Consider the following 115,877-nt stretch of genomic DNA (forward strand, 5'->3'; position numbering starts at 1 on the left):
CTGTGGGTGAAAACAGCAGCTTTTCTGTTCCTGCAGATCTGTGGTGTTTAGTCTAATAATAAGCCTTGTTCAGGTAAGGGCTGGGAAGTTAAATGAAGGAGATGTGGCTTTGGAGAACTCCAAAATTGCATGGCCTGACAGGATCTTGGCAGGATTTCTGTATTTTGTTTGTCTGCTATTAGTTCAGGACTCCACTTTATTACAGATGTATTTAGGGATCCATCCTGTCTGCATGGAAATAGGACCAATTTCTGTAAAGTTACATTATTTTGTTACTACATTTCCAATGCAAATAAGAGGATGACAAAAATGGCTTCGAGGATGAGAATTACAGTGAGAAGTTACAGCAGAGCGAACATTTGCATAGGCAACATTTCTCATAACTCATTTGCCTGACATCCTGTCTTCACACTGCCACGAAATGTAAATCCCACTACATGCATATTCATCAGCTGCTGCACAGCTCGGAGCTGCTCAGGCTCAGGGTTTAAGTAACTTTATTAAATAGCTTTCTCAATTACAGGTTGAGATAAGTGAATTTCCAGAATTGCCTTGGGCTCATTTCTCAAAGCTCAGGAGTGAGGGGAAAAAAGTAACAAAGAGCCGAGCGCTGCCTCGGCCGCGGCTGTCACCCTGCAGTGGGTGGCTGTGGAAAAATCAGGTACTTGTAGGGGAGGGGAAGGAGTGGGAAATGGGGATGTTTCTTGCTCAGCTGTATTGTTATTCTTACTTGGCCTAGTCCACAGTTTATCACAGCTGGTGAGACTTTTGCTAAGTCTTTGTTGCTCCCCACAACTCTTCTGATGAGTAACTGTGTTTTCCAGCCTGTTAGACTTGATGGTGGTGTCCCACTTCCCCTCATTCCACAGGCTGCAATTCTCTGTTATTCATGGGAACTGGTGGCCTTTTCACCTTTCACCCTTTGCAATCCATTCTCTTTCCCATAGCGGGTGATGGGTTAACTTAAAAACCTTCTAGAGCAGGAGGAAAGTTGGTACCTGAGAGCTCCTGTCTTTTCCAGCTGGTACCCGATGGTTTGCTGAGACTGTCCCTGTGAGCCTTGTCTACTTGCATCCCCCAACCCTTTCAGCGTTTGCTGTTCATACCGTGCAAAAATCCAGCCAAGTATAGGTGTAGAAAAATGAGCAGTGTAAAAAAGCTAAAACTTTTTGGCTGCTGGATGCGCTTGGCCTTGAATAGCTTCTTATACAAATACTCTGTTACGGAAGCACATGGCTGGGGCGATAGTGCTGCTGCTGGGATATTTCAGGAATATTTCAGGGCTTTGGCCCTTTGCAGCAGTGATGTAGATCATGGCTCTTCAGGCCACGCTCCATGGGGAGATCTCGGATGTGAGGAGCTGAGGTCTGTACGGGGTAGGGGGAAGTAAGCCAGTTCACAGAAGAAGCCACGTGAAGCTGGATTTAACTGCCGAGGTTGGGCAGTAAGGCTTTGCCTTCCGGAAGCGAGCAGGTACCTGAGCACATCAGGTTGGAAGAGAAAATGGGGGGGGGGGGAGGGAAGGGGGGACCCACCAGGATAGGCATTGCTGACATCAACCATTTCCTTCAAGTCTAGTGGGTACCATTGTGTTTGCTCTTGCTTTAGGTTGGCCAAAATGATTGTGGCTCTTGGCTTGAGTCTTGAGCAGAAGAGGGGACATACAGTACTGAGGGCTCATAATTAGTGCAGCAGTTCTGGGTGCTAATTAGTGGATTTGTTCTAGTCTACGGATTTGGTGAGATCCCTCTGTACAAGCAAGGATGCTGGCATCTGGGTGCCCCTGCACGAGCCCACTTTGTCCTGCCTGCCTCCTCTGCCTTCAGCTGGAGATACACTCTTAAGTCCCTCTCCTCCTCTTTCTGCTGCGGCGGTGTTGAGCCCTTTGCAGACCTATGTTTAGGTCTTGTTTGTAATCATATATCCTAAAGCCTTGCAGGGGGCAGGTCTGAGAGGTGAGAGGTGCTCGCCCTGGGAGCTGAGCTGCTGTGGGTGAACGCTGCTGGACAGGGATTGTGTCCCTGCCTGAAGGCACCTTACTGCCCAAGATCCTCTGCAGTGGTTGGGCCTTCAGTGGCATTCGGTGGCCAGAAGTATTAAATGAATTGCCAAGGCTCATTCCTGGCTTCTTCAGTTGACTTGATCATTTTAACTCAACAGTGCAACACCTGGTTCATATTTCATACAGTCTTGGTGAAAAGGGATGCTCTTCTCGGACCCTGAAGGCAACGGGGCAGGAGAGGTTTGTTGCAGCTCAATGTACGGCTGCGGGTTTCTCTTCTGTGCATTGTGCTTTCTTCTACAGTACATGCTGATGCCTATTCTAAAATCCTGCCCATCTTGATATTGAAACTTCCTCCAAACAAAGGCCTGGTCTGCATCTCTGCTGCCACAGCAGCAGTCCTCTCCCAGGGCAAGCTATTCCTCCGCAGCCCCTGTTTCTGAGTACATGGAGCTGCATGGGGGAAGTGACCTCCTGGTAAAACCCCGTGAGCTCTAAGTTTGGAGGAGAGCAGAGCAGTTGGTGGGGGGAGCATGGATTTGCTGCTAGATTGTAAACAAGGCCATGAGGTGAACAATTCCTATCTCATCAGAAGACAGTTCTTAAGAAACAGGTAGCTCCATCCAGAAACACGAGCCTGACCATCACCTCTGAGCCAGGGAGGCTGCTGAGCATCTCGCCTCCCAGAATGACATGTCACCTACCCAGAAAGAGCACCAGGTCCCCTCCCATTCCCCAAGAGCTGAGCAGCCCTGTGCTTCACAGCACCCCAGCCCCTTCTCCCTGGCAGCCCCTGCTCTGGGGCAGTCCCACAGTGGGACACCTGCTCTAGATGTAGGGTGCTGCAGTTCCCTTCCCAGCACCATCCTACTCCTCAGTGGCCTTTTGCCCTGCCCCAGGGCCCCTGGCTGCTGCCTCTGTCTTGCCTGCAGCTGCCAGGGTAGCCCATCCCTGGAGCCAGGAGCCTGCAAGATGCCCAGGTAGCCCATGGCCCGAGCCAGCAGCCTGTGCCCACAGCTGCCTCAGCCTGGAAGGGAAGGATGTTTTTGGGGATGTGCAGCCCTGCATGTGGGCCAGCTCCGGGTCATTTGCTCTGGCTGCATTTGAGGACTCGGGGGCTGGGGTAAGGGAGGGATAGGCGGTGTTGCATGCACAGACCACTCCTGAGCTGCCCAGAACTTGCCTTCTGCTTGGGCCAGAGCTGCTGCTGCTGCTGAGAAGCCCCCAAGCCCCTTCCTAGCAGCAACGGCCCCAGCCCGGAGCCGCTCAGCGGATGCTCCCACACAGAGGAGAGGACAGATCCTCTTTTTGGTTCTGCTTTCGGTTCTGCTCTGCAGAGCACGTCTGGCGTACGACCGCTGGGACCTGTTGTCGGTGGGCCTGTGGGGCGCGTGACTCTCCAAAACCACCAACCCAACCAAGGTGCCTTAGTCACCATCTCCTTCAAACCCTCTTGCCATCTTGGCCTCCGTTTCTGCATCCAGGGCACCCCGCTGCAAAGGGGGACCAGAATGAAAGAGGGAATAAACTGGAAAGTGAGACCCTGTGGTCCAGGAGTGTGAGAGATGGCTGCAAAAGGAAAAGGAGCAGGGTGGAAAAGCAGGGTCTGCAGGAAGGACCTTGCTCCAGCTGGTCACCATCCCTTGTGGCTCTCCAGCACAGCACGTGGGAGCCGTCAGCAGTACCAGGACCTCTTGTCTTGCCAGCAAACTCAGCTCATGCTCTACTATGATGAGTTCATAAGAGATTCTAATTGTGACAGAGAGTGAAAAGCTGTCCTCATTACTGTATTGACAATCTGCCACTCTTTTAATGTGCTGCCCTGCGTTTTAGTTCTGTAAGCCCATTGCTCAGGCTGGTAGCTTTAACAGAGCAGTAACAGGCAAATGTTCCCCGATCGTTGCATGCTGTGTTTGCCCCTGGCACGTGGTGGGGGATCTGGCCCCACTACCTCTTTGAAACAATTTCTTGCCCCAAAGAAAATATTGGTGAAGGTGACACAGTGGTTGATGGAGGTGGAGAGTTTGCACGGGAGACTGGCAGCATGACTCTGTGACTGTGGCATACAGAGGGGAGGCTCAGCTCCCTGCAGAGTGGATTTTTGATGTTTTATAACTTTCTCCTGTGTGAGCTGGACACCACAAGACAGCGGCAGCAAGCACAGATGTTGGCCTGGGTACAAAACTGATCCTTTGGGTGCACGACCCTTTCTTGCTGGGGATAGGCTGGTGGTGGGGATCTGCAGAGCAAAGTCCCTGCTAGCCACACTGGTGGCACACACGTGCTCCTCCCGGCTCCCCAGAGGGCTGCAGGGTCGTCGGCTAGTGTCCCACAACCATGAAAAACCAAAAATGGGATAGAAATGTAGCTATGGTTATGAGGAACACAGCCACTGCCAGCCTGAGCTAGCACCCGCGCGGTTTCACATGCTGGTCCCCAAAACCCGGCGAAACCCAGTGCCGCAGGGACTGGGGTTGCTCTCAAACGTCATTTAACAAAGCTCGGCCCCAGGGAGGAGTTTCCAGCAATGCATATATCAGACCAAGGAATTTCCCGCTGTGAAATGAACAGGCTGCAAAGGGGGCTGGGAGCTGGAAGCGAGGCTTAATGAGCATCTCCTCTGTTTCTTTAATCTGTTGCAGCCTGTGAGTAAGATTCAAGTCACCCTTGTGTCACTCATTTGCTAGAAGTCAGCGACAAAGCGGGCAGCCAGAGATCTTCAGGGGCTCCGAGAGGGCTCCGCCACCCAAACCTGTTGCTCTGACTCATCTCTGGTTAAATGGATGAAACCCCGAGCACTGGGGCTGGAGCAGGCTGGTGCGGGAGGCTGCCCCCCTGCCCTGCTCCTCATGTGCTTTTCCCTATGCCATTGCCCCGTGGGCCGCCTTCATCATCTGCTCTGGAGCTCAAACATCCCTTTTGGAAATGTCTCCGGAGGTGAAACTCAGCCCAGGTGAAAGCCCTGCCACCTGCGCAGCACTCGGGGCTCTGTAAGCCCTTGGGAAAAGGGTTTTGTGGGATTCTATAGAAACCCATCCTTTATTTTTTTAATAAAACCTGTGCTTTTTTTTTTTTTTTTTTTTTTTAACAGAAACCCCATGCTCTGCCCCAGGGTGAATTTTCTTGTGAGTTTTTGGTGCACACTTAAAGCCCCCATTGCCTCGCTAGGCAGCAGCCGAAGGAAGGCCGAAGTGGCCAGCAGCTCGCGGGAAGGATGGTCCCTTGCACCAGCTGCTGTCACCAGCAGCTCCGTGTTGAGTTACCCGGGAAGGGCCAAACAACCCTCACGTCTGCCACCTGCCCTGCGCCCTGCCACACCTCCGGCTCCCTGCCCAGCAGTGCCAGCACCACGGGGAGCTGACTTCACACCCTGCCCGTGCCTGGCAGCATCTCCCAGGCTAAACCACTCCAAGAAGGAAAGAGAAACCGGAGCATCTGTTTCTAATGAAGCCAAAGCCAATTTAGATCTAACCCTGCATGAATCGGAGCTTTTTAAATCTCTCTGGAAGGGACGAGTTCTGCGAAACACATGTAAGCCCACCGGCCCTTGAGTGGGGAACGCTGCGGTGCTCAGGAGATGTGGAGGAGCTGCTGCCTTGCAATTAACAGCCCCTCCTGCTGCTGGTTTTTACTGCTGCTCCCTTTCTTTCTTGGAAACATTTTCTCCTCATCCATCCAGCCCTCCTCCCCAGCCCCTGCCCTCATCCAAGCCCTGGAGGGGTTGGGCACCCCAAGACATGCCCTGAAGTGGCAGGGGCCATGCTGGCTGCTCTTCTTCTTGGTCCATGTTTAACATAACCTCTTGGCATCTTTGGGTGAGCGCTGGGAGCCTCCCATTTCTGCCCATCTCTAGACACCAAGCATGCTGCAAAAATGCAGGGGAGATTTTGTAGCTACCAGGCACCCAAATCCCCCATTCTGCCATTCCCAGGGATGTGGGAAGTGACGCTGGTGGCCACTATGGTCCTGACTGAGCAAAACACACGCCAAAGCCTTGCTGTGCTCTTCAGCCCGTGCTGGGTGCACATCACCTTCCTCCCCCTGGCCAAACACAGAATCACCTCGAAAAATCTTTATTCTCGAGGGGCTGCATGGCTGTGAGCCCAGCGCACCCTGGGCCTGGCAGGGAGGAGGAGGATACTCTCCAGGAGCATGCAAGCCCCAGCCCATGGGAGGCTCTGGATGAGACACTGCAGACTTCGCATGTGCAGGTAACCAGCCCGTTGAAAAAAGGCACTTTTTGCCCCACCACCCCTCAGCTGTAGCATCCGCAGGCAGAGCAGCTCCTCGCACCCCGGCCGGGTGCTGACACTGCACATCGTGCCCGTGTTAACCTTGGCTGTCGCTCGAGCGGGTTTCTGGGTGTGCTTAGCACAGGCGAGGAGCACTGAGTCAGGGAAAACCAGAGCCAGGGGTCTTCCCCGGGAAGGGCCAGGTTCGGCGCTGCCAGCCCCTGCCCAGCTGGGGACCCCTGCCCTGGCACTGATGGGGTGCAGGGCTCTGCCTGATCTGGGTCCACAGGTGCTGCCCACCTCGGTGGGACCCAGGACATCAAAGCTCTTGGTTGTGATAAATCCTGCTGAAGAGGTGGGGTAAATTCCCCTGGAGAGTTGGGATAAATCCCCTCTGAAGAGTCCCAGCACTTCCCCCAGGAGCACAAGCAAAGCCCCCCTTGCTCTGCAGCCAGGGGAGCTGCAAATGCTCTTTGGAAGTGTTTCTAATTGCCAAGCCAAGGCTTTTCAGTAGGAAATGCACCTTCAAAAAAAGTAAGAGCAACTTCAGAGCTTTACAGCAAATATCTTTCCCCCAACCAAAACAGCGCTGCCAAGTTTGGGGTCTGTTTCCAGCGCATTTTTCTGGGCAGCCGCAGGGCAAATTCCCTTACAGACCTGAATCGTGCTGCTCTCGGCGTCGCTATTAAATCTCATCGGGAGAGGGCAGCTCGCCTTCACCGTGAGCTGTCGGTGCTTTTCCCCACGTTCTGCAAGCCCTGCTGCATTTTTCGTCCCCCCGGTAGCTTTTGCATTTTTCCCCCTTTCTTTTGATCAGCTGGATTGCAAACCCCAGCTATTCTCTGCTAACATCTCCCCACAGATGTGTGGAATTTAGGAAAGTCAAGTAAAAACCCAGTAATTCCTTACAGCTGCTGATCCCACTCGAAATGTGATGGCATTGCAAGCCTTTGGTAGCAGGGAACCCAGATCACCTCCGGTGGATGCACCCACTGCCATCCCTTCAGTCTGAAACATTAACAGCTGAGCCAGTCTTTAAAAAAAAAGTTATTTTAATTTTCAGAAAGCTGTGCATTGCTTTCTGAGCCCTGGGACTGGACTCAGATATTCTCCAGGAATTGCTCCATAATCTGGAGAGTGAGAAGGATAATTATTTTTTTTAAATTCAATTTTTACCTGTTTCTCCCCTGGTCCTTGGAGCTGGAGCTCTAAAATGATGGTGCTTTGTCCAACCTGCCTTGAAGATGCCGTCCTGTCTGGTGTCACTGGCTGAGCATGGGAGGGCTCCTCCAGTCACTCTCAGGATGTCTGGTTTCAGCTGCCAAAATCAGTCTCTGCTTGTGACCTTTGCCAGCCCTGGCTGGCGAAAGCGCCCAGTTCACAGTGGGGATACCCAGGGCAGCTCCATCCCCAGCATCCCCACAGCTTCCAGATGCTCCCGGCCCATGAATGCAACCCGCAGCACAGAGGTGTCCAAAAGGAAAAACATCCCCATGTCCCTGGGCAGCTCGCTGATGCTGGCTGGGTTTGGAGCAGAATTTCTGCTGGGGGGAGCCAGGAATATTCATAGTCGCTGTCTCATCTGTGCAAAAATAAACCAACCCAGCTTGCAGCTGCATCTCTGCCCAGGATGGCCTCTCCAGGCGAGGAGAAAGCCAGGGAAAGGACATGCCCAGAGGAGATGGAGGTGACTGCGGTGGGTTTCTACCCTCTGCAGAGCTGATTGTCCCCTGTGCAAAATCCCCCTCCCGCTGCCTTTAAAGCAAGTGGCTCAAAAGCAACCTTCGAGCTGCTTGCCTTCGGTGGTGCAACCACCACCTATGCAGTCAAAACTTTGGGTGGGTTTTCTTCCCTCTAGTGCCTTGGGATCTTTTTTTCTTTACTTGTCTTGGCGGGTGGAACAAGAGCTGCGGTCTGAAAGGAAACCAGCCCCTCTGGGAACCCGAGGAGGGTGCCTGAAGTGCATGGGGGGTATTTTCCTGCTCCTGGAAATGCAGAGAGCTTGGGCTTGGTGGTGGGCATGGGTGCGAGGAGGTGCTCTGTCTCCAGCTGTGCCTGTGCTTGCTCTCATTCAGGATGCTGTGGTGGGATTTTCAGTCAGCTGGAATTTACTGCCACTCTGTGCCTGTGCCCTGGGACTCCCTCCTCACCCCGGGGGAGTCACTGCAGTCATCCAGAAAGTACCCGATGCATCCACTGCCCAGTGCCGCTGCCCTCGCCTGCCCCCCTGGCAGCTTTGCTCTGCCCTCCCAGCTATTTAAGGGGTGTATTTTAAGCTCAGAGATGTAGAAGGGGCTGGCACGCTCCCTGGATGAGAGTCCCCTGTCAATACACTGGTTATTATTTTAAAGAGCAAAGCCCCAGCACGGCAGGGCTGGGAGGTGGTGGTGGCTTGGGCACCGGCCTTGGCAGCACCGAGCTCTCCTCTGCCTCGGGTTGGGGTTTGGGGTGATGTGTGAAAACAGATGGTAGGGTAGTGGGGCATCCAAAAACCAATTAGCTCAGGATTTATTTTTTCCCCAGTTGTATTTAGCCTTCTTTCTCCTTGCTTTCTAATCTTCAAACCCAGGTGGGGAATTCAGCTCATATTTCCAATATTATTTTCCAAAGGATACTGAATTTTTTTTTAGTGCAAGCCCAGCCTGTTGCATTCCCCAGTTTGCAGCACTGGGCATTCAAAGGGCATTGCCCAATGCAAGAGTGATTTGGAGTGATTCTGCAAAACCCAGCCGATCTGCTTTCCATCCACCATCCCTACCTGACGGGTACGTGCGCCCTGGGCTTGGTTAAAAGCGGCTGCTGGGGTGTGCTTCATGCACCATTAAATAAATGGGGTAGGCAAGATTCCTAGCTAGGTATTTCTTCTCTCAAGTGCATTCCTTACGGATGTCACCATAAATATATAAATATACATTTATAGTGAGTTGGAGTGCCACGGGTTGCTCGTGATGAAGGATCAACCCATGCTCCTGGGAGAGGAAAGGTTAATAGCTCTTTTTGAGCCAATAAAGCCATGTCAGAGGGCTGGAAGGAAGGGGAAAAATTGGCAGCACCTCTGCGCTTTTCAGCATATTAAGATGTCACCATGCTTGGATTTAAAAAAAAAAAAGCAAGCAAGGCATGAATAATAAATAGAGCAACATGCAGCTGACTTCAAGGAAAAGTTAATTTCCCTGGGGCTTGCTCCACGCCATATACATTAAAAATCTTGCCTGCTTTGACAGCTCTATGACCTGAAGAGAGATGCTGAGAAACAGTGTTTAGAGTAGAGCCTGGCTGAGGTCCTGCTCCCAAATATGACTGGGATTTCTTTTTTAATGCTTGGATTCCCCCTGTCAGCGATGGCTTGGGTCTGCCCATGGAAAAAGAGGTGTGACTATGGCTGTTGGTATTAACATATACTGGAGGTTAAAAGAGATGTTTGAAACTATGGTGGACAGCTTTTCTTTTCAGGTGGCTTAGAAGCCGTGCGTGCACAGTCTGCGTCCGTTGGGTTTTAGAGAGCAAAGGCTGTGTCGGTGCAGCAGGCAGCTCACCAGCAGGCATCAGCTCAGGTGGGAGGGAAAAGCAAATTACCCCTTTTCCACCCAAGGGCCTGGGCCTCCAGAGCAGTCTGGCTCACTCTGGCCTTTATGAAGATCGTATGTTTGCTGGTGACATAAGGAGCACGCAGAGCATCTGGCGAGAAGGTGGGGCTGCTTGTGGGAAACAGATGCAATGGAAAATCTAGCAGGAATTCTGTTTTTCTCACTTTTTTTTTTTTTTTTTTTTAATATGAGAAACTCAAACTTCTGTGGTTAGTTGCGTAAAGGGTTTTCTTACCTGGTGTTTTCCACCCTGCTGTGGGATGTTCTGAGTGGGGGATATTCTGTGCGATGGTGCTGGCCTGCTGCAGGCTTCCACTGGGACATGGTGGGCACGTGGGATGGGGCGCATGGGCAGCACACAGATGGTGGGGTCAAGCCAGGACTGGGCATCACCGCCCCGGGGGCTGCAGCAGAGGAGAGGGGACGGGAGATGGGCATTGTCCAAAGAGCCGTGTCCTGGGTTTGACAGAGTGGTGGGGTTTTTGGTAGTGGCAGAGGGGGCTACAGCAGTGGCCCCTGTGAGAAGCTTCGCGAAGCTCCCCCGGCTCCAAGTCGGACCTGTCTCTGGCCTTTAGTGATGGTGGCCGTGCCTCTGCGATAACGTATTTAAGAAGGGGAAACTTGGGAGGAGGAGTTGGAGTTGTGAGGAGGACATCTGTGTGAACACCCAGGTCAGTGGAAGGAAGGAGAAGGAAGGAGGGAGGTGCACCGGTGCACACCCCCCTGCAGCCCGTGGTGAGACGGCAGGGTCACCCCCCCACACGTGGGGGTCTACAGTGGAGCAGATACCGACTGGTGGCCCATGAGGGGCCCACGCTGGAGCAGGCGGCTGCGCCTGAAGAAGGCTGGAACCCTGTGGGAAGAAGCCCCCGCTGTTATAGTTCAGTGCTGGGAGGATTGCAACATGTGAGGGGACCCACGCTGGAACAGCTCAGGAAATGCTGTGGCCTGTGGGAGGGACTCACGTCAGAGTTGGTTTGTGGAGGACCATCTCCCATGAGAGGGGAATCTCGCTGGAGCAGGGGAAGAATGCCAGAAGTCGTTGTTCCCTCCCCCGCTAAAGGTGGCAGAAGTGCCAGGATGGACCTCACCCCCCCTTCCCTGCCCCCGCACCACTGCGGGGAGGAGGTAGAGATATCAGGAGCAAAGCTGGGCCCGGGAAGAAGGGAGGGGTGGGGGAAGGTGTTTTCAGGATGTGGTAATGCTGCTCACGGTCCTACTCTGTCTGTTAAGTGGTGGTGGTGTTATTAGTGTCTGTATTAAATTTATGGTCTTTTTTTTCTTCCCCTAATGAGTCTGTCTTTTGCCCATGACCATAACGGTTGAGTCATCCTTCCCCGTCCTTATCTCGATTCCCAAACCTTTTGCTTCACTTTCTCCTTCCCACTGCTGGAGGGGAAGGGAGGAGTGAGTGGTTGCATCGTGCTCAGTTTTCCTCTGAGTTCAAACCACAACAAGAGATTTTTCTGCTACCACCCTCAAACAAACATGGAAAAAATGCCTCTCCCTCTGCTTCCTGCCCCTTCCAGAGCCTCAGTCTGCCAGCAGAAGAAATTACAGCCACTTCCAAACTCTCTGGATCCTCTTGGCTTTCCATCACTTGTGCAGCCCTACTCCTGCAGATGCATTGCTTCGTGTCAGGCAGGCACGAGTCCATATGCTTGGTTATTCTTATTTTTAATTCTCTGCTTACGTTGGGCAATGCTTGACCTGGTGCCATTCATCTTGGATCAAGTTTCTGCTGTAAACATGATGGTCTGATGTGGGATGTCCAAGGTGGTGGCAGCATCTCGGCATCTGGAGAGAGCTCTGTTACCCTCATTAGCTGTGTAGATGCTGACTGCTCGCACCTGGGGTCTTCTGGGTCTGAGCAAAGCAGGTTCGTGCGTGGTGACCGCCACCCTGGGGGAAAAGTGGACTTTAGGGACAAAACACCTGGGTGGTAAAACCTCTGTTTTCTCAAATAGCATCGCAAAGCAGATGACCTCATTACTACTTTCTTCCTTACTGAGTCATTCCTGAGCTTGTTCCGGTAACTTTGCTCGTGCTACTGACTAATTTCTCCTTAACTCTTTCCCCCACCCTGGCCTTTCAACTGGAAAAACTGGATGCAACTGGGTTGGTTTGGGTTTGGTTTTTTTTCTTAATCCTGAGCTTACCGTGGCGGGCTGTGCCAAGCGTAATTAGGACTTGTGTCTGACACTCTTCTGGCGACAAGGACGGGGGGTGGCAGTGGGGCTGTACCCGCCGCTCTCAGGGCAGCCCCGAGTCTCCTTCTGCGGGACTCGAACCGGGATCTCCCCTTCGCCAAGCCGACACCTTCCCCCCTCACCCACGGCCGGGGGCGGGGCGCATCCCCCCAGCCCCGCCCTCCGCCCCGCCCCGCGCGCGGGCTCGCCTGACGACAGCTGCAAAGCACTTTTTCAGCAGCCGCAAGTGAGGTGAGTCGCAGCCCCGCGGCGCGGGGGGGAGGGGGTTATAACCCCCCCACTCCCTCCCCCGGTGGGGGGCTGCCGCTGTCGGTACGTTCGGGCCGAGTGGCGAGGCGGTGGCAGCTCCCCTTCCTCTGGGGGGGCGGGCGGGCGGGGCAGCGGCTGCCGGTGCTCGGCGGCCGGCCCGGGGTGGGGGGGGTGCGGCGGCGCGGAGAGCGGGGGCCGTGGGGCGGTGCGAGGGGACCGCTTGCTGTGGCGGCGGTGCCTGCGCTCCCCCCTCAGCCCGGCTCGGGGGGCTCCGCTGTGACTCAGCGCTGCCCCCCGGGGGGTTGGGGGTGGCGGGTCCCCTCAGGGGGGGTGCGGCTGCCCGGCGGTGGGGGGCCGGGGCGCAGGCTGCGAGCTTCCCTCCTGCTTCCCTCAGAGGTCCGGCGCAGCGACCGGGTGACCTGCCGTGCCAGCCCGCGGCCTCCGCGCTACCTGAGCCAATGCTAGATCTGGAGGTGGTGCCCGAGCGGTCTCTGGGGAACGAGCAATGGGAGTTCACCTTGGGTAAGTGTGTGTGTCTGTGTGTCCCACCCCCCCGGAGCTCGCCTGGCTGCCCCGGACCCCTGTGCATGAGCCGGATGATTCGGGTCTCATGATCCGGCGTTCATGAGGTTTCTCCCAACGCTTTCAGGGAGTTGAAACAGTGGACAGAGTCAAAGCTCACCTTTCTCTGTCGCTAAAAAGACTAATGTATGAGCTTTAAGGATTCCCTTGTAACATTCAGCTTTTGCATGCCGAATTGTGCTTTGTTTATCAGCTCGTACGCTTTTTCCTACTTGTTTACCTTGTTTTGTCTTGCCTTGCCATCTCAGACTAGTAATTTTTTAAAATAACTCCTGAAAGAGGAGGCATGGATGTACTGGTTAGCAGGTGATACCAGCATCTTCAACTGTATGCTAGTAGTTGGCATAAATACTGTGCTTTTCTGTACAAACACTTCATAAATATGAGTTGAGTTTCACTATTTCTTTGTGTTGTTGCTGGGTTGTGACATTACAGTGGAGAAAGTAAACTTTTCAGAGGTTTTCTAAGTGTTAGGTAACAAGTGTTTCTCCCCCCAATGATTCTCATTTTTTCTTCTGAGAGGCCCTTCCCTACCAGCCATTGCTCTATTTAGTGTGATGAGAAAGAACTTTCCCCCAGCTGATGGAAATTTGGCTGGTGCTCAGCCTAGGGCACTTAAATGTGCAGTTGAAACTCAGATGATATGGATTCTTCAGATGACCTATGTTTTCAAGCAGATATTGGTAGTCCTTAAACCTCTCAGAAATACTGTAGCTGTCACATTTTCTGAGTGATTGTTTGAGATTTCAGCGTTGGACTCTTTTGCTCAGTTTTCCATCTTTGCTGCTGCTCTGTCTAAAGCACAGTTATCGATAGTAGTAGTGTGGCTGATGTAAACAAGGCTCTGCATGGCAGCCATCTGTATCTGCCAGAACTTGAGTTACACTTCTGCTGTCACCTGTGACAGCAGGGGCTCAGTCTGTTTCTTAAAAACACTGTTACACAGCTGCCATGAACTTGGGTCACACCAGAGGAGTGGTGCTGTGACGTGGCAGTGTTTATATGAAACCCATCAAACACAAAGGGCTGTTTATGCTGCCCTGACTTCAGAGTCAAGTGCAACTCAATGGTTACAGGGAGCGTTAGAATGGCTTTTGGTGGCTAATTATAGTACCTCAGGTCCCACCCTTTGAAATCTCGGTGATCTCCTTATACCGCTAACATGTTACTGCGCTCTCTAGGCTCTGCGTGACCTTCTGTGATCCTTTAGTGCCTGTATTACCTGAAAAGAAATGCGATCTCAAATTATATACCCTGGCAATCTTTATAAATACGTAGTACCGGCTTTCCCCCATTCTCCTTACAAAAACAACAAAAAGGGAAGAGAGAAAATGATTTTCATTTTCCCAAGAAGCCCCAAAGAAGCCCGTTAATGCAATCTCATGGTTAAAATTATATACTGTGTCTCTGTGTGTACACACAGACACATGCATGGATGTGAGAGGGAGGAAACTCAGCTGTAATTCTTGGAGTAAACACAGCCACCACGTGATGTGTCTTAATATATAATTAGCATGACCTGCTGGTATAGAGCAGGAGGCTGACTAGGTATTAAGATACTTAACTTTGTCCTGCACTAGGGATATTGTATGAAAATTGTCCGTGCTGGTATAGCTGGTTCAGCTGTGTTAGTGGCAGCGAGGTTGGAAGTGCTGGTGTAAATGGGATTCTCGCTGCCAGCGGTATTCTACTCGTTGTTTGTTTAGATTTGCTCTTAGCAGAACTAATGGCACTATTCCTGAACTGCTGCTGACTCTGGCTTCCAGTATTGTGCCCACAATGGAGATGACTGAGGGGAAATGCCAGGAAAATTTTTTACATGAGTTTTTGGATTCTGTTTCTGGTTCCAGTGTTGACTCATTATGTGACCAGAGCATAAAAAATTTAACCAGGGCTGAGTTTTGTGCTCAAGTAGATACCTGTGTCACTGCACCTCTCGGGCTACATTCCTGCTGTTTTAAAGGAGAGCAATTAAATACTTGTTCTGTAGTGCCTATAGCTGTATTATTAGCATTTGAGATGTATGATTTCTAAGGTGTACTTACATTTGTCTTGCTTTTTATACTTTCCTTTCTTACTAAGTTTCGCTTCTTAATGTGTTATGATTTGTCTTCTCTTGGATTTTCTTGTATTCTTCTCTTTTAATCCTTATTCACTCCTCTACCCGCCTCCCTTCAAGCCACATAGTCTTAGCATAAACAAACACTTCAAGCCATGTTGTTCATGACCAGTGTATGTGAGAGGAGTGTCTTGTGTCACTTGTATCACTTCAGCATTTAGAAAGGGAAAAGTTTGTGACAGGAGTATCCTAGCACTGGTCTTTGTGGGCATTACTTGCCATAGCTCAGTTTGGTTGACTGTCTGATGTGCTGGAAACCATGTTTGCTTCCCCCTGACTGGTGAGCAGGGGAAAAAGAATTCTTTGTTTTCCTCTTTGCAAAGACTGACGAATGTTGAGGAAAAGGGGGTGTTGTGTTTGTGCCTGAGAAGGGTGGAGAAAAATAACCCAGTTTCTTTACTCCTCCTTTGGCTCTCTGCTTCACACGTTTTACGTTCTGCAAACTGTTCTTGGAGAACTTAGGTTCCATTGTAGCTTTACTAAGCAGCTGCATGGCAAAATCTGCTTGATTCTCAGTTGCTGAAAACTGAGCAAAATCAGTCCATGTCCAGTTGCCTGCAGCTTGAGAAAGCTCTGAGTAAGAGAGTCACATGAGCCATCTGTTTGCACACTTACTAACCCAAGATTGCATCAGTTTACATCGGACTACAAACTGAACTTTGTGTTTGTGCGCACTTTTTTTTAACCACATGCTTTTTTACTGAAACCTTACCTACTTCTGACGCTTGCCATCGGCGTATAGATTCTGTCAGCTTGTTTGCTGGCTTTGCTTGAGCCTTTGGCACTTGTTGTTTTTTTTTTTTAAAAACAAGTCTTACCTCTGCAAGTCTCATAGAAATGCTGACTTTGAAAATGGGTTTTAAACTCTTAAATCATCTTTACTTTTTTTGGAATCCGAGCTTTTACCAGATTAAGAAACATGAAACTTTCACAGCAGCATATTTGATTTTAGCTTCTTGCTGTTATTTATGTTTCTGTTCCATTTTGAAAAGATTATCTAATACACAATAACTGTCTTTTTAAAACTCAGCTGCTTAGACTACAAAGGCAACTGCTACTTCCTAGATAATAGGAAACAGTGCTACTTTATTGTGTGGCTCTGTGCATTTTAACTTTATTACTGTTACTAAAATAACTATTCTTCTTGATTTTATATCATCTTCTGGTGTGTAATTTATAGCTGCAAAAAAAAAAAATTGTTTCCAGGATTGTGGGCTAAGATGAAAAACAATTTCACAGAAACAGTTGTATATGGTATTTACAAACTGAATCCCTGTAGTTCTAATCTGTAAGCCTGTTTTGGCAAAATTTTATTTTATAATTGCAGAAAAGCTGCAATGTATAGCATGACAGGCATGTAGTTTAGTGCAACAGTGAAATTTTTTTTAGTGTTACATTAGTATTACATTAAAGCAGTACTTAGGTGATCTAGGCATGTGTGTGAGAGATATATGGAGAGAGGGAGGTTTTCTCACTTTGGAACTGTAGATAATGTGTAAAAGGTGATTTGGAACATAATGCACAGTCTGAGTTTGAGAGGTGTAGCTAGTAACTAAAAATCTGCGTGCCTGAACTGTTACCTAAATAAAAGTATAGGTCTTGTGGTAAATTTTCCCTAATCAAGGCAACTTTCTTAATATTTAAAAACCAGAAAGAGAGAAGAACGGAGCAAGCAATGTAAATAAAATGTCAGATAACTAATCTAAATTGACTTGCAGCAATTAGTAGGGAAATAAAACTTCACCATTATGAGCTCATAACGTCTCTTTACAAATGCCTGCTTTGAATCCAGGAACACGATCGCGTTTCATTTGGAAAGGCAACAAAGGTTTTAAGTGTGATAAAGGATGAGATGGTGTGGTGCTATCCTTTCTGCAGAATCAGCTGTTTCATTCCACTTTCAAAAATTTATAGCTGTAAAGATAAGATATACACCAAAGGAAAAAAAACAACAAAAAAAAGCCCTTGAAATTGTGTTAGAGGGTGAATAACTGTTAAGTGTATTATTTCAATTGAACTAAATTGTTTAGTATGTTTATCTTGTCAGTAAACTGAGAAGATAAAGTTCCTTCCTTGACATGAATGTAGCTGTATCAGCAGCTAATGTGGCCTGCTGGGTCTAAGGAGAATCATTGCTCCAATTTGATATTTCTATCTTCTACAACTACTTAATAGTTTATCAAGCATGATAAAGGGTATGCTGTAAAATGTGGTCCAAGAGCCTATTGAACATGTATAGGAGTGCTCTAGCCAGCTCTAGCCGAGTTTGGTATAGACTATTTTATCAGAGGGATCTGGACAGGCCGGGTTGATGGGCTGAGGCCAGTTGTACGAGTTTCAACAAGGCTCAGTGCCGGGTCCTGCACACGGGTCACAACAAGCCCCTGCAATGCTGCAGGCTTGGGGCAGAGTGGCTGGAAAGCTGCCGAGCAGAAAAGGACCTGGGGGTGTTGCTTGACAGCTGGCTGAATGTGAGCCAGCAGTGTGCCCAGGTGCCCAAGAAGGCCAACAGCATCTTGGCTTGTATAGGAAATAGTGTGGCCAGCAGGACAAGGGAAGGGATCATCCTCCTGTGCTCAGCACTGGTGAGGCCCCACCTTGAATACTGTGTTCAGTTTTGGGCCCCTCACTGCAAGAGAGAGATTGTGGTGCTGGAGCGTGTCCAAAGAAGAACAACAAAGCTGGTGAAGGGTCTGGAGCACAAGTCGTATGAAGAGTGGCTGAGGGAACTGGGGGGGTTTAGCCTGGAGAAAGGGAGGCTGAGGGGAGACCTTATCGCTCCCTACAACTCCCTGAAAGGAGGGTGCAGAGAGGGGGGATGAGTCTCTTTAACCAAGTAACAAGTGATAGGACAAGAGGAAATGGCCTCAAGTTACGCCAGGGGATATTTAGATTGGTTATTAGGAGAAATCTCTTCACTGAAAGGGTTGTCAAACATTGGAACAGGCTGCCCTGAGAAGTGGTTGAGTTGCCATCCTGGAGGTATTTGAAAGACGTAAATGTGGTGCTTAGGGACATGGTTTAGTGGTGGGCTTGGCAGTGCTGGGTTAACGGTTGGAGTCCATGATCTTAAAGGTCTTTTCCAACCTAAACCATTCTGTGATTACCCCAAAAAGCAGAACATTTTGTGCGGGGTCTGTGATTTTTCTGCCTGAACTTTGCTGTTTAATTATGTGACTGGTGGTACTTGTCTTTCATATATGTTTAACAAACTGGTAGATAAACAATGACCTTTCTATTTCAAAAAGAACAGGTCTGTGCTGATACTATGAGTCAAGTAGGTTTATTTGTTGATTGCATGCCTTTCTGTTGTAATGTACTGTTTGCTGATGACGGCTCTGTTACCTCTGTAACCTTTCTGTTAAAAAACACTGTTAGCTGGCCTCCGAACTGAAGAAATGCAACTGTTTTTATTTACAGGAATGCCATTGGCTCAGGCTGTAGCAATTCTTCAGAAACACTGTCGCATTATCAAAAATGTCCAAGTTCTCTACAGTGAGCAGGTGAGTAGTGCATGGTCCAGCCTTCATTGTGTCCCAGAATTAAGGCATTAGGGGATATACTGATACTGTGTCATGCTAACATACATATTGTATGAATTGTGGCGCTACTTGATGTCAAGTTACAAAAAATTGTTGCCACCACATCAGAGGTGTAGCTTTTATAACAGTTTCGCATCAAGTGTAATAATCCTTGGAACAGTGCAGTGATTTATCAGTTTTATATATGTGGTGGTGTGGTATTATTGTTTTTCCTTTAAGAAGGGAAATGCTCTGTAATTAATTTGATAATTTTAGTCTTTTTACATGATCATTGTCAAGCGTTGCAGTATTTCTGAAGTACTGAATCACTCGTTATTTTCTGCTTTCATGTTTGGTTCAGTGGTGATGAACCCCCTGAAAAGGCTTCCACACTTTGTCTCTGGATCTGCAGTTTTGTCTGCAGAAAGTGGATACAATAATTTAAACCAGCTATAGATGTTTTAATCATTCTTCATAACTAAGCATTAGGTTCCTAATCCGTTTGACTTCCATCAAAAAGGGGACTAGAAGTGAAACCTTTCTGCTAGGTCAAATAATATACCCATCTTTACTTTGAAAGAAGTGGAAGAGAAGAGGAGATACAAAGGAGGACTGTGACTCTCCAAATGTGTATTATGTGAAATGCACATTAATCAGATGATGATATTCATATGTGTAGATTATGGATCTTTGCATCAGGAAAAAGGCAAAGTCTGCTAGAATGTCAGTTTGTATCAAAATACTGATTGAGGCCTCATGCATTTGCAGTGAATACTGAATGGCTAAGGAACAAGCTCAGCTCTGGCGTTTACTGCTGGATACATATTTCATGTAATTAAATGAATTCTCCTTTTTTGTTTCACATTATGTAGATTTATGAGTTTTATGATGTCTGAATTGCAAATTGAAAATCTAGCTCCTTGTACTTAATGCATGGGAGCATCCGTCTGGCAGTGAATGCATTTCTTTTTTTGCATGCTTTGGAGGTTTTTTAGTTTTTCTTACTACAGTACATTCCAGAATTATTTCTAGGTTTGTTTAGATAAATGATGAGATTCCTGTTCCTCTCAGGTTTGTAGAATCACAGAAGGATTAATGGTCTAGTGCTAGAAAACAAGGTATACTTCTGCTTGGGTTTTTTATGCCTCTTGGAAAGCTACATTGTGCTCGACCACGTACACTGGATTTTTATTCTATCTGCAGGAGTGGGAGTGTATGTCAGGATTTTTCTCCCCAAACTGTAATAAATGTAAAGATGTTTTTAACATCTGCGTAGTCGAACAAAATAGTAGTTCTCAACTTTGTGGAATAGTTGTGCTGATGATATTTTTCCTGTATATTATTCTGATTCAACGCCTGATATTGCTGCAGCTTTTTCCACATGCCACTGAGGGCACCTGCAGTTGACTGGCTGGCTATGTCCTTGCCCTCTGCAGAACATCATACACTTCATTAGCAGCTGATCACAAAGAGCTGCTGCTGCAGTTCTTAGAAGATTCAAAGCTTTAAATAAACTTTGCCGGGCACAACTTTCATCTAGCTAAACTTTACCTGAATAGCCTTCATGTCTTTCCTCTTTGCTTTCTAAAGGAATGTGTTTGAGCGTAGTGATCAAATGTTATTTAAAGTTGCTGCATCTGAAGCACTGAATTTCTGATCCTGGAACTCTAGCAGCGAGTATTTCCTTTCAAAAATTTATATGACAATTAAATGCAATTAAATCTGCCCACAGCTCTCTTGTTAACTTGACATAAATGGGATGCCCAAACTGTGCCAAAAAAGCTTGATGAACCATTTTCCGTGACTAAAGAATTTTAACTCCTTTTTGGTCAATTTAAGTGGGGTGCTTAATTGCCTTTGTATGACTTCCTAAGCCTCTTCCTCTGGATTTGTGTCGATGGGATTGTTCAGTGCTAATAGTTTTTCCTGCAGCTTTATCAGTGTAACTGCACATCTGAGTTGTTTCCTTCAGGGATGACTCTCCTGGTGCTTCCTGGCATCATCTTTCGTACTTGAGGTTCTATTTTGTGTATTAAAAGTCACATGAACTGAATTTGTGCCCTTGAAACTTTTCTTTTATTACAAAATTTGCCAGCATAGAACAGAAGCTATTTGCTGTACTAATTACCAAGCTTTTCTTCAGATGTTTGTTTTTTTTTCCCACCCACTCAAAAGTACTTGTAATGCTCTCATTAATTTTAGAATAACCTTATGAAAATTCTGCTTGGAAACTAGTGAAATGCAGAGCATATCCCGTATCAGAACAACTCTGTTGGTATGTTTAAGTGCAACATGACGCATTTTTTTTTTTTGCTGTCTGTAGACTTTCTAAATTAGATTCATAAGGGATGTAAAAAAAGACTGTCAGGATCAACATTAGACCTTTTTATCTCAGGCTCATGACTAAATTGCAGTGCTGTTTCAATTCTCCACAGTATAATAAAAGTTTGCCAGCAATAGTGAAGTATTGATGCCATTGTGCAAGGCACTGTGAAGATTTCATTTAGAAGACGGCTTACACACCAGATCACCAGTGTTCAAGGAAGATGAGCTTGAATTGAACCTGCTTCAGGAGAAGCTACTGGTGTGATCAAGGCGAATGGGAAATCTGCATCAGAGAGGATTGAAAGCCTTGTGGCTTGTTTTGACCTAGTGATGTGAAGTTTAGGATCTGATTACTTAAATATATGGTTTGGGAAGGGGTGGGAGATGCATGGGAGAATGCACAAAAGGTATCCAGGCTAGAAGATGGTGCTGATGTGAGAATATTTAGGATGAGAATCAGACTTCTGACAGTCAAAAGACAGACCTTCTCCCAGTAGAGCAAAGGGGAGAGTAACAGTTCTTAAGATAGCTTGTGCTTAATTAATTAAAAGGGCTGTATGGTATGGCTGCCCGCATTAGAAGCCTGTATGTGCCACACATGTCCCCTCCCCATTCTGTTTTTTGCTAGATAACTGCTTGGTGCAATTCTAGAGCATGAATATTGCTGCCTGCTTGTTGTTGAGCCTTTTTTCTCCTCTGAGCAGACAGTTGTGGAGGGCAGGGCTTTTTGAAGCAAATGTGCTTTAGACGGTACATGAACAAATAGCTGAATCGGAGCCAGCTGACTGTGTGTGTGTGGATTGTACCGGTCCAGCGGTGAGCAGCTTCCACAGCGTCGCAGCAGACTGAGATGGCTTAGAGCCTATACAGACACCAGCGAAGCCAGCGGAATGTCTCCTATTGACTCCAGCAGACTGCAAATTAAGCCTTTAGTTGTTATGATTCACAGTAACTAAGGAAACCTAAATTCACAACGTAAGAGTCTGAAGCCTCCCTTTTGAGGCCTGAAAAAGACTGTGACACACTTGGATTTTTGAAGTGGAAAGCCCTCTTACCATCTTTTTGTCAAGTGTATGCTTAGTTCTGATGTGAGACTTGGCGAGTTGAGCTATTGTTTTTGTGCGCCAAGAATGCAACAGTCTGTCCCTGCATGTTGTCTCTGATGCTAAACTTGGAATGTTAATTTTCAAGGTGGGTCCCCCCCACACCCCACTTAAAGTAATGGACAACTACCCTTTGGGGAGTTCTTGCAGGGTGCAAATCTTACTTGGGCACTTCTGTTTCTTTTGTTAAGGAAATGGAAGGGGTTGAGAGGTTTGGACAAAGTCTTTTCGTTATGCTTATTCATTGAAAAAGTGGTTGTTTCCTGAGGCAGTTTTGTTTTTCCAAAGTAACCAATTTCTACTTATACAATTATACATATCTTAACAAAGAAGCCTTGAAATTAAAAGCCTAACAGCTTTTTTTGTTTTACAGTCACCTCTTAGCCATGACCTCATCCTTAACCTGACTCAGGATGGAATCAAACTGCTGTTTGATGCTTTCAATCAGAGACTTAAGGTAATAAAACACCCTTCCTGCAAACCAAAACCCTAGGATATATTGACACTGTTGACATAAGTATGTGGTTCTTTTAGACTTTTAATTTGCCATATGCAGTGCTCTCTTGTGATAATGACCTGCATTTCTTCTGTTTGGGGGTTAGTTCTTTGTTTATAGGATTAAGACGCTTTAACATTGTACCGGGGACTGTAAGTGTACCATAGGAGTATGATGGTCCTGCGTGGTCTCACTTGCCCATCTTGTCTCAAGTTGCAGCAGAAGCTGCGAAAGGCCATTACTAAAGCGAAGCCAAGGATTTGAAATCAGATTATTGGTTAACGCAAACCAGACAGTGTTGTTTTCTGCCCAGGTTGTTCCTTTATCTGTGCTGCCATTTTATTTTTGAAAGTAAACTTAGCTCCTCCTTTTCTTAGTTTTCAGTGGACTTACATTCACAGAGTACTTGTGTCGCTGTGAGTGCATGATTTCTCCCAGAAAGCCTCATTCGGGCCTGTTGTGAGCAGCTGCCTTCTCTACTGACTCCAGTTCGTTCTGGATGAGTTTTTATTCTTTCTATTGGATTCCTCAGCTTAGCAGTTCTGCTGCTTTGCTTTTAGGTGGCCAACTGTTGATCTGCCTCTCTCTAGGATGGTTTGTGGAGTTAAGATGCAAAATAAAGGGCAGGCTTGTCACTAACCTCCCATGGCATTTATGTTTGCACAAAAGTCTGTTATGAAAGTCATATGTTTTATCCATATAAAATAGGCAACTGTGGGACTGTAGAAACATGATTAGGTCAGTACAAAATTTTGAAAAACTTTAACTGAAACATTTAAAATATCTGTATGTAACTTAGTTATTCAGGGTGGTCCTTTTGTCAGGACCAGCTGTGCTGAACAGTTGTCAGTGTGGTTCTCAGCTGGTGTGCATAAATTTCTCTGTGACCAAAGTGCCCAGGTGTTGATTTGGTTAATTGGGTGAGAGTGTACTGCTCCAGCTGCTGTGCTCTTCAACATTTGAAAGGAGAAGTGTGGGGTTAAATGTGATGCTAAAAAATGGAATGCTTACCCTTTAGGTAAGTCTGGAATATGGGGCTCACATCCATACTTGCAAGCTTTGGAACAGTGGTGGGTAGAGCCTTGTTCCCCTTACTCATGTGTCCAGTAAAACCAGCAGCAAAATGTCACTCTCCAAAATGTTGGCTTAGTCCTTTATCCCAAAAATGTCTGTAAGAGTGTAGCAGTGTGCTATCAGCTGAAACTTGAGCTCTTCATATGCTTTAAATGTGTGTGTATATATAAAAAATTGCTGAATAGCAACACAAATTAGTGGTTGTTGGGAGTACTTATTTCTCTAGTAGTAACCTGTAACACCACGGTACATTTGTATTTTTCTTCTTCAAAATCTCTTTTCAAAATGTGTATTTTTATAGCTAATATAAGAACAATTTTCAGTTCAAATTGAGCTCAGATGGGGGACAACTGAGCAGTTTTTTGCCAGATTTCAGTTTCTGATTACCTTATGGTAGTTTCTGTTCCTTAAGTCGTTCTATAATAATAAGATTTTTATTTTTGTCAAGATTTAGAACTTAATGAATCAGATTGCATATGTGAATTTACAATTTTTAAGAGAATATCTTGAAAATCCTGTCAGATGGATCTTTATCAGTGTAAACTACACCTGCTGTATGAAATCTATCCAAAATATACTTAATTCCTAAGGAGACTGAACTCAAAACTGTCATAATCACTTCAAGTGGATGGCTTGCTTACAGACATTTTTTGGAATGTCACAATCTTGTGTTTTCAAAGTGCTGTAACTAGTGTATGCCATGTCTCTTCATCTCCAGTTCTTGAGGGTCTGATTTTTGTCATTTCAACTTGTTCTAAGAACTACGCAAGAGTTTTTCTCCTCAGCTTTCTCCATAATGTGTTTTAAAATTTGTTTTAAAAAAAAATAGAAAAAAAATCCCTCTCCTGGTATGTGTTTTTAGGTTTGTTTAAAAAAAAAATGGAAAAAACAATCTCTTCTGGTATGTTGTGGTTTAGTGGTCTAGTGATACCTTTTGTTTGTTTTAACTACGAAGAGTAAAGCTGTAAATGTATACAATGCTATGAAAACCTTAAGTGTTCAGAAAGCTTTATAGAAGAAATTCTATGGGATCAGTTCAGAAGTGAGCAACAGGACTTGTTAAAGAAGAGTGTAGGTGTAGAATAAGTAATGCCTGTTTTTAAGATGTTATGACTGTTTTCAGTAGTTCTCAGCAGCAGCAAAACTGGAAAAATCAGGATGCCTTTTTTCTTCGCTTTGTATGTTTTGGTTTTTTTTAATACACACTTGCTATTAGATTTGGTTGTGAAAAAGAGATTGAAATACAGGCTACAACAAAGGAAAGTCTTGACAGACCGAAAGAAGCTGGTGCAGGAATAAAGCCATAGCAATATTGTTAAAATATAAGGAGAGGAGGGCTTGTGCATAGTCTCTCTACTTACCTTCAGTAGCCAAAGCACTGCAGGTGTTACTAATGTGAGCTAACATGAAAGAGTAGATCCAGGACCAGGTTCTGAAAACATTGCTATGAATTTTAGCAACAAGGCCTCTCGCACGCACTCCTCTCTGAGGTGGCGAAAGAGTTAAATTTCACAGCATTGGTCTGTTATTGCTGGTTAGAAGATACCTGAACATTTTTGTGAGTCTTACTGAGTAGTAATTATCAAAACAGTGAGTGTGACAAAACATCAGGTTTTACTCATTTAAACCAACTGCCTTCTGGCTGTGTAGTAAACCCATCACTGAATAGTCATTGGTCTTCTCAGTTTTTGTTCTTCTGCACATAATCATGTTAATCCTTTTGTCAGCATAGCTTTTGTAGTTTAAAAAATAAATCCTTTTCTAGTGCTATGGCCTGTTGCAGTGTTTCTTCAATATATATGTCTTTTGTGACTTATGAGATCTTTTGACCACCTTTACATCTTGCTAAGTTGCACTTGTTTCTTCCTCTGCTGTTAGGAAAAAGAAAGGATCGTGGGAAGAGGGCTGATGGCAAATTGATGTGGACTGTCTGCTGTCGGGTGTTTTTCTAACAGGGGACCTCGTTTGTGCAACGTGCTATTCCTTGTGCACTACTTCTTGTTGTTCAACTTGTCCTTTTGTCTTCCACCACTGCAGCCTGTTTCAGCAGAACTTCAGGAGAGTGCCCAGTGCTCTCTGGTAGTTGCTGCAAAACTAGATCTGTGTGTGGGGTGGTTTTTGCTATTTTCAGAAACATTTTCTGGGCAAAAAAGATGATGTGCAAGGTCACTAAAAAATGTAAAATCATTCCTAGCTTTTCATAAAAAGTAGCCTTTGTTTTTAACAAGCTGTGCAGTAAAGGAAACCTGGACATGTCAAACTGCATTTAAATTAAAATACTGCATAACCAGGTTTTTCCAAGAAGCATAATTCAAAATATATTTAAGAAGAAAAATTTGTTTGCTGCTCTTTATGTTGGTTCTGCCAGAATGTTCATTTGTTACTTGCTTTGTGCTGTACTTGTTGCTTACATCCTGAAATGTGTGGGCTTCCTCAGCAAACAAAGTGCTTCAGAGAAGTCTTCCAGCTTTTTATGAGTCAACGGCATGCTGTTAAATGTTGATTTTTAATTTTTTAAAATTTTTTTTTTAATATAGTGGTTTAAGCATTGCAAGTTGTTTTATTGAGGGTTATTTGCCAGGCATCTCCCAAAACCAAGACTTCCTTCTCAGCTGGTGATATTTTTAGGCTTTAAAGCCACATTTGGTAGCAAGCTCCCCGAGGAATTCTGCTTTATTCTCTAGCTGAAGAGTGAGTTCTTTCTAAATCTGCCAGTGATTTGTTGGACGATTATACAAAGCAATAAAAAGTGCTTTACCTTTTCTTTACAGTAGTTATGGTGTGCTCTACATATTTTCCTTTTCCTGCTGACACAGGAACACATATGTAGGGTAGAAGAAGCTTAGGTTTGACCATGGTTACTCGCCAAAAATGATCTGCTTAAAGCCCAGTCTAGCCTTAAGATCCAGTAACAGTCACATAAAAATCATATGAAATCCATCTCAGATGCACATTTGCAATAACGTGTGCAGAGCAAAGGACCCATAGCTAATACCTGCAGAGAGGGGAGCTCCTTGGAATATTCAATAACGTCTAAAGCGTTTAATAAACATCAGAACTAGGTGTTATGGCTTGATCTGATTCTTTGTGGAATGCTCTTCAGATTGCTGCATGTCTTTTTATGTAGTATTGACATGGAATACTACCACTTAATCTTGCTGTGTTCATCTTTTGCTTTAGAAGGAGTTGGAAAGCTGGAACAGTGCATTCAGTGCTAGGACTTTCTACCCTGCACAGGCATTCTTTGGGGTAGTAAGAGCAACCCAAGGAATGGCCTACTGTTTGACATTCATTAGAGGATTCCCTAATTAACAACTTTTGCTATTACTTCCTTTGAACTTGCTTAAGAGTAATCTTTGCAGAAATGAAGATGCTGATGTATTAGTGAAAAGATTACTTTCTGCTGGTCAGTGCTGATTTACCCGGGATCTGGAGGCAGTGTACTGAACCCTTAGTTGTTCTTCAGTACTTGTTTCAGATGCGCAGTTGCTGAGTCAGTTTTCAGTTTTGTCTGTCAATGTGCTTTATCCTAGCAGAATTCTGTTAAGGAGGGGTGTGAGCAATGCTAGCTAGTCTTGCCTTTTGGCAAGAATTTGCCTCTGTAATGATTCGCAAAATGTGTGAAGTGTGTTAATGTTTCTGTTTCCTGTGTTTCAGGTGATTGAAGTTTATGACTTGACTAAGGTGAAGTTAAAATATTGGTAAGTGATTTAAGACCTCCCATGATTTCACCTTGATTACAGTGACTGGTTTCTCTCCTTTTTTTAATCCTGAATTCATTTTTTTTTCCAATCATTCTTGTTAAAAAAACAAAATAACTGTCAAAAAAGAATCTAGGTAATTATCCTTTCTTGAACATAGCACTTGGTTAAATTACCAGTTTACTCTTTTCTCCAAGAAGTCTTGGAGGCTTCTTCCAGTTTGAATGTGGTATTGCCATTAGTAAATGTTTGTAGCATCCGTTCAATATTCTTAAGGCAGATTCGTTTTGTTTTCTTTTTCAGTGGTGTCCATTTTAACTCTCAGGCAATTGCTCCAACCATAGAACAAATTGATCAGTCATTTGGAGCAACGCACCCAGGAGGTAAGCCGAAGTATTTCTGAGAAGCACACCTCGATTGAGAGACTTCTTTCTAGGAAGTCTTTCCTGTATGTCTGCCTAGAGAAATGCGTAGACACTTCTGTTGTCAAATGATGTGAAGCTGTGTTCCAGAATGGTTGTATTCTTATAGCTGGGATACGTAAAATGTAGTGTAAGTTCAGTTGTGACTTTCTTCAAGTGATATAGTGAGGCAGAGAGTCATTGGCACAGAATAGTGTGTTCAGATATCATCAATGATCTGTTTTGAACTGCCAGTACCAGAAAATTGTGAGCTGCTTTGTTGTTGATGCTGTTGGTTTTACACATTCTTATCCATGGTCAGCTCTCTAGCGTCCTTAGGGATTAAGTATACCATGAACATACAGACATTTGAGCTGATCTCAGTGCGGGGTCAACCAGGACTGTTTGCTCAGGCTCCATGCTCCAAGAACCTGGTTATACCCCTGCTAGGGCAGGATCAAGTCTGAGCCTGTGTATAACTCACTTGCATTTCCCCGTGCCTCCATGTTACTGGGAGCACTGGAGTGGATAAAAAGGATACCCTTTTTAGAGCATCACTTTCTATTTTTAGCTTAAGCCAGTCGATTTGCAATAGTCAGGCTGATCCCAAATAGGCTAGTGTTCTTTGTGATTGATGGTGATTGCATATCCAGTCTTTGTCCCTGTTCCCTGCAAACAATCTCTTGCACGTTACAGAACAGGATTTATTAACTGTGGAGGGTCATGTGGCTAAAGTAATATCATTGCATAAAAGCCTGCTGTAGTAGATGAATATCAGATTGAGATAAATGAAGCTTGGAGGATTTCTAGTCATAATATTCCAGGGACCAGAATTGGCCTTTTTAAACTTCACTTCGGCCATGATCTTAACTTTTCCTCTTAGGCAGAAACTTTGAGATCTATAGTTAGATCTATTATGGAAGTAGTATGTAGAAGAGACCAAGTAGAATTTAGCAAGGGTGAAAGTGGTTTCATATCCTTGAAAGTTTAAAATTTTTACTTGTTCTGTGTCAGTGATTTATTTGCAAATATTTAGAGGTGAAGTGCTTGCAAAATTGTGATATTATGAACCGCAAAAATACATACCCAGCTGTAAGCATTGCTTCTGATAAAAATAGCATGTTTTATTACTGCATAAAATTGTATGCAAGGACTTAAACATAGTTTGGCACCACATGTCCTCATGCTGAATTTGCCAGATCTTGTGTGCCTGCCATTTTCAATTAAGAAAACTTGCACAGTTGCTTCATCTGGTGATAGTTTTTCATAACATCTTTTCATCCAGTGACACGTAGATATGAAAATGTATTTATTAAAATGTTGGCCTCTGTTATCATTTCACTAGTGCATTTGCCAGTTTCCTCACTGGAAATTCGGCATCTTCCATTAACAACTTAGCAGAAGTAAATGCTCTATGTTAAGCTGCTTATCATAAACAGTTTGAACTGTATCATGCAATGCAAGCTTTTGAAAACTCTTTTTTTTCTTTGTTTTCTGAAACAGAAAAGTCAAATAATAGTTTTCAGCATGTGGGAGGGATCATGATGGTGTTACACAGAAATTTTAGCTGGGGTGTGGAGAGAAGGATGGGAACAGAAACCTTCCTCTTAATGTGACCAAAGTACCAAGTGCCAGTTTTCATGAATGAAAGTATGACATAACCATCCCTCCTCTTCTCTGTATCAATACTCTCCCAGAGCTCCAATGCAAGCCCTTTAAGTTTAAAAGTATTTTGTTGTTAATCTCAGTGTTAACCCCCCACTAGAATTTCAAACAAAATGTCGTTCACTTAAAACCAAGGTGGTTGCAGCAGAACCTTCCTGCAACAGGATACAGTGATGGTTTCAAAACATATTTCAAAAGGGTAACAACGGTTTTGTGTTGAAACCAACCTTCAGTGAGCAGTTTTGGTTTTGCCAGATCAGTGGTTTTAAAAAAGAAGTCGTCAGGCAAATTGCAACCAGCTTCATTACTTTGTGGCTAATGTTAGTTTGAAACATTGTAGTATGGGGCTGATTGAAATGTGACCACTTTGGAGGTCAATAACATTGTCAAAGCCAAGTTTTTATCCCACATTTCCATGATTCTCTGACCTGACCTCCTGCTGGGAAGTGCTTGCTCTTGCCAGTGGTTCTGTTGAAATCACATCCTGTTCCGAGTCCTCGTGGATGTGGCTGTTTGCCGAAGTGCCATTCAGTGTGGATAAGGGCTGTGGGATTGAATTGAAGTCATAAGGTAGAAGAAAAAAAACATCCTTCCCTCCTACCACAGCAGCTTTGCAAGGATGGGGGGGTTCCTGTCTTCTAGCTCTGTAACCCTCAGATACTTAAGAGGTTGCCCAGGCTCTGAGGTGCCAAAACAGTCTTGTGCTTGATACCAGTAAGACTTGACTTTTGGATCTGCTTTTGCTTTTTATCAGCACTGTGTCTGTTCTGCAGGCTTGCTGGTGTTGGTGGCTTTGTCCCATCCTGCTCTACAGAAACGTTTCCCAGCTGGTCACACTGCTGCTTTCCCAGAAGGCAGATGCTTTCCCCTTCCTTCAGCCAGAGCGCAGTAGCAAAGAAGCAGTCTTTCTGCTTCTATCAGCAATTTTGATTGGAATTATTCTGCAGGGTACCTGTGTCGTAAATAAGTTTTAAGAAATAATAATTAAAAAAAGGCTTACCTTCTTCAGTCACGTGGTTGTGACATATGGTCTTGAGGGAGACCTGAGAGAACTTCATAAGGATAAAAACATTCCTTGCCCTTTAAGCCTAAACATCAACAAACATTGCAGGGGATGGGAACTGATGCGATTTATATAATCAGATATCACACTTGGCATGACTAGGGGAAAAACACTTCTCCAGCTGGCTGTGGGCTTTGGAAAAGATGCATCATAATTTATCACATGAGAGATTTGTGTAATTTTCCTGCAGATCAAAACGTTTCCCTCTCTCCACACGTTTTCTTTTGAGTGATAAGCAGGGAAAATGCTCTTAACCAGCACATTCTGCAGAAAAGGCAAATGATGACTTTTGAAAGCTTAATGCTTATTGCTCAACTATTATTTTTCTCTCCTGGGCGGTCTGGCATTGTCCAGACATCTTGTGACATGTCTTTCAAGTTGAACATTTGAAAGGCATTTTGAGGGGCGGAATGTATATTTATATGCATTGTCATTTATATGCTATGTCATCTAATTGCAAGAAAAAAGGGGAATATTGAACCGATTTCTTTTGGTAAAGTGGAAGAAAGCAGCTTCTCTTGTTGAAGTGTTTCTTTATTGTGTTTTGCCTCTGTTGTTTTCAAACTGTTTTGCAAATGAACCAGCTTCTGTGTGTTACAAAAACACTGTGTTTTCCCCCAGTGGCTACCAGACACAGGTTGAAGTTTGGTAGCTTCAATTCCAAAACTGTTCCCAAGCTCCCAGTCTCCTGGGATTGTTTTTAAGCTTTCCACAGTCTCACAAAACAGTATGTCTTGTTCGAGTAAGTACTGAGATGACTTATTGCTGTTTATAGTTGATGTTGTGCAATTTATTGCAATAAATCAGGACATCTCGTGACGTGATGACAGTTGGAAGTCAGTGCATGTTCTGATTTATTACTGCTCTTCGTAAAAGCTGACCAATTGGCTGGTGTTTCTGGTGATACTATTTTTAATTATCGTTGTAAATGGCATAGGACCTGCGTGTCTGAAGCATTTCCTTCTCGTGCTATGTTACTCAGGAGCACAGGCAGCTGAACTGGGACATGCAAGCAGGAGCTCCTCTTGGGAAGAGAGGTGGGAGTGGCAGGGAGGTACCTGTAAGCACCCACTTGGGAACATGCTTCCTGATGGTGTGAAATATGGAATTTATCTGGGCATATCTGTCTGAAAGGCTTTCTGGTTAATATTGTACAAGTGTTTCACATAACAATGAACAGAATTGTTTTGTACTAATAGTAGCTGTTTAAACTACTTTAGGGACATTAGGGTATAATTGATTGTGTCATATTGTATAATTTTATCATTAGGGATAGGTTAGTGCCTACAGGCTTGCACAGGCAACTCTTACTTTAATGAAGCTAAGGTTTCTCTTATTGCTGTGTTTCTACTGCAACAAATTTAAAGGAAAATTGTTACTGTCCTGTCTAATTCAGTTTCTCCTGCATCTTGAGATGTAGTAAATTCATTGAAGCGATGAAAGTGCTGTTAGATCTGAACTGGAGAATTCTTAGTTTACTTTGGTAACTCTGTTTTTACTTTCTTTTCCCTTTTAGTGTATAATTCAGCTGAGCAACTCTTTCACCTCAATTTCAGAGGACTGTCGTTTTCTTTTCAGTTAGACTCCTGGACTGAAACTCCGAAGTACGAGGTCAGCAATCATTCTTAGTTAATGGGTAGTTTTTTTTGCCTCTATGGTACTTGCAAAATATCACCTACAGCATGTCTCGCCTGCAAGTAAAAGAAACCAGTAATTTGGAAGTCATTTAACTCCTCAGTTGTGCTCTTATTCGTGCTATGTAATCATTTTGAAGTTAAAAATCTTCTTCCTTTTAGCAGAAGGCATATGCTTAGAGGTTTTGCTTGCATCATGAACTGGGACTAGCAATTCTGTTGTTGAGTCTTCTAAAAATACGAGTGCTGTCTATGCAAATACGTAAATATTAAGCAATCTACTGGAAGGCTGTTCTTTTATCAGATATTTTTGAATCTCATCAAAGTGATTACGCAACTAAACTAGGCTAGAGTTCATAAAATACACTTTCATCTTAAGTGTCCTTCAGTATGAGTGCTTTTAGAAAGCCAAATGAGCTTTGTTTGTAATGCCTGTTTGCATATTCACCAAATGGTCAGATGTGTTACTGAATAATTGAACGTATTACTGAGTTCTCTGAAATGTTTGGAAATCACTGTAGTGGAAACATGATCTGTGATTTCCACCTATACTAACAAAAATGTATGTAGAGCTCATTTTGTGTGAGGATGGGAACGCTCCCAATTGCATTACCTAGGCTTATCAGTTAAAAAGAATGCATGCTGTATGGTATTAAAATAAAAAGGAGCTTCTGAAGAGCCAAAACAAAGTGGGAGAAATCAACCAACATGATGGCACGTGGTTTTATGTCACGGCCTAGTACTTTAATAGCTGTGTTTTGACATGTGAGGGAACAGGGGGTAACCAGGGGAAGTTACTATTTAGCAGTAGTGAAGGTCAGTTGGGTTTCAGAAATATTGGAAGGTAAATAGAAACCTAGTAAGCCAAACAGAAAGAATGTCCCAACAAAGAGTAGTTGCTTTTCATGCAGGAGTTCCCACAGCACTTAGGAATGAAATGGTTGAGCAGCTAAGAAAGTCACTTGTTACACCAAATATTTGGAAAGATCATAGAATCACAGAATATCTCGAGTTGGAAGGGGACCCATAAGGATCGTCAGGTTTTTGCAGGACTGTCCTTGCAGGATCAACCCAGCTCCTTGCAGGACTACCTAAAACTAAAAGGTGTTAAAATAAAGCTGTTAAAATCCATTTTAGCCATTGCATCTGAGTGTGTCTTTTTGGTATGTGGTTCAGTTAACTCAGAAAATACTTGGGAATAGCTACAGAATGCTTGGTGCAAATATGTTTTGAGAAGGACATAGTGTAGTTCTTGGGAATGATACAGTTCTTCATAGCTGCCAGAACAGTAGGGAAAATAATTTTGCATTCTCAAAGTCTTTCATCCAGTTGTTTAAATGTAAATAGTAAAATGTTGTTTGCACAGAGCGAAAGGTGAAATTCTTCCCAGGATTATAAATAGGTAGAAATAGGATAGTTTAGGAAACAGAGTAGTATGAAACAGTCCACAGGGAAGATGTCTATTTGTGGAGCCTTTCAGGGAGGAACATTAGGAAAGACTGAAGAGTGAAATGAAATTTAAAGATGTCAAAATCTTTCAAGTTCAGAGAGGATCATACAGGAATGCTAAACTTGTTAGCAAAGCAGTATAATCTCTGCTTATGGAAATTAAAAACTGAAGAAAACTTTGAGGTTTTTGTATAGCTGGTAACAAACTGCAGGTGAAAAAAACCATAAAAACCTACTCGTGCTGTTTCTGTTAAGAAATGAGGCATATATGGCCTAGGCACTTCCATGGCTCTAGAGAAGATTTCTCTGCTGCTAAAGCATAAGTATGTTAAAAAGTAATCTGAAGTCTGACTGCTTGAGAAATCTGTGTTTTGAGGTGTTCATGCTCTGGGCAAATTCAGAAAGAGCATTGAAATCAGGGTATCTCTAGATTTGCTAAGCAATGCAGGTTCCCTTCTAAATGCCTACCGCAATGAAAGTCATTGCTCTGGGGCTTGGTTTTGGTTTTTATTCCCCTAAGAATAACACTTTGTGTTTACCTTATGTGATTGTCCTGCTAAAGTAGATCAGGATAATAGTTTCTATGTTGTGCATCTTGTTTTTGTTGACAGCTTGTGACAAAGTTAGTTTCTTTTCTGTCCAGTGCCAGCAAAGTATGTTGCCAGTTTTGAAGAAGGGCCTGTTATCTTCAGAGTTGAAAGAAATAGGCTCTGTGCACTAGAAGAATGAATCTGACTTCCTTAGCACACTTTTTATTTGATGAGAACACTCAAAATCCCTATCAAAACAATATATATAAGAATGTGGCGCTAAGGAGAGTGGAAAAATCTATTTAATGAATGAGTCTCAGTTCATCAGATAAAGACATTTTACAAACCAGTGAAAATGTTAAAAGGCTGTAATTAATGCAGTGGGAGAGAAAAAAGAAGTTCTACCTTTAAAATAACCGACTTTTTAGAACTTAAATACAGCGTATCAGTACAAACACTTTTATATTGCTAGCTGCCAGCGATCAAACCAAGGAAAGGTGAATTCCCAGAACGCACCATAGCTAATTGTTAGACTGGGGCCATCTTGTGGTGGATAAACATAGTGAGTGTACACCCCTCAGCTTGGGCATCCAGGGTGGTGTAATGAGAAGAAACACCATCTAGAAGGGTTTTTGTTGTTGTTTTTCCCCCTTGTCATTGGCTAGAGACTTACCTGAATTAGTAAGCATATACTGTATTTCTAATGTAATTTATAACTTTGACCTGAAGTGTCTACTGTGTCATGTAACAAGAATGATTTTATATATCCACAGCCTAACTTTGCCCATGGTCTAGCCTCTCTGCAAATTCCGCATGGTGCGACTGTGAAACGTATGTACATCTACAACGGAAACAGTCTGCAGGATACCAAGTATGTACAGCCGGTTGCGCTGTTTTGATCATTCAGAAAATACTTTTTTTCCCCTCATTTATTTAGGGTTTTGCGAATGCTAAATATAATCATATACTTTTTTTAGTTCCGTGTGGATCTCTTATGAATTTGGTAGTGTGCAGAACGCCTTTAGGTACCAACCTCTTCCAGATTTCCATAGACATTGTCCTTAGACCTTATAATCAAATGTTGATTTCATTTTATGTTGCTATAAAATCAGCTTGGCTTAGCTGTAATAGACTAATTTAACTGTCCTGAAAATGAATTCATTAAGTAAAGGAGGAAATGTGAATCTAGTAACAGATGCGGTTAGGCTATTCTTACTCTAAATTTTGTTTGCATGCTAATGATCTCTCCCAAGACAAATCAAACTTGGTGTAGGCAATCAGTAATTTTGTAGTGTATTGGTACTATGTATGTCATGGCAGGGTCCTACCACAGGTCTTAAACTCTCTTGCTATACAAAAATAATAAAATACGTATTTTCAGGCTTAAACCATATACATAATCTACCATATATTCAATATCTTTGCAGTTACCTGACTAAACTTTCTGTTCTGAGGAAACTAATCTTCATGTCTTAGTACTGATGGAATAGTTATATTTTAATATGGTTAATGTTTTCTATGGTATTGTATTCTGACTTTTAAGCAGTAATTTATTGTACATCATCTGATGCTTTACTCTTTCTAAAAACATTGTTCCTGGAATTCCTTACTCAATGAAAAATTGAAGGGATTTCTGTAAATTCTTCCTTTCTGCTTATAATACCCAAACTGATAAGGTGTTAGGTTTTGCAGAGACAGTTGTGTTTTAATGCCAGGAGAAGATTAACACATCCTTGGATTACTGCTCAGAAGGAAGGGAAGCTTCTTTGTTGTCTCCTCATTAGAAATAAGTGCACTTCAGAAAAATGTTGTTGTCTGTGCCCATCTATGACATGGTGAGCTGTAGTGAAAGCACTGATTGTTTCATGGGGTGTTGTGTGTCTGTGTGAGAGCTCAAAGCCTGACTTTTAGCTCAAGTTATTCACACAGAGGAGAAATTCACATAAGAACAGAGCATATACAAATTAATACACAAAAAAGCAGCCCTTCCATTGAAAATATCTTGCTTGGGGTTGTTATTTTCGCAAATATTATTGTAATTGATTTAAAATGAGACCTTTTCCAAGTAAAGCAGCACAATTGTTTGTGGTGTAGCTGCACAAGCTGATTTCATGTTCTGGGCTATGAAGTACCTTCCCCAGAGCAGCAAGAGCATTACAGAGAAGGCTTTTCTGCTGCATTTGGGTGATATGCCTAGTTCAAGGAGTAGGTATCTTTAAAAACTGTCCAACTTCCATTTTCCCTGAGAGGAGTCTGAGATGACATGTTCTCACAGGAGGTATCCAAAGGCTAGATACAGTTTCTGTAATTCCTGGAGTCTTTGAAATGTGCTGTTTGTTTCATTCATAGTGAAGGTCCTGCATTTGAGTGCTGTCCTGTTCCTCTTCCTTTTTCCCCAGACTTTCTGTTCCTTGTGTTTAATACAACTTTTAATCTTCAGTCTGAGTTAGGTGCAGCTTTGACAAAATTAATGTGCTCTGTTCCAGTGAACTGGTACCAGCTTGTTAATGGAAAATGTGAAGATTAAGTGAATCCTATGCACATTTTCATATGATTGGTTTCAGGGCTCCCTTGATGCCTCTCAGCTGTTTCCTTGGTAATGTGTATGCTGAGAATGTTGATGTTCTGAGAGATGGAACTGGACCCTCAGGTTTACGGCTTCGCCTACTCACTGCAGGTATTCGTGACACTCAGAACACTGCACTGGTTGCTTTCCTCAGGAAAAGGGGGGTAAACCTGTATAAATTAAGCATGGGTTATTTGTGATGCTTTTACAGGTGGTTTCAAAGTGTTCTATATCCCTTATTTTGAACTATTGGAAACAAAACAAAACAAAAAAACCCCATGAAGGTGAGTCTGCCTGCTGCTGCATTTACCTGGCCCTGGAGAAATTGCAGAGGACTTGTAGCCCTGTCCTTAATATTTCCAAGTCCTTAGAGAGTGTTTGCAGAAGTGGAATTTATCTCCAGATGTATGTGTAGAATGAAACAGATGCAAGTACATCACTGAAAAAAAAAAAAAAAAAACCAACCAAAAACAAAACCTGAGAAATCATGAAACCTTATGTACGTGTGGCTTTTCTGAGATTCCAGTGAGCTGTATGATGTTGATGTTTTTGTGATTAATTCTGGAAGGCTGTTAAAAATGCCAGCAAGAGACTGCATCAATGCTGCAGCCTTAGGCTGCACTTTAAATTCAATTCTGTTTTCATTTGCTGTAGGAGACAACAGTGGAAGTGATGAGTACCATCTGTTGTGTGTGCTTTCAGAGGGGGAGTGCTTAGAAATTAGGGAAAGATATAGTGACTGCAAACGAGCCTTGTTCAGTCACCATAACTTGAGACTTGACAGTGTTTTTAAGAAAAAATGCTGAGGTGTTTTTAACAATTTTCATTAGCAGGCTCGACTTTTGACCTGTTCTGATTACTAACTGTATGTATATTGAGAAAATACTTGGAATACATTCACTATGCGATAGTTAAAAAGGAGAACGTTTAAGATGAATAAAAAATTATGAATAAAAATGGAGCACATGTTTTAAAGTTACTTTGCTTCTCTCTTTATAGAGGAAGATAATGGAGAGCTGTCTAGGACAGGGAAAATATATCATTGTGTACTAGGGAAGAAGTTAGCTGTAACATCAAAGTAATATAAATGACTGTAAAAGATGGGACACTTCTAAGAGTGTCAAGTTTAGTTAAAAACTATATATGTGCAGCTTAAAGGCAATGTTGTCAATTAATAAAATAATTATTAAAATATAACGCTAATGTTCAGACTAAAACTCATGGAGAGGCAATCTGAATGTGTGCAGTTTTTGTCTTGATAAAGTTTGCAGAAACTCCTTTGTAGAACATACGATATACCTGTTCTAGCACAAGTTTCTCTGCAAGTGTATTCGAAGTAACTCTTGCTTAAGAAATCAAGGATGACTCAATCGGATTTTTCTGATTTATTTTATTGGGTAACTAGCTACATAAATAATGCATAGTGAGAGAAGCTAAGTGTGTATTTAGAGTACATCCTGTATTTTGCAGTAACTGCTGCATATGTGTATGTGCATTCTCGTAAATGTAAGATGCTGTGTTCCTGAAAGCAAATGGGGTCACAATCTGTAAGATCTTTCCGTTTCTTAACATCTTAACGTATGTCAGCAATTCATCTATGTAATGGCTATCCAATAAGATCCATTTTTAACACTGTTTGCATAGGAACATACTTGCTATTGATTTAATAAGCTATGGGAATCTTGAGTAAAGAATGTATGTCTTCTGATACAGTTGATATGGATGAGGAATTTCACTTTATGGGCTCTACTTTTTTGGCTGAAGATACATCTTTAGCTGCTAAAATAGAAATTTTAGGCATAGAAATAATTCCTGTTGCTTACTGCTAATAACCAGCTGATCAAATTGAGATGGATTAGGAAAACAAGTCAGGCTCACATAAACGGCGAGGAAGCGAACACAGTGTTGCTGAAGTTGAAGGTTAAGATGGGGATCTGTGCAACAGTCAGCACGTACATCACTTTGATAAGAAATGTTTAAACTGTTGCAAAATAAGTGGTTAAATTTAGTTTGGCACTGTTGTCTAAAAATGCAGCTGTTTGATCTGTGATAAATAGAGGAATGCTAAGCTTTTGGTGTTGAGTTCCTGATGTATTCTCTGATCAGGAAGGATGAATTTTGAGTTGTTTTCCATTCCTCAGGTTGTGGCCCGGGTGTTTTAGCCGATGCCAAGATGCGGGTATTTGAGCGTTGTGTGTACTTTGGTGATTCGTGCCAGGATGTGCTGAGCACCTTGGGGTCTCCGCACAAAGTCTTCTACAAGTCTGAAGATAAGGTGAGGGAATTTATTCAGGCCCAGGACTTTGTCTCTGTTCAGTGCTGTCTCGGCTTAATCACAGGGCCTGTGTTTTGCAAGGCCAGTGAAGTTAAACTGCCACGTAGCACAAATTGAGTGCTTCACTTGACATATAATAGAGCAGGATGAACCGTTATATAATTTGTTTTATAAAAAGCTTTTTTAAGCTAAATCAATGCAAATCTGTTTAAATTTTTTAAGAAATTGCATCATATTAACTGCTTTAAAAATCTATAAAAATGGGGGCACTTTTGAATCCAAATGAGCCTTAGTAGGTGTGTCTTGCCTATTTTTTAAAATTGTATTTTATGTAAAATAACTTCAGCATATACTTTGGTCCTTTCCTAATGTATTTACATAGCAGCATATGAGTAAACCTTTCACTTCAGATAACTCAAAAAGAAGAAAGCTGATGTGTCATTGTGCCACTGCAAGCAGCTGATGGTCCTGTCATGAAGCACAGTATCTTACATCTTTGAACAAGGGCTTCGAATGAGATTGTGGCAATTTGTTTGAATGTAGTGATGTTGTTAATGGCATTCATGTTTGAGTATTATTAAATACATCTGAAAAATGTGTTTCTTGCAGATGAAAATCCATTCACCCTCACCCCATAAGCAGGTCCCATCGAAGTGCAACGACTACTTCTTCAATTATTTTACACTTGGAGTGGTGAGTGCGAAGCTTCCATAAACAAATTGATGTAAAGTTTTGGGTTAGTTACACAGCAATACTTTCAGAAGGCTAAAGGCTGTGGGAAATGAGGGACTGCAGAACACTTGATTGCTGCCTTAGGAATCTCTGGATATGAAAAACACCACTGACTTTTCTGTAGCACTTGCAAATTCGGTCAGTAATGTTTTGTCATCTCCACCAGCAGATGAAGGGCTCCTTGCACTTTTGCATTCTCTTAGGCTTTCTCCCTCTGCCATGCCTGATGCATAGATATACTAGTTCTTGTTTCTGAAATCCACACTCCTGTCCCACAGAACCGAGAGGTGTGCCGTAACACTAACTGTGAAAGCTTCCCGAGCTGTGGGGTGTAGTTCAACCTTCATGTCCCTCCTTGCAGCTATTTTTCTTCAGTCTACGTTACTGTAAATAATATGCAAGACAAACAAGACCTCCTTAGAAAGCTTGCTAACATTAGCAAATCAAACTGCAGTTGTGATTGAGTGCTGGAGGAAATGTGCGTTTATTTGAATTTACAAATAGTCTCATTTTTAAATGCTACTTTTCATAGTTCCATTCAGTTCCAATGAGATAGATGCATATCACTATATGCAGGTACTACTGTAACTAATCTCAGGTTAGTTTGGGGAAAGCCACCTCCCTCTATCCAGATTGCTTCATATCTGTCTCTTTTCTTCAACAGGATATTCTCTTTGATGCAAACACTCACAAGGTGAAGAAATTTGTCCTGCACACAAATTATCCTGGTCATTACAACTTTAACATGTGAGTGTAAAGAACTGATTTCTAAAGAGTATTTTAAAACATCTGAAAAGGAAATCTTATGTTCCCTTTATAGAATTCCAGTATTTTTTCCCAAGTGTCTCTGGTGTATCTGGTAACCTGTGGAGGTTTCAGTCATCGTGATTAGCACTCTTTTTTTCTTACTATTTTCTTCTTACTTTTAAATTACATTTGTCAAGGATGTCTTAAAGCAGTAAATGAGGTAAGGTAGTTCTTGGTCCGGCTATAACGTGCAAGCTTTCTTGCTGGAGGCAAACTTCATATTAGCAAGAGTGTCCATTTACTGGTAGGTAGTCTGCTGTTTTTTCCTGACATTATTTCAGTTAGTGATTTAAAAAAAAAAAAAAATTCTCTCTCATGATTCTGAACATATTTTCAATACTTTTTAAATGTAAACTCTTTAGAGGAGGAATATGAGTTAAAGAATAAGAATAATAAAGAATATAAGAATAAATCTTTAATACTGTTTCTAAGCTGAATATTTCTCTATCCACTCTGTAACAACAGAGTAATTTGTGCTGAAGGACCTTTTGTGTCCTCTAGAAAATTGTGTTAGAACATTCCCAGGCTGCTGCCTTTTTTGATGTAGAAAATAGAAATGAGAACTTTTATTAATCTGTTAGCGTTGACTCTCATTTTCATTTTATTATTCATGTGAATTTTCATTAAACTGGTTATTAAGAGCCCTGAGTTTGTGCTGTGCAGTTTATGTTGGCTTTTCTGTTTTCTAATAGCTTTACGATTTGCACTTTCTAGTTACCATCGCTGTGAATTCAAGATTCCACTAGTCATTAAACGAGGTGAGTAGTTCGTCTGTTGTCCTGCTTCTGGGGGCATGTGCTACAAAATGCTCAAAGGGGAGGTATGATGAATTTTGATTTGTAATGCATCCTTCGTTATCAGAGGATGCTAACAGTGAAAGCCATTGAGACAGAGGAGGAATTTTGGGGTTAGGTTTCCATTTAAGTGACAAAGATACTTCAGGACAAGTTAGCAGTTCTCTGATTTTACTTACACTACATTGCTTACTTGGATCATACGAATATTTAGCTGCAACATCACTAATTTTCTGTAATGCTGCCACTCGGCTAAAATCACTCACCTTCTACATGGAGGCTCAAAACCTTTGAGGCAGCATTAGTCTGAGCTGGTCTGTCCAATCCACTGTTGAACTTCTTAATGCTGAGCCTGTTCTTGAAGGCTTATTAATGATGTTTATAATTCCCAGCTAAACCAGTTTATATTAAATATCTGGAATATGTTGCCTCTCTGTGCTATGGACAAAGTATGTCTGTTGTATTCACTTGAAAATCTCTACTTGGGAAAAAAAAAAAATCAGTAGTGCTGATTCCGCAAGATACTAAGATGTGCCCAGCTCTGTGCATGGGGAGCCTTGTTTGGTTGAAGATCGTAGTAATTGAGGTAGACTTCTTTAATGTAGGAATCAACAGCTGTACTGGGAAAGTGTGTGTTTTGATTATCCAGGGAATACTGGATGCTGGTTAGGTTTTGACCAGGGATGCTTTCTTCATTCTGATTGGTTTTCACTGACAGCCCCTGCCTGTGTAAAGTGCAATTCTCCTGTGGCTGTCACAGCAGTTTGAGCATGTAGAGGAATAAAAACCTGGAAAAACAATGTCTGTATATACAAGCTTATATGATTTGTACTTCAGCCAAGTCAGTAAGCGTGAAAGTTCTTACTTTTTAAATTATTTTCCCTTAGGTTATTGTGTAGTACTTCAGAGGCATTCATTTCTGATCATTCTTATTCACCTCAAGTAGTACCACGAATCTCTTCTGAATGTGTCTGGTTATTTGTTTGGGGTTTTTTTTAGCTCATCTTTCTGGTCTCTAGCTTATGTTCAGGGCATATAACAAGTTGTAAACAAATGTTATAAAATTTATGATGAGCCCATCTTCTTCCATTTGGTGACAGTGCCTGATGCAGCTTTATTAACTCCCTTCTGTAGTTCAACTTCAGACAATAAATCGACAGTCAGGTCAAGTTGCACAGACTCTGAATGATTTCAGCATAAGGAGACCGTGTGTGTTTAGCAGGGGAAAAATGCAGAGGAGATTTCAATCAAATTAAAGACCATTTGCTATGTTTGACTTCAGTGTCTAAGTTCATTCCCACTGCTTCAGGAAGGTGCTTTTAGTAGTCAGAAGTCCCCAAATGTATCTATGAAACAGTGCTTGAAACCACCAGCACACAATTTCTTTTTAAGACTAAACATAAATGCAGTGCCGTCCTCACCTGCAGCTTTTTTATTATTTAATAGGTAGACTGCAATTCCCAAGCTCTCTGCTATCTTTGTTTTTGAAAGAGTGGCATTTTTAGCTGATGCCTGCCAGCTCCTGAGGTTCAAGCTGTCAGTTTTAGCCAGCTTCCTTTCCAAGTGCAGTGGAGCGTTTGGACTTGACGAGCAACACATCATGCCTCAATGAGTAGCTGTGGTAGGCACCTTACCTTAGTGCTAAGAGATGTAGTCTTTTACACTGGCATTCTTCTGTGTAGGACTACAGCTTAAACATACATGGTGTTAGAACTTGGGACTTGCTGTAAATAGGCAGGTTTGGTTAATCACTGTAACTGGTTGACAAATCTAGTTGCTAGGAAATGCTGGTAAACTTGTATATGAACTGATCTAATGCTTGGATGTCTCCTGCTATCAGAACTAACCTCCCAAAATAAAGGATTATCTAGGAGACTGTTCAAGCATAAACTATAAAGACTTCTCTGTTTTTCTTTCATAGATAGTGCTGATTCACAGACAGAAACATGTACGACATACAGCAAGGTGAGTTTGTGCAGAACTGAATGTTTTCCTCCTTAAACCATCTAAATGATCTATGCTGAATTTGTAATATGCTTTGAAGAAATAATAGCAGTTTTATCATATTGTTCTAAAATGGAGAAGTTGAAGGCTAAAAGTTAATGTACGTTTTGTGGTTTAAACATTTTGTTGTGTTAAGGATTGAAGGCATTTGTAATAGCACACTTCAAGTAAACTAAATTATTGCATTATTGCATGTTATGCATTTTGAAGATAGCTGCAGGTAGAAATAGAACACTAAAATAAGTGATATGGGAAAGCGATAACAGTGGTGACTGAATGTTAGCTGGAAGAGATATTTCTAAACAAAACTTTGACAGAGCTTTTCTACTTAATGTAGTTCTTGAAGACATGTAGTATTTAACCAAGAGCATCCAGTACCCTTCCACTTTCTTCTGAAGGGTGCCAGTAACAGGATATTTCTCAGGCAGCCAGCACCAGGCCTTACAAAAATGTCACTGCCAGTGTGACACCACCTAATGACAACAGTCTCCTTGAAGTCTGTATAGCCTTACCACCTACATGAAATTCCCACTGGGCAGTTGCTGCTGCATGTTTGAGAGCTACATTAAGTAGAAAAACTCAGAAACTGTGTTCAGCAGTGTCTCTACGGTTAACGTTCAGCCAGGGTCAGTGCTGCTCTCTTAGCTCCTGGGGTGCCAAATGAAGGCTTTCCTTGGTGAATTTTGGATCCCATACTGGGAGGAAAAAATTGGAGTCAGCAACCTGCCGTCTACGCTTTTCAATTTGAATTACTCATATCCTTCAGTGCTTTGACTTATTTAAGTCTTCTGTGTGAAACTGCAGCTTCTTCCTAAGTCTGCTTAGAGTGATGAAAACTGTTGGACATGGCCAATCATTAAATAGCACAGCTTTCCTCTTTTTCAAACTTGTCACTTAAATCAAGGAGAGGTAGCAGTGATGCTATTTTTCCCTCTGCAAAGGTATGTAAGAGGATATTTTGTTGAAGTTTCCCACAGCTGTTTTGTTCTCTGAGGTGTCCCTGAAATGCTACAAGACCTTCCAGCTACATTTTCCCCTTAAGACCCATAGAATTTTTTTGTATTAATAATTCTAATTCAAAGCTATTTTGAGACAAAAATGAGACTAAACCCTGAGAGGATTTCCTAGCCCTAGTAATGGATAGTTTCCATTACTGAGTATGGCTCCAGTCACAAAACACTTCTGTAAATCCAGCCTGTATGTTACTTGGCAAATGAGCATGTCTCCAAAAAAACATGTACACGTCTCTCTTCTTAGATAAAAAGAAGTTTTCTTGTGCCTTGTTTTAACACACAGTCTTTGATGTATTTACAGTGGGACAGTATTCAGGATCTTCTGGGGCACCCTGTAGAGAAACCAGTGGTACTTCACAGGTAAAAATCTCTATTTTGCTTGGCAGGGATTGAGCTGATAACAGGATGGGTTTGGGCAGCCGAAGAGTTATTGCACTAGTTACTTCTGGGCTGCTTTGCTGTTAAAGTTTCAAGCTTTCTGGCCACTAACAAGACTAGAGAGCTGCTCTCAGAGGAAATAAACTGACATGCCGAATGAAAACGCTTCCAAAATTCCTCGAACTGTAAAATCCAGAGGAAGAGCTAAGCAGCATGTAAAGAAGTCTCTCTCTGTGTAATAAATAGTGTAGATTCTTTTACACTGGTCACAAGCATTTCAACAATGTGACATCATACAGCACAGTGTATAGTATGTATGATAGCAGTCTGTCTGAAGAAGCTTTGCTTTTATGAACATACACATAGTTCTTTTAGGGTGACTGAAGATAGAACAGTCCTTACATTTGCAGTGTTTCTACATGGATTGAGCTGGGTGTTGGGTTTAAATAGTCATTATCTGTTTGCAGAGTTATGATATGAAGCTATGGTTTATCTTAGAACAAGTGTAAGTCATAGGTATTGTGAAAATATTACAGCAATTTCAGATATACCAAACAAGGCATTTGCATCAGGCTTTCCTATGATTTTGAATTTGATTTTTTCCTTCCCCCCCCCCCCTAAATTATTATGCCCTTTGTTCCCCTTTACTCCTGTTTTATGCCAGTGAGGTCATTAGGGCAGAAATAATGTAAAGTAGAGCTGAGGTGAAACAGTGATGACATAGAGCCCTTCTATTTCTCATCTGTGTTGTGCTCAGTAAAGCAAACTCTGATTGAACTACTCTCAAAAGTCTCAGACATACGATCTGAGAAACGGACCAGTTACGAGAAAAGCCAAAAGGTAAATATTTTCTAGGGGTTGTTTTTGGCTATTACAAAAATCCATCGCATTTGGGTATAACTAAAATCCATTGCAGTCAGCAGGAGTCTGCCACTGTCAGATATATGTTCTAAAAATATCGGAAATAACTGAAGGACAAGTGATACATTAATCTTGAAAAATACTGTTCAATAAAATTTGGATTATTCTATTTCAGCACCTTACAGGGTAATTTTTTTAACATGATAAAATCAGCGGGTTAACAGACAGCATACAGTAAATACCTATGATAAAGGCTGAGCCATAAAGCAGAGTGAAGAGTGGGAAAGGACCTTGCACAAAAATAATTTGTAGTAAATTACATGGTGCTTCTCTCTCCCTATGTGTCTGTCTATTTTCAGGGTTCTTCCTGTTCAAGTTAAGAGAGTTTTCCTGTAGAGATGATTTAGTGACTTTTTGATTACTTTGTCCCTGAGTATTAATAATGGCTCTGTGACATTAAGCAGAGGTATCCTTTGGCTCACTTGGAGTCTAGCAGTGGTGTTGCATAATGTAGATTTACTTTGTTTTGATGAAAACCATGATAAAGATGCTGTAAGTTACCTTATATTACTGAGTGGTTATTCTTGCCTAAGAAGTTCCTGACCCTTACACATCCTCTCTTCTTTCCCCCCCCACCCCTCTCCTTTTCAGGTCATCATCTCCGAACAACACTAACCCATTTGGGTCAACCTTTTGCTTTGGACTGCAACGAATGATCTTTGAGGTTAGGAGAAAAACTTCCATATTTGTTTGAGCAAGAGAAGATGAGGAGTTTGCTGTTATTATGACTGGCTTCTTATTTCCCATTTCAATAAAAGCCAGTGCTTGGGAGTGGCTATATTTTTAGAGCTTATTGGCAGAAACAGGCAACTTTCCAATCTCTTCTCTGAGGCTATACGTTTGCCTGTTAAAGCTGGAACTCCAAGTTTGTCACCTAGCACTCGTACTAGCAGGAGATGCATGCGCTCGGCTCTGAGCAGTTGTGGAGTGTGCTGGTGTTCAGATGTGTCATGGAAATCTAGAGACCGTTTCTAGGAACTAGCCAAGAGCTTGTTGCTTTCTTTTGTTGTTGGGATTTCTTTTTCTCAGGTGGATCAATTCCATATTTGCCATTTTCACTCTTCTGAGTTCCGGATTGGTGTACAATTCTTTTAATTCCCTTTTTTCCCCTGCCATCCTTTTGCAGGTGATGCAGAATAATCACATAGCTTCTGTTACTCTGTACGGCCCAACGCGGCCCAGCAGCCAGTTGAGAACATCAGACCTTCCCCAGTGAGCATCCCCTGCAAAGTCAACTAATCTCAATGCTACAAAATTAGTACAGCGTGCCTTGATTTGCTGCCACTTATAATATGGAAAGCACGTTATGATTTTTTTTTTTTCAATAAGCCTTTCCACCCAGGAGCGGTGTGGAGGGGAAATTCTCTCAACCCTTCATCATGGGGCGTGGAACTGTTGATGGAGGAAAGCAGCTTAGGTGCCTGTGCCGTCGTTTATTCCTCTCCGTTGCCCTCATCCTATGCAGCACAGACCTGAAGAGACTGTCCCCCCTTCTCAGCTGGCAGAAGGGGGAAATGGAAGAGGGGCACGTAATGACTGCAAGAGTTAGAAGCACAAACTTTCTGAGCCTTGGAGCATCTGGAAGCAGGTATTGATTTTAGTCTGTTTGTGTTACTGTATTGATGTGGTGGTCACATTTTAAGAAAACGTGTGTGTGTATATATATAGATATAAACACATCGGTATTTCTGTGGCTTAGGACATTGTACCAAGTGTGACAAGGATGTATATATGTCCATGATTTCAGGCACCACATCTTTGTGTAACTTTAAACCAAGCAAGTAGCATGTGCATAATACTTGGTTGTAACATTTGCACTACATACACTTTAATTACTTGATAAATGTTTATCTTCACTGAGGAGCATCTGTGTACTGGGTGTGAGTGGGGTGTGATGGTTATTTAATGTACGCTGCGCATAAAGCTTATTTATACAGTGGATCAAATTTATCCACCTTCCTGCACTAATATGTACTTGATATGCTGAAACATTTTTTTCTGCCATGGCTGGTTTACTAATTTTTTTTTCATATGCAGTTTCAAAAAAAAAAAATGGAAGAGGTTGTTTCTATGATTGAATTATGTTTTAGTGAAAAGGTTTGATACGATTTTTCATACTATAGAAAAATTTAACAAAGAAATAGCGTTGCCTCATTTGCCTCTGTTCCAAAATCCTTTATTCCTACTGTTTCCTTGGAGAAAGAAAAGCTGTATATAATGGTATCTCAGAAAGAAATTCCCGAGCTCTGCCATCACCAAGAAAACCTTTTCTGTAACTTTTGATGTATGATTTTAATTTATGCCAAAGGTTTAGCCAAAGACATCCTTATTGTAGTTTCACCATTTCTGTACATACACGCTAACTGCACACCCCACCCCAGCAGACAGGATATAGGCTTCTTTCTAGTTGGGAGATGCTGCTCGCGACATTTTATCCCAGGAGGATACTTTAGGTTTCTAGTTCTCTTACCAGTCTTATTTGGGGGAAATAGGTGGTCTGTCTTTGAGATATTGAACCCTTTTTAAAAATGGACAAGAGAAATGTATAATTTTATCCCATTTTTAATATTTTGGTGTAGCAACTTGTGATACATAGATGACAATTTTGTGAGTTTTACTATGTGTGTACAGATTTTGTAAATACGACATTTTTGTAATTTTAACTCCATGTACAGTGTAATCCTGTATAGTTTATCAATGAATGAGCGATAGGAAATCGAGTGTTAACTGAAGTTTTGGATCCTGGACCAGTAGCAGGGATAAATATGGTGTGTGTGTGTGAGAGACGTTCTTTGCCATTTAGTCTTCCTGTATACTGTGATATTCTAAACTGTTTTGCTAAAACAAACAAAAAAGCCCCATGGAGAATCTAATGGATAAGGAAAAAGTTACTGTTTACCTTTATCCCTAGGTGTCACTCCTGTTGAATCCCTGTTCAATCTGTGCTGTCTCCTGTGATCATTGCTTGCTAAGAAAATTCTATGCCTCAACCTTCCTTTTGTTTCCTCTCTAATTTTAATTTCATTTTACATAGCCCTTCTGTAAATTAAATGGAATAATAATGAGCATGTACACTGAAAGAAAAATAAAGAGACTCTCAGTTACTGTTTTTGTGTTAAATACAGTTGCTGGGTGTTTTTGTAATAAAATCATGGATGTTCTTGCTTTTTTTTTTTTCTTATCAATTAGTTCTTTTTATTTTACTGTCTTTCAGGCATTATATTTGAAGTACCCAACTAGTGTTCCTCCTTTACAGCTGATACAGTCTGTTATCCAAAGAAACAGTATGAAAACTAATATAACTTGCAGTCTGTTTCCTAATAGATCCATGAAAGTGTATGATAAATTTTTGTCCTGAAGTGGAGAAGGAAAGTCTTTAAACTATGGTAAATAACACTGTGGCTTCCGTATTGTGTTCAAAAATGCAATTGTTACACTCACGTCAGCCTTTGGGGTATCATTAAAATCGATCAGGCTTCAGAGAGTTTGAATATTGCACAACAGAATGGAAGAAATGTCTGCAGTAAAAGGAGCAAATGTGAACTCTCATGCTACTTTCTTGTGCCCTAAGGTACTTCATCAGAAGAGCATTGGAAGGCTGCTTACCCTGAAGTAGCTTAGAGGTTAATGCAGGGCGTAAGGAATGGGACTCCTGTCTCCATTCGTATTTCTCCTGCACTGCCTGTGTAATGCAGGGTAGAGCATTTAGCTCTCCCCCTCTAGCATCCTGCAGTTTTGGAATATAAAACAGCCTTGCCTAGTGCTTGGCTCAGTGTGCTCTTGGAGAAGTTGATGATCTCTGAATTGAGATGGTGTGCATGCTTATGCTTGTTACTAAAATTACAACAATCCTGCTAATAAATTAATTTTAATTAATCCTATTCTAATAAAGGCTCCAGATTAGCTGCAGGAGGAGATAAATTCTTGATGAGATGATTTGAGCCGTGGCTGCGCAGATGCTACCAATCTATGCTTGAGAGCAGGATTCAGCTGAAATTCTTCAGAAGTGTGAGGTCAGGACTGCTGCTGTAGCATGCACCTCAGGATGGCAGCAGCTAAGGTATTTAACAGCTCCAGTGATTCCCATCTTCACTTGTAATGCTCTGGTGAGTCAAGGCAACTAAAACAGTGTAGATAATGAAGTGTGCTCTCTTAGCAGCCTAGACACTTCTCTAGGTCAGTCCATCTTGAAAAGTTCTTCTAACAGGCAAAAATTAAAGACAACTTTGCATCTTGCTGATGGGCTGAGCACAAAGCATTGGACTTCTGGGAGAGGCAAAGCTATAATGCAGAGCAGCTCTTCTGGATTTCCTGGCACTTCCTTTGTGATTGCAGCTGGTCACAGCTCGCTTCTCTGAGATGTTTTGGTTTGCTTGTGGCTATTGGGGATAAGATAAGCCAAGCTGCTCCTGTGCTGATGCATTAGGGGAGCTGGTGTGGAGCCTTAAGGACTTACTGGCATGAAAAGTTTAGGACTGGGTGGGGGGACTGATGGCACTCACCAGGGAATAGAGGAGTTCTGGGGGTGAAGGCAGCATGGCAGGAAGGAGTGCGGGGACAAGGCTGTTCATCTGAACCAAAAGATGTTCCTTGCGGAGGGGTGCTCATGGTGCAGCGCTGTGCCAGCTCCAGCTCTGCTGGGCAGGGCGCAGCACCTTCCCCTCCCAAAGGAACTGGGAGATTTGGGCTGTGTCAGATCCCATCTCAGCAGGTGCCCTTGTTGGAATTACATATGGTTTGATACAGATCCTGCGTGTTGGCAACATGTGCTGGTCCATCATTTTGGTTTCATATGATAAAACTGTTTGTTTGATACAACATTAAGTACAATCGCATTTTTAATAAAACACGTGCATATGATCCCATTTTGAGGTGTGCCTTTTTCCTTTGTATAGACTAAGTTTGTGTGTGTGTATGTGTGGTTGAATACTGCAGTATTTTCCACAGTATTTCATTTGTTTACACTTAATAAAACTGATTCTTGTGCTCTTCTTTTTGGAGGTGAAGCTGACATTTCTTCACATATTTTTCAGGCCTGCAAGCAGTCCCTGGGCTCCTGTGAATATTACAGGCACTACTATATAGATCAGTGCTGCTGTGTAATACTAGAACCCTCTGTTCCCCAAAATGCAGTTCCTGTCAAGAAAACCCAATTCTCTGTTGCCAGGAACCGTCACACTTCTAATGCTAAACAGATTTTTTTTTGCCGAAATAGTAATTGGGTGGTGTGTGAGAACTGATTCATGCACTCATGATCGTTCATATTCCAGAACTCCATCAAACCTGTTTAAAACTAAATCTTTCCCACGGCTCAGGATTGCAGCAAGATGGTGATTCAGGGTTGTCAGGGGCTGGCTGGAGGTTAGGCTGCAGCTGGCGTTTTCCAACGGGAAACCGAGGGTGATGGTGCTCGCTTCCCATTGACTTTGTTGTGGTGTTAGAGCCTGTTAGTCACTTAGCAGCTCTGTTAGGTTTTGTGTTTGATGGCTCCAAATGTATATGAGAGTCAATCTGCATGTGTGAAGCTGTGTGGCTCTTGCTTTGAAAGAAATGTCCGAACTGTAGCTTGCTTCAGAGTCACCAAGGTGTCCAATACACCAGAATTTCACATGAGCTGGTTGTGGTTTATAGGTCTTTGAATTTAGAATAATTTTTGGTGTTGTGATGCAAAAAACATTATTCGGTGCTAGCTCTGCAGGTACAGTTGTTCCATATCAACTTTTGCCCCATAAACACTTTTTTATTGTACCTCCTTTACCTTGATTGCACCAACACAAAGCACCCTCCTTTCAGGCTGACCCCGTCGGACATAAGCTGACACAGCACATGTAGCCAAATGTATTACTGTGTGTGTTTGGGGAGTTGAAATACAAATTAGTTCTGGTTGGCTCTTTTCATTTAAGGTATGGCCCAGGATGTTTCAGATAAGGTAAGGTTGGAGCAAAATAAGGGGAAATTAAAACTGGAGCTTACTGAAGATACAACTCTTAGCATTGAAATGGGATCGCAAGTTAATGAAGCAGGAGCCTTGTTCAAGGTCAGGGTATAGCCAGTTCACTGAGTGAACACTGCACCTGTGAAGGGATTTGGTTTTGCAGTGGTGTGTGTGTTACTTTTAGGGTTCAGATGAAACTTTAAATACTATATTCTCTACTTATGTGAATTTTCACTGTAACTAATAAAGTCATCGTGTTTAAATCTTTTATCTACCAAACCTTCTGTTAAAGGCTTTTGTTTTCTTTATGGGGATTCCATCAAGAAAAATCATTCCTTTTCGTGATCTGGGAACACTGACCCCTTGAAACAGCAGGAAAGGTAATCTGGAGTTTGCAGAGTAGGTCATTTACTGTGGTGTAAGATACCCTTACAGCAGTAACTTTTGTTCTGAACTAGACTGGAATGATTCAACGTAACCTTTTCTCTTTCATACCCTAATTAATTCCTCTTTAAATGTTACCAGTTTGGTCATTTTAAAGTACTGTATATTGCAGTTTTGGAAGCTGGTTTTAAGTGCCTTAATGTTTCACACCTACACTACATATTCCACTTAGTGTGTAAGTCTCATTCCAGTATTAATATCCTTCAGAGACATTTAGTTTAAATACCAATCACAAAAAAAGCCCTGCATGATTATGTAATGTGCAGTCTAATCAACTAAGTAATCAAAACAGCCTGAATCACTGTATTCCCTTTTCACCTCTGCTGGTCTTTCTTAGAAAAACTGAAGCCCTGAAATCCTGAGTTTACCCTGTTCCTTGCTGAGTGACTGTTGCATCCACTAGTATGGAGGCTACTAAGATTATTTCTTCTGCTTCTATGGCCGTAGAGAGCGTTTGTCTTAAATGTGACTCCTTTATTCCCACCCAGCTCAGTCAGTCCCCTGGCGACAAGGCAGTCATCGTGGACCTGTGTTATTTTATGTTTTTTTTCCCTGGTCTGGGCACTCGGCTTGACAGCAGATGGGCTGGGAAGGGGAGAGAGAAGATCCGTCAGCTGGGTTTGGGTGAATTGGAGAGAGCGTTGGGCTGGTCAGGACTGGTGGGGGAGCTGTTTGCTGCTCTTGGAGAGACTCAGATGCACTCGTCCTTTGGGGTTTAGTTTCCTCTCTTATTTCTCAGTATGGTTTTCTTACTGACCATAAACCTAAAAAAATCATGAAAAGTTGGATTTAAAAGTTTTACCTGTTTTGACAAATGTCAGTAGAGTTAGTAGCATCGTTAGGGGAATGTGGTGGGCTGATGAGACCTGCAACTCCAGCTGAAAGATACAACTCGGGCTCAGCAGTTCAAACAGCTTTGGGGTAGACTTCCCCCACCCCCCGGGGATGTTCTCCAGGGAATGTTCTCGGTGCTAATATTTGGTGAGGATTCTCTGAGCCGTTTGATTATTTTGTACTGTTTGATTTTGCAGTTGGGGTTTGCTTCTGAGAACCTGCTGTAAAGATGAATAATTAAACTGCAGACAGGAAGCACAGTATTTTAACACTTGGTTTCTTCAGAGCCATCCTTGGCTTTCTTTTTTATGATGTCTAAGTCAGCAGTGGCCTGACTGAATGATGGATCTTGGCATTCTCTACCAGTTTATGTGTTCAGAGATGCATCTGGAGGTGCTGAATGTGAGGTTCAAGCCAGCTCTGCTCGTTATAGTGACCAAATCTGGCTACTTATGTACAGTAGGAACAAAATTTGACTGTGTGTGGATCCCTGGGATTCAATAAAACCTACTGTACTGTATTAGCTTCAGATGTTTATGTCTGTCTGGAGGAAGTCTGCTTGCTTTGCTTGCTACTGGTGGAATCCACTTAGGATGTTTTTATGTTTTGTTTTCTCATCATGGGTTAGTCATGAAAAAAATTGCCAAGCAAGGCTTTGTAGCAAAACCCTGACTGGTGCATTGATTTAGCCAGTTAATAAAAGCTGCTCAGAATGTCATTCTGAAAGGGATGGGTTTGATTTTCTGAGATGCATCAGAAAGGTCGGTAGAGGGTCCTTCCTGCCAGCTCTCATACGCACCTAGGGCTTTAGGATTTTCTGAGAAGACCCCCATCTTTTAAGAAACAATCTCCAGCTTGGGTGAAGTCAAGGACTTTTTGCCTGCTGTAGCAGTAAGTAGAATTTAATAAACTGCAGAGGGTGCAGCACTGCCCTCCAGCATTTCCCCAGTGCATTACGCTCACATATGGGGTCTGTGAACTTCCAGCTCAACTACAGAAGCAAATGGAAACTTTTAAACCAGGTCAAACAGGCCATGCAGCAGAGGCTGGAGAACAAAAGCAGATGTATCTTTCATTAATAGATGCTAGATTTAGTATTCATTGGATAAAAGAAATGAGCTATTCCATAGACTAAGACAACGGAGGTCTAGTTTGCTCTAGTTCTGTTTCTGCCAGCTATCAGAGTCTGTGCTGGCACAGGTGAATGTTGAACAACAACTTTGATCTGGGACAAAATGCACTTATTAATGCTGTATTGTGGGTAGATTGCAGATCTGAAGACATTATAGAGGGAGGAGCCAATCTCTGTGCATCTCTAAGCTTAAAAGGAAGATCTTAATAAGGGCTGCTGAACCTGACTTAGCTGCCTTGTAGGAAATCATAAGGTAAGCTGTGTTTATTTTTCTATCATTACTGTTAAATTAAGTCCAACATAAGGGAAAATTTACCAAGTTATCCAAAATAATGAATAATGTATTTTTCATGTTGCTGTCTACAGGAAAAATACCTGTGGTGTTAGTCTTACGTGTGTGCAGATGTACTTGACAGACTCATTCTGACAAGTAGAGGCATGTCTGCATGCTGTCTTTTAATTATGGTATAAATAATTTCCCAAACTGTAAACTAATCACAGGTAATACATTTCTGTACAAGCTCATAAATACGTAAGTTTCACACATGTTAGCAGATAAGGGAGTGACTGGCTTTCTCCCACCAGCAAGGCTCTGGCTGATTTTCACACTCTACAGAGCACCTTGTAAAGCTCACGTCAGCATTTTGTATTTCAGGATTGCATCTTGAAAATATCCAAATCAACGTATGGTCTTTTGATTTCTATATAGCTGACCTTTCCTTGGAAATACATTATTGTAAGGCTTAAACTCTTATGATGAAGGTAACATGTAAGACTGTTGTTAAGCATTTACCAATAGATATTACCAGCTTGCTTTCCTCCATGTTAACAGTTAATACGAGTACTGAGCCTGGACTACTGCTGGGTGGGAGGCAGGTTATACCCAGATATGAAATGCAGTTGTGCTGCAGGCTCTGATCAAGGGAAAGCAACTTCCTGGACATTTATGACTGATTGTAGTTTCCTCTGAAGCTGTGTGTACGTGCCCTCCTGAAGAGGGATGACATCAGGGGTTCTCTGATGGATAGGAGTTTTGTTGAGGGGGGAAAAAAATCGCAAAAGAATTAACAAACACAGTAGCAGAGGTGAATTCAGGCTCTTTGCCCCATGAATTTCATAGTGCTTTAACCCTGATTTAGAGGAATTTACTTCCTCTTTGATGTCCAAGAAAAGGATGTTCTTTTAAGGTAATCTGCTGCTGGAAAAAACAAAACGCTTCAAAGTATTAACTATTCTTTGAAAGACTAAGCAATCCAGTGTTCTTATCTGACGATTAGAATACTTAAGAAGTTACAGACTGACTGAAACTTGGAAAGCCCAGCAGAAGCATTGCTCTGTGCATTTGTTTTCTTGCAATAAATTTAGAAAGGCTTTTATTCTGAAGCCTTTTTGTCTGAAGACTACTTTCTCCCTTCATGTGACACCCGCAGTGATACGAAAAGCCTTGGCTGCTCTTTGCAGTTGACTGTATGCCAGGTAAGAACACTGAGGTCTATAGAAACCAGCCCAGTCCATTGACAAGTTTTCTTTTGGTTTGAAGAAGCTCCCAAATGTGACGCAAGCAGCAGCTCTGTGTGGTTTTACCCTCACGAGCGAAGGCCGAAGGATGTCTCCAGATGCAAACCTTCTGAAGATCTGGATTAGATGGTGAGAGAGATCAGATACCGTTGGATGACTGAGTTTTTGCTGAGTGCCAGTCAGCACAGTGTAGAGAGCCTGAGCTCATGCAAGTGCCAAAAACTGGTCCCTTGAGTCCTGAGTGTGTCAGTGGAGCAAATATTTAAACCAAGGAGTTACGAATAATGAAAAATCAAGACTTGGAGAGATCAACTCAAAGTTCTTCTTGTCCTTTCTTTAAAGGCCCTTTGGAAGTCTGCCCCTTCCCAGTTATCTACTTACCTGTCCTTTGCTCAACCAGCCATGCCAGCCTTATCATCCAGTTTGTTTTATTGTAGGCCGCCCTATCTGCAGCGTGTAGGACCCCATTTCAATAGCTGTTAGTTGTTTCATTCTTCTCTTCTTAGGAGGCCTACAGAAAGCACACCAGGCAGCAGTGAGTTGATTTGAGCATACAGTAGGTGACTTGATTTCCTTCACTCTAGTTACTGTGTAGTTTGGTCATTTCTCAATGAGTCCGAGTCAAGGTAACAAGTTGACAACAATCCCTGTGCTCATTGGCGTCATCTCTTACCCTCTATCGTCTTTCATTTCTCACATTTCTAACAACGAAAAATCTCCAAGGACTGCATCTTGCGATGTGCTTTTATCCATTGGCCCACTAAGCACTACTATAATTCTAATAAATAATAATAAATTAAAGATACTGTTATGATTATTTAGACTCATTAATGGAGAAGGACCTACACGGTGTGTGTGTGCAAATGTCGAATTTTGGCAAATTCCTGCAATAGTTTGTCCTCTTCTCTTAACATTGTAAATAAGGTGTGCTAGAATGCTTCTAAAGTTGGTTCATTTGGCTCTAACAGTTCTGGGTTCCCTTTCTCAGCTGGTTTGCGATGTGTTTCTGCTGCTGTCTGCCTGCATTATCTGAGGGGTGATGCCTGTGTTGTTGTTTGAGCTTTCTTTTTCCATTGGAAAGGCTTCTTCACTTGCTTCTTCTGAGTGCAGGAAAGACGTGGGCTGTGGAGCAGGTTCCACATTAGCCAGATCTCAGCAACTTTCAGACTGTGAACTACCATGAGATCTTTGTAAAAACAAGGGTCAAATGTTTGTAGGTGTGGGGCAGCAGAAGGCTTGACAATGCCAAAGGTCTTGAATCCTTCATGCAGAATGGGTTTGAGATTGATTCTCTGTAAGCACATGCCCAAGAAGACATCATCGATGGGGAAGAGTTCCACCTCTCTGCAAGCCCTAGAAAGCTTCCTCATGGTGCGGCTGGACAGCAAAAACCCTCCTCCTCCTGCATAAGCTGGATAGATGCTTAGCCCGTACATGGTCTCTGGGATATAGTATTTGCTCTTTCGGACACGGATAGGGCGGGCATTGTAGATGATGTCCCCAACAAAGAGGTCCTCAGTGGGGTCATGTCTCTCAAGGAAGTCAACAATGTTCTCGACGTTGACAAAAACATCGACATCACCTTTAAAAATAAATTTCACGTTGTGACAGAATTCAGCAGCCCAGTTCAGGAAGTGGATCTCCTTCAGGGTCAAATTGAAGAAAGTGTCCATGAAGTCCCAGAGTAAAATGTCCCGGTAAGTCTGACTCTCCTGGTGGATCAGGGTCTCCCATGTCGCAAGCAATGTCCTATTCTTTGGTGTTCCCAGGAGGAACACTCGCTGGATCTGCTCCCCATTCACCAAACCCTCTCTGCCCCAAGTTTTCCGGACAATCTCACGTCTGTCAAAGTCTTCAACTACTGATTTGATAGCAATGAGCAGAAAGGGACCTCCAGGTGTTTTCCTGCATTTCTTGGGCTGGTTAATGAGGAGATTGAAGTTCCTGTTATCCTTGTTTAGGAGATAGCTCTTGAAGTTGAAGGCAGAATCAGTCAACGGGGGTGGAGTTGTAGTTTGGACCTTTTTGTTGGCCTCTTCTGTTCGTCTAATGATAGGAGTTACTTGGGGTCTGGGTACCTTTGCCTCTGCTGGCATCAGTTTCCAAGGTGCTCTGAGGTCAGATAATATTTTTGGTGTTACTGAAGGCTTCTTCTGTGTCGGTTCCTTGTTTCCTACCTGGACTAAATGTTCCAGCTGGGAGTAGAGTAAAGAGCAAAGCGCTACCAGCAGGAAGAGGGTACAGATCGCATCCCCTTTGAGACGAACTCTCATTGTCTCTGCGGTGTTTCTAGGACTCTTAAAAGCTGTGTCTGAGCTGCCTGTCACCAATGTCCATCTGTAAACAAACATACGGTGTGTCAGCAGTGAGGATTCAGCAGCTCTGAAGCATGCAGGCAAATGTGCATTGTACTCATACAGACACTGAGACACGTTAAGGACCTTGCCAAAAGGCACACGGGTTGCAAAGCTAAGGCTGATCCTAGTGCTCTGGCTCTGCGACTCGGTTAGTTAAGTCACCCAGCAGTCATCCATCATCCTGAAAACCACTGCCTAAGCACAATGTGAAATCAGCCCTTCCTCCCACATCCCTCTGCCGAACACATTTTGCCATTTCAGAGATTGCACTGCTTTGGGAAAAACAAGGTGGAAAATTACGAACAATGCCATTCTTCCATAAATCATTAGATTTTTTTTCTCTTTTTTTTTTTTTTTCCCCCCTAACGTGGTAACTGTTTCTTGCTGCTTTTACCCTTTTTGAGTCTAAACGGGGAGGAGCAGAGCTGGCTTGTGAAAGGCAGACTTTTCAGCAGCAGTGCGTCGCTGGCGTTTCCCTGCACGTAGAATCAGCTCTCATAAACCGACTATGATTTGTGCCTTCAGAATGAATACGTTAGGCACGCTCTCAAATGCACATAGGGCCTTTTTGCTGCCAGTAATCTTTATAAAATATTAAACCATTATAAATAACTTCCATTAATAAGGTTACAAGTGGTCACGGGTGTTTTGCCTCTGCCAAATCACCCGAACCAGTAAGCAAGAGGTGAGCAAATAAATCCCAATATGCAGAAGCAAGGCAGAGCCTGGTGTTATTTACACGTGATAGATGAAGCTGCCTTTTGAAAGACAAGATTCGATTCCTCACTTACGCTTTTCCCAGAGATTTTCTGTCTCATTCAATCAGTTCTTCAACTGCAAACAAAAAAAAAAAAAAGAAAGAGTAGTACAAGGCAGAAAGCAGCATGTAACCATAGTTCAGGGGAAGAGCTGCTCAAGTGTCTGCAGCTGCAGCAAAGGCAGGTCCTCTCATCACCACCATACGTGCAGCCACGCTGTTCCCCACAACGGCTGACAACCGAGTGGAACAGAGGGGACCCGACAGTTGCTCCGGGCTCCCGGAGAAGGCAGGTGACAATTGCAATCCCTGCAGTCATTAGCAAGGAGCATGTTTCTGGAAGTTTAGCCCCACTCAAAAAAACTTTTCCACAAGTGCATATAAGCATTTTGTACATCCACTGACAGTGTTTTATGCTGATATGTGATTTACAGCCCTATCTTGCCTGTGCTGTATTAGCAGGAGGTATTGTTGAAGGTATTACAGTTGTCTGTCTTGAATTAGCTGAGATCATATCCAAAAATTTCTTGAGGGAAAGCTGCCTGGTTGTACAGCAGTCTGCCTTCACTGAGGGAACGCTCCTCACAAAGGACTGAAAAGGGTGGAAGGAGCCAGTGCTTGCAGCTTCCTACGCAATTTATTGCTGTGGTTTGGGGTTTTCAGCATTGTTAGCCCACGGAGCACACAGGTGGATGCTCAGCCTCCGGTCGAGCCCTGTAGCCACCTTACCAACTCAAACATCTAATGGGGCAGCAAAGTGCTTGGCAAGAATATTGTTACTCAGTGTGATTGTGACCTAAAACAGGACCCTCTTTACTTTGGTGGCATCCATTTTCAGCAAACCTTTCTTTCACGGTCGTGGATTGGATGACCTGCTAATTGTTCATTAACCATCAATTTTAGATCATCTATAATATTATGGCTTTGAAGCTCAAAATTGGACGGTAATTCTGAAGTGTTAAAATAGTGGCACAACATTACCTCCAGATGCTGTGGGATCTAGGCAATATTTCAAGACTTATGACAAAGCAAAATTAATAAACCAGTTGATTTCTTGACCAGCCCCTTTAAAATTCTTAGATGCACGTTATCCAGACCTCATAATTTTAAAATATTTTGCTTTTTCTTTACTGGTTAACTGCATGTCCAACTTACTGTTGTAATGGAGAGTATTTCACCATTATGTGGTATCACCTATCTTTTCCCAAGTGCAGCTCCAAAATATTTACTGACCTAGTCTGATTTGTATCCATTATTTCTGAAAACTTTATTTGAGCAAATGGCTTATCCATGCCTTTGTGTAAGGCTTTTTGCATTCCCAGTGGATATAAAATTATTTCCTCCTTGTCCTGATGACCATGCTTTTTTCCTCAGGCCTTCTTTCTTGCCATTTTCTGGCCTCCAATAAAAAAGATTCCTAGGTTTTCCTGTTCCTTTCACTTCTTTCCTAGGCTAGGCAGATGTTTTAATCAGTGTAGCTTTGATATTAATAGCGGGGTTGTAGAATGTTCTCTGATCTCTTGTAAATTGCTGTTAAAATAAGGAGAAGCTGTTTTCTGTTTGTTCTTTCTGCCACATGACTTGGCTCATAACTATTTTCAGCCTCGTGAAACGGTCCCTCCTTAACACATATAGGGTGTTAGTTTGCATTTTATGTCTGTCATGTGCAAATTACTCTTGGTGAGTCCTGACTGCAGTGCTCTGCAGCAACCTGCTGTGTTTCAGGTCTGTGCTAAATCATCCTTTATCTGTCAAGACACAGTTTCCAGCAGGCTTTCCCTCACGTTGCTTTCAATAATTTTCCAGAAGCTCCAGGGGTATGAAAGGATGGTCCCACTAGACCCAAGACATGCCATTGAACTGGATCCACTAAGGAGGAAGAGTCTGTCCCTCTTCTGCTCATGATGAGCAAGAATTTTTGCTGAGTGCTATTGAGATAACTAAAACAGGGATCCTGTCTCAAAAAGCTCATAAGGACTAAAATTGAGGCATTTTTGGTCCTTCTGTTGTGACGGGAAGCTTTATTGAGGTGCTATGCAGCTCTGTGCACGCAGTCTCCGAAGTGAGTGGGAGATGCGCAGCCCCTGGCGGGATGGATCCTGATAGCGTTGGGATGTTTGTGTATCTCCCACTGTAATAGCAATTTTTTTTTTCCTTTTCTATGCAAAAGTTTGATCTTATTTCAGCTGCCAGGCTTCAGATGGTAATTAAGGTGCTGGATGAAAGTCCTGGCTCTTTCTTGTGTTTAATTTTATCGGCGAGGTTTTGGAATAAAATGTGTGTGTCATGAAACTCATAATTTCCATGACTTACAGATTTATCCTGCCAGCATCTCAGAATCTGGCAATAAGCACCCTTGAAAAAGCCAAGAAAAACCCTGAATTGTTACAAGCCTGGGCTGATAGCCCGGATTGTCTTCTGTGTTTTCATTTATTGAAAGAAAAGAATCTGAAACAGTGATTTTCATGCTGAAATAAAACAGTTCAGTGCTGAATATAGACATCTAATTTTCAGAAGAAGTCGCCAGCCCTTGAAGTGAATCCTTGATCAAATTATATGGATTTTCCAGTCTTTTCCTTCTTTTGAAGGAAATACCCATGATTATTACACAGGTTTAAGCTCTATCCATGGATGTCAGTGTGGGAAAAGCTGTCCTGTTCCTGAATTCAGAGGGATTGATGATTCTGGCAGACGCTCCGATATGTCCTAGAGCCAAAAAGATTATTCATCCACCTCGACACCAGGAGGAAAAAAAAAAAATACAGGGCTATCAAAGCAAGCAGAAAATATCTGATGCCAAACAAAAGAGAGATGAGCACAGCAGAGCGTTTCTCAGCACAGCATCTCACTGCGTGGCCGCAGCCAAGGCAGACATGCCTCTGCTCCGTACGCCGCCGTGGGGGATCTCCATCCAGCTTGTGAAACAGAGCTGGGGTTATAAAACTGCTGCATCACTCGGTGCCTCGGGGAACTGCCAGGGCTGCCTCCCGTGTCCTCCAAGCTTGGAAAAACGGGCAGTTGTCCCTCTTGGTGTTGGCTGTCCAGGGATGGCTACAGGGGGATCTGAAGTCCAGCTTGAGCAGGTCTGACTGGGACAGTGCAGTTTGCCCCAGCAGCGGGACAAGGCGGGTCCTGGGGAAGGTCAGGAGTGTTGTGTGCTGGGCTGTGAGCACCAGCAGCGTTAGAGAGCTGAGCTGGGCTGTAGGAAGAGGCTGAGTGGTCCCACAGCCGTGGGGTGGCAATGCGGGGAGTCTGTACGTAGGAAACGTGCTGGAAGGACCAAGGGGTCCACAGCCTGCGTGGCCTGAGAGGCAGCAAAATGCTCGAAAGCTAGAAGTGGTCAGAGTTGAGCACAGCACGCTGGTGAGCATCCAGGCAGGGGATCTGATCTGTGCTGTTGCACGCTCAGGCAGAGGGCCCAGTCCTCCGCCTGGTTTTCATTTATTTATTTGAGAGGAGGATTCTGAAATATGGCCAAGGAGTGCTGCAATAAAAGCAGTTAAATGATGATTTTTTTTTTTTTAAAGTTGCTAGTCCTTCATTCCCAGTCAAATGATGTGAAGCCTTGAGTTCATCCTGGAAACTTCCTTCTTTTGCAGCAGCTGTCACGTCTCCATCCCTTGGCACTTCTGCTCACATGGGCCCAGGTGGGGAAAAGCCTCTGGATCCTGTCCTCGAATTCAGTCAAGAGGCCTTGATGATTCTGGCATGTTGTTTTGTGCCTTGAAGAGTGGTTATTCAACCTGCCCAGCCTTGGGAAAAGCAGCTGTGAGAGCGAGGCAAGATGAAACTGTGGTACACCAAGCGAGAGGGTACGAAACACAGCAACGAGCTCTGCTGCATGCTCGTCCCAGCCCGGCCTGCGGGAGCATCCATCCACACCAAGCACGGCTGTAGGTTGTCCCCAGATCCACTTGCTGCCCCACTGCATGTGAAGAATTTCCAGCTCCCTCCCAGCTCCCCTCCTCTCTCCCGAAGCTGGAGCTGCCACGGGTAGATTTGGGTTGGGCAGTGGAGGAGCTGCATAGGTTGTGTGGGCCACACAGAATGTGGGGCTGTGGTTGCTGATGGAGATGTCTTATCTGTTTCTCTGTAAAATGAGCTGAAGAAAGTGTTGGGGATCCAACACTGGTAGGTTCAATGAGTTTTTTGCAGTCCTCAGGGGAACTTGGAAAATTCTGGGTGGTAGGGGTGCTTTGAGGCAGTGCTTGAGGTTTTGGTTATTTGTTTTTGTTTCATGTTGGTTGAACACATTTCATGAGAACTATGTTGGGTTGTAACACCCAGTGCTGGATGCTGAGACCCAGGCTCTGGCCTGCCGCGGGGAGGTCTGCACACATGTCCCTCTCCCGCCTCGTTTCCAGCAGTATTTCCATCCCGCTTCACTCAGCAAGAGCAAATCAAGCTCCCAGGCTGCTCCTCACCTTGTGCTGCTCTTCCTCTGCTGCTGCCTCCTGACATTGTTCAGGAACCCACCAGCAACAATACCAACATACCCTCTGCCTGTCCTGCAGCTGTGTAAGACGTGTGCAGATTGGCTTTATCCTACCAGACCAGGATGCTGACAGCAAGAAGCCTGCACTGCCTGAAGCTCTGGTGACTACATCTTCCTCCCAACTCTTGCTTGGTCCCATTCTCTGAGCCCCTGAGGGTCAGGAGAGCGTTTGACTTCTGTCAGCACCAGTTGAGTTTAAATGCCTTGCTGAACACACAGACACGAGTAGCACTCTGTTTTGCATGGGGAATCACTTGTTTTGCTTTCTTCAAGCCTCGCTGGGCTGCCATCCTTCTCTTATCCTTGTACAGAAGCCTAAAGTGAAGCACTAAGTCTAAGGTTTCAAACTCAGCTGAGTTATCTCGATATGGGTCTTGTGTAGGCAAAAATTCATCTTCATTTTGCATCACATGGGTGTCCGGGCTTTTTGGGGTACCCACAGGGAAATATGTCAGCTTCCAGCACTGGGCTTGTTCTGCTCCATACACAAAAATATGCATGAAACAACTGGGGTTTAACAGTTTGAGCTGGTTTTGGAGTGTTTAAAGGGGAAAAATAAATCTGTGTGTTGAAGCAGAAGGAGAAGCCCTCTTTCATTTCTATCTTTGGGTATCACATAACGAGTTTTATTCCTGCGTGCTTTCTTTTTTGGTTTTGTTTTTTCATTTTTTGGTTTTGTTCTGCCCCCCACCCTGGAAAAGTCAATAACCTCATCAAAGTTCAAGTGGCTTTGGTGCCAGACAGCTCCTCTCTGCATTACAGGGTGTTTGTGAAGAGGTCTTGTTTGGAGCTATAGGATTACAAAGTGATGCTGAACGATTTGATCTTCTTGACTAGAAGACAAGGCAGGCTGGAATACAAGACACCCTTCTGCACGTTGGTAAGCGCAAAGCCCTGGACAAAGCGATGTAACCAAACCAATCGCTAAGCTGCCTTACCAGGAAAAAAAAAAAAGCTCATCTCATTCAGCTGCTTAGAAGTTTTGAAGTCTATAAACAAACAGAGAATAGGCTGTAGGATTTAATTAGCTGAATGTCTTAAGAGAGCTTTCCCAGGAGTTGGGATCATGAGCCAGAGCTGAACAAGCGCGGGGCAGAGGGGCAGAGGCTCGCAGTCTCTGTCACACACCACGGCGCTGCTCGGTGTCACTGTCACAGCAGTGCTCCGGCCCCGTGTCCGGTGTCACTGGCACGGTGTCACCGCTGCCATGACTTGTGTTGCAGCACCTGGAGGCAAAAGCTCTGTTGGTTGAGCAAACAGGTAACAAAACTGCAGGCCCCACTCCAAATACAGTTTCCAACTTCCCTGTCAGAGCTGCTTTTCAGGCCAGCGCAAACAAATGGAAGAAATCCATGCTGTTACAGGACAAGGTGCCTTATTTATCTCTCTGCTTGCCCCAGTCCTGAAATATGTGGTTTCATCAGCTTCCCAGCTGGCTGGTCCCATTTTATTACAGTCTCTTCTGTTGGCGCTGCCAGCCTCACCTTCGCAATGCCAGTCACACGTTAGACAACTGCTTGCAAATGGCTGCTGTAGTTGCCTCCTTTTAGCTTTCACCCCGGTCAGTGAAGCTTTTATGAAGTGTACAAACTTAAAGGCAGAGAAACTGCAGAGCTGCTGTGCAAAGGCTGGAGGTAGACGCTAAGATGTCTGCTCTCACGTACAGGCATCCCAGAAAGGAACTTGCACCGGCCCCGGCGGGGAATGGCGTGGTGCTGTGGCAGAAGGCAGTGGCGGTCATGGACAGGAGCCTGATGACCGTGGGCAGCACGGGCTGCCTGCACGACCATCCCCATGACCCCTGGGAAATGCTGGCTGCCCGCACCACTCCTCCTGTCACCCTGCTGACCCGGTGGTAAGTCGCTCGTGTACACGTGGCACGGTTTGGGGACAGCAGCTCTGCTGCGTTTAAGTGCTGCAGGATGTTTTCCTGGCCCTTTCAGGGCAGGACGTGCCATTGGGGCAGTGCCCGTGCAGGACTAAGCTGCTGCCAGGCACGCCATGGCGGGCCCCAGCAAACAGGGAAAACTCCAGCAACTCCTAAGTGCAGCACCGTGTCTCTAACGAGAGTGTGCAGCTGCCTGCAAGGTAGGAGAAGGTAACGTGCAATTATCTTCCGTGGGCTTAGTGGCCTCGAGATGTACTTTCCTAAATCCAGATGTGGTCTTGCGGGTAGGTGATCTGATTTTCAGAATTATGGAGAGCTCAGCAGCAGAACTCACACCCTGAGCGTTTCAGGGAGACAGGCCCCTCCTGGAGCAGCCAAGCACAGGGCAAGGAACCTGCCCTTTCTCTTGCAAACATTAATTTGCCCTGGCCCTGGGAGGAGAATATAGCCTTGCAGGCTCATGAAGGGGTAACAAACAGCCCCACCGAAACAACCACCCTCCTCTCCCTGCCCTCCGCAGCTGTGGTGCTCACTGCCTCTTCAGCTGCCAAATCCTCTTCTGATCCGATAAATAATTTTCCTGATGTACCCCAAAACCCATTAAGTATAGTGCATTAGCATGAACGTATTGTTACACCCAGACATGAACAGGAGAGAGAGAAAGTCCTGACTTGCTCCACTAATTTCAAGATGATACCCAACACATAAATTTATCAGAATCTGTCCAAGAGCTGTTAAAACATGATCAGTAACTGCCCGTTTCACTGGGACTGAATTTTTCTCTTTCTTTCTTCGTGACGCTAGAGAGCTTGAAAATTCCAATGTTTTGCTCAAAGCATACAATAGTGTAACAGAGGGGGAAGATTCATGTCCTTTTACTGACAAGGAATGGCTCGTAAATGTAACGTGCCACTACTGGAACATGTTCGCAGTTGGGAGGAAACCCTGTCTCAGAGCACTGGAGGCATTGTCTGAAGAAGCCCCAAACTTTCTTATGTAAAAACAATCTAAAACACCCAAAGAAAGTTCTTTGGAAAGTGAAGTGTAGAGCAGACATAGCAGGGCTGGAGCCTGCGTGCTCAGAGCCTGTAGCCAAACCTACTGCGTGTTAACCATCACAGTTCAGGATGCTGCATGCAACAACATTGCAAGAGCAACAAGGCAAAAAAAGAAGCTGCAGGCTGGAGGAAAAGGAGAGCAGTAAGGACAGTCTCCAGTTCGCACTGCTTGCTGCATAGCTCTCCCCAACCCACCCGGACCGAACATACATAACAGATACTTACATCCCATTTGATAGCGCTGATCCTGTGTCCCCTCGGTAATGTCTCAGCAGCGGGCTGCCAAGTAGGCACATCTGGATGTAGTTAGCGTTAGACATTCCTCAGCCTTTAAGCGAAACCAAGGAAATCCTCGCAGAGCAAAGCAGCGCTCGGTCTCCTGCACTCTGGGCCATTTTCATGCTGAAAGCCAGCAAAGTTTCCCTGCGCTCGTGTGCCAACCAGGGAGGGGTGCGTGTGCCAACAGGGTCGGAAGACGAGACGCCGGGCTCCCTCCTTGCGCACACTCGCTTACTGTAGCGTGGTGGAAGGAGCAACCGCACCAGGGGAAGGAGCTGGGTCCGCTTCCAAGTGCCTGACACGTGATCGGCAGGCTGGGGAGGGCAGATGGCCTCCAGTGCTGCAGAGCCCCACGGCCGGCCGGCCGGCAGCTCCCCGCGTCTGTCCGGCTGCTCCCCAGCACCCCGCGGGACAGGGCAGGGACGGAGGTGTCGAGGGATTGAATGCAGAGCCAGGTTGGGGACATCCAGCAGTTCTGCTCTTTTCCCAGTTAAAAACAACCACAAAAAAGGCTATTTTTTTTTTTTCTGTAAGTTTTTTCAATAGGAAATCTACTAATTTTTCTGTCTTCCCCCCCCAATTTGGCTTTTTTTTTTTTTAATCCCCTTGTGATTATTCACCTCTGCAAAGGCTCAAAATTTGAAACTGAGATTGGGTTCAGCTCAGAAGGAGTATCCACTTGGGGGTTGGTTTCTTTTTTTCTAGTAGGGAAATGATGGGAGGAGGCAGGAGCTGAGCAGCGTGGAGGCCGAAGACAGATGCGAGGGTTCCTCCCAAAACACTGAACAAAAAAAAAAAAACCACCACCCACCCATTTTTTTTCCACTTAATTTGAATTACTTCAAAACAAAACACTTTTATTTGGAGCCAAATCTAAACTGCCATCGCTACCGCTCTGCCAGCTGACTGCAGCCGTAGCGCTTCCTGTCTCTGTGGCTGTTTCTTTGTCTCTGCAGTGGAAACGACGACCCTCTAACAGAGGGCAAGGGTCTGGGGAGTGCCCAGACCACCGCCCCTTTCACGTGCAAAGTTTCTCATTTACAGTGAACTTGTCGTACAAGCAGGTTTTGATCTACTCTGTTTTCACAAACACCCAACTGTTTCTTAAACATAATGTAAAAATACTTTTTTATAAGTGCCTGTGTTTTTTTGATGTATTTTTAATTTCAGCTCAAACACTTTATTGAACACAACGTCACCGTGAAAAGCTGTCTCATGGATGGGTTCCTGATGAGCAACCCTCAGGCCCTGTGTGCAGGTGCTCCAGGCTGGGAAAGCCATTTATTTCCTCATGATCTGCAGCTGTCTGAAACATAGCAGTTTCTTGCTGAATAGTGCAGCTGATCAGAAACCTCGGCCGTGAATGTTACTCAGCTTCACGCTTTCCCTGTGCCAACACAAGGTACCTTTATCCTCTTCTCCAAAGCAGCAGCCCCGGGCTATTTTTCATCCCTCCTCTGTAAAGAGTCACAGAAGGGAATGGCAGACCGACGTGTCCACCTCTGCTCAGAGGGGCTGGCAGTGGGGCGAGGGGTACTGCTCCCCGAAACCATCAGCGACTCACAGCAGGTATTTCCACCACATTCCCCCACCCAGGTTTTGGGACCCGCTACCCTTTTTGCTTGCTCCCATGGGGTGACATTGAAAACAGAGGCTTTCATTGCTGTGTGGTGCCTTTGTGGCTGCCGTGGTTTGGAGGGTCATGCAGGGAGCTTGGGAGGTGGAGGAGTTTCCTCAAGGGTGCTTCTACATGGTGGTTGTCTCCCCTGTACCTTGTTCCCTGTGCCATGCCTGGCTGATTCATTCTTCTGCCAGCGCAGGTGCCCTCGGTCTGGCCCATGGCATATAAGACTGGGTCAGTGATCTCACTGACCCTCACCAGTAGGTCAACCCTGTTGACCCCAGGTTAAGTGTGTTGGCCCATTGCTTGAAGTGACCCTTGAAGTGTGCTAAATGTCCTTCCACCTGCTGCAGGGCAGAGCCCTGCGCCCCGTCACTGTATTCCTGCAGGCATCGAGCCATACGGTTGGGAATACAGCTTAGTGGTAAATAAAGAAGGACTGATTTTGTGATTTTTTTTTTTTTTTTTTTTTTTTTTAACCCCAAGTACTGTCTGAGATTTAAGTGATTCAGGGTGAAGTAATGCTCTGCTTGGGTTCATGGCAAAAGGAATTTCCCTGGGTTCGGCTGTCAGGTCAGCCAGTGGCTTCCTGTGCAAAGCTGTTGGAGAAGATCTAATGTCCAAGCTCCTTGGCTCCCCACCTACAGGGCAGGCAGCCTTGTGAGAAAGCTCACTAATAGCAAGGCACTTTGGGATTACAGTGATGCTGTGGCCTCGGAGGAGCCCCAGATATTAATGGCACTGAAAGAAACAGGGAGCTCTGCCAGGCACCAGGTTTGGGACAAACCTCCCCTTCTGGCAATGTTTGCTAAAAAAGGCTCATCAGAGCAGTAACTGGAAATGGAACAAACGTGGTGGCTTAACTTGGTTTTGACTTGAAATCAAGAGCCGTTAACTTGCAGGCAGGGCACCAGCCTTGGCATATCAGCAGAAACGTGTGACGTTGGGCAGGACCCTGTTGTGTACCCAGACACTTCAGCCTGATGCTCCTCCGAGAGCTGGTGGTAGCCAATGCGGCCAGAACTTCAGTGAGTTCCTTTCTTACTACTGCATTAAGTGTTTAATGAAAGTTTCTGAGGCACTTTTCATCAAAAGTATATATTTATTTATAAAAAAGAATGGAGAAAAAATAGACCAAAGTGCTTTTTTCTATAAAAGACAATTCCTTGGAGGTGGAATGTCCTAGACCTGAGTATACATAGCATTGCAGTCCATAGCTGTAGATGGCTGATCCAGATCTGATGCTGAATATCACGGAAATTTGGAATCAGAAGATCAGCAAGGGATTTTTCCACTGATGACTAAGGGACTTAATCACACATCTCCTATGGATTTCAGCCAGAGATGTATGGCCTAATCCCTTCAGTGGCTTTAAAATTCAATCCAGACAAGAAAAAGAAAAAAAATATAATTTTTGACTCTAGGCCTTAAATTGCCTCACTGTTGGAGCCCATCTCTGTCCAAAAGACAAATGGCCAGATCCTCGTCCGGTGTAAAGCACTGCACCTCACCAATTCCGTGTACACTCTCCCAACATGTGGGTTAGACTGAAGGAACTCTCTTGATGCCCATTCTAGTATCTCCTCGGTTTGAGGTGTACAATACCAGAAGTTCAGAATTTTCAGTTGAACTGAATCAGCAGTTTAACTGAATTTGAGGCTCCTCATTGCTGTACGTGCTCACTTTTGGTTTCAGAGTCTGTGGGCAGCTGCCGGGGTGGGACTTGGAGGTGACTCTAAGGTACCTTTCAAAACCGCAGAGGGGAGGCAACACCCAGGCAGCCGGATGGCTTCTCAATGCTGAAGTGGATTTTGAAATGAATGGCAAAATTAACAGGTAAGGAAAAACCCCGCAACTTCCTCACACTGGGAAAAGAGCTTTGTCTGGAGCAGTGTCCACACCAAGCACCTACGCCTTCTCTGGACAGGCTTCCCTCAGCTCTAAGCCTACACACTTTTTTGGCCTTACATCTTCTGCATCTTGACAGTGGTGCAAAGCATATTCTGTTTTCTCTCAGCTTCCCCCAAATTTTGGAATGGCTACAGTTCTGAGACTTCCTAGCTATGAAACTCCAGCAAACTGTTTTACTTGAAGGCTCTCATTTTTCCCTAAAGCGCTGTAACCTGCAGCGCTGCGACATTAGCACCCCATTTTGCATTAAAAACAATCCAGATATCCATCCCTTCAGTGGTAGGGGTGAAGCTGAAAATGGAAACCTGGGAAGTGTTGCTGCGAGCTGTCGACATTCGTTTTTAATTTGCTATGAAAACCCAGAAGACAATTTTATGATTTCTTTAAGGCCTGGCTCATGATTTCTACGTGCTTCTGATCAATAACGCTGAACCCTTTCCTTGTTTTTGAGTCAAATACTGTTTTCACCTGACAAACTGGTCCACTGTAAGCAGCTGTGGCATGTGAGAACTGAAGCTGCTGGAAGAGAGCACCTTTCCTATCTGCCGTGAAGGTGCACTCTCGTCTTCAGCAGATGAATTAATCTATGGTGTATTTTTAATAAGCATCTAAGAGGGTTAATGTTGGCCTTTCACTGACTCTGCCCTCCAGGACAGTTTGATATTTTTCCTTTGTGACAATTTTATATCAGGGTATACTCTCAGGTTTACTTCTATCAGATGCCTCGTGTCAAAATATATCTGGTGAGCATTTTACCTTTCACTCTCCTCTTTGTTACTATCCATCTGAACGCTGTAGCTCAGCTATGCCAAAACAAAGCATTCAAATTCTCCTTTGGACGGATCTTTTATTCTTTCTGGCAGACTGAAAGGAGCCTCTTTCAAATCTGAAACATTGCTAAAACTACAAAAACAACCTGTACCACAAAAAAGCCCTCTTGGATCCCTTCCTGTAAGCGCATTTTGGCCTGGTTTTTGCTGTTTGTTTTATACTTTGTCTATTTCATTTTTTTATACGCAACTGATTAGCATCTTTATTTGCTTTTAATATCATGTGCCGGTTTGCTGCATGTTTGATTCTGAAACACCACCACCCCACCGAATTTTTTTTTTTTTTTCCCCCCAGACGTCTCAATACATAGAGAAGAGCTGTTATGGAATAAGGCCAAATTCTGCAGCACCAGCACTGCCCATGGCTTCTCTCACACACTAGACATTAGCTAATTGGTATAAATAGTAGTAAGGGAGTGTCGCTTGCATGTTTGGCATCTGAGTAGGTGCAGTATGTGTGCAGCTAACTTTGCACAGGCAAGGAAGAAAGCATGAGTACGTTCCTCTTCCAACGGCGTGACAGCCAGGCAGTCACCAGGGGTGCTTATTATAGCCCTTGGTCTGGCATATAGCACTGAGCTTCTGGTGTATCAGCAGGTATCCCCAACATCCAGCTCTGTCTTCAGTTCCACTCATTGCATTACTATTCATGTAAAGACAGCCTCTAATTCCTTCAACAAATCTTTGCTAATGTTTTTTCCTTTGTGAGTGCTTCTTCCTTCCCTGTGTGATACAAGTTCCCTTGTCTTCACAGACTGGTGTAAAACTGCTGTAAAATCTTCTGCGTAAAACAGAGCAAATTCAGAGTCGAGCCCCAGCCAAATGCCAAATCGATGCAAATGACATCGTGTACTCATGATCCAATTGATCTATTTCATTCTAAGGCTTCTGTGAAAATTGTCTCTAACTATGTTTGTGTCAGATATTAAAAAACCCTACTCTTTTAGCAGGAAGGAGTCTGCTTGAGAGCAGAATCGAGTTTTCATTGCATCTAATGATGGTGATGACGATGACCGATCATGGGAAAGAAGGTATGAAACAGCCACTGCTATGGTCCCAAACCGTGTCATGTGCTCAAGACAATTCCACCATGGAATATCACTGGAAAACCCTTTTTCTTCGAGTCTCTGCAGTGAAGGCACCTGTGAATGCTGTTAAAGATGATATTCCAGAAAGGTTGCCAGGAGCTCCAGCACTTAGCGGCACTTTTGAGAGGGAATCTGTGAGTAAGAGGAAACACATATGCCAATTGCTGCCAGAGGAATAAAATGCACATGGTTTGCATTAAGAAAAAAAAGCATTCATGCATAGTCCTCTGTAATACAGTAATAGCAGCAAAGAAGTTTTTTGGACTTGAAGTAGATGCTGAATAATAAGCCTTTCTCATTTTGAGCATTAACTGATGCTATAAAAGTTAGCAGTTCTCACTATCAGTGGCTGCCTTATGAACTGTGTATGGAAGTTGTGCACATGAATAGCTTGTCTGAGAGCTCAGAAATATTCATTACAAATGAGACAGCAGGCTACGCATATGACCTTGTTTTCTAAAAAATCATTTTTGCAAAATCAAGAGCAAATCCTTTTGCTGTTAAAGTAACTTTCAAGTTTCTGATTTTTTTATTCTTTTTTTTTAAATACCATTTGCCAGGTGCATTGCTGCCAAACAGAGTTCCCCAGTTGGGGTCTGGCAGAAAAGCTAAATGCTTTGAGGTGTGGTTCCACAGCAGCCTAAACTAAGATCAACATCACTGTGCTGGTCCCAAAAGCAAAACTGTCAGAGAGATAATTGCTTCATTTTGGGAAGAGCACTGGTACTACTGTAAGGGAGAGGGTAGGACATGGAGCAGGAATGGGGGAGATGAGACTGCAAAAGCACTGACATAGAATGGCTTAATAAAAGGTCACGGAGCCAGTCTGTAGAGGTGGTACCTGCATGAAGTCCTGCTTCCTTTGATGCTAAGGGTAAGATGGAAAGAGATTCACTCACACCCTGAAAACAGTCTCCCCATCTTTAACCCCCTCCACTTCCTTTCCACACTGTGTATGTAACCTTGAGGATTCAAAATCTGCAGAAAAACAGCCAGATTCCTCAGGCTTACACTGAGGAACACAATGCTTATCTCCTCTGAGGCATGTGGACCCTAACTGGGTAGAAGCTGGCCATCTAAATCCTCCTGATCTGGGTCTTCAGTTAGCTGATGCTCACAGCATGCGTTTCAGCAGAAGCCAAGGGAGCAGCCCCAGCCCCAGGAGCTCGGATCTGAGCCCACACCTGAATCCCACGTTGCATCCCTCCTTACCAAATTACAGCTTTGACTCCAGGAGGGATTAAGATGTGAGTAGTGGTTTAAAAGGCTATCAGGGCTTGCCTGTCTGAAAGCTGCTCCTACCACGACTGCCAGTGGCCCGATACTTGTGTGCACACACGTGTGCTGGCAGAGCCACCCTCTGCATCTGAAATAATTTCCAATGCCCCCTGGATCTTCCCACGGATGAGAAGGGCAAAGAGGGCTAGAATTAATGAAAAAGGATAAGTAAAAACATATCAGGAAAGCACAGGGAGTATGTCAAAGGTAAGCAAGCTGTTGTTGTGCTTCATGGGAGCCATGTCATGCTAGACACTTGTTGCTTTGTTATGGACAAAGGTGTAAACTCTGCTCTGTTGCAGTCTGCATCAGCCGTACCAGGAGGGAGTCAGCTTCTCCCACCAGAACTAAAAGCACAGCTCAGCCCTGGGGTTTGGGTGCTTTGTCCTTTAAGCCATTTTTAACCCTGAAAATCAGGGCAGGTAAATCCAGGCACAGCAGCTGATGCCCAATTGTCACACAGTGACAACACTGCCAGAGAAAAGCTCTGTGCAAATCCCGACTCTTGTGAGCCGTGATGGCGTGAGCCATCCTCCCAGGTGAGCTCGGCAGGCCAAGGGCAGATGGTTAAGAAGTGAGCGAAGGCACTAGCAGCCAGCTGGTCAGAGGTGATTATTCAGCTCTGTGAGCTGGGGTCAGGATGGTATTTGATGCTGCGACACACCTTAGAGCAGCAGTTCCAATCTACGCTCCACAGGTAACCTGCTGACTAGGAGACTATTTTCCTTCCAGCCCTGTGTTTTGCTTTTCACAGATGCAGGCTCCCTCAGGATGGTGGGACAGAGCTAAGTGCGATGTAGTCAATATATTATTGTCCACCGTGGTCCAGAAAAAGTTGGGAATCATTCTCTGAATTTGTGTTTGTCAATATTGCTTGTTCAGTGCCTGGAATTTGTTCCACGGCAGCAATCATGTGCCCTGTGGAAGATTAAGACTGTCCCAGGTAAAAGGAAAAAAGAAAAAAAGCAGCTAGAGTAGGGCAGGACAGATGCACTTGCCACAGATGTTCCTCATCTGAGGAACGATGAAGGAAAATAATACAAAATTGACTTTTCCTTAATTTCCCCTCTGTCTTTGCTTGATGTCATGCCCGAGGGCATAAATGTCTTCAATATAAAAAATATATTGCAGCTCTCCAGGTGATGGCCCTGGGCCACAGCCTGAGAAACAGTGGCATTGTCTGCTTCCCAGAGAAATTCTGAGGTGCCTTCCTTGCTCTTCTCCTCTCCCCCACCCTCCCCTAGGGCTCTCTAACTGTCTGGCTGCTTCCCTGTGACATTTCAGTCCTGAAAGAAGTCAGGCTGAAAGCCTTTCTCACCAGTCCATGGGAAGGTAACGTTGACTTCTGGAGACAGAATAAGGAACATCAGAGGTCCATGCTGGCTTCTGCAAGCACAAAACCTCTCCCCTGGGCATTCCCACCTACATGGAAACGTGTGGTGATTTTCAGGACTTTACATTCCCAGATGCTGGCAGCAGTCCCATACACTAGCTAAAGCAAGAAAGCCCTTAGCAATGCCACTACCCTTGGGGCTCTAGCAGCAGCCCTCATTGGAATGGAGGCCCAAGAGCTCCTCAGCCAAGCTGATGAGACCATTTTCTTCCAGGGCTGCGATCAGCCGCGCTATTGTGGCCTTCTTCCCCTCTGACTGGATAAATCTGAGAAGCAGCTGATAGGCTTGTTCATACAGTCCCTCTCGGTCATATTCGAGGGCCAGGTTATCGATGACAGGATCACGCAGGGCCCGGCAGTTCTTCTGCAAAGAGCGACCCACTTGTTTCCATTTCTTGGACACGAGCTTGGCAAACTTCTGGTGGTCGTCTGGTGTGAGCATTCTGTTGGCTGAAAGGGACAGAGGGCAGGTAAAACATAGAGGTTTCATGGCTGATGTGACGCAGCTTGGGCCAGTCCAAGGTTTGCTCAATATTCTGTGGAGCAGAGAGTCTGTTCAGTGTCCACAGCACATTATTAAACTGCTGTGGAGCTGCTCTGCTTGTCCTCTGGTGTTTTAGCACCAGGGCAGCACTGTGAGTATGGAGCAGAAGTGCAAGAGCAGTGAAGGGGCTAAAAAAAGCAGCTGAAGGGGCTAAAGGGGCTCTGCCCTGCCATGGGTCTGTGCACTCTGACGGCATTCCTCCACCACTGGAAAGGGAAAACCAGCTGGAGTGAGCCTCACCGCTTAGTGTCTGCCTGCTCTCTGGGTAGGAGCTGAACACGTCTGCTCCCCACGCAGTCTGCCACCCCCCAGGGCAGTGCTGATGCCTCCAATGGCAAACTGTAGCACGTGGTGACACACTTACCTGCTCACAGCCATCTGCCCGGGCACATCTGGGCTCCCTGCCTTGCTCAGGCCGTTCCCTTCCTGAAATCCTCCCACAACATCAGAGTACCTGGGCTTGCCCGCACCCTGCAAGCTTGGCAATGCCTATTTTCCTTTATTTTTCTCCCCCAGGATGGGACAGTCCTGTGGTTCACCAGAGCTCACTTTTTTCCTGATGGACATTCTCTTTATTTGTTTCAGCCTTTCAAAAGCAACTCAGCAAGGCTTCTCCAACCAAGTCCCCTCTTCCCTACCTAAGCATCCTCAGATTACTGAAACGCTCTCCTTGGCTGTTTAGCGCTGCAGACTGTATACACAGCTTCTAGCTGATGTCAAGCTAAAATTGCTCTGAGAGACTGTCAGAAAGCTCTCTGTAGGGGACAGGCCCCACAGGCAGCTAGTGTGCTGCAGGGAGCCTGGACAAAGTGGTCCGGGCTGAAAGCAGGGCTGATGGTGTCCGTAGTAACCTTCCCAGTCTGATCCAACCTATGCTATCACCTCACCTCAACCAAAATGATGTGGAGGAAGAGCAAACTACTCTGTATTCTTCCTCTCAGTATTAAGGACTCTTAAAATGTGAGGAACCTGGAAGGGACATAGACTCTGAAGCACCTGGTTCTGTGCCACCCCAGAAAAGAAAACAGGTTGAGGCCTGATCTGAAGCAGTATGGCAGTATTTTAGGACTACTGTAATTCTTTCCTTAATGGGTGCTGGGAAATCCTTGATTTGTCTGAGGTAGACCCCAGTATGTAGTCATGTTAATCCTCTCTCTTGGGCTTTGAGGCAAGAAACACCAAGGGCTCTCGTGGTCAGTTCTAGCTACTCACCAAACTCTTGTCCCTGAAAGATGAAGGTGACTTGTGAGGAAAGGGAGCTGCCTTGAGAAGGATAAAGTAGAGATGGGGAGTTCAGAGACGCACAGTCTTTTACAGCCATATTGTTGTTGATGCTCTGGTGAACAATCAGGCTCTTGAGGCACTCCTCCAGCTCTGTGATTTCCTCATCCCGCAGGCGGTCAGGCTGTAACACAAACAGCATCAGTGATTCGTGCCAGGCTCACCATCTTGCAAAGCTGCTGATGCTTGTATCAGGTGCAGCTTAAGATGATGGTGTCAAGACAGGAGCAATGAGAGGGCTATAGCCTGAGCTGTAAACTGATCAAATGAGATAGTCTACTGGAGTTCTGGCTGTAAACGTGTGATTTTGAATCTGTAACCTGATATGAAACAGGCAATCTCCCCTCCTGGGTTACGCACAAGCAGCAGTGAGTGCTTACAGGTTGCACAAAACTCCTACTAGTCCATGTTTATTTTCAGCAGCCCTCTGCAAGAATTAGGGTGCACCACAGGCAACGTGGCCTCTCTGACTTACTCCACGTGAGGGTCAGATCCACAGAGTAGGACGACCTGATCCAACACCTCACGGCCACCAAAGCAGGCAGCTCCTGCTACCCCCCATTCTCTCTCTCTGCCCCTCCATTACCTAAGTTTTGTCATTCCTGGATCCTCTCCGAGTCAGTTTTTCTCACTAATCAAGAGAAAACTAGTCTGACCTCCAAAAAGCAGGTAATGAGAAAAGGAGTGAGAGAAGGCAAAGAACACGGGAAGAGCCAAACCTGGCAAGCGCTCTGACTCAGTCTGGTGTTTAGCTCATGCACAGCAGGTACCCAGCATTGCCCTCAGCCACTGCCGGCTGTGCCGTGGTGCCATCTTCCTGACTGTAGCACTGTTAGGCAGCGGTCAGACCAAGTCAGATTTGGGGAACTGAAAATAAGCCAGCTCTCTTGTCCAGTCAGCTAGTTCAGCAGTAGGAGGGAGCAGCAAGCAGAAGTCGACAGGGTATGGGATATCACATGCTGTTTGGTTTAGGGCATTTCAATCTCTGTGCTTGCAGAAAAGCAACCTGGCAAAACATGGTTTTGTGCCTAATCTTCCTGAGTAGATGGTGACTGCTGATTTCTCAGGACCATCTAAAGGGAACCAGAGCTATAAGGTATTGCTAGTTCCAGGTGGAAAAAAAAAAAGAGAAGAGGAGAAAAGCAGTGAATTTAAGCATGTCAGGTGCTTTGGTTTTGTGGTGAGATAACAAGATCACACTGTTCTTGCTAGCAGGATTAGAGTGCCAGTGCCAAAATGTGTGATGAGCTAGGCGTTAGATATCACAGAATCATCACAGAATCATCTAGGTTGGAAAAGACCTTGAAGCTCGTCCAGTCCAACCATGAACCTCACACTGACCGTTCTCAACTCCACCAGATCCCTCAGCGCTGGGTCAACCCAACTCTTCACCCCCTCCAGGGATGGGGACTCCACCCCTGCCCTGGGCAGCCCATTCCAACACCCAACAACCCCTTCTGGAAAGAAATGCTTCCTAAGAGCCAGTCTAACCCTGCCCTGGCACAGCTTGAGGCCATTCCCTCTTGTCCTGGCGCTTGTTCCTTGGTTCAAGACTCATCCCCCCTCTCTGCACCCTCCTTTCAGGGAGTTGTAGAGGGTGATGAGGTCTCCCCTCAGCCTCCTCTTCTCTAGACTAAACACTCCCCATTCCCCTGAGAACATATCTCCCCCAAGAGAGAGACTTTGCCTTCAGAAGGGCAGCCTATTCCTGCTGGCAGCAGATGCCACGTGTCCCCACTCTGTCACAAGTTGTTGAGATAACATGCAGAGTGTTTGCACTCACACTCATTTCTAGGTGCAGTTACCATTGCTACTCTCAGAGGAGGTGGTGTGCCAGGCAGGGGAGGAAGGTGCTGAGCAATGATTGTTCCACACAGGACCGCTGTCCTCTCTGCCTGGCTCACAGGTGTATCGAGGCACACTTGCTTGTGCTCTCAACTGCACCTTCTATAATTCCTCGCCTTAGTGGTGATAACAGCCATACTAATTGTTATACACAGAAACCACAGTGATTTAGCAGGATCTCTGTAGGCTGTTTTAGGTAATTCTACTGCCCTTCCAGAACAGTTTCTGGGGAAGGACAGAGTTGTTTCTCCATATGACAGTTGAGAACTGAAGCATGGAGAAGTCAACAACGCAGCATGCTGCAACAGGGCGAGATTTGCACCCACCTTCCCGAGTCCTGTGCTACTGCTCCTCACTGCTGCCTGTCTCCCTCCCTCCCTCTCCCATTCACCTTCTCTCTGTAGATGCACTCCAGGCAGCGATCCTCATCCTTCAGCATGTTGTCAAGGTGCTCGCTGCCAGCCTTCAGCTCCATTTCAAGAGGCACTGTGGTCATGGCCAAGGAGAGCTGGAGGTGATTCTGGAGGGACTTCTGGAGCGCTCCTTCCCGGTAACTCTGCAGGAACCGGCGGCAGTTCTCCTGCTTGCAGAACTTGAGCTGGACTATCAGGTGCGGGTGGCTGCAGTGCACTTTGAGCATGTCCACACCATTCACGCTGCCGGTCGAGTCTGGCAGGGAGAAGTGAGCAGAGTCACTATCCAGGCATGAGACAGACAACCCAGACCCACTCCCATCCACCACCAAGCCTGCAATGGAGTAGCTTTTGAATTCTCTTCTCTCTGTGATAAAGTCCTCTGGGATGAAAAACCTGTCTGTAAAACCAAGAGGAAAGGATTTAGTTTTTGCTGCCCTGCCACCATCAATCCCCATGAAGTACGGTGTCCAACTGAAGCCGTATGGTACTACACCCTAGGTAATTATCTCAACACTGTTTATTAGGGGAGGTTTTACATTTGAGGTCCCATTTCCAGGACAGAAATGTTTACGCTAAACCAGTAGCACAGCAAAGTTTTATAGCTGAAAGCGCATAGTTCAACTCAGTGCTCAGTCAGACTTCAGTCCCTGTGAGTGGAGTTTTATGCAGTGATGAGGGTCCTGGAAAGACCCAGTGTTTCCTCTCCACTCCATGCCTAGAGGTAACTTTTGGCTGGCTCTGAGCCTTTAACACCTCTCGCAAATGGCGAATGATAGATATAGCCACAGGAATTTAGGCTGCTTGAGATTGGGCCTTGACTTTTTAATCTCTTTTGCACAAAGAATTAATTCACGGTAAAATCTAAGCAAGAAGCCAGGGATGTGCTCTCTAACGTTAGTGCAGGGAGAGCACAATTGACATGGACAACAGAAATTGGTCAGGCCTTCATTCTTCCTTCTCCCAGCAAAATTTAATTTTGATTAGCTGTGCACATTGACCTTGTCTCCACAGGGATTTTCTATGCTGATGATGACAGTTTAAAGTATGTGTTTTTCTCTTTTTTTTCAGCAGAGGCCTGTGGGATGCTGGCTGTACTGCTTCCAGACCCAAATTAACCTCTTAGTCGTTGCACAGGGCTGTACAGACATTCCAGCTCAGACTGGCACTACATCAGGTATTTCTAAACCACACTTCATGGCATTATTTAGACATGCTTGGAGGAGAATCCCAAGGCAAAGCAGACCTGCGTGCTCCACATTAGGCAGAACAAGTGACCTGGCATTTAAAGCTATGTGATCTAACAGTGGCTTTACAGGGTTTACTGAGTCCTGCTTGCATCAGAAAGTCTAGTTTGGACCAGATGTGTAACCGGGGCATGGGGCTAGGCGCCTCGGAGAGGTGTTTTAATTCACTGTGGCTGAGCAGAAATGTCTTTTTATAGCTTTCTTCATGCTTTGTTTTTCATCAGCGCTGGTTAAACAAAAGCTTCCATAGCAGGATAAGAGCGCTGGGAGGGAAAAGCTGCACAGACATGGAAAGCTTTATTAATGGTGTACAAGACAGCTGTAAAGCTACCTCAAAAGAGAGGACTTTGCATGTGTTTCTTCATGAAATTTCAGACAGCTTCAGATTTCATGTCCTTTTTAGGTCTGAATAAGCATGGTAGGATTTTGTGGTTTTGTGGGGTTTCCTTTAAATGTGCGAGCAGATTCACATTCCAGTGACACAAAGCAGCCATAAATCAAGCCTAACTGGACAACTGTGTCGGGCTTCCTGCTGCTTCACATCTTTGGATCGAGCTGCAAGATGAGCAGGCCTGTATTGGATAAACTTGGCGAGACTCACAATTGCCAGAAGTGACAGAATAGTTACACAAGCCCTGTTAAACAATACTGGCTCTGCTGTGTGACAGGTAAAGAACACCATGAGGGACATTCTAGGTAAGCATGATAAACTCTTCACATTACTATTATTCTGAAGTCAGCTTGGTGCAAGAGTGGATAGAGAAACATAGTTTTATGGCCATTTGCACTCAAGTCCTCTTCTGATGTAAATAGGGTTACATACAGTTGAAGCTAATGTAACTGTGCCTGTTTATATCAGAAAAGAACTTATAGTGGCTATCACTAATTTTAAAAATCAACTTCTCGAAGTAGAAATGATGTTTGTGTGGTGGTATAAAGACAGAAATTAAATCTTCTTTCATAGCAACTGCAGTCTTTCCCCTCTTACATAAATGGGTTTAAACAAACATTCATAAAGTAGGATAACTCATAGTTCAAGTTGGAAGGAAGCCCAGGAAGTCTCTAGCTCAACCTCCAATGCAAAGCAGGGTCAGCTCTGAGGTCAGACCAAGTTGCTCAGGGCTTTACTCAGTCCTGTTCTGAAAATTCCCAAGGATAGAGAATACACATTTGCTCTGGACAACTGCTTGACTGTCCTCATGGGGAAAGTGTTTGTCCTTATATCTGGTGTCTACCTCTCTTGTTTCAGTTTGTGACTGTTGCCTCATTCCCCATGGAGCCCTGTGAAGAGCATGGCTCCATCTCCCCCTCCCCGTAGGTACTGGTAGGTCCCCCGGTCTTCTCTTCCCCAGACTGAACAGGTCCAACTCCCTCAGCCTCTCCTCGCAGGACAAACACTCCAGCCCCCCAAACAGTTTGGTGGACCTCTGCTGAACTTGCTCTGCTTTCTCGTCTTTCCTAAATACAGTGAGCACCAGCTTTGCTTACCCATGAGCGTTGAGATTAAAGAAAGGCATGGCATTGTGTGAAGGGATAAGACAGCATGCCAAGATATCAGAGAGGATGGGTACCTGCTAATGCCAGCTTCAGCGCCTTGAACACACTAGGTTTCTTCTGGGAGCTTTCGTAGAGAGACGGCAGAACGATTGTCTTGCACGGCGACTGGAGGAAGAGATAAGCGCTGCCGATCCAAGGAGCGGAGCTGCCTGCCATCTTCAGCACCCTACAAAAACACACAGGTGAGCTGAGAGACCATAGGGAAAATGGCCTGATGCCGGGTGAGTGCTTACAGCACACACTAAGCACAAGCATGACAAGATTATGGGGATTTACCCTTATTTCCTAGAGGAGGTGGTGATGTGGTTAAAGCAAGCGTAACCTTTGAAGAGTTTATTGTTACTCTGTGAAACACAGCACAGCGGGACATTGTGTCCCAAAGACTCAGCAGCTCACAAAGCTCTGCTTTCATTTTCCACTGGAGTCCATTTTATAGTGGAAGAGTCTCCACAGCAAGGAGTTTCAGTCCTCCTGCCTCCAACTGCCCAGCCAAGCTGCCACAGTCTAAGGATGTGCAGTTGTGGTGCTCCAGGGAGCACCCAGCCAGCAGTCCTGGTTCTGGCACATTCACACGGACCAAAGCCCTACTGCAGACAGGCGTTCTGCCTGAGGTCCTGGTCCCCTGGTTGTCCTCACTAAAGGATACATTACAGAGTCCAGGGCTCACGTAGCAGGACACTAAGGGCTATCCCTCTGCTTTATGTGCTAGCTCGTTTATTATTCCTCTCCCATCATTTGCCCTTTGCAGCAATGCACCTGGAAGACAGCACATCCACCTCTCTGTTCTCATCGCGCCTGTTCCTCGCTGGCCAGCTAATGCAGTGCTTACATCTACTGCAGCTGCACCCAACTCTGCTCCCAAGGCAAAGACAAACCAAAACACCTTCCAGGCTACAGATACTCAGAACAGAAAATCTGTGCTAGACTGGGCAATGCCAAAGTGAGGCTGTGGCAGCTGGAGAGCACCTGACAACCCACGAGACAGGCATGGCCACCTCTCCTTTCTGGTGTGTACACAAACTGAGTGTGTCCACGAGCTGGTCGCCACAAGACCCCCAAAACTGCTCCCACAGAGAGCAGCGGCCAGAGCCAGCCCTTCTATCACATCATAGTGACAAGTGATTTGGGGCTTTTGGCTCAGCCCCAGTGCCAAGTTCTGCCCTGTCTCTGACTACTTGTTTGCACCTCTGTCACACCATCAGCTGCTTCCTCGTCAGCATCCCTTCCTTCCTGCTTTCTCCCCTCTTGCTCAACCCCAACAGCCTTCCCTTGGCTGCCAAGCACTGGCCTGACAGTAAAACTGCTGGCCACGACAGTGTCCCGCTCTTCAGATGTCCTTTAGACTGTGGGTGTGAAGGTCTTTTGTCACCAGGGGCTGCCAGAGCGAAAAGGATGTACTCGCAGGGACAGGCTCTCCTCCAGGTGGTAGCTGGGGCTGGGAACCATTTCCATGCCTTACAGCATGTCCAACACGGCACTGGAACATACGGCCCACCCTCTTTCCTACTATAACCTTGAACTATGCCCAGCATGGGCGCCTTTCACTTGTTCAGAAAATACAGGAAATAACCAGCGAATTGTAAAATTCACACTGAACTTGGGAGTTCAGGCAGTGCCTGCAGGATGCAGGAGTGTTTCCAGGCCCTGCGCTCCCACATCACACAGGCCTCTTAGCAAAGCATCTCATAAAGAAGAAAGAGGAGGATGCACTGCTGCTGCAGCCCAGGTCTGGTCCGAGCCTCCAAACACCTACAAGTTTGGGATCTGGGCACCCATCTCTAGTGTCTTGAAGAAGGAGGGTAACAGAAATCTGAGCAACATCTCAGAAAACTACAGACATGGAACATTTAAAAGATTTAACACACGAACAATTTATCTTTTGCAGTACGCAGACCCTGTTTGATCCTGCTCCCGCCACTGCAGCACGGACCCCGCTGCCCCTGCACCCCTTCCCCACACAGACCAGCTCTTGCTCCTCAGCAACCACCTGGTTCAACTCGGAAACGCTGGGGAGCCTGGAGGTTACAGCAGGCTTGCAAAAACTGAGGTGAGGAGCCCTTGGCTGTGTTACCCCGGTGGTGAGTTTTGCAGCGGTGGGGATCCCTCGCTGGGGGTTTGCGCAGCAGCAGCGCTGGGGGATGCTTTACAAAACCCAACCCCAGGCAACAAGCAGCGTACGCGGTCATCGTCACCGTCTTTTTAGTCAACCTCTGCCATGCGTCAGGCTGCCGCTTATTAATTCCTGTAAAACACTAGCTGGGGGAGGGCTGGCTTTGTTTTAAGGAGAAAGGGCCGCGGCAGCCACCAGCCCTGGCCGGGCTCTCCCGCCCGCCGTGGCACCGCCTGTCCCCCGCTGCCCGGATGTCCCTTCCCGGGCCCAGGCCGGGGCCCGCTGACCCGCCCCCAGAACGCCCCGGCACCGCCGTCCTGCGAGCGGGGCAGCACCGGGGGTGCCCAGAGCGCCCGGCCCGGCGTCCCCCGGGGGGCCCCACGGCGGCCCCGGCCCCCTCCTCCCCGGCCGCCCGCCCGCAGCAGCCCCGGCGGCTCCGGGCGGCTTTACCTTCTGCCACCGCCGCCGCCCGGCCTCGGCGCCGCCACTTCCGCCTCTGCGCGGCGCCGCCCGCTGCTCCGCCGGGACGGGCCGGGCCGGGCCGGGCGGCCCCAGCGGCGGCGGCCCCTGGCTGTGTGCGGGCGGAGGGCGGGAAACGGAACTGCGGAAAAATCCCAAACCACCCCACTGAAATGCAAGCGGCATTCCTCTTTCCGTGAATATCCTCCGGTTTTCTCGTACTGCCCCCAGCCCCGGCGCCGAGAGCTGGATGGGAGGCCGCGGCGGGGCCGCGCTGGCAGGGCGGGTGCTGAGCGCTGGGGAGCTCGGAGCGGGTCCTGCCGAGCCTCGACGCCGCCGGGTCCCCGCGCCTCAGGGCGGCTGGTGGCTCCGGCGGCAGCTGGATGCCCACCCAGCTTCGGCCACTTGGCCACTCGGGTGGGTGAGGATGCGTAAGGTGGTCAGAAATGACTCCTCGGATGGCTCAAGAGCTGCCCGCCGGCTGGGGCTGGGTGCGAGCCCCTGCTCCGTCAGGGATGGAGGAAAGCGGGGGGCTTGAACCCCCTGCGAACCTTGTGGCTGCCAGCACCGCAAGGCTGGCGGGTCCCGGCCAGCACTCATCAGCTTTAGCGACAGTGAATAGTGAAAACAAAGATTGTTTGGGTTAGGAATTACTGATCAGCGGAGGAAGTTCTGCTCTTAAACCCTCCCTTCCCTGGAACTCATTTTGGGAAGGTGTCCTAGGATAATTTGTGGAATGCAGTAACTCTGCAGCATCTGTAACAGCATCAGGGAGTGTCCGTTTGCTCAGGAGGGGAGAGGGATTAATGATGTGGAGTTTCCTTCTCCAGGCAAATCCAGCAGGCTTGATGGGATGCTGCTGTCCAAGAGTGCAGTGGGCGAAGGAGGAAAGCTCCCGAAAGAAGCAAGCAGGGACCGTTTGTGGGAGCAGTGCTGATGGAGGGGACCTCTGGGACTCTGCGTAGCACAAGCAGGGCAGCACGATGCGAAGCTCTGCAGGCAGGTAGGGATACCTGGGCTGGTCCTCGCGTCTCCTGCTGAAGGGGGAGGATGATGGTGTCAGTGTAGCTGCTGAGTTCTGCTGGGTGTTCTGGTTTAGTCCTCCCTGCAGCGATACTTGAATAATCTCCCACCTCTTTCTGAGCCAGGTGTGGCTGTTAACTCCACTGTGCTCCTCTGACAGACTGAACGGACAGGTAGAGAGAGCAAAGCAGCTTTTCCCAAGTCCAGGAGAGGTTCTGTGGCAAGGAAAAAGCAAGGAGCTGGATTTGGGTCTCCTTCGCTCAACCACAGGTAGCAGCCTCCTGGCCAGGCTGCATTTGTCTTGCAGAGATGTCCTCCCGCGAGCAGAGGGGTAACAGCAGCTCCCTTGTTTGTCCCCAGCTGGCGAGAAGCTGGCGTGGGCCTGGGGCCAGACTTTGTGCCCGCGTGCTAGCTGCCGTCACTCTGGCTTGGCAGTTGGTTTGTGCAAACTCTCCGGGAACTGAACTTCAAACAAAAGTGGAAAGCATTATAAAAGATTTTTTTTATATATACATGTATTTTAAAAAAATATATATTTACATATATTTTAATATATATTACCAATACATATAAACCCACATATTTAATGTTATTTTACAACACCTTGTTTTAATGATATAAACTAATTTGTTTGCCAAAGGAAAAGCATAATTGAAATAAATCCCTGAAGGGGTTAATCCGGGCCAGCTCTCCTGGGTGCTCTGGTTTACAGGGTCAGGCCCTGGGGGGCAGGCAGCACCCCCAGTCCCCTTCAGGGTCAGCAAGCCTGATGGTGCCAGAACTTCTGGAAACCAGGCAACTTGCTGACAGTTTAAGAAGCAACTCCTGGGTTCATGCATTTAAGGGATAATCCCAGCCTTCCCCTGCAAAAAAACCGCTGGCTCCCAGAGCCGGGTGGGAATGACAGGGCGAGTCACTGTGGGGACCATCACCCACTCATGTCCTGTAAACATTTTCTCCCTGAAGCTAATCTGTTTGCTATATTTTGAGGGGGTAGCTGAGACCTGAGTTTCTCTTCCGCTAACCCTTGCTGAGTGCGTGCGTTCAGGGCGCATCCCATGCGGCAAAATCAAAGTGCTTGGGAGTTTCACCTGGCTGTTTCCCACTTGGGCAATGAAGGTGCCCGTGAGGGGAGAGGCTGCGGCTCAGTGGGGTTCAGCTGGCGCAAGATTTGGGTGTCGGGATTCAAGGGCACGTCTGCCTGGGGAATGTACAGCCGGGTAGGACAGGCTGCCCCGAGCAGCACGGCGGGGTCAGTGCTGGGACCCACCGGGGCGTTGGGTGGCTGGGGGGGGACACGGGTGCTGGAGGAGGAGGACAGGGCTATCCATCTGTGCGTTCCCGCAGCGTCCCAGCTCCCACCCCGTGGGCAGCGAAGGCGCCTCTCCCTCTGCTGTTATTTTTGGCTTCTCCTCCTCCGCTCCTCCCTCGGGTGCGCAGCCGGTGCTGGGAGCGCAGAGGAGGCCGGGCTCTGCTCCGAGAGGTACGCGGTGCCCCTTCCCGGGCCGCCCGCCGGGGCTGGCGGGGATGCCATGGCGGGGGCTACGCCAGGCAAGCAGTGGCCAGGCCCGGCGCCTTGGGCCGCTGGCCTGTGCCTGTCTAGGCCGCAGCGGGGCCTGCTGGCCTGAGACCGGCAGCCGCCCTCCGTCGTGTGCTAACAAAGCGCCGAGATCCTTGGCGGCTCCCCAAGCTGCCCCAAACCCCGCTGGCCTCCCCGGGGCAGGCACCCAAGGTGGACCCCAGCCAACCCGCAGCGTCCACAGGCCGTGAACCACGCTCCTCGCTGACTTAAAGCCATTCGGTTACTTGAAGTAACACTAATCATTTTGCCTTTCTGCCTGCCCTCCTGCTCTCAGGCCACGTTTTTAAGCTTTTCTAAGCAATCACCACAGCTAGAAATGCACTCTTACTTTCTAAGAGATTCAAGGTCCTTTTTACGGGGCTCCAAGGGCTTGGGCTGTAAGGAAAAATGTAACGAGAATGAAAGGAGCTGAACACGTGTGATTTCATGCAGTTCAACATTTTGGCAACCATGTACTAGAGACAGTATTAAAAGCAGCTAAAAGTAGAAAAGCAGGGTCCAAGCTGTCAAGGTGATTGTCAGAGAAAATGACAAAAGACCATGAGTTCCCAGGAAGGAAGCAGGACTGCATCACTTGGCTCTTCTAGCTCGGTGGTGGGTGGAAAGGGGGTTGTCACTGATACGATGGTAGATAAGATAGTATAGCTGCTATGCTACTGCCACCTCGCACTCAAAATAATGAGTCACACTTCAAAGCAGCGTATTCTAGAAAAATGTGCCATTGTGTTCCTCTCTGCATTATGCTTTTTGCGTTGCTACTCTGTGCTTGCTTCATGGTTTTCAACTCTTCCCCTACTTTGAGGATATCTAGAGGTGCGGGTTTTCTTTTAAATGAAACCTGAGATGCTGAGATAATGCTGTGACTCCAGGACCTGGGGCTTCAGAAGCGAGAGGGCATGCCGTGGAATTCAGAGGGAGGTTGTGAGACTTGGCCTATGCTCCAGTGCTAGCCTAGGAAGGGGAACATTTACATTTAAAAATCCCTCAGCTGTTTATGAGAGGGTTGAAGCAATATGTCATGTTGGTAGTTTTATTTGTGCAGAAATCTGGAAGATGGATAAAACACATTTTGGAAAATGATGAATGAAAAAGTTAGGTAATGGTCTGATGCTATGAACCTCAGCCTTCTTCCCAAGTGTTTATTCTTTTGCATTATAGTTTACATGAAATGTTAATCAACATATGCTTTTCCTAAGTCAGATATATATAAATGCAATTTATGAGAGCTGGAGTCACAGTAATAAAACATTTTTTTCAAACTGTCACTTCTCATTACAGGCAAGGACCACTGTAATTAAGGTACTAGTTTCTACTCTAGGCCTTCTGTTTCACTATCAGTAAAAAATGGATATGTGGGGCTGTTTTCTGTGCAGAGCTTCTGCTTGCAAAGAGGTTTTTTTTCCCCACAGTTTGAGAAATCTGTCTCAGCTTTTTGAATACCAGTGCAGCAGTACTAGAAAATTCCCTTGCATTTTTATTAAGAGTAGCAAAACCTCACTGCAGGAAAAAAGGCGCTTTTTCCCCCAAAGCTTTTATCACATCTTTAACTCTTGAAAAAGTATCACCAAGCTTCTTAGGATTGATTAAAAAAAAATGTGCAAAACAATTGGCCGACAGATTTTCTTTATTTTTGTGTTTGATTTCAAAATTTGGTGAAATTTCAAGTTTGAAAAAAATGTTTACTTCCTCTGTGATCCAGTTGCATTGGTTTGATTTGTTAAATAACTTCTAATGTGTGTCTGTGTGTGTCTCTCTTTTTTTCCCCCCTTTTTTTCCCCTGAACAGAGACTTTTGAGAATTAATTGCAGTTTTGGAAGTTTTTCTCATTTTTAAACCTGACTGAATTGGCAAAATGTCTGCTCCCGTTCCAGAACTGTGGAACTACATCCCAGAAGAAATCCTCATCCAAATTTTCTATTATCTTTCTCTTCGAGATAGATACATGGTCTTCCAGGTGTGCAGACAGTGGGCTACAGCTGTTTCTTCTAGCTCTGTCTGGCATTTCACAGAGATCAGGTAAGGGGAGTGAGTTTCTGATGTCCGATCATCTCTGCAGGCATAACTAGATCATTGTTTTCAGTGCCTGTCAAACACACCACTCTACTGTGACATTACTGGCATTAATTGTGATTTCTGTGTGTAATGATGTTATCTTACATGACTAGCACCTTTATATATAATAGAGGCAATTGTGTTATGTGCTGGGGTTTTTAATTGCTGCTGCTGATTTGGGTTTTACGGGAAGTATTGCATTCTTAGTACCTTGCTCTAAGTTGCCATTTGAAAATGGCAAGAGACAGTTACTAACTAGTCGTCTTCATCATGACACACACTTCTCTCATGGGACTTTCTGGGGACTGACTCTTCTCGCCTCCTGACTCCTTCAGTCTTTGGCCTTGCAGTGACTCTCCAGGCATCAAGTGAGAAGAAATGTCTGGGGAATCTGTTGATATTTGCAGATACCCTAGTAAAGGAGAGTATTTGCTCTGTGCTTGCTCAGCTCAGTGTTCACAGTGACTAAGAGTTTGTTTTACCCTTTCAGCTGTGATTCAGAGGATGAGGAAGGCATGCTGCAGAGCCTGCTCCAGTTCCTCAGCCAAATCAAACACCTGAAGATTGTGTTTGACCAGTCCAAGGAGGTCAACCGGAAGAATGTGACACGCATCTTGGATGTGTTGGCAAAACAGAACCACAAACTGCAGCAGCTGTGCATTGTGTGCCACGGGGAGAACCCCTATTTCTACTCTGGCCAGGACATCCTCCAGGGCATACGGAATATATGTGACACTAAAAACCAGATAGATCTTCAGCATATTGATTTTCGAAAAATGCCCTTCACTCTCGATGATGAGCTTGTTGAACTCTTAGCTACCACCAACCCAAACTTGCACAGTTTATTTATCAACAACCGCACCCTGGTATGCAATGTGGTGCCAAACACCATTAGGAAAGTTCTCAGAGCATGTCCCAAACTCTCAGCCTTGGGGGTTTACTATGCCAGTTTGTCTGATGATGTATTTCAGGAACTGCTCAAGCCCGAAAGAGCAGCTTTCACCCATCTAGACATTTTCTGTGAGCGCCTGGACAAATATATACCAGTGATCTCAGAAGAACTCTGGGCTGCTGTAAGTCAAAAGCATCCTCAACTCTGTGTAGACCTAGAGTTTGACCATACGGTCCCTGCCTGCAAAATACCACGGATCCTAAAGCTGAATATACCTGTGAGCACACTGCAACTTAATACCTATAATTACATGGTAAATCAGATTAGGTTTGTCACCCAGAGCTACAGCAGTACTTTAAAAAAGCTGATGCTGCAAACCACGTCCTCGGAGGACTTAAATTCCTCGCTAGTAGATCTGGCTAGGCAGTGCAGAAATCTGTTGGAGATCCACTGCTACTGTGTGGTCAGCCAGGAGGTGGTAGAAGCGTTCCTCACGCACTGCCCCGGTCTGAAACAATACACTCTGAAGGTCACCAAGGAACGGCACCCCTGGAAACCAGTAACAGTTCAGTGACCAGCTCCACACGATTTCCTGGGGAAAGCGTGGGGATCTGCAAGAGGACAGGGAAAGAAGATTTAGGGCTATAAGGAAAATGCTGCAAAATGCCCTCTGCACTCACTGAGAACATGCTGTTTCACCAGCACTGTTACATAGGATGCACACCTGTTCTGCAGACCAAGCACTTAACACTCGAATGTGATAGAGAAAGGATTATACAGAGAAATAGAATTGCCCCCCCTTTTTTTTTCTTCTTTATGGGGGTATGTAGGGCAGGTCTTTTTTCTTCTCTGCCGCTTTATTTAGCAGGAAGGCCAAGTTTACCCTTTGTGGGTTTTTACTGAGGACCTCAGCAAAATTTGATTTTGATTTTACATTTTGAAAGAATCTCAAAGTCAAGCACGTTGTGTCAGGCACCCAGCAACAACTATAATAGTTAAGGAAGTGGCAGCTTCAGTGCAGCCATTTTCTGCCCAGTGGGGTACTTAGCTGTGCATATTCAGTGAGCTATAGCAACAGCTGTGCTCATCTGATAGAAAATCCACTCTAACCTTGGTAATTCCTCTTTTGGCATTTCAGTGATGGTGAGCTTACCCGTTACCTGGTTGTCAGGTAACTTCTGGCTTGGAGGGATATAACAGGAGCTGAATTATGTTAGAAAATACAAGCAGGAGAAAAAGCACTTAAGGAAAAACGTTCACAAGGCAATATAAAAGACACGTGGCCTGCAAATCCTCTTGTCCTCCTTGTCTGTCTTTTTCTTGGGAATGCAGAGTTCCAGGTTGTAATTTGAATGCCTTTTGCAAAGACCTTTGCTTTTATTACATTGTTAGTGTTTCTTGGGAGAATCAAGAGTGTTGACAGTTTTTGCATCTGATACCTGCATTCACATGCAAGTTATCTTGCATCTGAATTAGGATTATGTGTGTGTTGGTTTGTTGTACCAAAGATTTTGGTGAATGTTATTTGAAGAGCAGTTCCTGAGTTGAAATGATCCTGGCATAAAGCTACACTGCGAGCACCTATTTAGAGCTATCTAAATGATTATAATAATAAAGCATATTGTTACCTAGATTTTATGTGTAGCTGTTTTTATCACCCTCTCTTCTCACCCAAGAGCCAAATAATTTCTCCTGACAAATAACATAGGCTCTGTAGCCAAATCAGCTTACACTTTTGACTTTTCAAAACCTTGCCAAAGATGTGCAGCCCTGAGGTCTGGCCAGCCCTTGTTCATCTGTGCCAGCCAACATTTAGGACAAGAAAATTCCAAAATAACAGTTCAGGTGCCTCCACCAACCTGGCATTGCTGTGCCTGGGCATCCCACAGACTCTCGGCAGGTGGGCTCACCCCAGTGACTTGCTAACCTCCCAGCATAAGGTGCGCAGCACGTGTTCCCTTTGCATGACGCTGCGTATTTATTCAGGGCTCTGTGAGATCGGCTGCAGTGCATTTTCATTCTGTGTATTGTTCTCTGGGGCTGGTGATGCCATCGCATTGTGCTGAGTTTTTAAGAGTGCGAGCAGCACTGCTGATGTGACTCCCTCGGAGCCTACTTTCCACTGGCCCGGGATAAAATTCGGTGGTTTATTCTCTGTCGGATGCACGCGCGTGCAGGGAGGCAGGCACGCTGAGAGCGATGGGGTTAGTGTAGCTGGGGCACTGAAAAACTATGCAGGATTCACCCAGCTCTCTGGTGATGGATGGATACTCCAGCAATGTGCCAGCTTTCCTAACCAAGCTCTGGACGCTGGTGGAAGATCCTGAAACAAACCATCTCATCTGCTGGAGTACTGTAAGTACAGCAAATATCGGGTGTCACTGAGTGCCTGCAACACCAGGAAAAACCCAGGTGTGAGCCCTAACTACTGCATCCCACAGCAACTTCCCTCGGCTTTACAGGTGCAGGCCAATAATAATTAACTGGGAGAGTGAAAGGACTGATAGCTCCTCAGGGGGCCCATTGGATATACTTGATATTATTTATCTGCTGTACTGTGGCTTCTCTATTTCAAAGGGACAACTGGCTTGGGAGTGTTTTAATAACAATTTTTACACATTTTGCTGGAAGCATCTTAAAGAGTGTCTAATCTTGAATCTTCAAAAAATCTACTCTTTAAGAGAAAGAGGTTTTTCACTTTGCTTCAATCTGCGGTTCCCTAAAATTGTCTAGAAAAGGTGCAAAACCCTTAAAAATTCTACTGCTGTTTGTATTATTTCACATGTGTTTCTTAGCAGCCTTTCACAAATGCCTTGGGAGAAGGCAGCAGCGAAACAACATTCAGACCTCAGGCTAAAACGTATAGTTTAAATAAATCTCAGCCTGGCACCCTAAATCACTCACATTTTGGAAGAGCTTTACTTAAGTTTTCAACGAGTCTGTGTGATGACCATGGTGATGTGTGTATGTATTTTCTGTACAGCTTCATAGGGATAGATTGCTTTGCTTTGGTTTCTTATTTGTCACTGAGACATTAATATACTAGGTGCAATCAGAGAATTAAAATTATTTATTTGTCCCCCTCATACAGCATTTTGATACCACATTGTGCTTTTGACCTGACTTAAGACTTGCTGCAAACGATGTGATTTGTCTTCAGCAGGGAGTTATCTGATAAGTTGTGTGCATAAACTTGTTCTCAAAATCAAGAATCTATAACAAAATCAGATTTAAAGGGAAAAAATGTCTAAAACAGCCTTTCTGTCATGTGTTTGTGTCCAGTAGAGTTTTCATTCAAAACTTGAGATAGGATTTGAGCTGCGTTGCTATCCAAGGCAATGGTTGCTTTCTGACATTGGTATTACATGGCCATACCTCTGAGAACCACCAAGTTTTAGTATCATGTGTTTTAAATAAGGACTTTCAAACTAGGAAGGATTTTCTGACATGTATAAATATCCCCCTCTCTGTTACACTTACCATTATTTTTGACTGCCCACCACCACCATGCTCTGCTTTCCTGCAATGTAACATAGGCTACAGCTGCATTCTTGAGAGGTTTTGTTAAGGCTTTTAGATGTCTAAGTTTCCCATGTTGCATGTTCCCGTGTTTCACATGTTCTTCCTCCTCTATTCATCAGTGTTGTTGGACCTGAGAAATTGTGTGCATGCCTAAGATTTCCGGATGTAATCAGAACTCTTAGAAAATAGGACCTATAAGGACCTATAAACTGTTTCTTAGCATGAAGAAGAGATGGAGAGGAGACATGGTAATGGTTACTATATACACTAAAGATTGTTGTAAGGTGAGGAAAAGTCTGCTGTCTGTGTCCATGGTAGATTGAACAAGAAGTAATTAAATGAATTTCTGAAATGGAAAATGCAGTTAGGAAGAACTCCTAGCAAATTACTGGAGTAGCTTGTCTGGGCAGGGCACAGGGTGTCTGTCATCATGGGTCTGTCAAAAACAGTTAAGATAAGCATCTGCTAAGACTGATATGCTGCAGAGTGAATTTTGCCTTGGGCAGAGAAGTGTCTCCCAGCTTGTGCTCCCCTGATGTAAGACAAGCAAGGCACAGCTGCTGTGTAGGAACAAGCTGGCACATGCACGGTTCATCCATGAACACGCAGGAACTCCAAAGTGTCTTGTGTCTGTGGGAACCCTTTTGGGTGCTCCAGCTTCTGAGAACATTGCACTCCTGACTTCAAAGGAATGACCTCTCAAGAGAGGCCATAAGGAGATGTTCATGTACATAAAACCCTCGTGTTTCTCATTTTGTATCAGCGTGCCCAGCCTGGGACACACTGGTGTGTCCCAGAGAGAGTGAGTGGGCAGGAGCACAAGGGAGGTGGGATAAACCCGCTCTCTCCCCAGAAGTGCCTTTTGTGTTGTGTAGGGAAACCCTCATCCCTGCCCTCATGTCTGCAAGCTCAGTCTGTGAGATAATTTCAGCGTAGAGATCATTAGTGAATCTCTTAAGCACTTGACCAGACTTTGTTTCTGCTGCATGGGGTAAAGAATGATAGGAAAGACCCTGGTGATGGTCAAAGGGCACTGTCAAGGCAAGCAGTCATGCTCAGTGTTCCCAGCAGTGAACAAGGAGCAAGAAGTACAGCTGACCCAGAGTCATATCTTTGTGGGCGTGCAGGGTTATTTGCTAGAGCTGGCAAACGAGCCAGAGCACAGAGGGAATTGGCACCGTTTGGTGATGGAAATGTAGTGGCAATGAGTAGGGCAGCAGGGTTTGCCAGCTGGCTGTTTGGCAGTGGCCATGGGCAGGCTACAGGCACGTACCGGCACCTCTTTAGTGGCTGAACTTTCTCGTGGTCCTGATTATGCTCCCTGTTTTAGAAACTTCCAGGCAGCCCTGAGAGCAGCCATACAGCTAGGGACCCTGTGATGGGTGTGTGGTGGGACCCACACACCGCTGGTACGCTCCTCCTGCACACAGAGCCTGAGTGCTCACTCTTAGGAAACACTGTTCTCTGACAAAAACCGCTCTGCTGTGCAATAACCCCCCCAGCTGACACACCACTTGGCTGCTGGTAATAACACTGAACACAGCAGGAGGATGACTGTGGCTGTGCTGGTCTCAGGCCCGTCCCTGCCAAATTGTGCAGACCCTGGTGTCTTTAACTAGTTGTGCCTTGAAACTCGGCTGTACCTGAGTTGGTAAGTCCCTAATATCTGCTGGTGTCTTTGCACTGGTGTAGGTCTCTGCAGCTTGCCTGTCCCCCCATAAAGCTGTGGAGATCTTAGGCTGCACAGTTGGGTGGTTCCCCAGGAAGCTCTTTGCAGCTCTTTCTCTCCACAGGCAAAGCCAATGTGAGCCCCTGGAAGATACCATTCTCTGCAAGATTACAAAAATGCCACGTGTGCCCCAGACTCCATGACTGAAATCATGATTCTTCATTCCTCCAAATTCCCAGTGCTGCCCCCCCATCCAGAGCAGAGAGAGGATTTAAGGTGGTTCCCCCTTCACCATATCCTGGAGACACTGATCTGTTGAGGTCGGAGATTTAGAAAACATTGTTTCTAAACATTGGTTAAGACGAAAATTAATTGCTGATTTTTCTGTCCCTTAAAAAGGTCACATGAACTGCTGTTTGCAAAACTTTTCAAGGCAGCTTCGGTGCGTTGTGTCTCACGGGCCCTCTCTGTACCAGCTTCACTGTCAGCAGGTAGAAGGTCAGGCAGGGGAAGCACATGGCTGCAGTGTGCCTGTCTCTGCCAGTGATCCCAGGCAGTTTGCTTTGTTTTGCAGTCACAGATCTTGGCAGTTCAACCTCAGAAACGGATATTTTATCTGGCTAACATGCCTGTTGCTAGCTTGCGCTGTAAAGCGTGACTGTTAACATTTTGCGGTTGCCCTTGTGGCTGTGTACTTCCAAAAATAGTCAGGAGAAGGTGTGTAGAGCTTCTGGATCATTGTGGTGTCTCCAGGGATGATTTGCTTTCTTGCCTTGCTGTGTTTCTTGTACTGTGTCTCCAGGCAGTGCTCCCTCCAGGACTGCTGTGCTCTGGAGCAGATGGGCCAGAGTTAGACCTATACAAGCAGGTTGAAGGGTTGTAATGGCAATTTCCATTTTCCAGGACCATCTTCAGACACCAGAGTCTTCCTGTGAGGTCCACACAAGGGTGGACGATCACAAGCTACCAGCTATTTGTATATAAAAGTCTGTAGTTTCTTTCTCACATCCAAGGCTCTGAACTAAGCAGTGGCAAAGCTTAGTAGAAAAAGGTCAAAGCTGCAGTCATAGAGGACTGACTGTACCAGAACTGAAAGGAGCATATTCGTTATTGAAGGCTGTTGTCACTCTTCTCAGCTTCAAGGCGACAATTCAGAGAGCGTGACTTCCCCTGCTGTAGGACTCAAGGGAATCGCCTCCTCCTGGGCACCTCTCATGGTCGGGAAAACTCCTCTGACTTCGCCTTTGTCCTTGTCTCCTTTGCAGAATGGCACCAGTTTCCATGTGTTCGACCAGGGACGCTTTGCCAAAGAGGTGCTGCCTAAGTATTTCAAACACAACAACATGGCCAGTTTCGTCCGGCAGCTGAACATGTGTAAGTTCAACCTCCAGACCCCAGGCCGTGTAGGTCCTACAGACATGGGGGGAGTGACAGAAAGTGGGGGCGGGACAGGAGGCATGGAGGAGAACTGTGGGTAGAAAAGTTGAGCTCTCACATATGCGTGTTATTGTGGCAATACTGATTTTGCCAGAGGTCTTGCCTCTGAGACGCCAGGGGAGCAATTTCCTTGTATTGACCTTAGATTCCAGCATGAAATTTCTGTAGATTAAATGGTGAGATGTGAGCTAAGAAATTTCAGCTACCAGGTTTTCTGCTTCTCTTGCATCAATTTGATGACCTATTATTATTTCTTTTCCATTTTATTCTATAAGGGGCTTTTTCCAGCAGCCTGATACTGTGACACCTCCCACAGAAACTGCTTCCTTTGAGAGTAGCGTGCCCAGATCTTATTCATTTTCCCAGCTGTATCGCTGAACTAATTATGGACAGTACTTCTCCCTGCAAACCTTGCCTTCCTGATCGAACATTTTCATCCCTTAATGGAGGTTTAAGTGTAGTTTTCAGCCACATCTAGACCACAACTGTATTAAATATGGTTCTTTTCTGGTAGTTTTTGGAAGGTTTTCAATGACTAATTCATGAAGTTCCTCAGTAAAGTTTTAACTTTGCTATTTAACTATTGTAATTTTTACAGTAGTCTTTAGATATAGTTTAGAAACCTTTCTAGGACTTCAGAGAAGTACCCAAAGTAGATTTCCAAAGGTGCATGGGACCCTTTTTTCCAACAGTTGCATCTGATGCTGGTCTGCGCCTTTGAAAAACCTTCCCCTGAATCCCTTTGGCTTGCAAATCAAACGGATTTTATAAGGACAGGCATTTTGACCCCTGGCAGACAGATTGACATGCCCAAGGGATTGCTGGCGAGGCTTTCACGGTGTAGGCCACCGGCAGTGTGTCCCCAGAGTCACAGGATGTCCAGTGGGATGCATGGGGCTCTCCCTTGCACTGGATTTCTTGTAGATATGGCCCAAAAGCATACCCAGCTGTGGGGAGGGGGAACAGCTGTGCCTTGAGCACCAGAGCAGCTCAAAAAGTGGGGGGAGTGAACAGAAATGTCCTCAGAAGTGATGGGGTGGGAGGCAAGGAGGAGGGCCTGGGTCTGTCGGCCCTTGACCCGCGCCCTCTCCACGCAGACGGCTTCAGGAAGGTGGTGAACATCGAGCAAGGGGGTCTTGTCAAGCCTGAGCGGGATGACACCGAGTTCCAGCACCTCTGCTTCCTGCAGGGCCACGAGCACCTCCTGGAGCACATCAAGAGGAAGGTGAGGGGCGCCGGGCGGGGGGACCCCCAGTGAGCCCCTCGGGTGGGAAGGCTGAGGGGCAGCAGACCTCTGTTCTAGAAGGTTCCACACCACCGCTGTGGAGAGGCTGCGTGGCGCATCCCTCAACAATATGCCCCACAACTTAACTGTGTGGAGATGTAGCTCCCTTGGTTTGCTTTAAGCCTGTTGTCTCTTCATTAATCTGTTTCCTCTAGGCTTCTGCTAGAAGTAGTGAATACTTGTCTCCTGTCCCTCAGGCATCTTGAGCAGGAAATGCCTCTGTGCCTGCCGCCATGGCTCTCTGCCCTGGGCCTTTCTAACCCTCCAGTGTCCCTTTTTTGGGGGGGATTGACCAGAACAGCACTCCGTGGTCATTGTGAGGGTTTCTACCACAGCTGCATTCCTCTCTTGATAACTCCCAAAAGGCTTGTTTGTTTTCAGACCACGGGCCCCTGTGCTATTTCTGTCCTCTCCATCCATATACCTGCATGGTTGGGGTAGGGGTCCTCAGCGTGCAGGGCTTGGCTTTCATCAGAGTTTTGTCTGTGCTTTTTTGCTCTGTTGCTCAGTATCACGAGCCCTTTGTGCAGTGCTGCATGGCCAGGCTTGCCTCGCACTACTCTACTTTGGAATCATTACCCGCTTTTCTGGATAAATACGGCATAACTCCTGCGGGGTCTCCCAAGAGTCATCTCCCGTTATTATAGAAGAGATAACCTACTCCTGCCCTCTGTTTGCTGTCTTTTAACCTGTTATTGATGCCCAAAAAGGGCTGTTCTCTTACTGAATTAGTGTAGCAACTTCAGAAAAGGGACTTCAGCAAAAACCTTCTGGAAATCCAAGTCAAGCATTACCTCAGGCTCATCCATGTAAAACATGAGACTGGATTGTGTCTCTCTGTAGATAAAGTAGAAAGATTTAATTAAACAACCTAGTTCAACTCCTCCCTGGTCCTCAAAATACCTCCTTTTTTTTTTTTTTTTTTTTCTCAAGCTGATTTGAAATAAGTCCCCACTCTGGTGGGGAACATTCTGCTGCCAACAGACCCTCTGTACAAAAGGATTTGTCCTGCTCTTTGCTCTATTTTACCCCTTTTGCCCTTGCAATAATACCCTAAGGATAGTGCAGACTCTTGTGCACGTCGCCTGTCATAGTATTTCAGCACATCAGAGGTTGGTTGGTGAAAGTCCTGCACCCAAGCCACAGCAATGACTCTGTCCATGGCCCTTCTTGCATCGGTAAAATCCACCTTTGATCTTTCCTCCTCAGGTGTCGGTAGTAAAAAGTGAGGAGACCAAGATGCGCCAGGAGGACCTCAGCAGGTTGCTATACGAGGTACAGATACTGAGAAGTCAGCAGGAGAACATGGAGTGTCAAGTGCAGGACATGAAGCAGTGAGTTGAATCCTACTCAGGCTGCTTTTCATGGGCATTTGCTTCACTAGAGTTGTTGATCTTGGGGGATGTTGGAAAGGGGGAGCCCTACACACCTCCCTCCCACGGAACATGTGCTGAGCCAGGGAATAATCACAGGGACTAGATCTTTTGAGACAATAACATGTAGGATTTCTATGCAGACCTGATGATCTACAAAATATGAATTAATGCTCAGCCTCTCTGTCTTCCATGGAACATTATAGTCTCTTCATCTATGTTTTCCCTTTAAAGATGAGGAAAGCACAGTGGAGGGTGTCTAGGAAATCTGTGTATAACCTGGGGACTTAACTCAGATAACTGTATTTCCTCCAGATAGAAATGATGGTTAAGATGTAACTCTTTCTCATGCGTAGAGGAGTCCTTGGCAGAAATGTGGTGGTGTCCGCTTCAGCTCCAGCTATTAAAACATTTTTTTAAAAAACCTCTGTCATCCTCCACCTCCAAAATATATGGCTGGCCTAATATATATATATAAGAACACAAGAACTGCTGTAGTGTTTAATCCATGGACCCATCTCTCTGAAGACTGTGTCTTCTGACATGGCCAAAATTGTTGTAGAAGAGCAAAACAAGCAAATGCAATGCTTCTTGAATGTGACTGCCTGACCTCCAGCTGCCTGAGACGGGGATTTTGAGTCAGACGTGGTCACCAGGAATTTAGCAAATGAGTACGGCTTTATAAATCATGTACTTGGAGAGGTTTTTATTTGCCACCAGAATTTTAATCCTTACAGAGAACTTTGTTTAAAAAGCACTTGAGTAATCAAAAAGACCCCAAGCCCTTCTTTTGTAATGAAAGCTAATATTCATACATCTCCAGGTGAGACTGCCATCCTGGGCCTTCAGAGAACACCGTGTACTGTGAAACTCCATTCCAGCCCAGCACCTCATGTGCAACAGATAAATGTTTTTATCCTACCTCAATTTTTAATGACTCCCACACTTAGCACATGCATGAAATCACACCATGAAATCCAGGTGCAGTGGCAATGAAAGAGTTTCTAGGCTTGTATGTTATTTAATTTTTAAGGAATTCCGGTGTCAATGATTTGACCTTGCTTTTAGTTTATTCTTCCTTTTGATTTGCTTGCTTCCTTCTCCCATCTGGCAAAATTGCATTCAACTGATGAACATAATACAATCTTTATAAACTGAGACAGACCAGAAATCCCAGGCTGAAACCACGTTAAGAAATTTACAGTGGTGCAGAGCCGTTAGGACATAACTCCAGTACAAACTGTCAGACTAAGGAAAGCTTCTTTGCTGAAAATCCTGTCAGTACCAGTACAGAAAGTTCATTGCTGTACAGCTATACTAGGGCAGCTACTGTGCTCTTTCGAGCCCTGGAACTTATCTTCCTAGTTCTAGGGTCAATCCACACTAGAAAGACTAGAAAGCAAAAAGATTTATAAATTTCACCTGTATGATAGATTTTTCTGGCCTGTCAGTTTTGGTACATTCATATATTCTTGAGATAAATTCACTTGTTAAACCTTTTGCAGCATGGACTTGGCTGGCATCCAGATTTGAAGGCAGCAAAGTAAATAAACTCTGCCTCTCCCCATTCCACTTTCTGGGGCTGACTGTTCAAGGAAGCCTGTAAACTTCTCTGTGCGTTTGCAGACACAAAATAAATATGCTCTATGCAATTGCAAGCTGGACACAGGTCTGTGCTGGATGAAGTCAGTGACTCCCACTAATAATATCATTACAGTCCTCCCAGTCCAAGGCTCTCAGATGCAGAAGCATCCCTTTAGCTGCTCCAGTCACTCCCAAACACGCCTTTGTGCCACCACATGTATGAGGTTTCAGCAGGCAGAATACATAGGATCTCTCTCCATAGGATCTCTTGGTCTTTGGGGGCACTGGGGGCAGCTGTGGAGAGGTTGGGCTTTCTTGACTCCCACAGGAGAAACAATCTTGGTGATCCAAATTATTCAGTCACAAATCAGGCCTTGCTGAAATTCTGAGTTTGTCCTAAATGTTCCATGAAAACTAAACACACATGTCTTCTTGTTACCCTCCCCTATAAATGTTGGCTTCTGTTTCTTTGTTTTTCCTCCATGCTTTGTCTGTAGTTCTTCTGAGGTCAAGGAAAAACAAGGAAAACAATTGTGTGACCCTGTTTGGGACACCTGAGAAGAGCCAAGCACTGCAAGAGCCCCAGAGTGAGATAGACCGTGCACAATTTGGTCTACTGTGCACCATGGCAGCACCATGGGCTGTTGGGATGTTTCTGTGCTCACTGGAAGTTTCTGTTTCACTTTCAGGCAAAACGAAGTTCTTTGGAGGGAAGTTGTTTCTCTCCGGCAGAACCACTCACAGCAACAGAAAGTGATCAACAAGGTAGTGATCATATAAACTCCAAACTCAATTGTATTGCATGGTCTATGTCCTCCCCTGATTTTTCTTTTCTTGTCCCATAATCTTCTCCATACTCCGATATCACAGTATATTTATTTTCCCTCTCTTTCAAACTGTGTGATGCTCTTAGGTGACCTATGGAAAGTGGTCATTAACAGAGCATAGATATGTGCAAAAGATTTTCATTTCCCTGTCAGTCCTTGCTGTGATGTAAGAAACTACTTTTCTGTCAAATTCCTGAGCAAGACAGCACAGCTCTCACTAATTGTTCTGTACTGGCTGTGTTCTGGTTGAACCAATGCCTTTGGGCTTCCCAAATTTTTCTTCTTTCCTCTGTACAAGACAGGAGCCTCCCCCTCCTGCCCCCACTAAAGCTGCAGGCAGGAGGATTGGTTAGCCATTCCCCCAGTGGGGACCTCCAGCAACTGTGACATCTTCTGGGGTTACCAGTATAGTTGAGGAATTACTGTACCTTTTAGACGGAAAGAGCACTGCAGAGACATCTCCCTTAAAATCTGGCATGACAACTACTAGAAAAGGCCTCTGCAGTGACTCCCAGATGGTGCTGACGTGACCGAGCACGTCACATTTCCCAGTCCCCCTGAGAGCCACGTTCTGACCCTCACGTGGCATCACAGAGTCATAGGACTGGATAGAAATGCATGAGGCTATCAAACCTTCCTCCGGCTCTGAGGCTGGACCAGCCACACCACTCGTTGTAGAGGCGTTTGTGCAACTCTATTTTGTTATGTTGAGCAATGAGTAAGAGGCAGATGTGATGTATAATAATAATAATGCTCTCTTTGTCTGGAGGCCAAAGCAGAACATTAGGCTCAAGCTGACCTGGGAATATGTTGCTAAGTGATTCCTCTCCAAAGCCATTCTGCATCCTTCTTAGAGTCCTGTTATGTCAACACTGAATTTCACAGGGCTGAAAAACTCAACTAAGAGCTCAGACTTCCATCCAGGGTGTCCCCTAGGGGGTTGCCTCTTTCACTTGCAAAGTCTTTGTCAGACTTTTATAAAGCCTCTTATAAAGGTCTCTAAAGACTTTTATGGAGGCCAAGTCTAACTCCAGGCCTAGGAGCGTTTGCATGTGTACTTTGCAGGCAGATTCCCAAGTCTAATAGGGCTAGCTGGAGTTCTGCATGCACAGAAGTGGAGGGAGAAAGCGCCGAGCACATGCATCTAGCAGCCTTTGCACAAAGCAGGCACCTGGCTGTGTTGCTTGAAAGTCAGGCAGGTCATCTGAGTTCTTGGAAAGCTTAGTCCTGTTTCGGGCTCCAGTGCCTCATGCAATTTGGCTCCTGTATTTCATGGCTGCTCCCAGCTTTGGGGTGGTGTCAGGAGGGAGAAATGTGTGAGATAAGAATGGCTGCGAGAGCAGGGAGTGCTGAATCACTCTGCTGATTAACACCGGATTTTGATCTCTCCTGACAGCTGATTCAGTTTCTGTTTGGCCAGCTCCAATCAAGCCCTAGCAGCACTGGGATAAAGAGGAAGCTGTAAGTACCCTTGTGTGGTGCGCACACGCTCACGGGTGCATAATGCTGCCCCCTCACTAAAAGCACAAGCTCAGCTCGCCGAGGCAGGCGGTCACCGGACCAGGGCACCATGGTGATGGGAAATGAATGGGCTGAACTGCCGAGTCAGACCTGCTGACATGCCCCATTCAGTGGTCTTTAGAGAAGCACCGTGTCAGCTCGTGACCTTTATTTAGGAAACACAGAGCGTGATGGGAGATGGGAACACTAACTAGTGGGAGGGTAAAGGGCAGGACCCCACTGCTGGTCCTACAGGTTCCAGTTTTGCCATCAGTAGGAGCAGGGCTGGGCCCAGCCAGCCCACACACACCTTTAGTCTGACCCACAGTCACTGAATGAGGTGTGTATCCAACATGGGTTTGGTGGTGTATGACCTGCAGGCCTTACAGAGAGGAAGGTGGAGAAAGATTTTAGCTAAGGGGTATCTTTAGAGTCATAAATAAGCTCTTCAAGGCAAGTGGATAGAGGAGCTCAAATTAGGGAGCTTAGTGCCTTCCAGGAGAGCAGCTGTGCATTTTTTGCCCTGTGGTGCTTGTGACCTAAAGAGGGGAGAGGGGCTGCTAAGAGGAATTTGCCTTTGTGGCTCAGGCTGAGGGCAGGGACCTGCCTCCAGTTCCCACCTTTATTACCTTGTGGCCTTTGGCAACTCATAAACTTCTCCATGCCTCATAGAAAGGAGCCAGACTTCCCAAGAATGCCTGCTCAAGGGAGTTGATTTTCTTTAAGTCAGTGTCCTTGTTCTTGGCTGACTCTTGTGAGGGTTATAAAGGAAACAGGTTTGAATGAAGGATCCCATAATCCATACAAGCAAACCGGGTACACTTACCTCTGTCTACTCCCTCTACTGAGCTTGTTGGAAGGGATAAACACTGCGAGGAGAATGGTAGCAAAGAAGAGGGCTCACGGGAAGGATACCAGCTGCTCTGAGTCACTGAGGAAACCCATAATTTCTCCCAACATATCCAGCTCCAGTGTCTGTAGGATGAAGGGTGCTAGGAATTTTCTTCTGTCAAGCCTGTTAGACATTACTGTGGAAAAAACCTGTTGGCTTTTCCTGGTGACCTCTGCCAAATCCCTGTCTTCTAAATGAACATTGAAGATGCTTTTCCTGACTGCAGGACAGTAGGAGAATAGGGATTTGCTGGGCAGTTTTATACAATCATCACAGCACTAACAATAGTGGGGGTGTAGCAAAATATACCAGTTCCCAGATTCTCTGGGACTGTATCACAAACCCAAGGACTGCCACCCAGGAAGTTTCATGATGGGAAGGCAGTGTTGTTTTGAGGCTCCTCATTTTCTCTTGGTTTCAATCATTTACTAAACATAAAGCACTCCTGCTACAGGACTCAGCTCGCAGACCCGCTTGTCAGTTCTAAACTGAAAGAGGGTAGATTTAGGTTAGATATAAGGAAGAAATTCTTTCCTGTGAGGGTGGTGAGACACTGGCACAGGTTGCCCAGAGAAGTGGTGGATGTCACATCCCTGGCAGTGTTCAAGGCCAGGTTGGACGGGGCTTTGGGCAACCTGGGCTAGTGGAAGGTGTCCCTGCCCATGGCAGGGGGGTTGGAACTAGATGATCTTTAAGGTCCCTTCCAACCCCAACCATTCTGTGATTCTTTTATCTGTAAAAGGCTGTCAGTCATTTTTTAAAAGCCTGTATGCAATGAGTTTAGGCTCTGCTCTGTTTTGTGTCTCCTGTTTTATTCCTTAGTGGATGGCGTGGATTCCTTTCATGCAGTGCTATGTATGGAGATGTAGTTTTGCCAAAGAGGCCCTGAGCGTGAGGGAGCTGGTAACAAGGCCAGATTCCCAGTATTGCACTAGTGTAGCTGCCTCCAGTTAAACAAGCTGAGGATCTGGCCTAGAGCCTGAAATCACTAGCAATTAGAAGAAAGTATGAATTGAATTTGTTCAAAATATGAATTGAATCTGTTATTTTACTTGCATCTTTCAAATAAGATTTAGAAAACCTAGATCATCCCTTCTCTATATGGCTAATGACATTTTTTAATGGTGACCTCCTCCAAAATTGTTTTTTCCCTTCCTTGTCCATAGCACTGGACAAGAAAGTACCTCACAGCCGAGGAAAAACAGAGTACCCAGGGGAAAACGACCCTTGGCTGACAGACATTTCTCATGTGAGCAACCAGGAATCAGTCAGTATGTGCTGGGAAAACAAACCTGTTTCTCTTCACAGACCACTGATGCTTGACAACGGGATCTCAGCTCCGCAAGTGTCCAAGTTCAGCCGACATTTGACTACAGACCCCCTCCATGACCCCTACTTCATACAGTCGGTAGGTTTACGCCATCCTCTGAGCTTTGTGGCATTTCTTTGGCCAGGGTGGAAAAATGCTTGCTGCAATAGTACAGATTACAGAGTAAGTAGTTTGTCAAGAGTTTGGCAGTGAAGAAAAGAGGTTTGCAAAGCTGAGTGATACTTATTATTTCTTCAGCTCCCCTGTTGCAGGGAAGGGTGCGTGCTTGCATGCGCTTGTGCTGCCGTGTTCATGTGGGAAGCCACCGGTTGTGGGAGGGAAAGGCAGATCCCACACACCAAACTCTCCTCAGTTTTACCCCAACTTGGCTCAACTCAAGGGCAGAGAGGAAGAACTATATTCTAGAAGTGGGTCCTATGATCTCTCTGATCAGAGTCAGATTTTTGCAGTCGCTGAGGGATCACCACCACCCTAACCCACCAAAGGAGACACCAGCCACATGACACTTAGGTCAAGCAATTAAAATACTTGAGCTGGCATGAGAGACCCATATGCCCCTGTTGGGCTGTGTTGGGTCTTTCCCTCCAGAGGAAGCTAAGCAGTCTAGGCAAAATGTCAGACATGGTAAAACCTCTCAGTAGCTGACACTTCAGTCACAGTACTTATTTTACACCTGCACCTCTGTGTGGTTGGAGGAAAGACCAGGGGAAATTATAATGTTGCATAGTAGATAAAAGCTTTTCTGGTTTCCGTACAAGGGGGACTCAAGGGCACAGTGAGTAAACTCTATCTCAGATAGGGCCTTGGACTTGTTCTGGGCCTCAGAAGGATAAATCCATATGATTTTTGCTTTCCTCTTAGCCGTCGACAGAACCTGCCTCTTGCTTAAACAGCCCTGCAATTGCTGGAGGACCCATCATATCTGATGTTACTGAAGCATCATCATCCAACATAATAAATATGCAATCTCCTCCTGAAAATGACAGGTAAACGTGTTTGTGATGAAAAACAGGGAGAGTCAGGTATGGAAATTCATAACTTCAGAAGAGTTTTCCTGGCTGTAATTCTGCCAAAGTTTCTGTCTGATTTGCAGATCTCTATAGAGATGGTGGTGGGCTGGAATATTTTTTCCAGTTTGCAGTGTGGGTCAGATTTTCAGAATTAGGGAGGGATAATAACAGCATAACTTTACAGAATGGGTTGTTAGGCATTGGAGTGGGCTGCCCAGGGAGGTGGTGGAGTCCCCATCCCTGGAGGGGTTTAAGAGTAGGGTCGACATAGTGCTGAGGGATCTGGTGTAGTTGGAAACTGCCAATGCTAGGTTAACAGTTGGACTAGATGATCTTCAAGGTCCTTTCCAACCTAGATGATTCTGTGATTCTGTGATTCTGTGAAACAAAGTCATGAGCTTCATGCTGAGAATTTTCCCTCACCTCTTTGAGAAGTATTCCATGTTTCTTTATATTTTGTTCTCAAGACAGGCCTGTCTCAGAATTTGTCAAATAATAAGATACTAAAGCTTGTTGGGTTTGTTGAGAGAGAAAGGACATTTCCTTTTCTCTTTGACAAAGAAAAAACAGAATCAAACTGTACATCTTTCTGCTAATGAGAACCGAAAGGTTGCATCACAACAACTTCCGATGTTTGACAACTTTTCTGTGAAAAGGTCTCAGTAACTTAAGAACTGAATGCAGAGGTATTTTAATGCTTATCTCTTCCTGCCACAGACATGCAGTGTATTTAGGGCTAGTAGCAGAAGAGCTACAACTATGTCAGTGGAAATTAAGTAGACAGATGAATCATGGAAACAGTTTCTCAGGCAGAGAGGCAAGGCAGTTATACTCTAGCAATTGCCTGTAAATCTGCTTCATAATTGAAACCATAGCCATAAAATTAGCTAGAAGCATGTAAAGAGCTCCAGATTCTAAAAAAACCCCACAACCTAGGAGCCATTTCTAAAGCAGAAAAATTTATAACCTTCAAGTTATTTCCACTAATTACTGAGTGCCATCTGGTGGCCTCTGATCTATGCTGTGTCTGCATGATGAGAATCTGGGTAGCCATGGCCCTAATGTGTTCAGGAGTGTGGTACTTCCTGAATCAACATGAGCTGCTGGTGGGAGTTTAGGATTCATGAGACGAGAAGAGGATCTGAAAGGAATGCTGAGGAAGGCTTTGTAGTGTCACATACCATCCCATATGCGATGTGCTCATGTGCTGTCTTGCAGCAAAGCTAGTCTGTAAGTGTTGTGAGATAATATTTTTTCAGTATGGCTTTCCATGCCCTGTGCCTGCTGGTCTACATGTCTTTGTCATTTTGGCTCCAGTTGTGCAGGTTCACAGGGAGCTGTAAAATCTCCTATAAGTAGTACAGAGTAGATTTTTACATAAAAAATATTCAAAACTTCAATGTCATATGTCCATCTAGGAATAACATGGAGTGTCTCTTTCACTGGAAAAGGGACCACCACCATCTCTTCCTCTGCTCCCAAACAAGTAAAACAAGTCTGGGACTGTCAGATCTTGATAGCTTCTGTTCCAAATCCTGCAGGGCCACAAGATCCTCACCTGGGATTTCCAGAGTGCTTGCTGGTCCAATCCTAACTCCTGCATGTGAGGGGTTCTATCACCATAGGAAGGTGATCATTACTGATCCCACTCCTATCTCTAGGGTGGAGACTTCTTTTTCAGGGGAATGCCTCTAGCCTAGTGACCCTTTAACCTGTCTCAAGCCTAACACTCATCTGAGGAATGATCAACACATGGAAGTGTATTTTCCATATTTGCAAAACAATCGAATGGGGCAAATTCATTATAGGTATGACTGATGAAGTGATTGAAGATATTCCAGCTGATCATGTTTCTGGAGCTTGCTGAAAAGAAAAGGTTGCTTGTTTCTTTTGCCTATCTAGGGGAATGGAGAGACCCTGTGGGGCAGTCTGATGTGAAGTGGAAGCAAGGCCTTGTGCTGTTGCCCTTCCCAGTAGCATGAGGCCTTTGTGGAGCAGATGTGTGTGTGGTGCTAAGTCTTGTCTCTGATACAGAGAGAAGTGCCTCATGCTGATCAAGGAAGAGCCAGTCAGCCCTGGAGTGAAAGCCACCGCTGAGCCTGATGTCCCCCTGCCAGGCTGCCGGACTTGCTCTGAGCCCCCTGTGCTCCCGGTCGCCATGGTTCAGTCTGTTCTGGAAGGCAAAGGGAGCTGTGGTGCAGCCCCACCAGGGACCTCACAGCCATCCGAGAGAAGAGGCAGAAGGGCATTGCTGGACAGGTGAGGGAAGTGAGGGAGACCTGTGGCCCTGTGTGTTTCATGGCCCTCTCTTCCCATTAGCAAGGGGAGAGGGAGGCTGACTTTGTTGCCTAATGCAGCCTGGTGAGCTTAGAGGACCCTTGAAGCCCAGGGGAGAGTTCACAGGGGTAGGGGGGCTTGAAGGACCCAACAGAGGAAGAGCTATCAGAGCACGTGCATCAGAGCCATGGGAGCAGGAAGAGGCTTTTTGCAGTGAGAGGGATTTGCCCAAGGTCCAAGTGAAAGCTGAAGCCCAGACTAGCATCCATGCCCACAGACTTGCAGGCCACTGGACGACACTACACCTCCAGTAGCTTGTGTGCCCTCTGTTATTTGCTTTGTTGAGTCTTCAGTTATGTAAAGTCATAAGGAAATATTTGTCACTGGTGTTTCTGGGCAGTGAATAAGGTGTCACTTGTGCACCAATACACAGTGGTGGAAGATGGCAGTGAATCATCATCATAACCTCTGCACTAAGTAGAGCATATACTTGATAAGGCATCACAGAATTTAGCAGGCCCAGACTTGGCTTGAGAAGGAAATAATTTGCCCCCTTTCTTTTCCTCTCCTGTGCTGTGAAGTCAAATAGACTTTTCTCTTTAGTCTGTTGTCCCTTTGCATCTCCTCCTGTCATCTTTCCAAGGTGACTTTCCTGAGTCAGTGCTAGATGTGTCTTCAGGGGGTAGCCAGTCACTTTGGCACCATCACATGGGCCACATGCTTCTGGGGAGGTACCAGGGAGCTCACGCTGCAAGAGATCTCGGCTTCCCCATCTCTGACTAAGAGTGAAACCCCATGAAACTTAGCTGCATTGCTGTGCTTGTCTCCTTGACCTGAAGGGGCTCAGTACAATGCTAGGCAGTCCAAAGCAAGGCTTTATAAAAGGGTATAAACTCATGCCCCATGGGGATGAAGAGTTGGGAGTTTGTGTTCACTAAGTGCGGAAGTCTGATACAAAGGGATGGAGGTTTCATTATTTTGAAACCAGGGCATGCAAGTATCCTGCATGTGGTGGTTGCCCAGAGAATGATGTCCTCTTGCAAGGGGGATTAGCACGGTGTCACTAGGCTCAGCCGCAGGGCGATCTGGGTGAGCCACTTTCGGCGCTGTGGTCTGCCGTGGTCTGAGACAGAAATCCCAACAGCACCGATGTCACGGGTGAGTGTACAGCAGACTTCACCAGCAGGAGGAAAGCATGGTTACAGCTTGGTGGATGACGTGGAAGTTAACTGCAGAATTTGTTCTTGATGGCAACAGCAGCAATGTAAGGAGGACCGGGGGGAAAAAAACCTGAAACATTCAATAGGGTTATCAGGACAAGAGGTAATGGCCTCAAGTTGTGCCAGGGAAGGTTTAGACTGGATATTAGGAAGTATTTCTTTCCAGAACAGGTTGTTAGGCGTTGGAATGGGCTGCCCAGGGAGGTGGTGGAGTCCCCATCCCTAGAGGTGTTTAAGAGTAAAGTTGACTTAGCGCTTAGAGATATGCTGTAGTTGGGAACTGTCAGTGTTGGGTCAATGGTTGGACTGGATGATCTTCAAGGTCTTTTCCAACCGAGACAATTCTGTGATTCTGTGATTCTGTGAACCAAATTCCTCCTCCTGAATCCACTGGCTACTTAAAAACATTTTATTAGAGGAAAAATCATCCTATTTAAAAGACTCTGGATTTTAAGAGAAATTTTTACAGCTTTTTTTGGGGATTAAACACAGCAGGGCCTCACAGTTGCTCCTTCAGCTGGATGTCTCAGGTAGATGCAGCCTGCAGGCTGAATGCCTGCAGGTAGAAGTCACTCCTTTAAAAAATGTTAGTTAACAGTAATTCAGCCATCTTGGACCCAAGTGCAGGGTGTGCAGCCTTTTCTGGATCCAAGTGCCTCTCTAGAAGGATTTATTCTAAGGAAAGCTTTAATTTTCCCAGTCTTGAGGAGATGTGCACAGACTGTCCATTCCCCCAACCATGCGTCACCCAGGAGAGAAGTAGTCTCACTTGTTTTATCATCAGTCCAGTCCCCTGTGTGCTCTGCTGGGTTGTACCTCTGGGATTAAACTAAGTTAGATGGCATAAACCCGAGGTGACAGTGGGCTCTTGGTTTTCAAATTGAGATTTAAGTATAAACCTCATGTTGGAAGGCTGCTCAGTCCTGCTTTCTATATCTGTGCAAGTCTCATTTGTGGCAATATTTCCCCTTTTCTCAGAACAGATATTTCAGACCCGTTGGAGGGCACCGACTGGAGCTTGGAAGGGCTGCAGCTGCTGCTGAGGAGCCAGCAGTACGGCCTGGAGCCCGCCAGCCTCCTGGATGTGAGTGTCAGGCCCTCTGCCTGGGCAGCTGCGGGAGATGCTTGTGAAGTTCACAGCGGTACCTTTGGGCTGTAAATTAGATAGCCTGTGCTGCTTGCTCTTGTGTGGCACTTTAGCTGTCACATGCTGCCAGCAGAGTCACAGCTCTGTTTTGATCTGCTCATAAGAACTGGCAGGATTTCAGACTTTAAATGATGGGTTTTTTACATTTCTTCTGAAAATATACATATCTGAACTTCTAGTAGTACAAACCACAGTGCATTTGGTAAAGACATCATCATGAGACCTAACACATTTACCTAAGATAGCTTTAATACGACTCTCTAGCAAGTTTGGTGATTGCTTTGGGTGGTTTTATTTTCCGCATCTTAGATACTCCTAGACTGCATTTAGCTCTGCTACCTTCCCCTTTTCTTCATGCTCTGGGAAGTGTAGCCAAAGTTGAGATCTCTGCTGACATATTTATCTGTCTGCAGTTCTCAGGTTACTTTTTTTTAGAAATTAATGGTGGCTTTTTTCTTAAGTACATATGCAGAAATATGAAGGTTTGTTTATTTTTCCCGCTCTCTCTCTCCTTGTACATACAGTTACTGCATAAAAGGTTTTTGCCAGTAATCAAATAACTCTATTCATAAGAAAAGAATCTATATGTCAAAAATATGCTCCCTTGAGGAGGTGCTTCTGATACAGGCACATGGTAAGCTTGCATGGATAAACAGGAATGAAAAATAATTTAAAAAATCAATCTTATTCTCTTAAAGCCAGTTCCCAAGTGTCTGTGATTTGATTTTGACTTTACAGAAAGCTTTTCTAATGGCCTGCTAGAGCAGTCACTGACTCCGTTGGTTTCTCATTTCTCATTAGGAGGTGTTTTCCTGTTACTGACACACTTTTCTCTCTCTGTGCAACTGAACGTCACAAGAGTGAGAATGAATCATAAAACTGTACCCCAGACAAACAGCTCCTTTTCCCAGATTGCTCAGACTTGTCAAGAAAATGCCATTGAGGCATTGATGCAGCAGTGATCTGCCCTCTGCTACTGTGTTTTGGAATGCTTTTAAAAAACCATATGAATCTGGAGGTGTGCTAGGAACCAAGAGCAGCAAAAAAGGGCTTTGACTTGCATGTGCACTGACGCAAACAGCTGTCCTGGTTACGACATGCCTGTGGCAGCAAGGCTTGCGGAGCAGCACAAGTGCCCACGACTCAGCCCTCGCTGTTCTGGCTGTGCTAAGATCAACACACATGAGCCTCTGCCTGTAGCTTCAGTTAATACGTCAGAGCAGCTGAGGCACAGGCAGAAGTTGCTTTCTGGCATCTCTGCCAGCAGGCTCCAGCAGACAGCCAAGGCAGGCAGCTGAGGCTATGAGCATCTTGAAGCTTTACACCTTTCAGAGCCCTAATTGTATTTTTCTCCCAACAGGTCTTTAATCCCAATTTATCTTTAAGTGAGTGGAATTTGACTGAAATGGAAGCCAGTCTGTCCCCGGTAAGAGACATGTATTTCTGAGATATGATAATAATAATAATGTAATTATGAAGCAGAGCTTGTGTATAACTGAAGAATGCTTAGTTATCTTATAGCCAGAGGGGAGAGTGTGGTAAAGCACAGCAAGTACACCTCTCCCGAGGGTAGGCTGAGAGTTATCTTACACTCTTGACCTGTCTTTCTGCTCAGCCAGAGCTTGTTTAGAGATGTGTTGGTGTCCTGGAGTCTTTAATTGAAACTGGCTACTCTAAACTTTCTCTTAGCCTGAATGTCACATGCTACTAATATCACAGATTCATAAAGTGTCTTTGTGCTAAAGTTCTGTATAAAATACACCTTTACAAAGTGCAGCCATCCCTGTACTTTTCAGGAGCAGTAAAACCACATGCAATTAGAATAGAGGTTCGTGCATACCCATACAGAAGAAACAAGGAGAAATTGTTTGGCAGTATTTGTTTGGAACTGACATTGACACAGACATTTCTGAAGTGTGTAACATGATTTAATAAAATGGTGAAGGAAATGTGTGTTTCATGGCTGGGTTCTTTTTCCTGTTTGATGGAGGATGAATTTTCAGAGCTCTCACTGCCAGCCAGGTCGGGTAAAGACTTGGATGGTTCTGCCATCTCTACAGACGTGCAAGCAAAGTATAATCTAGTCTAATGAAGTGTAAAAGCTCTAAGCCTTCTTCGTGATATCAGTGTCCTTTTTAGGTTTTGATTTAATAATTTTGAATTTACTAGGTAATTCCACTTCCTGAGTGTTAGGAAGGAGAGTCTCTGAAGAGAGAGATAATATTAGCAAGTCTTGGAAACAAGAGGTGGTCTCTTTTAAAAAGGATTGCCTGAGAGAAAAGGCCAAGAGGGAGGCTGCAATGTTCAATAGTTCAGTCCTCCAGTCCACTGAATTTCCCAGCAGCTGGTGCAGCCTACTGTTAGGCTTGCTTGTCCTACAGAAAGTCATGAGCATAGAGAAGCCTGGAAGAAATACCTGCGGCAACTCCGTGCCTAGAAGCACTGTGCAAGAAAAAAGCTAGTTTTACATTAAAGTCAGTCATAGGCAAATGGAAAGAGAATTCCTTTCATATTTGTTGCTGGCTGCAGAGGGCTATGGGTTTGCTTTGTATGGCAGCCGGGCGGGGACAGTCACAGTGCTGCTAGCCTGGCCTCTGCAGTGACATGAGCTTCACACCATATTAGCCAGTGCTAACAGGGGATTACCTCTCCCTTAGCCCTCTCCTTCAGGCATATCTGCCCTTGAGCACATGCTCTTGGCAATTTTAGCAAAGGGCAGGTGAGGCTGGGAGGAGAGGCAGGGCAGGAGGATAGCTTGCATTACTGGTGGATGTTGTGCAGCATTGATGAAGCACTGATTTTCAGAAGTGGCCTAGTTCTAACAAGCTCCCCTGTCTTTGTATAATTGTACATTGTAGTTTATATTTTTGCATCAAGATGCAGCGACTCACAGTGGATCTGGAGAAGAATGCAACTGAGCTGTCCTCAAAAGTGTTCAACCCACCATTTACCAACGCCTGCCCAGGTAGGAGCACCAGCAGCTCTTGCAGACTCGGGAATGTGGATGTAATTAAGGTGTTAAACATGTCAGCAGCTAGATGCAATGTCCAGCACTGACCATTTGCTACTTTGAGGGAACAAAACACATTTGTTATTTTACTTTCATGATTGTCAGCCAGCAATGTTTCCACAACAACTGCTGAGCTAGTTACTGAGCAATGGGGAAAGTATGGGGGATAAACTGAGCTTTAAATGTAATTGAACTACCTGTTTCTGCTTGGGTCCACATCACATCTGTCAGTGTCTCCACTGTTTTCTCTGCCTGTTCATCGCCACCTGAGAGTGATGTGGTGATCTAAGTGGGTAGGGGTGGTACGAGCTGTACGGGTCCTGTGTTTCCTCTGGCTCTTGCTGCAGAGGAGGTGACCCGGTAGCTGCTCGCAGCCAGAGGCAAAGGTTATGTCTCGGTTTCTCCAGACCTTTTACCAGACCTCAAGGGAACTGTCCAGCTGATCTTCTCCCACTCACTGACTGATAAAGTGTGTCACTGACCTTAGATATGAATCTAGAAGTGTTTTCCTGGTCTTGGAATAGTGATATATTATTATTTTCGTGTGTATTCAGCTGGGATAGACCTGAAAGAGAAGCTTCTGAGAGCCTTAGTTTGGTGCTGTAGCAACCTGACCCCACAGGGAGTTTTGATGTATTGTGTGTCATTCAAGGACTCCTAGTTTCCACCTTAAGCTCAGCATCCTGATGAGCATCAGAGATGTTAAAAGCCCAGCTATGCTGGAGAGAGTTCTTAAGCAGGCGGGAACTGAACTGCACAAGAGGAGCATCCCCTGTTTGTAAAGCCTTTCTGGTCCATGCAGTGGTGTGTTGCTGGAATAATGGAGCAATTGACAGATGTTCTTGAGTGAAGGAGGAGAGAAGCTGCTCTTATCCACTTCTCAGTGTCTCCAACCATTTGGTCATCCCTCCTTCCCTTCTTGTGAGGCATCTCAGCATTCAGGCAGAACCCAGCTTGGCAACCTGCAGAGATTCCCATCGATTTTAATGGGCTTTTGAGTGAGTCCAAGTTTGACTCAAGTGTTTCCAAGCATTTTTTTGCCTGGAGTGAGGCCTCTCACCTCCTGTTGCAGGGGGGATTTGCCACTTTTCAATTCTGCATACATGAAATCTGGTAACTTGCCTTCCAGAAACTGAGTTTTCTGTTGTTTGTTTGCATTCCTAGGGAAAGATGTCATTCTCGAAAGCACTCAGCAGTTCCTCATTGATCGTCAGTCCATCTTTGGAAACGACCTCATCAGCTTGCCTGAAAGTTCATCACTTTATGTTCCATCTGAAAATATGGCTTCCTACCTGTCCTCTGTGGGTGCCCAAGGGGATATCCCATTAAACCTGAGCTCTTCAACCAACAACAACCAGTGATTTAGCTTCCAAGAAACAACATCTCCCTCCCACCCATCCAAGCATCCACAGGTTTGAATGTAAAGAAACGAAAGTGACTCAGAAACCCACAAGAAAGTTTCTTTTTGTGCTTTTTCTTTTTAAGTAGCTGTTGCATTACACTCCCTGCACCTGGATTTCAGTGTTTGCCCAGGGTAACAATTTTAAAACAAAGTACTGCTTCTGGTGCTTGCTCCTATGGGGAATGAGAACCTGGCAGGATTTTTTTTCTTGAAAATGCTTTTAGAAATTTCAAATCTTCTAATAAAATTTAAGTGAACAGTAGCTTGAAAGAACATCAGGGTCTTCATAAAGTACAGTGATCCTGACTAGCGTCTGCAACGGCAAATTGTGGGATTTTATCAGGGCAGCACAGATTAGTTAAGATGCCTGACCCTTCTGGATGCTGTTTTTTAAATAGGAAAATAGTTCTATATGCCAGTCCAATGCTCTAAAACTATTATTTTATACACTTTCTATTTCTGATGGGGTGTACTTGTGCCTCTCCTTTATCATCCTCTGGTGAGCAGGAAAATGAAGATCTCTCGGGGTATGCAGAAGATCATTTTCTGAGTGACCACTCCAAGAATGTGCCTCTGGCTCCTAGTGAGGTACAGACCATCACAGACCCCAAAACATCCCATGCTGAGTTGAGAGGGTTTGTTCTCTGGGATTTTTTCTTGCCCCAAATTTATTTTCTCTAACATAAAGGCAGGGAACCCTATGCTTTAAAAAAAAAGGGATAGACTCTCTACACACACACTTTGCCATGTGCAAAGAGGACTGTGGGAGTGCACTCTGGGTTTTGGTGCTGGCTAAGTATTCCATGTCCAGTTCCAATGACTTTTTTCCTTGGCCTTGACGCTGTTCTATTCCCCCTGAAGATGTGCCTGTTGGTTTATTGATGTATAAAATCTGATGAACCAGTTTGATTGATTGGATCCCCTTTTTTAGAAGGACTCTCAGCTGCTCAGTGTAGGAGAGAGGCAGAAGGGTTAGTCCACCATGTCCCACTAACTTTTCTTCTGTCCTTTGTGCATCTGAGACCAGCCTCCAAAGGTTGAATTAATATTCCTCTTCCATGTGGTTTCTGACAACTGAGTTTCTCAACAAAGCAGAGCTTTGTTTTTTATGCTGTAGTTCTAATGAGAATGTACTA

General features: G+C 45.1%; 5 protein-coding genes across 16 annotated transcripts; 3 read left to right on the forward strand and 2 right to left on the reverse strand.

Moving 5' to 3' along the window:
• Positions 1-12,227: 12,227 nt before the first annotated feature.
• Positions 12,228-48,582, forward strand: PHAF1 (phagophore assembly factor 1). Of its 6 annotated transcripts, none has more exons than XR_012630518.1 (18): positions 12,256-12,343; positions 12,675-12,802; positions 18,402-18,484; positions 22,304-22,387; positions 27,158-27,201; positions 27,505-27,584; positions 31,847-31,941; positions 34,717-34,814; positions 36,508-36,620; positions 38,651-38,784; positions 39,394-39,477; positions 40,181-40,263; positions 41,038-41,081; positions 43,039-43,082; positions 44,436-44,494; positions 46,025-46,097; positions 46,560-47,021; positions 48,345-48,582. XR_012630518.1 is itself a non-coding variant. In XM_074881307.1 (18 exons), exons 2-17 carry the CDS (start codon positions 12,739-12,741, stop codon positions 46,980-46,982), a joined length of 1,266 nt encoding a protein of 421 aa, XP_074737408.1. In that variant the 5' UTR covers positions 12,256-12,343; positions 12,675-12,738; the 3' UTR covers positions 46,983-47,021; positions 48,345-48,582. The 6 variants fall into 6 exon arrangements, 4 of the variants coding, with proteins under 4 accessions (XP_074737406.1, XP_074737408.1, XP_074737405.1 ...); XR_012630519.1 differs by lacking the exon at positions 48,345-48,582 and adding an exon at positions 45,270-45,352 and having other exon boundaries at positions 46,560-46,603; XM_074881307.1 differs by having other exon boundaries at positions 46,899-47,021.
• A 5,632-nt stretch (positions 48,583-54,214) lies between these two features.
• On the reverse strand, positions 54,215-66,384 carry B3GNT9 (UDP-GlcNAc:betaGal beta-1,3-N-acetylglucosaminyltransferase 9). The gene is made up of 3 exons (XM_074881931.1): positions 66,077-66,384; positions 58,445-58,487; positions 54,215-57,633 (listed from the first exon to the last, which is right to left on the reverse strand). The coding sequence occupies exon 3, from the start codon at positions 57,567-57,569 to the stop codon at positions 56,322-56,324; it is 1,248 nt and encodes a 415-aa protein (XP_074738032.1). The 5' UTR covers positions 57,570-57,633; positions 58,445-58,487; positions 66,077-66,384; the 3' UTR covers positions 54,215-56,321.
• Positions 66,385-68,833: 2,449 nt separating this feature from the next.
• On the reverse strand, positions 68,834-83,742 carry TRADD (TNFRSF1A associated via death domain). Of its 2 annotated transcripts, XR_012630522.1 has the most exons (6): positions 83,699-83,741; positions 81,153-81,304; positions 78,313-78,590; positions 76,008-76,200; positions 73,523-74,701; positions 68,834-71,712 (listed from the first exon to the last, which is right to left on the reverse strand). XR_012630522.1 is itself a non-coding variant. In XM_074881367.1 (5 exons), exons 2-5 carry the CDS (start codon positions 81,292-81,294, stop codon positions 74,394-74,396), a joined length of 921 nt encoding a protein of 306 aa, XP_074737468.1. In that variant the 5' UTR covers positions 81,295-81,304; positions 83,699-83,742; the 3' UTR covers positions 68,834-74,393. The 2 variants fall into 2 exon arrangements, 1 of the variants encoding a protein (XP_074737468.1); XM_074881367.1 differs by having other exon boundaries at positions 68,834-74,701; positions 83,699-83,742.
• A 6-nt stretch (positions 83,743-83,748) lies between these two features.
• FBXL8 (F-box and leucine rich repeat protein 8) lies at positions 83,749-90,889 on the forward strand. Of its 6 annotated transcripts, none has more exons than XM_074881363.1 (4): positions 83,749-83,882; positions 84,538-84,710; positions 88,247-88,328; positions 88,855-90,889. In XM_074881363.1, the coding sequence occupies exons 2-4, from the start codon at positions 84,644-84,646 to the stop codon at positions 89,828-89,830; spliced, it is 1,125 nt and encodes a 374-aa protein (XP_074737464.1). In that variant the 5' UTR covers positions 83,749-83,882; positions 84,538-84,643; the 3' UTR covers positions 89,831-90,889. The 6 variants fall into 6 exon arrangements, with proteins under 6 accessions (XP_074737464.1, XP_074737465.1, XP_074737466.1 ...); XM_074881364.1 differs by having other exon boundaries at positions 83,788-83,903; XM_074881365.1 differs by lacking the exon at positions 83,749-83,882 and adding an exon at positions 83,914-84,124.
• A 599-nt stretch (positions 90,890-91,488) lies between these two features.
• On the forward strand, positions 91,489-114,700 carry HSF4 (heat shock transcription factor 4). Its single transcript, XM_074881915.1, has 13 exons — positions 91,489-91,611; positions 95,713-95,821; positions 96,982-97,109; positions 98,379-98,503; positions 100,816-100,891; positions 102,350-102,414; positions 104,654-104,753; positions 105,537-105,661; positions 107,720-107,944; positions 110,161-110,266; positions 111,690-111,755; positions 113,207-113,294; positions 114,504-114,700. Exons 1-13 carry the CDS (start codon positions 91,489-91,491, stop codon positions 114,698-114,700), a joined length of 1,533 nt encoding a protein of 510 aa, XP_074738016.1.
• Positions 114,701-115,877: the final 1,177 nt, after the last annotated feature.

This window comes from Strix uralensis, chromosome 12 (assembly GCF_047716275.1).
Source record: "Strix uralensis isolate ZFMK-TIS-50842 chromosome 12, bStrUra1, whole genome shotgun sequence".
Taxonomy (NCBI): Eukaryota; Metazoa; Chordata; class Aves; order Strigiformes; family Strigidae; genus Strix; species Strix uralensis.

Excerpts from the sequence above, each read along its gene's own strand:
- PHAF1 (XM_074881305.1), top strand. The coding sequence starts at position 12,739 with ATGCTAGATCTGGAGGTGGTGCCCGAGCGGTCTCTGGGGAACGAGCAA. Across the intron at positions 27,585-31,846 it reads TGGAGCAACGCACCCAGGAG|TGTATAATTCAGCTGAGCAA; the intron begins GTAAGCCGAAGT and ends TTTCCCTTTTAG. Across the intron at positions 31,942-34,716 it reads CTGAAACTCCGAAGTACGAG|CCTAACTTTGCCCATGGTCT; the intron begins GTCAGCAATCAT and ends ATATATCCACAG.
- B3GNT9 (XM_074881931.1), bottom strand. The coding sequence starts at position 57,569 with ATGAGAGTTCGTCTCAAAGGGGATGCGATCTGTACCCTCTTCCTGCTG.
- TRADD (XM_074881367.1), bottom strand. The coding sequence starts at position 81,294 with ATGGCAGGCAGCTCCGCTCCTTGGATCGGCAGCGCTTATCTCTTCCTC. Across the intron at positions 78,591-81,152 it reads GCTGAAGCTGGCATTAGCAG|ACTCGACCGGCAGCGTGAAT; the intron begins GTACCCATCCTC and ends TCTCCCTGCCAG. Across the intron at positions 74,702-76,007 it reads CTTTCAGGGACAAGAGTTTG|CCAACAGAATGCTCACACCA; the intron begins GTGAGTAGCTAG and ends TGTCCCTTTCAG.
- FBXL8 (XM_074881361.1), top strand. The coding sequence starts at position 88,165 with ATGTCTGCTCCCGTTCCAGAACTGTGGAACTACATCCCAGAAGAAATC. Across the intron at positions 88,329-88,854 it reads TGGCATTTCACAGAGATCAG|CTGTGATTCAGAGGATGAGG; the intron begins GTAAGGGGAGTG and ends TTACCCTTTCAG.
- HSF4 (XM_074881915.1), top strand. The coding sequence starts at position 91,489 with ATGCAGGATTCACCCAGCTCTCTGGTGATGGATGGATACTCCAGCAAT. Across the intron at positions 102,415-104,653 it reads ACTGGGATAAAGAGGAAGCT|ACCACTGATGCTTGACAACG; the intron begins GTAAGTACCCTT and ends TTCTCTTCACAG. Across the intron at positions 107,945-110,160 it reads AGAAGGGCATTGCTGGACAG|AACAGATATTTCAGACCCGT; the intron begins GTGAGGGAAGTG and ends CCCTTTTCTCAG.